This window comes from Puma concolor, chromosome E4, assembly GCF_028749965.1.
Source record: "Puma concolor isolate L17-30 chromosome E4, mPumCon1.1.hap2, whole genome shotgun sequence".
Lineage (NCBI taxonomy): Eukaryota > Metazoa > Chordata > Mammalia > Carnivora > Felidae > Puma > Puma concolor.
The window spans coordinates 4,807,697-4,931,923 of NC_141683.1; the positions used below are offsets into that span (position 1 = coordinate 4,807,697).

General features: G+C 54.9%; 5 protein-coding genes, 1 long non-coding RNA gene and 1 pseudogene across 13 annotated transcripts in view; 5 read left to right on the forward strand and 2 right to left on the reverse strand.

Annotated features, from left to right (window-relative positions):
• ATP1A2 (ATPase Na+/K+ transporting subunit alpha 2) overlaps positions 1–20,126 on the forward strand; it is a 24,198-nt gene extending 4,072 nt beyond the window's left edge. The window contains exons 2-23 of the mRNA XM_086694668.1: positions 294–398; positions 574–633; positions 2,293–2,496; positions 2,960–3,073; positions 3,331–3,465; positions 4,341–4,458; positions 6,039–6,307; positions 7,061–7,259; positions 7,387–7,496; positions 7,634–7,768; positions 8,373–8,562; positions 8,697–8,872; positions 12,220–12,356; positions 12,875–13,025; positions 13,303–13,471; positions 13,705–13,859; positions 14,109–14,232; positions 14,420–14,565; positions 14,761–14,891; positions 16,988–17,089; positions 17,198–17,289; positions 18,223–20,126. Of these exons, the coding sequence (XP_086550794.1) occupies positions 294–398; positions 574–633; positions 2,293–2,496; positions 2,960–3,073; positions 3,331–3,465; positions 4,341–4,458; positions 6,039–6,307; positions 7,061–7,259; positions 7,387–7,496; positions 7,634–7,768; positions 8,373–8,562; positions 8,697–8,872; positions 12,220–12,356; positions 12,875–13,025; positions 13,303–13,471; positions 13,705–13,859; positions 14,109–14,232; positions 14,420–14,565; positions 14,761–14,891; positions 16,988–17,089; positions 17,198–17,289; positions 18,223–18,251 (3,051 nt within the window). The 3' untranslated portion in view covers positions 18,252–20,126. The remainder of the gene's footprint in view (positions 1–293; positions 399–573; positions 634–2,292; positions 2,497–2,959; positions 3,074–3,330; positions 3,466–4,340; positions 4,459–6,038; positions 6,308–7,060; positions 7,260–7,386; positions 7,497–7,633; positions 7,769–8,372; positions 8,563–8,696; positions 8,873–12,219; positions 12,357–12,874; positions 13,026–13,302; positions 13,472–13,704; positions 13,860–14,108; positions 14,233–14,419; positions 14,566–14,760; positions 14,892–16,987; positions 17,090–17,197; positions 17,290–18,222) is intronic.
• Positions 20,127–26,233: 6,107 nt separating this feature from the next.
• Positions 26,234–53,963, forward strand: LOC112851639 (sodium/potassium-transporting ATPase subunit alpha-4). 5 transcript variants are annotated; one of them, XM_086694665.1, is made up of 23 exons: positions 26,234–26,258; positions 26,629–26,813; positions 27,981–28,040; positions 29,684–29,887; positions 30,413–30,526; positions 31,994–32,128; positions 32,412–32,529; positions 36,241–36,509; positions 38,039–38,237; positions 38,474–38,583; positions 38,748–38,882; positions 42,035–42,224; positions 42,362–42,534; positions 45,423–45,562; positions 45,883–46,033; positions 46,311–46,479; positions 46,713–46,867; positions 47,020–47,143; positions 48,374–48,519; positions 50,734–50,864; positions 50,971–51,072; positions 53,322–53,413; positions 53,686–53,963. In XM_086694665.1, the coding sequence occupies exons 2-23, from the start codon at positions 26,661–26,663 to the stop codon at positions 53,712–53,714; spliced, it is 3,099 nt and encodes a 1,032-aa protein (XP_086550791.1). In that variant the 5' UTR covers positions 26,234–26,258; positions 26,629–26,660; the 3' UTR covers positions 53,715–53,963. The 5 variants fall into 5 exon arrangements, with proteins under 5 accessions (XP_086550791.1, XP_086550792.1, XP_086550788.1 ...); XM_086694666.1 differs by having other exon boundaries at positions 51,039–51,072; XM_086694662.1 differs by lacking the exons at positions 53,322–53,413; positions 53,686–53,963 and adding an exon at positions 51,530–51,821.
• Positions 53,964–56,568: 2,605 nt separating this feature from the next.
• LOC147572268 (uncharacterized) lies at positions 56,569–57,080 on the reverse strand. Its single transcript, XR_015246407.1, has 2 exons — positions 56,960–57,080; positions 56,569–56,823 (listed from the first exon to the last, which is right to left on the reverse strand). It is a non-coding gene; the product is annotated as an uncharacterized LOC147572268 (long non-coding RNA).
• Positions 57,081–57,181: 101 nt separating this feature from the next.
• Positions 57,182–65,940, forward strand: CASQ1 (calsequestrin 1). The gene is made up of 11 exons (XM_086694673.1): positions 57,182–57,767; positions 59,293–59,377; positions 60,190–60,290; positions 60,542–60,653; positions 60,959–61,032; positions 61,371–61,501; positions 62,239–62,284; positions 62,696–62,750; positions 62,954–63,054; positions 64,123–64,197; positions 65,324–65,940. The coding sequence occupies exons 1-11, from the start codon at positions 57,207–57,209 to the stop codon at positions 65,462–65,464; spliced, it is 1,482 nt and encodes a 493-aa protein (XP_086550799.1). The 5' UTR covers positions 57,182–57,206; the 3' UTR covers positions 65,465–65,940.
• A 2,850-nt stretch (positions 65,941–68,790) lies between these two features.
• Positions 68,791–78,194, forward strand: PEA15 (proliferation and apoptosis adaptor protein 15). Its single transcript, XM_086694674.1, has 4 exons — positions 68,791–68,944; positions 74,516–74,689; positions 75,849–76,004; positions 76,157–78,194. The coding sequence occupies exons 2-4, from the start codon at positions 74,518–74,520 to the stop codon at positions 76,219–76,221; spliced, it is 393 nt and encodes a 130-aa protein (XP_086550800.1). The 5' UTR covers positions 68,791–68,944; positions 74,516–74,517; the 3' UTR covers positions 76,222–78,194.
• Positions 78,195–79,512: 1,318 nt separating this feature from the next.
• Positions 79,513–121,436, reverse strand: DCAF8 (DDB1 and CUL4 associated factor 8). Of its 4 annotated transcripts, none has more exons than XM_086694670.1 (14): positions 121,290–121,436; positions 120,174–120,246; positions 107,771–107,845; positions 104,019–104,692; positions 102,944–103,084; positions 101,099–101,193; positions 95,755–95,865; positions 88,226–88,298; positions 87,693–87,750; positions 87,078–87,185; positions 85,640–85,770; positions 81,577–81,696; positions 81,094–81,210; positions 79,513–80,471 (listed from the first exon to the last, which is right to left on the reverse strand). In XM_086694670.1, the coding sequence occupies exons 3-14, from the start codon at positions 107,817–107,819 to the stop codon at positions 80,355–80,357; spliced, it is 1,794 nt and encodes a 597-aa protein (XP_086550796.1). In that variant the 5' UTR covers positions 107,820–107,845; positions 120,174–120,246; positions 121,290–121,436; the 3' UTR covers positions 79,513–80,354. The 4 variants fall into 4 exon arrangements, with proteins under 4 accessions (XP_086550796.1, XP_086550795.1, XP_086550797.1 ...); XM_086694669.1 differs by lacking the exon at positions 121,290–121,436 and adding an exon at positions 121,120–121,283; XM_086694671.1 differs by lacking the exon at positions 121,290–121,436 and adding an exon at positions 120,966–121,113.
• On the forward strand, positions 91,170–92,965 carry LOC147572269 (small ribosomal subunit protein eS25 pseudogene; annotated as a pseudogene).
• Positions 121,437–124,227: the final 2,791 nt, after the last annotated feature.

Here is a 124,227-nt window from a genome sequence, read left to right on the forward strand (position 1 = left end):
TATCCGGCTGCGGGGTTCGCTCAACAAACAGAACCTTAGCCAAAGCCCAATAGTAAGCAGCTGAGAGCGAGGTCCTGAGTTCTGAGCCCCTCGGCCTTCCCTGAAATCCCCACATAGAGCCCGTGAGCCCGCCCCTGGTTTGCAAACGGAGCGCCCGGGGTCCCCTCCGCCCTCCACCCTTTCCTCCCCCGGGACCATCACTGCCTTTGGGCCCCCTGCCCCCAGCCCGGCGGGAATAGAGGCTCTAGCCTCTGGCCTCCTTGACTCTCTGGGTTCTCCCCCCGCCCCCCCAGGCCGGCCGTGAGTACTCGCCCGCGGCCACCACGGCGGAGAATGGAGGCGGCAAGAAGAAGCAGAAAGAGAAGGAGCTGGATGAGTTGAAGAAGGAGGTGGCCATGGTGAGGGCCGCGGCCCCCCCCGAGGGCTGTGGAAAAGGGGTCCCAGCGCACCTGCAGAAGGCATTGCCGCCCCTCCCGTGCCCCTCGCTTCAGCCCCGAGCCCCTCGGCGCTCACAGGCGTTCTAGACACGATGCTCAGCCCCCTGCCCCCGAGTAACTCGACTTCCCTCCTCAGGACGACCACAAGCTGTCCTTGGATGAGCTGGGCCGCAAATACCAAGTGGACCTCTCCAAGGTGAGCGGCGGGGCTGCGAGGGAGGGTGCCAGGCCGCCCGTGGGTAGGAGGGGCCTCAGAGCTGGAATCCTGTCCTCTGCACCCACGAGGAAACTGAGGCCCAGAGTCCAGTGACTACTGGGGCCCGAGCCAGAGCTAGAACCCGGATTCCCTGCCCTTCTCCTGGGAACCCGGAAGCCAGGCCCCCGGGGGCACCCTCCAGGCGGGGCTCGTCGTCCGCCCCAGGCAGCTCCGATGACACGTGTCTCAGGGGAAGTGACCTCCGTGAAATGCTAACCCCTCACTGCTCTCACGGTAACCTGGGCGCCCCACGGTGCACGCGACGCCTAACATCCACTTCCCTGATCCTCACAAGACCTAGGGGTTAGGTGCTGTAGACCTGTGTGTGACAGCAAGGGCTCTCGTGGAGGGGGACGAGCTTCCCACCGTCACAGAAATAGCAAGCGGCACAGTCAGATTACCAAGCCCACCATTTTGAAAAACAAAGCGTCAGTCAAAACTGTAGTGGGTGCGTACCTCCTCCCAGAGGCCCTCCCTGACTTCCCTTTTGAAAATTCTTCGCCTTTGCCTTTCTTCTTCTTTTTTGTTTATTTTTGAGAGAAAGAGACAGAGAGAGAGAGAGAGAGAGAGAGACAGAGAGAACACGAGCGGGGGAGGGGCAGGGAGAGAGAGAGAGAGGGAGAGAGAGACAGAGAGAACACGATCGGGGGAGGGGCAGGGAGAGAGAGAGAGAGAGGGAGAGAGAGAATTCCAGGCAGGCTCCACCTGTCAGCACCAAGCCCCACATGGGGCTCGAACCCACGAACCGTGAGATCGTGACCAGAGCCGAAGTCAGACGCTCAATCAACCAAGCCACCCAGACGCCCCTCTTTATTTTTCTTAAGGATCTGGCAGTGACGACTATTTATCGTGTATCGCCTCACCAGGTCATAAGCTCCACGGGGCAGGGACTTCACGGGTCACGTCCAGCTCTGGATCCCCAGAGCTGGCGACAGAGCCCGGCACGTAGCAGGCATTCAACTCACACTTAGGAGACCGATGAGTGCACAGGTAGAAAGACAACCACGCGGCCCCTGTCCCCAAGCCGCTCAAAGTCTGGCGGCAGGAAAGAAGGTGACGCAGAATTCCCACGCCCCGTGTGGAGCGCGGTTCTAGAACCGTGTGTGGGCGACACCGGGTGCAGAGAGAGACGTCTGAACCGGCCTGGCGCTCACGGAGCAGGGCCGGGCGAGCCTCTGGGGGAAGCGACGGATGGTTCAGAGCCCTGTGACGCTGATGGTCAGCACACCGGCCGTTTCTCCTGGCTGAAAAGGGGAAATCTGAAGGAAGACAGGTGGTGGGAGGAGCCAGTTCAGAGGCCTCTCCAGGCAGCCTTACCCAGGCTCCCTCCGGAGGAGGTACCACGGCCCTCACCAGCGAGTGTCTCAACCCGAGGACGCCCAGAGTTGGGGCCGCAGTCTGAACCTTCCTCGGGCTTCGAGGCCTCCAGCGCTCACTGCAAATGCCACCTCCCCGGTGTGACCTCTCCTGATGGTCCCCCACCCCTTCCGACCGGGTGGGATTTTTCTCTCCACCCGGACGGACGTTGTTCCCCTGCCCGGGAGCAGGTGGAGGGAAGCGGTGAGGAGGTGCTCACACGCCTGTCCGTGCCTCCCTCAGGGCCTCACCAACCAGCGGGCCCAGGACATTCTGGCTCGGGACGGGCCCAACGCCCTCACCCCGCCCCCGACCACCCCTGAGTGGGTCAAGTTCTGTCGCCAGCTCTTTGGGGGCTTCTCCATCCTGCTGTGGATCGGGGCCATTCTCTGCTTCCTGGCCTACGGCATCCAGGCCGCCATGGAGGATGAACCATCCAATGACAACGTGAGCCTGCACGCCCGACCCCTGGGCCCACCACCCGTGGCTCTGTCCTTCAGGCCCGAATCCCAGTAGAAGCGGGAGCAGGGAACAAAGCCCTCACATCACAGCCCCGCGGGCCCCTCTGCCCTTTAGGCTGAAAGGGGGTGAGGCTTCTTTTTATATCTGTAAGCACACACACGCACACACATCCGTGAATGAGACAGCCCCTCCCTGTCCTTCCCACCTCCGTGGGCTTGTCTGCGTCCCCGGGGGGCCGGTGGAGAGGCCTGGTCCTGGGAACCCCCTACGACCCTCCCCGCCCCTTCCGTTTCTTAGGAAGGAGACTGGAGGGGGAGGTTGGGGAGAAGGTCTTCTGCCATTCCCACACCCGGTCACGGACAAAGGCGGCCCCGAATGCCCGCCTGAGGGGCAGCTGGCCTTCCCGGGCTGGGAGAAGAGCAAGTCCCTCAAACCTCTCTCCTTCCAGCTCTACCTGGGTGTGGTGCTGGCAGCCGTGGTCATCGTCACCGGCTGCTTCTCCTACTACCAGGAGGCCAAGAGCTCCAAGATCATGGATTCCTTCAAGAACATGGTGCCTCAGGTAGACAGCCGGACGGGGCCCCAAGGCGGGCCACGGGCTTTCTGGAAGCGTCCAGCTCCTCCCCCTCAGCAACTTGCGCTCTGAGACGGCGCCGTGGGCGGAAACACCCTCCCGCTCTCCACGCCAGGACCTAGTTTCACTGCTAAGGGCGCCGTGCCTTCTCCTCGAGGGGTGGAGGAGAGGGGGGAGGCCAGCACGCAGAGGAAGGCGCTGGCGGGCCGGGCGCGTCGTGAGACGCCTGGGTCCCCCCTCCGCAGCAAGCCCTGGTGGTGCGGGAAGGAGAGAAGGTGCAGATCAACGCGGAGGAGGTGGTGGTGGGAGACCTGGTGGAGGTGAAGGGCGGAGACCGCGTGCCCGCGGACCTCCGGATCATCTCTTCTCACGGCTGCAAGGTGAGGAAGCCGCCAGGTGGCGGCCCGAAGGCGCAGGCCCTACAGAGCTGGGGTGGGGGCGCCCAGTCAGAGGCTGCAGGTTTGGGAGACCCAGGCCCAGTGTCCACCTGCCCCCGCGCCACCCGGCCGAACCCTGCCTCCCGCGGAGCGTTTGTGGATCGTCTCCTCGTGGCTGTGTGTCAGGCGTTTCTTTGGCATCCGCTTCATGCGATCATGTCGCGGGCATTATTATGTGTCAGATGCTTTATTTACATCCACTTAGGCTACTGTTTTTTTAAGTTTTATTTATTTATTTTGAGAGAGAGAGCATGAGCAGGGGAGGGGCAGACAGAGAGGGAGAGAGAGAGAGAATCCCAAGCAGCCTCCGCCCAGTCAGCACAGAGCCCGATGCGGGGCTCGAACTCACGAACGGTGAGATCGTGACCTGAGCTGAAATCGGGAGTCGGACGCTCAACCGGCAGAACCCCCCCAGCTGCCCCTCCCCCCACAGCTGCCCCTTTAACTCTGTTCTCGTGGCGTGTGGCCGCAAGGGCGACCGTGCACGACCCTAGGCGGTTCCATTTTCTTAGCCTGTGATGTTCGAGGAGGCGCCCCCTGCAGTTGTGTGACACAGAGACTCTGGTTACACGCCCCGTTTTACAGATGGGTAAATGGAGGAGGTTTTGTTGGTTAGGTCACCAGCCCAAGGCCACGTAAGAAGCGAGAGCCAGGATCCCGAACCGGGGCACGGACGGTGGCTGAGTAAACACGTGATGAGGGCCAGGGTAATGTGCCCGTCGTGTCGCGGAGGTCGAGCGTGGTTGGAGTCCGGGGACAGCTGTGTGTGCACACGTGTGTCAGCCCGTCTCGTGCCCACACGCCTACTTCCTCCGCAGGTGGATAACTCATCTCTAACAGGCGAGTCGGAGCCCCAGACCCGCTCCCCCGAGTTCACCCACGAGAACCCCCTGGAGACTCGTAATATCTGTTTCTTCTCTACCAACTGTGTGGAAGGTGAGAAGCCGGCCCCATGGGAGCGCCCCAGCCCAGCACCCACGGAAGGAAGGGTCCGAATCCCGAACCCCCAGGCAGGGCTGGGGGCTGCGGCCTTACCTAGTTCTCGAAAGTCCTGCCTAAGGCAGAGGGAGGGGACCGAGGGGTCAGGGAGCCCTGAAGAGCAGAAGCAGTCCGTTCCAGACCGGTCCCTTCCACACACACCGTTCCACACAGGACACGCACAGACACCAACGCACACGATTCACAACACGCACCATGCCCCAAACCAGCCTCGACTCCGAGAAGTCTTCGGTTGGACTGATTGGTTCCGTTTCTCCTGATTCGGGGACTAGTTGCTTCCCTGTCTCACCCTTGCTCTGACCAGCACGCAGGCTGGGGAGGCTCGAGCCAGCTGAACACCGGGCACCCCCCTCAGTCTGCCCCGTGCACCCCATCTCTGTTCCGGGTTCCGGACATGAACCAGGGCCAACGGGAGCTTCCCGAGCTGCCACCACGTAAAGGCAGGAGCCCAAGCCTACCGGAAACCCCTGCCCTCTGCGGCCGTGCCCCCTCGGAGAGAGCCCAACGGCAAGCGCTGTTGGGGACAGAGGCCTGGCCAGACCTGGGGCCTGGGACGGGCCGGAGGTGGCCGCGTGCCCCCTCCCCCTCCACTCCCTTCCTTCCCGACTCACTTCTCCCCAGGGTATTATGTCTCTCTGAGCCGCTCCCCATCTTTAGCAAATTGGAACTATAATTCAAATCGCCACACATTAAATATCTTACATTTTTAACGTCCTGAGATCCTGAAACGCGCTCCACATTTGCCGCAATTGGTAAAAATGCCTACTAAAATACTCGCGTTGCTTACTCTGAAATGGGCTGTGGAGAAAGGACGAGGAATGAAGGGAGCTGACATTTGTCAAAGCCCTGCTACTACGTCCCAGGCCCCCGTCAGGTGCAACACAGCACCGTCCCGTTTCGTTATGAAGGCAACCCATCCCTGGGCGGGAAGTCAGACGGGAGTGCAAACCCACACTTGGCCAGCCCCTACCTGCGTGCTCTTTCCTCATAGAGCTCGCTCTCCCTCTCGCTCTCCCTCTCGCTCTCCCTCTCGCTCTCCCCCTCTCTCTCTCTTCCTCTCGAGAGGAAGACCCAAGGGTCTACCCATGTCTACCTAAGGGTCGGTGACCGCCTGGCTCCTTCTGTGCGGTCTCAGGCCCAACGTTGAGAGAGAAAGTCTTAAGGCCACACGGAAAACCCGTAACAGGTGCTTTCCTCCGTGCCCGTCGTATACTTCCGGATCATAACAAGCCTGAGACTGACTTTACCGAAATACCAGCGCTGTTTTTATTTCATTTATTTCATTCCTCCTCCATTTGAATTCTGGGTTTACCCGCAAGGTCTCCCCTCGGGGCCCAAGGACAAGAGGAAAGGAGTTGGGGTTGGCGGGGGCTGGGACGGGTAGTCTGCGCAGGGGCAAGACGGCCACCCACGGGGGGTACAGTCTCCCGGGCGCGGCCCGCGGGACCGGAGTCTGAGGCTCGTTTCCTCTGCCGCGGCCTTCCTTTTCCACTTCCGGGCTCCCCTCTATGTTGCAGGCACGGCCAGGGGCATCGTGATTGCCACAGGCGACCGGACAGTGATGGGCCGCATAGCCACGCTGGCCTCAGGCCTGGAGGTCGGGCGGACGCCCATCGCCATGGAGATCGAACACTTCATCCAGCTGATCACGGGGGTGGCCGTGTTCCTGGGGGTCTCCTTCTTCGTGCTCTCCCTCATCCTGGGCTACAGCTGGCTGGAGGCGGTCATCTTCCTCATCGGCATCATCGTGGCCAATGTGCCCGAGGGGCTGCTGGCCACTGTCACTGTGAGTGGGTCAGGCCGAGCGCCACCCGGGGAGGGTCTCGCCACCCTTTTTCTCAAGGGGCTTACCGTTTCTCGGCGATGTTTTCGCCTCCAGCCCCCAAAGTCACTTATCAGATTCCCGTTTAACGGATGGCTCAGAGTTGGAGCCTGAAAAATCTCGGGAGGGACTGCGCCTCGGCTCGCGGTCTCTCTCCCGGGGGCGCGAGGCAGCCACCTGCTCACCCCCGACGTGCTAGCCGCGGCCAACCGTGCCGTAAAGCCTCCCCCGAAGGTCACCGGTGACTAACTGGCAAGCCCGGTGCCCTTGCCTCAGCTCCCTTCCTTGACTCTGCCGCAGAAGCGGGTACCGCTGTCCACCCCCTGGGAGTCTCCCCTCCACCGAGCACCGCGACGCGTCACTATTCTGGTTCTCCTCTGTCCCCTGCGCAGTCTCCTCCTGCTCCCCCGACCCGGATTCTCAGGCCTCGAGCTCTGCTCTCCACCCCCACCCCAGGCGCCACACCCCATTCTGTGCCAGCGGCTGTCACACCCCTTCGCCCAGCTCTGCGCTGGCCCGCTCTGGACTCCGGCCGCGCGGCCTCGCTTTCCCCGAACACACCCCTTGGTCTCAGCCCGGCACGTCCGAAATCGAATCCATCCGCCACCCGCGTGTAGATCCCACCTGGTGTTGGCAGAGCGGGACCCCTGGTCCGGGGTGATGTCACCACACGCCCGGTTCCAGGCTCAGCCCCTCTTCCTCCCCTCCCTGTCCCAGGTGTGTCTGACCCTGACCGCCAAGCGCATGGCGCGCAAGAACTGCCTGGTGAAGAACCTGGAGGCGGTGGAGACGCTGGGCTCCACCTCCACCATCTGCTCGGACAAGACGGGGACCCTCACCCAGAACCGCATGACCGTCGCCCACATGTGGTTCGACAACCAGATCCATGAGGCCGACACCACCGAAGATCAGTCCGGTGATCGGGCGCTCCGAGGGGGCGAGGGGCTGGAGGACGCCCAGGGCGCCCGCGTGGCAGCGAGGCAGGGAGGGGGGCAGACGAGGGCCCTGAGCCGCACGCCCGCTTCTCCCTCCCTGCCTCCCAGGGGCCACTTTTGACAAGCGATCCCCCACGTGGACGGCCCTGTCTCGGATTGCCGGCCTCTGCAACCGCGCTGTCTTCAAGGCCGGGCAGGAGAACATCTCTGTGTCGAAGGTGGGGCGCCTCCGCACCTGCCCACCTTGCTGACGCCCAGCTCCCCCGCTCACACCCTCCGACAGCCTCCGGGTGTGGGGGGGGGCTTGGGTGCACTCCTCCGTCGGCCCATGTGACCCTGAATTCTCCTCCGGCAGCGGGACACAGCCGGCGATGCCTCCGAGTCAGCTCTGCTCAAGTGCATCGAGCTCTCCTGCGGCTCCGTGAGGAAGATGAGGGATAGAAACCCCAAGGTGGCGGAGATCCCCTTCAATTCCACCAACAAGTACCAGGTCCGGTAGGGCACCAGCACGGGGGCGGGGAGGGGGCCGAAATGAGGGGGGCGCGCAAGACCTAGGAAGGGTGGGAGCCTCGGCCGCGTCCTTCGCCCCGGCCTCGTCCCCCAGGAAAGCCGCGGTGACCCATGTCTGGTCGCAATGACCCCCTCTGACTTCCAAACTTCCATTCCTCACTACAGCCCATCGCCCTCCCAGCTCTGGCCCCAGCCTCCCAACCTGCCCAGTGGCACCCCTGAAATTGCCTTAGGGTACCCCTCAAGCCACAGGCATCTGTTCAATGCCAAGAACTCCCCGCCTAAGCACACTGAGGCCAGCCTGGCGGCAGGTGCCGCCCCCCACGCCAGCACAGTGCCTGTCTCAGCTGGTCTGGGCAAACATTTGTTAGGTGAATGAATGTCCTAGGGGAAGAGGACGCTCAGTTTACAGGGCTGGGACGATGAGGCCCCAACTCTCCTTCACACGCAGAGGCCCTCCCTCTGTTGACAATGGTTGATGGATCAGGGGTTATCTTATTAGGGGAGGTGTCCTTAGCAGCCTCTGCTGTCCCAGGACCAGGGGCGAGTATGGCCCCCTCTGTAACCACCTGTCCTCCCTCCAGCTGTCTATCCACGAGCGGGAAGACAGCCCCCAGAGCCACGTGCTGGTGATGAAGGGAGCCCCGGAGCGCATCCTGGACCGGTGTTCCACCATCTTGGTGCAGGGCAAGGAGATCCCTTTGGACAAGGAAATGCAAGATGCCTTTCAGAACGCCTACATGGAGCTGGGCGGGCTGGGGGAGCGCGTGCTGGGTGAGAGGCCAAAGCCGGGAGCGGGGCCCAGAAGGGTGTCCGGGCCTCACTGGTTTCCCCAGGGCGGGGGCTCTGGGGACAGCCAGGCAGGCACCTGGTTGCACTCACTCTTCCCTCCCCTCCGCCCGCCTCAGGGTTTTGTCAGCTGAATCTGCCCTCTGGGAAGTTCCCTCGCGGATTCAAATTTGACACAGACGAGCTGAACTTTCCCACGGAGAAGCTCTGCTTCGTGGGGCTCATGTCCATGATCGACCCTCCCCGGGCTGCCGTGCCAGACGCCGTGGGCAAGTGTCGCAGTGCGGGCATCAAGGTACGCCCTCCCTTCCTCCCCCCGTCCTCCAACGCCGAAGGTCAAGGGCCTGCAGGGGCTGCTGCCTCGCGGACACCCAGGCCACGGGTGGCCGCCTTCCCACGGACCCAGAGGAGAAGCTGTCCATCTGCCTGGAGCTCTCGCTCTGGTCCCTCTTGGTCAAGGTAACCATGCACATCGCCTCCCTCTCTCATTCTACTCTGATTTTGAGCCCATCTGGCACTCGTGCTTCGGAGACCTGGCTGTCCAACTTCCCGACTAATGTCCACGCTCTCTAGCATCTGGGGTGGGATTAGCGGCTCTTGTGGGCGCCCACTCCCTCCCCACGCCCCCAGCGACTGGCTCTCGTCCTCATCCCCCAAACACACCCCTCCTGGACCCTCGCGTCCGACTGCAAGTGCTCCCCAGGGGCCACTCCTTCCTCTGTGCCTCGTTCGTTCTTCATTCTGCAAATATTTATCGTTTACCCCCTGCGGACCAGGCACTGTTCAAGGTGCCCGAGTTCAACAAACAGACGGAAACCCTTTCCGCTTCCCTCTCTCCGAGACACCCTCCTCGCCAGCCCCTTAACCCGTCTCGTCGCCAGTCATGGTGCCGCGGCTGGCTCTTCTTTTTCCGGCGTCTCAGCTAATGCCCAATCAGTTCAAGCCGCCCGTCCACTGAGGGCCAGGCGCTCCGCCAGGCTCAGGCATCCTAAGACGAAAGAGATGTGGTGCCTGGCCTCCGGCGCTCACGGGCCCCCGGGGGAAATAAATGCCCCTACGGTTAGTCACAGAACACTCTGAGAGCTGGGGTCGTGAGCACCCACCACGGGCCAGGTACTCGCATAACGCAAACCGCCGGTCGTGTGAATCAGGCACTATTCTCAGCGCTTAACCCGTATGATCTCATTTAATCTCCACAAGAACCTGATGCGTAAGCACCGGTTTTTTCCTTTCGAACAGAAGAGGGGAGCTGAGGCACGAAGGAACGTGCTCCTAAGTGCTGGAGCCGGGGTTTGACCCAAGGCAGCCCTCCCTTTCCTAACTACCACACTGAAGCGTGTGTGTGTGTGTGTGTGTGTGTCCGTAAAGGATTTCTCAACCCCGTAACCACTCTGTCTCTGAGGGAGGCGTCATTATCCCCATTTAAAAATAAAACAAGCTGAGACTCAGAGGGGGTAAGTCGCTTTCCCAAAATAAATCTGCCAGTAAGGGCCGGATCAGGTATGTGAAGCATGGTACACGGTCTGGAAAGCCATGCCTCTGCTGGTGAGGCTGCCTCTGGCCACGATCGGTGCCGTCACGGAGGCCTGGGGACGGATCCCCCAGGGAACTCCGAGCAGGGAGCAGTTAATTCTGCTTCAGAGAACTGGACAATGTTTGTACAGAGCGCACGATATTTGATCTGGGCCTCGAAGGCTGGAGTGTCTTGTGAGGCAGGGAGAGGAAGGCTGTCAAGGTCAGAGACGGTGTGTGCCCTGATGGCGTCAGCCTGCACGTGGGGTGCAGGTGTGGGGGGAGGCGAGCGGTACAGGAGACTGGGAGGTTGGGCCGAGGCCATTTGGAAGGACTTTGCCTAAATGCCCGACTTGGGCTTCATCCTGCAGTCCCCAGAGAGCACAGGCGTCCCGGCTGCTCCAGCTTTCAGGAGGCTACCCGTGCGGAGGGTCTGGATCTGGAGGAGGACGCGAGGCAAGGAGGCAGGGAGAGAGGCCGCTGCCATAGTTCAGGCAAGGGGTGAGGCCCTGAACCAGGGCGGTGGCAACGGGCTGGAGGCGAGGAGTCACACGAGAGAAATGCTTTGAGAACATAGTGACCGAGCTGGACGTGGTCAGTGAGGAAGATGCAGGGACAAAGGGACAGAACGCACAGATGGGCCGTATCGAGACGGGGACAGAGGGCAGGCTTGGCGTGCTGGTGGGAGTGCATGATGAGCTCCCTTCTGACCTTCGGTTGGAAGCGTCCATGAGACGCCCGGGAAGAGACATCCCAGGGGAAGCTGGCCTCGGGTTAGAGCCCAGGACAGAGGGTCGGGCCCGGAGAGCAAGGCTCACCAGCACACAGGTGCAGCTGAAGGCCGGCTAGTCCATTGCATCATTCTGGCCGGGAAGAGAACCAGGGTCAGGGAAGAGGACAAGGATGGAACCGGGGCCACCAGTCTTGAGGCAAGGAGAGAGAGAGAGAGGAGCGAGTGAAGGAAGGGAGAGGGGGGGGCGTCCCAGCTCACATGTGCTGACTGCCCACCTGGCGCCATTTACCCCTCACGACAACTTTGGAGGGTGGGGCTCGTCCCGTCCTTGGGCCGAGACGAGGTGAAAAGATGGGTCCGAGGTGTGACACTGGGGAGGGCCGGTGTCCGAGCTCAGGCGGTGTCCATCCGCCTCCACAGCCACCTCTTCCGCTGCACTTGGCGGCCACCCTGAGGAGGCGGGAAAGAGCCGGAAGAAGCGGGGAGGGCAACTGGGAATAATGGGGTCCATGCAGACAAGCAGGTCTCAAGGAGGGGGTGGTGGCCAGTGCCGAATGCTCAGAGGAGTCACGCGGCATAAGGACCGCAAAGATGCTTTTGTCTTCAACTGGGAGGCCCACGTGACCTTCAGGGGGCAGGTGCAGGGGCTCATGGGGGTGCAAGAGAAGGCAGGGGGCCTTGGAGGGGCTTCCTCCTCGGGGTCTGTGACATCTGCCCACAGACCCGCACGTGCAAATGCTTGTTCATCCGGCTCCGATCCGCTCACGCTCGTGACCGAGAGCCTCGTCACCGGCCTCTCGGGTGCCAGCCACCCTCCCGAGCAATGCCGTCCATTCTGCAAGAATCCCCTTCCTCGCCGTGGAGAAGGGGTGTCAGAGCCAGATGTACAGGCAGACGAGGGCCGGGAAGGGGGGCTGTGCCCCCTGCATCCCTCCTCTGCCCTGCTGGATGGCCTGCAGCCACGGAGTGGGCACTAAGAAAACTGTCTCCTACTCCCGGCTCCCAGGGGCCTCGAGTCACGGCCCCTTCTAAGCCTTTGTCCCTCACCGGTAGATGAGGGGTCCTTCCAGCCGGGACGGCCTCGTATCCCATGAAATCCTAACTCCTAAACGGTCTCTGAGGCTCCTCTTCCAAGAGACCCTCATTAATTTGTTACTCTTCGTGGAGGCTTTCCTCCACCCTGGTGAAGTATCTTTGATCCCTTAAGTACAACTTGTCACCCACCCAACACGTGCACACACACACACACACACACACACACACACAGTTGCGCCATTTGGGCTGGGATCTGTGAATCCCACCGTCTGGTGGTCCGGCCTTTTCTGACTTTGGGAAAGGAATGGGTTGGGAGGGGGTCCAAACACTGCTGTTCTTTTCTCTTTTCTCCGTCCTACTAGGTGATCATGGTGACTGGGGACCACCCGATCACAGCCAAGGCCATTGCCAAAGGTGTGGGCATTATCTCAGAGGGCAATGAGACTGTGGAGGACATCGCCGCCCGGCTCAACATTCCTGTCAGCCAGGTCAACCCCAGGTGAGGCGTTCCCAGGAGCCCGTCCCCCATCAACCCAGCCTGTCCCACAGAGCGCTCGAGTGTCCCCGGGGGCATTTGGATAGCTCCTCTGGGACTTTGCAGGCCTTGCCTGGGACACCTCAGTGACGGCTGCTCGGTCCTGAATGTGTCCAGGTTGTGCCACTGACTGACTGTGTAACCCCGGAGGTGTCACTCTGCCGTCCGGAGCCCCCATTCCCTCAACTACAAATTTAGGGTGCTGTCTACACTGCAGGGTGGCCACGGGGGCGAGAGGCATGTAAGAGAGCTAGCACGTTGCCTAGCAACGACTGTGCTCGGTGAGGATGCCACCTCTCTTCCTCAAAGGGAGAGATGGGACAAGGAGGCCACCCATGGAGACAGGGGAGGAGGCCCATGGCCCTGGGAGCCCGACTCTGCAGGGGCCCTGCGGCCCAGTGATGGGGGTGCGGGTGGAGGCAGGCGGCTGGCAGGGGCGCGGGGACGTAGGGGGCTCAGCCACCTCTGTCCCCGCCATCCAGAGAAGCCAAGGCGTGCGTCGTGCACGGCTCGGACCTGAAGGACATGACGTCGGAGCAGCTGGACGAGATCCTCAGGAACCACACGGAGATCGTGTTCGCGCGGACGTCCCCGCAACAGAAACTCATCATCGTGGAGGGCTGTCAGAGGCAGGTGAGGACGACGGGGGGGCGCCTCGGGGGGCCCCGCCCAGCCCAGCCCCAAACCTCCTGGGGCCGGGAGGAGACTCCCGAGAGCACCCTGTCTTGAGCCCTGAGACGGCCGCCAGTTGAGGCCCCCCGAGAGTTCTAACGTCTCAGGAGGAGCCGGACAGGGAAGGGCCGGGCACGAGGACCTTTAGAGACAAGGGATGATGGGAGCTGAGTGAGCTTTGGGACGGGTCCCGATGGGTCACAGCGGTGTGAGTTCAGTCCCTCTGTGCTTCGCCCAGGGGGCCATCGTGGCGGTGACGGGGGACGGCGTGAACGACTCCCCCGCGCTGAAGAAGGCTGACATCGGCATCGCCATGGGCATCTCGGGCTCCGACGTGTCGAAGCAGGCCGCCGACATGATCCTGCTGGACGACAACTTCGCCTCCATCGTCACGGGCGTGGAGGAGGGTGAGGGGCCATGCGGGCTGGGGTGGCGTCGGGGACGCTAAGCCGGCGCTGGCTTCCCAGGCCTCTGGACCCCAACGCAGAGCCGACGCAGGGCCCCAGGCACCCGCATGCCGCCTCGGCTCCCCTCCAACACACATTCCCCCTCTCTGGGGGACACGGGCCACCATGCTTCGAGCGCCTGGGCCGGGGAGGGGGCCCTCCCGTCTCCCTGACGCCCTCACCACCTCCCACAGGCCGCCTCATCTTTGACAACCTGAAGAAATCCATCGCGTACACCCTGACCAGCAACATCCCCGAGATCACCCCCTTCCTGCTCTTCATCATCGCCAACATCCCCCTGCCTCTGGGCACCGTGACCATCCTCTGCATCGACCTGGGCACAGACATGGTGAGGCCGGGGGTCGGAGCAGGGTACAGGCGAGGTGATCACGGGCGCAGGCGGGTGGAGGAGGGCAGCCAGGGCACGTGGCCAGGCTGCAACGGTCGAGGGAACAGAAGTCCGAGACCTGGACCGTAACAGCGTCTTAATAACGTGTGCTGAACTGCATCAGAGGTTCTTCCTCACTGACGGTCCTGCACCTGTCGCCTCCCTTCCACTGCCCTCCTCCCCCCACCCCCCCGCACGCCCCTCACACAGGTCCCGGCCATCTCCCTGGCCTACGAGGCAGCTGAGAGTGACATCATGAAGCGGCAGCCCAGGAACCCTCAGACGGACAAGCTGGTGAATGAGAGGCTCATCAGCATGGCCTATGGACAGATCGGTGCGGAGGGGCCCTGGGGCCCCGGGGGGACCCCGAGACAAGTCTCTGCCCAGCTGTCGGGGGAGGAGCCCCCCGCGAAATCCCAGGCCGGGGGCCAGCCCCCCCACCAGGGGTCGGGGACATCCATCTCTGGCCTCACTCTGCTTCCTGCTCTGACCCAGGGCCTGTCTTTGCCCACTCCCCACAGGGATGATCCAGGCACTGGGTGGCTTCTTCACCTACTTCGTCATCCTGGCAGAGAATGGTTTCCTGCCATCACGGCTGCTGGGAATCCGCCTGGACTGGGACGACCGGTCCATGAACGACCTAGAGGACAGCTACGGACAGGAGTGGGTGAGTGGGCCCGCGAGCGGGGACACCCGGGCCGGGGAGGATGGGCTCAGTGCCGGCAGGAGTGGTCCTTGTGGCCTATGGGGGCTGGGGGCGAAGGGCGCCTGGTGCCCGGGGCTGAGCGAGTGCCACCAGCACACTGCCCTGGGCACCTGCCCTCACCTCTCACGCCACCCCATCTGCCCGCCCCCCTCCCAGACCTACGAGCAGCGGAAGGTGGTGGAGTTCACCTGCCACACGGCCTTCTTTGCCAGCATCGTGGTCGTGCAGTGGGCCGACCTCATCATCTGCAAGACCCGCCGTAACTCGGTCTTCCAGCAGGGCATGAAGTGAGCGCCCCCGGGCCCCCCACACCCCACCCCTCCCCCGGCAGAGTCTGCTGTCTTCCTCCCTCCTTCCCTCCTTCGTCTCACACTCCAGTGATACCCATCCCACCCTCTGCCCAGCCCTAAACGCGGGTGCCCTGTGCTCCCCCCCCCCACGCCCAGGTAGCCCCAGTTTATGGCACCCGCCCTGTGGAGTTGTGTTATCCTCATGGGGGCTGGGAGCTGCTCGGAGTCAGGTTCGCTGCCTTCTTAGAGTGTGAGTTATCATGTGCCCGTCATCGTGCTGTGACTCAAACACATTGTCTAACCTCACAAAAGCTCAATGAGATAGGTGCTATTTCCATTTTATGGAGCAGAGAACCCAAAAAGGTTCCGTGACATGCCTGAGGTCACCCAGGCGGTAAGCGTTCACCCGGGTCTGCTTCGAATGCCCAAGCTCTTGGCTACTGCCCTGGGTGGCTCGCCTGTCCCTCTGGCACCTGCTCGGTACTCAGTAATTACTCTGTGACTGTGGCATGGACGGTGGTTCGTTCTGGAGGCATCACTGCCATTCTCTTCTGCAAAGAGCAGACGCGATTCCCCAAGTGAGTTTTGAGCTAATTTCTTAGCGGGGGGGGGGGTGGAGGGAAGAGCGGGATGCCAAAACCCTGGTGAAGTTAATAGGCTTGAGATCCCGGGGAGAGGAAGGTGGAAAGTCCATTGGCTAAGTCAAGGTCACACGATGGAAGGAGAGTCCACCAGCTGGATGGTGCGGTAAGGGGAGACCGGGAGCAGAAAATCGAAGACATGGGGTCCCGCTGTGGGGATCACATGCTGTGCTGCACACAGGTGACACAGGAAGGTGGGAACACACAGCCCAGCTGCCTCCAGCCCTCTGAGAGACAAATGGAAAAGAGAAGGGGGACTGATGATACCAACAGCCACTGGCCAGCGGCTGCCCCACCTGGGGTCCGGGGTCCTGGGGTCCTCAGTGATGCTGGCTGCAAGATTCCAAAGCCTTATGGAGACCACCCACCTACGAGAGGGCTGTTAGGCTTCCTGAAGTTTCACTTTTAGGCAGAATCATGGGTGTGAAGGGCCATCCGTGATCCCACGCTAACACGAGGCTCTGTTTGGAAAGCGTGTACATTTCCAATGTTAAATGGGGAAATGGTATTCATTACTTACTAACAAATGTAGTCTGAGAGACAACAATCCATTAGAACGTGGTCAAGAAAGAATGGGAAGGATCCTTTAGTGAGTGGAAAGCTTGGGAAGTACCAGCCCTGGCCCAAAAAGACATGTGGTGCGTGAGGTTTTAACAGGCTGACCAGTAATGCAACCGCACCCTGCGAACGTTCCAGAGCTATCCTGTCCCCAGCAAGCCTACGATATACGGGTAGTATCTCCATGTCTCAGGGAAGGAACATGAGGCTCAGAGAGGTTCCAGAACCTCGCTTACAGCCGAAAGCTAGTAAGTGGGAGAGCTGGGACTAGACTCTGCTGTCTGACTCCAGAAACTGTTCTCAGAACCTCGCTCTATCCTGCTTTTCGGTTCCAAGACCGTGGGCACATTTCTAGCATTTCCTTTCCAGTGAGTGGACGCCTTCCTCTCTGCTAAGTGCTTTACAAACGTTCTCCTCTTTATGGGATCTCGACAAGCAGCAACTCCCGGGGCCGGGGCCTGAGAGTGTGAAAGACGTACACAAACCCTGAGGCAAAGGGCTTCCAAAGCCCCTTGCTAGGCAGACGCACTGACGCAGACCGCAGGCCGGGACCCGTGACAAGACCATATGCTGCGGGAGGGCAGAAGGAAGCTTGTGTTGACCACAGCATCTCCAACATAGAGCGCATCAACCCACACACTGGAAACGTTCATTTAATGGATGAATATATGTGTTATGGGCAACAGTCGGGGGTGAAATCCGAAGGCAGAAAACGTAAAGAACATCTACTTTGGTTTTGTGCAGCCTGAGAAGGGGGTGTTTGAAGACGGAGGGTGTAGGGCGACGTCTGTGATGGGTCCCGGGCAGGCCTCTGCCCCTTCCACCACCGAGGGTCTCCCTGGATCTCCCCCCACGTCACCCCGCCTTCCAACACCGCCTCCTTTGTCTTTCCAGGAACAAGATTCTGATTTTTGGGCTCCTGGAGGAGACAGCGCTGGCGGCCTTCCTGTCCTACTGCCCGGGCATGGGTGTGGCCCTCCGCATGTATCCACTCAAGTGAGTGTGTCATCAGAAGGGCCCCGCGAGGTTCTGGTCCCCAAACCCTACTTTCTGCGACCGCCCTGGGATGCCCCTGACACTCTCCCGTTTCTTTTTTTCCTGCAGGGTCACTTGGTGGTTCTGTGCCTTCCCGTACAGCCTCCTCATATTCATCTACGATGAGGTCCGAAAGCTCATCCTGCGGCGGTATCCCGGCGGTAAGCCCCCCGACCCTCACCCCTGCGCCCCGCCGCTGCACCCCACTGCTGGCCACCCCGCCCCGGGCTCCATGCCCAAAGCATTCCTACTGCGGATCCTTGCTCCTTCTCCTCATGTCCCCCAGATCCTGGGGCCCCTGGTCCTAGGAGCCCTGAGCCTGCTGAACCCCATCACTGCCAGGCCTGGGCCCACCTGACACACAGGTGGCCCTTAGGCTATTCCTTCCACCGCGACCAGAGAACAAAGAGTTGGGAGGGCCCCTCCAGGTCACCTCGTCCCGCTTCCACACTTTACCGAAATGGAGAGGTGCCGAGGTGAATTTATTTGTCTGGGGTCATAAAGCAAGGACCTGGCTCTAGAACCCGGCCTCCTGATTCCTGGGCATCGACCAAGTTTTTTGTTTTGTTTTTTTTTTCCCAACAAGCATTTTTGACCACTTACTGGAAATTGAAAATGGATGGCCCACAAGCCAAATATGACCCACGGATATCGTTTGGTCTGGTCTGCCCTTTGCTGGGTGGATGTGTTTTTTAATTGGTCCAATGACTGAAATTTGGAGGCTTTCCCGTAAAATCCAAATTTCCGACTTCTGAAAAACCATGAGCGGCCAGCCCCACGGCCACATCTCTGCACGGCCACAATGGGCGCTTGCCCCTTTCGAAACTCATTTGTTACCCCCATGGCCCCTGAATCTTCACCCCCAACCCACTCTGTGCCCACCCTGAACCGTGCTAAATACAAGCCTCCCTAACCCCAGGGCCCCAGCTCCCTGATTTCTTCCCCTCCCTTTCCACCCTCCTCAAGACTTCCCTGGGCCCCTGCACCAGGCCTGTGCTGCACGTGGCCGTAAGCCCCCGAGCCCGTGGAGACAGATCTCTGCCCCCCACCCCCATGAACTCACACCGCGCCCCCCACCCCCATCTCTCCCACAGGCTGGGTGGAGAAGGAGACGTACTACTGAGCCGTCTGAAGAAGGACCAGGGTCAAGGGCGCCTGGAGGGGGCTGGGGGTGGTGGTGCAAAAAGACTGGGGGGTGTCGGGGGAGGGTCCGGGAGGGAGAATGAGGCCACTCAGCAGGCTAAGTTCGGGGGAATGGGTAACTAAGCTCGGGGTGATTGCCTTGCAGACCTAACTACAAACAACCGGGTTAGACCCCACACGTCAGGGTCCTTCCCAGATCCCAATCTACACGCTCCGCTCTGTGGTCCACTTTTTCCGAGAAATTAACGGCTACCCCAGCCCTCCCTGTTCCGTCCCTGCACACCCACCTGCCATTACAACAGTTCAACACCCAAAGGCAGGGACCTGTCTGAACCAGGAGGAGGGGACCGTCTCAGATCACCAATGTCCCTTCATCTCCCCGGCCTTACCCCACTGTCCCTTCCACCCGTCCTTTGCTTCCTGCCAGACGCTGCCCCCTGCCCCCACTGGGGATGAGACGCAGTTCCTCCTGGTGAGTGCCAGGTGTGGGGCCGGAAAGGGAAGCTGGCTGCAGAAGTCACCCATCCCCCCAGGCAAGGCTGGTTAGGAACCTCTAGGGGAGAGCTGGGCAGGGGGGTGGGAGGCGGACGGACAGATACGGTAAAGGGAGCCGGGAAAAAGAGTGCCAAGGACAGGACAGCTGATGTGTGGCATCTCCAGCCCTGCGTCCTGCCCTTTTAAAGCTTCCTGCCAGCTCACATGTGGCCAGAGTAGCAGCAAAGGCAGGCCAGCTCGATCCGGAAGCTCCCCTGGGATCCCACACCCGTGCACCAGGCAGTCCTCTCCGACCCCCGGCTTGTGTCGTCTGGGCCCTGGGGCCCAGGTGTCCCAGATGCTCCAGCGCTCTCCGTCCCATGCACCTGGTGACGCCCTCCCTCCATGCTGTTCCGAGGGGACGGCCACCAGTTCATTCCCTGCCCCAGCCGCCCCCTTCCCCTTTGTCCCCATCCTGATGAACCGGCTTCATTCCAGGAATTCCCTGGCCATCAGCGGGAACCAGGGTGGAGAACTTCCAGAACCTTCCTGTCTTCCGGGGACATGCAGAATGAGCTTAGGTCGCGAGCACGGGCAGAAGCTCTGGACCACGAGAGAGCAAATGTTAGGAGGGCTGTTCCTCCCGGGCAAACTGCTTTCCCGCTGGTGATCATTTCGCCCACTTTCCAAGATGGGGAGTTAGTTTCAGGTTCCTACGGGAGGTCCTTTTCCTTCCCTTACCACCCCCCCCCCCAACTCCAAGACTAACAGTCTTGCTCTGCATGCGCGTCTGCCGCTTCTCTAAGCCTGGCCTAGAAGGCACTGGGAAGTTCCTGTAGACAGACACCCAGATGAACCGAGCAAGAGACACCTAAGGGGAACGGAAGGCCTCAGGCAGAAAGGAAGGCGGCCCAGAGACAGCCTCCCCGGGGGCGCTCGCCCCGCTACACTGGAATGTCACTTGTTCAGAAGCACCTTAGAACAAGCGAGTCACGGCTTGGGGCTCGGAAACCTGATTGGAAGCCAGATGAACTTGGGCCTGATTCACCTCCGAGATGTGTTGACTGTGCACAAAGCTTCTCTTTGCACAATCAACAAAAAGGGCACTTGTCTAGCAAAGTAAGGGCATCAACCACATCGCTGGGACATCGCTGGGGGTGGCCTGTTTAGTCTACCTAAAACAATACTTTTGAAGCACTTTAGGAATATCTATGTAGAAGTAGCCTGGGCTAATTATCATCAGTTCTCATGTGTTTGTTAAAGAAACATTTGCAAGACCTTTACTTGGTGACCTTTTTGTAAGACATTAGTTCGACATACTCCGTGTGTACTTGAAAATAATAAAGTTGCATTTCTTTACGGAAGAGGAATCCCTTCCACAGCTCAGGTTTCTAGACTGAGTACTTGCCTTCTTCCCCCCCCCCCCCACGCTGTGCGCGGGACGTGTGCGGGACGTGGCCTGTGGAGGAAGCCGGAAGCCGTAAAGAGCGGGAAGGAGATGGGGAGAGGAAGGAAACGGTCTGGGGGCAGGCGATGTCAGCGGAGAGGGCCAGAGGGGAAGAAGCCAGGCTGCGAAATGACCTGGAAGAAAAGCCAGTGGAGGCCTCCATCCTCGTGGCCGAACATACCCCGAGGGCCACAAAGGTTTGTCCAGAACAGGGAAGGACCTACGAGTCTATGGGGGCCCAGATCCTCAAGGCCACTTCTGCTTCCTCTGTTCCAGACCAAAATCAGGCCGCCATCAGTCTGAGGGGTGGGGGAAGGGGATGCTCAAAACCAATGAACAGCCTATACCGTAGGCAGAACCCCGGTCTGGGTGCTGTTTAGGGGACGGAGGGAAAAGTGGCTGCAGCCCTTGAAACTGACCTAAGTAGCCGACTCTGGAAGCCTTCGTGGGCGGGGCGTGACGGGCAGCGGGGAGGGACGTCTGTGTGCTGCAGGTGCAGCGGCCGTTGGGTGCCGGGCATTCCTCCCCGGGGTCCCCGGGAATGGGACAGGAGAAGACACCAGCACTGACGACCCATGCCAGGATCTGGGAACGGGAGTCGGGAGTCCGCGCCTGCCACCTTCAGCTCCGCGGGCGTGGTGACGGTGACGGTGACCTTAGCGGGAGTATTACCCACAGCTCACTCCGTGCCCTGACCGTGTCAGACCTTTGCACAGTCTCGTGTAACTCTACCTCCGGGCCTTCCCTCTTGATAGTCCCGCTGCCGGGAACACGCTTCCCGTCATTCACATGCCTGGCTTCCTCACCTCGTTCAGACGGCTCCCCAAACGTTCCCTCCTCGGAAAGGCCCGCACGGAGCACCCCAATAAAATTACGCTCCCGGGAGCCCTTTCCCCATTCTCTTTGCTTTATTCATACATGCTTGCTACCTCAAGTTTAGGGAGGTGATATATAGAAATGTACGCCCACAATTGAAACATACATAATATTTGGTTTGCTCGACCGACTCCGGCATGCACTCGGGGATATTTTCTCTTCTGTCCACCGCCTTTATCTTTAGCAGCTAAAACCATGCCTGCAACATATTGGGCAATGAAAACAGGTTGGCCGGGTGACTGAAAGAACCCTCAGGATCCAGTGAGATGCACGCTGCTGTGATCTTTAATTTACAGATGAGAAAATTAGAAGGGTTGGAAAGGTCAAGTTACGTCTTCAGAGCCTCCAGGATGGTGCGTATCCGAATCAGGATCTGATTCTCCACCAGCGTGGCCCCCAGGGCCGGCCCTCTTAGCCGCCACACCACACTCTCTCTAGCCCAGAGGGCGCCTGGCCGGCCCGGTGGTTTAGGGAACCGTGAAGGCTTCGGAGGGAGTCAGGGATTCGCGCGACACGAACGTTGGTGCGGTAGGGGCTGGGCAGACACATGTGACTAGAGAGAGCGAGGCAAAGGGAGAGGACTCGGTCTTAAAGATGCCGGAGGGGGTTAAGAAGAAAGATGCCGAGGGGCGCCTGGGTGGCGCAGTCGGTTAAGCGTCCGACTTCAGCCAGGTCACGATCTCGCGGTCTGTGAGTTCGAGCCCCGCGTCAGGCTCTGGGCTGATGGCTCAGAGCCTGGAGCCTGTTTCCGATTCTGTGTCTCCCTCTCTCTCTGCCCCTCCCCCGTTCATGCTCTGTCTCTCTCTGTCCCAAAAATAAATAAACGTTGAAAAAAAAAAATTAAAAAAAAAAAAAAAAAAAAAAAAAGAAGAAAGATGCCGAGACTGAACCATCCACTGGAGGATTTAGTCCAAGGTGAGAGAATCTTAGCACTGGAGGTAGTTAGGGCTGGAGGTTAAGGCCAACCTCCGATCCAGGCAGAAATGCTTTCCACGGCATTTCCTTTTTATCCACAGAATAGGAAATGTGATGACTCACCCAGCAGAGACAGACGACAAGCTAAATATTCATCATGCTAAGAAGGCAGCAAAAAGATAGGAAAAACTGAGTTGATCGATATCAAAGGAAGACATCTGACACAAAATGAGTCTTTCAAAAACATCCTCAGCTCCAGTGTGAATTCAGTGGAGAATTGTTTTCCAAATTCCTTCAAAGAGCGTCTTTAGATTATTTCCACTGTACTAGAATATAGGGGGGGAAATGGGCATTGCCCAGCCTATTTTATGAGACAAATACAGTTTTGATACAATTTAATAAAACATATCTTTGATGACTCCCAGCAAATCACAGAATGCAACTACAGCACATTATATGTTAAACCAAGAGCTAACATGCCCTAGACAAAATGATTAGATAATCAGCTCAAAAAATGTTGAGGGGGCGCCTGGGTGGCTCAGTCGGTTAAGCGTCCAACTTGGGCTCGGGTCATAATCTCGCGGTTCGTGAGTTCGAGCCCCGCGTCGGGCTCTATGCTTAGAGCCTGGACCCTGCTTCCGATTCTCTGTCTCCCTCTCTCTCCTCCCCTAACCCACTCGCATTCTGTCTCTGTCTCTCTCAAAGATAAATAAACATTAAAAAAAAAATGTTGAGAAAGTTATCAGTAAGATTCAGCATCTATTCTGGATTAAAGTGTTGGAAGGAAAAGCGTATAGGATGACTAATCATGCTCCGAGAAGACAGGAAGTGATGTAGTAAAAGTCTGGAAAACTATAATCATAGCAACTATACCAAAAGCAATAGCAACATTTGAAATCCTGAATTAGGAGTTTATATTTAAGTGGTCTAAATATAGAGACCAACCAGAAGAAATAAAAACTTATTTCAACACAAAACGACAGGAGCAAAAAAAAAAAAAGAAATCACAAAAATCCTAGAAGCAATGAGTTCAAACTTACAGGGTACGAGATACCAATTAAAAAAAAAAAAATCCCGGGGCGCCTGGGTGGCGCAGTCGGTTAAGCGTCCGGCTTCAGCCAGGTCACGATCTCGCGGTCCGTGAGTTCGAGCCCCGAGTCAGGCTCTGGGCTGATGGCTCGGAGCCTGGAGCCTGTTTCCGATTCTGTGTCTCCCTCTCTCTCTGCCCCTCCCCCGTTCATGCTCTGTCTCTCTCTGTCCCAAAAATAAATAAAAACATTGAAAAAAAATAAAAAAAAAAATCCTGTGTATCCCTAAAATTAGTGAGATAGAAAATATAGTACAAACAGCTTCCGTACGCAAAAGAATCAAAACCAATTACACTCAAGATCCCACGTGTGTGGGGCGCCTGGGTGGCTCAGTTGGTTGAAAGTCTTCAACTTGGGCTCAGGTCATGATCTCGCGGTCCGTGGGTTCGAGCCCCGCGTCGGGCTCTGTGCTGACAGTTCAGAGCCCGGAGCCTTTTTCGGATTCTGTGTGTGTGTGTGTGTCTCTCTCTCTCTCTGCCCCTCCCCTGATCGCACTCAGTCTCTCCCTGTCTCTCAAAAATAAATAAATGTTAAAAAAAAAAAAAGATTCCACATGTGTGACATATGGCACTTATTAAAGAAACTTTAAAAGCGCGATAAGAGTAACAAAGGCATGAACACAGGGCTTGCTAAGCATGGCTGCTGTCTGGGAGCCAGAATGCAGGAAAGAGAAACAGAAGTTGCTACCAAGACTCAACCCAATATCAAAATCCTGTCTGTATTTTTACAAAACACGGCATGTCGGTCGTGACATTCGGCTGCAAACGTGGTCAGGCAAGAACGTCAGAGTTTTTTTTATAAGTAATTATGAAGCCAAGAAACTGACAGCCGCAGTGACCCTAGCAGACCAAAGTGACCATTATCAAAACCTTGTCACATCGAGCTCAAACCTGAAAGTTCATCATTCGTTCGCCATATTTTGGGAACTATTTGTGGACCAGCCTCTCTGCGCTATTCTGGGAACTGGGTATGCAGCCGGGAAGAAGGCAGGAAAGGTCCCCCCCGGTCACGGTCACGGTCACGGAGAAACAGACAATTAACAAGTCAACGCATAAGTGGGCAGGATGATTTCAGAGGGTGGAAAGGGCGGTGCGGACCACAGGGACGGACTGTGGGCTGCACGTGTGGTGGCCAGCTATTTTGGATCGACAACCAGAAGGCCTCTCCTAAGAGGTAGACTTTTGAGCCAAGATCTGTGGAACAGAATGGGGTTTCCAAAAATAATTTCGATTGATTACATGTCAATCAAGTTGCTTTGGGGGGCACCCTCCCACGTGCAAGGCTGGGCTGAGGGCGGTGCCCACATGGATGGCACACGGGTGAACTTGACAATTTTAACTTCAATTTGATCCTTGCTGTCAAGGGTCTTATGAGCTACATTACACACAAAGACCGGGCAAGACTGTTTGTAACAAGTATTCCAAAGGGCTCCTACAAATCCATAAGAAAAAGGAGACAGTGGGAAAGCGGGGGACGTCAAGAACAATTCACAAAAAGAAACATGAAATCCAGGGGCGCCTGGGTGGCTCAGTGGGTTGGGCGTCCGACTTCGGCCCAGGTCATGATCTCACGGTTCATGAGTTCGAGCCCCACGTCAGGCTCTGTGCTGAGAGCTTGGAGCCTGGAGCCTGGAGCCTGCTTCGGATCCTGTGTCTCCCTCTCTCTCTGCCCCTCCCCAGCTCATGCTCACACTCTGTCTCTGTCAAAAATAAACCTAAAAAAAAAAAAAAAATGAAAAAAAAAGAGTAGGATTATTAAAAAAAAAAAAGAACAAAGAAACATGAAATCCAGAAAGCCAATTACCGCATGAAAAAATGCTCACAATAACACAATGCAAATTAAACTACAAGATACCAAATTTCACCAATTATAATGGTGACAGAAAAGGATCGAAGTCACCCAGTATAATCCCACACCTGCCCGTCATTGCTGGGACATAGAGAGAGGAAGAGCCCCTTTCAAGAGCAATCTGGCAGATTCTGCTAAGATCTTAGATGAGAGGATCCAATCCTATGACTCAGCAACAAACTTCGATGCTACAGAAATTGAAACTTGGGGGCCTAAAGGTAACTATATATAAGGATACCACTTCAGCCATGTTTCCAATGATGAAAAAGAAAAGGAAAAGGAAATTATCCTATAAACGCACGAGTAGTGGGAGTGATCGGATAGACCGCGGTCAATACGGAACATGGAATGTACCACCACCATTGAAGACTGAGTTCAATTGCACAACAGATTGGCAACCACAGGGGACTTGAAGGACTCTATAAAAATTAGGAATACATTTCCTTTGAGATTCTATTTGTATAAACAGAAAAAAAGCCTGGAAGGATTGCACACACTGTCGACAGCAGTAACACCACCAGTGGGGGATCTAAGTTTGGAGGCAGGACTAGGGGCGGACCTGTAGTTTTTATTTGGCACCTTTTTTTTTTTTTTTTTACTTTTTGAATGTTTATTTTTGAGAGAGACAGAGTACAAGTAGGGGGAGAGCAGAGAGAGAGGGAGACGCAGGATCTAAAGCAGGCTCCAGGCTCCGAGCTGTGAGCACAGAGCCCGACGCGGGGCTCGAACCCACAAGCCGGGAGATCGTGACCTGAGCCAAAGTTGGGAGTCTCCACCGACGGAGCCACCCGGGTGCCCCTATTTGTGCATTTTTAATTAAGCCGCAAATAAAACGAACAGTAGTTCACTCAAGCTATTTCTTGAGCACATACTACATGTCAGACAGAGTGCCCTACACAGAGCACCTCACTGGAATCCTTACTTTTGCCGCCTTAGTTAGCTGATATCCCCCTTACGGACGAGGAAAGAGAGGCACAGAGGGGTTAGGTAACTTGCCCAAAGCCACACAGCTGGTAAGCAGAGGAGCCAGAGTTCGACCCCAGGACAGATTCAAAGGCCCAAGATCTGACCTCTTCTGCTACGACTTCCTAAAAGCTCAAGGTCGAGGGTGGTGGAGAAGGGGGGCTCAGTAAGCGCATGCTCACACACAGTGCCTGCTTTGTTTTTCTGTCAGCTGCCGAGGGCCCCTGGGAGCCCCGGAAGCCCGAGGGACCCAGCGGGGGCCCCGGGCCCAGTCTTGCCCTCACACTGAAACTCTCACTGTGGCGGAAACTCGGAACCTGCTCCCGTCACCCTCGAGCCCGGAGACAGGACTTCTGGGATCTGGGACGGAACTGCGGTGAGGCCTTTGTGACCACAGAGCCGGGCGTTGCCGTGGCGCCCACGGGGCCTGGGCGGTGGGGCGGGGGGGCCCTCCTCACCCTGACCCACCTGCTCGGCGCCCTCGGCACCTGCACCTCCTCGCTGAGGCACGGGGCTGCCCCTACCCTTGTCCCCGGCCCTGCTGACCCGCCTGGCCTGTCACCTGCTCAGCCGCTCCCTCCCCGGTGTCCCCGCCTCTGGCCTCTGCTCTCTTCTGGCGGGTTTCCACCTCGTCCTCTCTCCTCACTCCCCTGGCCCTTCCCGTCCTTGACGCCGGACCCCTCTGTGCCCCTCTTCTCTCCGCGCCCCTCAATTTCTTCTCCTCCTTTTGCCTTCCTTCCCACCAGTGGGGCTGGGTCAACCGTATCCAGGGAGGACTATGGGGCGCCAGAGAAAAAGGGGGACCGTGATCCCTCACGAGCAGATCCTAAGGCCAAGACATAAAAGGAGGCATAAATCGGGGAAGAGAAGAAAAATGAAGAGGAAAACAATGAAGGCAGACATGGAGGAACTGAAGAAGGAAGCGGTCATGGTGACAGCCCCCAGCCCTCCCGCAGCCCCCCGCCCTCAGTCCCCAGCCCGAGTCCTCAGCCCTCAGGCCCCCGGTCCCAGACCTCAGCCCCCCGCCCTCAGCCCCCCGCCCTCAGCCCCCAGCCCCCCAGCCCTCAGATCTCAGCCCTCAGCCCCCAGCCCTCAGCCCCCCGCCCTCAGTCCCCAGCCCCAGAGTCCTCAGCCCTCAGCCCCCCGGTCCCAGACCTCAGCCCCCCGCCCTCAGCCCCCAGACCTCAGCCCCCATATCTCAGTCCCCAGCCCCCCATCCCTCAGATCTCAGCCCTCAGCCCCCAGCCCTCAGCCCCCAAGCCCCAGCCCCAGAGTCCTCAGCCCTCAGCCCCCCGGTCCCAGACCTCAGCCCCCCGCCCTCAGCCCCCAGATCTCAGCCATCAACCCCCGCGCCCTCAGCCCCCAGATCTCAGCCCCCAGATATCTGTCCCCAGCCCCCCAGCCCTCAGATCTCAGCCCTCAACCCCCAGCCCTCAGCCCCCAGCCCTCAGTCCCCAGCCCCAGAGTCCTCAGCCCTCAGCCCCCCGGTCCCAGATCTCAGCCCCCATATCTCAGTCCCCAGCCGCCCAGCCCCCCAGCCCTCAGATCTCAGCCCTCAGCCCCCAGCCCTCAGCCCCCAGACCTCAGTCCCCAGCCCCAGAGTCCTCAGCCCTCAGCCCCCCGGTCCCAGATCTCAGCCCCCTGCCCTCAGCCCCCATATCTCAGTCCCCAGCCCCCCAGCCCCCAGCCCTCAGATCTCAGCCCTCAGCCCCCAAGCCCTAGTCCCATAGTCCTCAGCCCTCAGCCCCCAGCCCTCAGATCTCAGCCCTCAGATCTCAGCCCCCAGCTCCCAGCCCTCAGCCCCCAGCCCCAGCCCTCAACCCCCAAACCCCAGCCCTCAGATCTAAGCCCCCAAGCCCCAGCCTTCAGTCCTCAGCCCTTAGTCCTCAGCCCTTAGCCCCCAGGTCCCAGCCCCCACCCCCCAGCCCCCAGGCCCCAGCCTCTAGCCCCCAGCCCTCAGCCCTCAGCCTATCAACTTCCTGTCCTAAGACCACTTCCCAGCAGGCCAGGACCACCCGTCTTCCTCAAGTGCCTCTCCCCCTCCCCTGGAAATGACCCAGGTCACCACCTGTCCCCAGTGACTCCACTGTCCCTTCAGGACGATCACAAATTAACCCTGGAAGAGCTGAGCACCAAGTACTCCGTGGACCTGACGAAGGTGAGCGAAGGAAGCCGCTGAGGGAGCCCCCGCCCCCCCCCCCCCCCCCCCCCGCCGCCCCCGACGGCAGTGGAGCTGGGAATCGGGGCCCTAACTTCCAGGTCATTGTTCTTACCCCTCTGCCTCTGAGTTCCAGGGCGGGGCGAGCAGAGTATGGCGAGGCCCCAAGGAGTTCAGGGTCAGATGAGAGGAGGGAGAATGGGGTAGGGCAGCGCTGCTCCAGCCTGTGTCCCGGGGCCCCTCCGCGCTCCTACAAACTGTCAAGGCCCCAAAGAGCTTTTGCTCGCGTGAGTTATATCTGTTGATGGTTATCATATTCAAAGTTAAAACGGGGAAAATTAAGAGACACTTCCCAATTCGTTTAAAAACAAGGGTAAATCCACTCTATATTAGTACAATCGTTTTACGACAAACTGGTTTCCCAAACAAGCAGCGTTTTACATTTTTGCGAACCTCTTTAATGTCTGGCTTTCTAACCGGAGACGGCGGGATTCCCATGTGCTTTCAGCATTAAATCTGTTGTGACACATGTCATGTAGCCTCTGGGAAATTCTACCGTACGTTCGAGAACAGGAGCGAAAAAGGTGAACCACGATTTAGCATTATCGTGAACAGCGTTCGACCCCCCCGAAAGGGTCTCGGGACCCTCCTGGCCCCCAGACCACCCTTTGAGAACTAATCGTTTAACAGGAAAACCGTATATGTGGTTACCATCACTGCCCCTGCTGCTGTCACCACTCATACAAGGACCACAAATAAAAACCTAAAAGCCCTCAAAATAGAAGCCCTTCTTCGTTCTAGAACGTCTTCGCGGAAAGGGTGGGTCTCATCTGGTAACCCGGGAGGTGTGCAGGAGACTTGTCCTGTTTTCATTCAAGTTGTATGTTTTTCCGGGGAAGTTGGGGAGTGGCCGGTGGGGATGAAGGAGCGTTTGTGTTTTAATCCTCTGGTGGGTTCTACTATTGTTTTCATTTAGAGGAAAAGGCACAGGAACTCACGCCCAGCCTCCAGCGAGAATCTATTCTTTCCTGCGTTTGCTCTCTTTCCCCCCATCTCCAAGTTAAAGAGCCGAAGCATGAATGAATGTCCCAAGGTTATCGACATACGGTGTCGTAGCCGGTCATTGCGTTAGCCTTGCTCGTTATGTCACGAACAGTTGATAGTTACCTCCCGCTGGAGACGGGGTACCGTACGGGAGGGACCCCTCTGACTCCTGCGGGAGTCCTGGCACAGTGCCAGCCCAAGATACAAATTCAAATTTTTTGTGAACCGACCCATCAGCTAAAAATCCTCCCCATGTAAACGTGCTGATGGGAACGCCTGGGCGGCTCAGGCGTTGAAGCATCAGACTCTCGTTTTCGGCTCAGGTCATGATCTCCGGTTTCCTGAGTTCGAGCCCGGCGTCAAAATAAAGTTTAAAACCCTGGGATGCTTTAAACACACTAAAGGTTATCCCTTCTATCATGCAAATTTTAAAATCCCACCTTACCTAGGAAGAAATTCCAGGGTGGCCTTCAGGGAGCTTCCTCGGTCTCTAGACCCTCTCGACGCGTCTTGGGGCTATAAACGGCACATCTGAGCCTTGCCGGAGCCTGCTTCTCTGTTCGCGGCCCTCCATTCTTCCCTCTTTCCTCTCCACACAGGGCCTTAGCGCCAAAAAGGCACAGGAAATCTTGAACCGAGATGGACCCAACGTGCTTACGCCGCCCCCCACCGTTTCGGAATGGGTCAAGTTCTGTAAACAACTCTTCGGTGGCTTCTCCATCTTACTGTGGATGGGTGCCATTCTCTGCTTCATGGCCTATGGCATCCAGATGCATTTCAAGGAGGATCTTTCCAGAGATAATGTGAGTCTGTTCCACTGCCACCGGCCAGCCCGGTCTCTGCTCAGCTCTGATACTCTCCTGCTCTGCACCCTTGCCCTCTCGAAGGCCTCTGGCCCAAACCCCCGGTACTCCCAGGACTTTCTGAGGGAGCCCTTGGTCCTTAGGCTTTTATCTAGAAAGCTACTGATGCAGCTGCCTGAGAGGCATGGTTTCACCCCGAAACTTGCTCTCCTTTGATTATCCTCCTGCCTCATCATCAAAGCACTCTGCGGCCCAGTTCTCTTTGCCAGAATTTTGATCTCTTCACCTCCTTCCTCCTGGTCTCCCTCCCTTACCTGCCCCCCCCCCCAGCCCAAGCATAGCCCAAGCATCCTGGGGTTCTGCTGCATCCTGCGGGCCTTCACGGTAGCTCAGGGCTCCGACTGAGACACCCTGCCCCAGATTCTTCCTCAGCCCCTCCCCGGCCATTACCCTGGCGAGCTGATTTTCTGATTTGAAGAGGAGACAAAAGGGCTACTGATGAGCCCTGTGTATCCCCGCCCCCAGCTGTACCTGGGCATCGTACTGTCCTTCGTGGTCATCGTCACCGGCTGCTTCTCCTACTACCAGGAGGCCAAGAGCTCCAAGATCATGGAGTCTTTCAAGAACATGGTGCCTCAGGTAGGATCGGTGTGGGAGGATCAGGTGAGCGAGGCGTAGAATGTGCCCAAACGGGCAGTTTTTAAGTCCCCTGAACGTTACATCCTGCGACGCGTGAGGGAGGGGCAAAGGAAGTTGGAAAGGCTGGATTCCTCAATGACCTGAAAGACAAAAGCCAGACAAAGGCCAGCCGTGGGAATGTTCCAGGTTCCAGGGGGCTAAAGAGACACGACAACTGAATGCAATATCTGGACGAGACCAAGTCCTGTGGCGAAGGGGCAAATAATGCGGCTGACGTACTGGGTCCTAACAAATAGGGGACTGACGTACTGGGTCTACGAACAGCAGACTAAAGTCTGGTGTCAAAGCGAAAGTTAACGACACCGCTAGCTGTATCGTGGTTCTTTAACATACTCATTCTTGAGCCGTGCGCCCTGAAAGGTGCAGAAGACCACGACGTACGTAACGTACCCTCAGACGGTTCCGGAAAAGAAGTGCTCGCATCCACACGTCGGTAGACACGGTGACTGAAGGACAGAGCGAGTGGGGTAAAACGTTAACAGTGAATCTGGGTAAAAGTTATACTGGTATTCTTAGTACCATTTTTATGCTTGACACTTTCCTGAAAGTTTAGGTAATTTTCAAATTAAAAAAAGATGATTTGTCAGCATCTGGAAATAACATGACAGCAGAGAGAGGTTTTTAGGCACAGAGATGGAGACTCGGAAAGGAACAGGCGCGAATTTCCCGACAGCACCATCATGTTCTGGTGTCCTAGCCCAGGAGATTTTTCCCCTTTGCTGTCAACGTGAATTAATTCCTCCCTGGGGTAAGACTTCGGGGAACAATGTTTTGGTAAAATGAAGCAGGAGTGTGGAGACCATCCGTTCGCTTTTGCTGCCTAACTGGTCACCCCAAACTTAGTGGCTCAAAACAACAAACATAGCGTTTCCCACACTTCTGTGGTTGGGGCTGTTCTGATCTGGGCTGAGCCGAGCAGGGCTGGACGGTCTCAGATGACCTCATCCCCATGTCTGGGGATGACTGAGATGGCTGTGACAGCCGGGGCCTTTCTCCTTTGACCTCTCTTCCTCCAGGAGGCGAGCTCGGGCTTGTTCAATATGGTGGCAGAGGGGTTCCCGGTGACAAAAGGGCAAGCGCCCACGTGCGAGCACTTTTTTAAGCCTCTGCTTTGCATTATGTGTCTAATGTCTCAGGAGCCGAAGCCAGTGGTATAGCCAAGCCTAAGTGTAGGGATGGAGAGACAGACCCCATCTCTTAGAGACAGGGTCATCAAAGTCACGTCGCAAAGGACAAGGATGGTAAGAATTTGGAATCCACCAAAGAGACCTTCAAGCGTGATGTGGTGAGTGACAGTGTAAGAAAGGGAGTCAGAAGGAAGGAGCCCAGGAACAAGAGGTTATAGGCCAGAAGCAGGATGAGGGAAGCAGAAAGTTCTGGAAATGACCCAGCACTACCTTCCCACAGCAAGCTTTGGTGATTCGGGATGGAGAGAAGATACAGATCAACGTAGAGAACGTGGTGGTAGGAGACTTGGTGGAGGTGAAGGGCGGAGACCGAATCCCTGCGGACCTCCGGCTCATCTCTGCACAAGGATGTAAGGTGAGGGGGTGGGGGAAGCCAAGGGAGGGAGCCCAGCATGGTCTTAGGGTGACCTTAGGTACTGGCCTGGATTCGGTTAAAGAAAGCACGATCTTATCATTCAGAACCTCGAGAAGTTACAGGTGCAAATTTGAGGTTGGAGACAATAGGTGCTGGGGTGTGAATTTGTTTCTCTCTGCAAGCCAACAATGATGGCGTCGGTGGCGGATAAAGATGTGTCATCTTTACGAAGGGATCTTTCTTCCCATGCTCACTTTACGACCCATCCTCCCTCCCATCCCAGGTGGACAACTCCTCCTTGACTGGAGAGTCAGAGCCTCAGTCCCGCTCCCCTGACTTCAGCCACGAGAACCCTCTGGAGACTCGCAACATCTGCTTCTTCTCCACCAACTGCGTGGAAGGTGAGCATGACGTCATCAGTGGCCTAGATTCGAAAGCAGAGATTGAAATAAAGATTCCAAGAACCCTCTATCTTCTAAAGGCAGTAGGGTAGGTAAGAGCCAGTAAACGGGTGAGGCTCTCCATCGCTCATGAGCTGCACGACCTTGGGGAAAGGTCAAAGCCATGGTCTCCCCGTTTTGCACCACGATGATACGAAGAGTCGCTATCCCGTGGATGTTTATGTGGATTCAATGCACAGAAAATGTTTAGCACGAAGCCTAATACGTTGGAAGTGCCCTGCAGTCGTCAGCTAGTTCCATTGTGGCTGCTGAATAGACTGTGCTCTCTCAGCTGAAAATAGCACAGAAGGACAGAAAACTGTTGAGCCCCGCCAGGTCAGTCTTCTCGTGAGTTGAGCGCTAACTTCTCACTATTCCAGAAAGGTATCAGCATCGGAGATCCGAGTTACCAACGGTGCCACTCAACACGTTGGCTCTGCTCCTAGAATCTAAGACACCCTTGTGCAGGCAGTTCTGGCCAAGGGTGGTAACGACGGACTCAATATCATTATGTCAACCTTCCCCCTCAGGGAGGCCTGCAACACCCCCTGAACACACATGAAAGCCATTATTCGTGCTTAACAACAAATGTTTGGGTATCCAAGAAATAGCTATTTTTTAATTGAACGCCTTGGACGCGCCAAGTGCTACAGATGTCTCTGACGCTCACAACACTGCACGACGGATACTATCGCTTTTTTACACATGAGAAGCTCAGAGAAGTTAAATGCAGTCTCCAAGAGCACAAGTCAATAGGAAAGAGGAAAATCAAGGATTCTCCTGCAGGTCTGTCTCCCAAAGCCCATGTTCTTTCCGTAGACCCTTCTCTGGGACAAAGCCGCCTACTGATCTCTCTGTTAATGAAATTATTTAATGCAAAAATACTTTGGGAGCATCTGGCTGGCTCAGTCAGTGGAACATGCAGCTCTTAATCTTTGGGTTGTGAGTTCAAGTCCCACAAGGGGCATGGAGCCAACTAAGATAAGATAAAGCAAAATGAAATAAATAAAATAATAAAATAAAATGAGGGGCGCCTGGGTGGCTCAGCAAGTTAAGCATCCGACTCTTGATTTCGATTCGGCTCAGGTCATGATCTCACAGTTTCGTGAGTTCGAAGCCCGCATCGGACTCTGCGCTGACAGTGTGGAGCCTGCTTGGGATTCTCTGTCTCCCTCTCTCTCTCTGCCCCTACCCTACTCACGCCGTCTCTGTCTCTCTTAAATAAACTTAAAACGAATTTTTTTAATTTAATTTAATTTAAATTTAAAAAGAGAAAATACTATAACAGATGAGAGTAATTATAAAACAAAATAAATAAGAATCCCACCAGAAAATAAAATCGACATTGAACCATTTTTAAATTTTGATCGGACAGAAAGAGCCAGGCGACCAAGCTTCCTCCAAAAACACTGGATTTCAATTATTAAAATTCAGGAAAAGCTTTTGCTCAGATTTGTCTTCCCAAAGTGGGGTTTTCATCAGCAAAGCGTATGCCTCAGATGAGGGAGCAAGTGGGTGGTGGCATCCCACCCAGGAAACAAAGTTCCGGCCAGAACTGAGGAGACCACGGGGACCCAAGATGTGGCCGAGAGGGCGGAGCTAGGCCCCAGGAGCTCTTGACTGTGCAGCTGAGGGATGTCCACGGGGTTTGCAAACTAGTAGCCTACCTTCAACCTTGATCCCAGATCCTCACCTCCCGACGTTCATGGCCACGGCCCTGACAGGGCTGCAGGTACGGACGTCTGACTCTGGGTTCTCACGCATCTCCACGGGGCCCGAGCTGTCTCCCTGGCGACGTGCAGGGTCCGGAGGGGTCAGTCTGGCCTGGGATACAGGAGGCTTGCCCGTGGGCTCAACCTTCCCCAGCTTCGCATCAACCCATCCTGTCTCCAGACACGTGAGATTCGGTACTAAATCCCGCCTCTGCGAGTGGACGAACCCACGAGGGAAGGCGTGCAAAAGGCGAATCAGACCAAACCCTGGCACAAAATAGATGTAGGTAGCACCAAGCTACCCTGCCCCCAAACACAAAGCCCTCTCGGTCCCCCTCAGTCATCTGAGTGTCTGCTTTGACAAGGCTCGGTGAACGCCACCTACTCCCGCCCGTGTGGAGCCCGTGTGCAGAGAGCCCTGGACGCAGCCAGTCTTCCCCGGCACCCCGGCCCCGCCCGCCGCCCTCGGGGTGGGACCCTGCTCTCAGGCCCACTCAGCTGAAGGGAACCTTGGAAATGGACCAGCCGCTCTGAGCCACGGTGTTTGCGGGAGCCGTCAGAGTCGAGCCACCCCTCCTGAGTCACGCGTATGAGTTTCTGTCGATCCTTCTTAAGGCCAAATTCATCCAGATGAAGAAAAGACAGAAGCAAGTATCTGGGTGTGTCCTATGTGCCCGATTCTGTTCCAAGCTGTTTTGTCACCTCTCATCCTCGCCGCTTTGTAGATAGATGCTCTCGGCCCACTTTCAGGCTGAGCACACCTGGGTCTCAGAGAGGGTAAGGAGCTAACTCTCGGACCGGGCAGCGACCACGCTGCAAAACTGAACTTCCGGCCGGAGCCCTGCTGGTTAGAAAACAGGTGCTGTTTCTAGAATACGCAGCTCTTTCTGGGTGATTCGGTGACTGTAGTGGCAGGGATTCCAGCCATTCTGGTAAAGCAGGAAAAAACCGTTTTGAGCCAAGAACGGGCCCCTCATTTCGAGCCACGCGGGTGAGGGGCCCGCATCCCACAGGTGTGGAGCCAAGCGTGACGTCCAGGTCCCCCTTCTGAGGCCGGGGCAGGGTCCGCGGAGCGAAAGCCCAGAAGCCCGGCTGTTATGACGGCTCCTCCCCAGCAGGGGTCAGGCTGGCTCCAGCCAGCAGAGCAGGGAGGGGCTCAGCGGAGCCGTTTCTCGAACTCCACACTGGGGCCACTGGGGCAGGATAATTCTTCGTTGTAGGGGGACAGAGGGGCTCTCCCGTCAATTGCAGGATGTGGCAGCATCCACGCCCTCGCGCAGCGACCTCTCCCACCCCAGATGTGACAGCCAAGGTGCCTCCAGACCTTGCCCACCGGCTCCTGGGGGCAAAATGCCACCGACGGAGGACACACTAGTTCAGGGGAGAGGCCGATGTTGGAAGGTAGGGCTCTAACAGGAGGGTGGCCACCATTCCTGGGGATCTAGAGACTTTGCAGCTGCTGAGGGAAAAATAAGAAACAGACAGGCAATAAGAGATACTCAGAATCAGTGTAACAAAGACCTTTTATTTTTAATGTTTATTTTTGAGAGAGACAGAGACAGAATGTGAGTGGGTTAGGGGCAGAGAGAGAGGGGGACACAGAATCCGAAGCAGGCTCCAGGCTCTGAGCTGCCAACACACAGTCCGACGCGGGGCTCAAACCCACGAGCCGTGAGATCATGACCTGAGCCGAAGTCGGACGCTCAACCGACTGAGCCACCCAGGTGCCCCAACAAAGACCCTCTTGACAGGGAAGGCAATAAGGCAATGAAATGGGAGGACTGTGAAATCAGAGATTTTTCGGGCGAGGAGACCCTTTGCTTGTGTCAACTAAATGTGAGAATACAACACGACGGCCTCCAGGAGGCTCTTGAGTGTCCACCTTGCTCCTGACAGCTGTGTCCTTGCAGGAACCAAGGGCGGCCACTTTCCCACCTCAGACTTCCCTGTTCCTCTGCAGGAACAGCCCGGGGCATTGTGATAGCAACGGGAGACTCCACAGTGATGGGCCGCATCGCCTCCCTGACGTCAGGCCTGGAGACGGGCAAGACCCCCATCGCTGTGGAGATCGAACACTTCATCCATCTGATCACGGTGGTGGCCGTCTTCCTTGGCGTCTCTTTCTTCGGGCTCTCGCTCAGCTTGGGCTACGGCTGGCTGGAGGCTGTCATTTTTCTCATCGGCATCATTGTGGCCAATGTGCCCGAGGGGCTGCTGGCCACCGTCACTGTGAGTGGCCAAGGTGGAGGGTGGCCGTCTACACAGACAAACCACCCCAGGGGTGGAAACCACTAGAAAACACAAGAAATCTCTCTTGCTGTTGAACCTCTCGAGGCCAGGCTACCCCTGATGTGTGTACCGTTACCACCCGCTTTGCTCCCCAAAGGCACTGACTTCCCCCACCCGCATTTTCTGGCGCCTTCTCTGTTTTCTCCGTGAGTTGCGGTGCAGAGAGCATTAGATTCTCAGTCGTCGGCAGTGAGTTCCAGTCCTGGGTGTACCGGCCGGTGAACTTGGCCAAATCACTGAACCTCGCCAGGCCTAATGGAATCATCGGGTTTTCTAGAGGAAGATTGACTTGGAATATAGAATCTTACCAGAAAGGGCTTCAGAGCCCATAGAAACCCAGCCTTTCAGCCGATGCCGAATATCCGGTGTACAATCCGTGGCAGATGCTGAGGATGGTTTCTGGTCCTGGGAAGCCCGCCCCATCCGCTCTCTGTTCATTTCATCACTAGGTTGCTGTAGCTGGGTTTCACTGTGTTGAGCAGAAGCAGGTTTTCCTGTTTGGTCCCAGCTTTCCCATCTGAAGACACGCAAAACAAGTCAATTCTCTCTCCCTTCTACAAACTGTGCTTTCGACTGATGGTACCCATCGTGTCCTCCTCAAAATCTCCGGCTGGAGATAAAAAATAATCCCTTTTCCCTTAGCCGTCCTTCACGTCACACGGCCTTCAGGCCCCCGGCTTGCTGGTCGCCCGTTTGGGGTATGCCCTAGTTTACCGATATCCTTCTTAAAGTAGAAATGAGAATTAATAACCCAGGGTGTGGTTGGTTAGCACAAAACCCCAGGACCAGTGACGAGATGTGAATAGATCATAACCCCACGATTAGAATTCTGTACTATTGTAGCCATGGCCTAAGAACGTATTCGTTTTTCAAACAACCTTGCCGCATACCTGACTTTCATTGAATTTGCGGTCCGTATAATTGATGTCCACAAAAATCGGATTTGAATGACTTCTCGAGTCTGCAATATTCCTTCTCAGTTACATGATTCGCTCCGTGTTCTTTTTTTATAACTGTTGGTCCAACCCCCACCCCCCGCCGCCGCCCCGCACACACAGCATCTTATACCCCAGTGAACCGTTAGCTACCGACGTGGTCCCCGGGGAGACCGGACTTGAGAGACACAGGGGGGGCCTGAACTCGATTTGGAGCAGGGCCTGCTGAATAGAAAAGACGAAAGGATCCTGGGGGAGCAGAATATTCCAGGGATCAGGCCATGCTCTACGTTACCCTGGTAGAGGACGACTCTCTTTTTCCAAAGCGCTGCCGTAACGCGCGAACAAAATCCCTTCCCTGATTTCCTTTACCACGGCCCCAGATGGGATTCCTAAGGACTAGGTGGGAACGGAAGGGAAATAAGTACAAAGAGTGACAATAGCAATAGCAGCTACCAGATTTCCCAAGCACACCGTGGTGTGAGTGGCCGACGTCTTGTCTCCGTTGATCGTCTGCCCTCTTCGCGGCCTTAGGTGTGTCTGACCCTGACCGCCAAGCGCATGGCGCGCAAGAACTGCCTGGTGAAGAACCTGGAGGCGGTGGAGACGCTGGGCTCCACCTCCACCATCTGCTCGGACAAGACGGGGACCCTCACCCAGAACCGCATGACCGTCGCCCACATGTGGTTCGATGAGACCATCTACGAGGCGGACACCAGCGAAGAGCAGACTGGTGACTGGTGGCACCGGTGGGCCGAGGGTGCGGGGCTGGGGGTGGCGAGTGGGCTGCGGAATCTGACGCGGGGAAGACGGCTGGGCCCCGAGTGCAGAGAAGGGAGGCGCGGAGGAAAGGTGCGGAGGTGCCAGGCACTGGGGCACAGAGCAGGATGGGGCTATGTCCCTGCTTTGCACTGCCCTGCCCCCTGCCCCCTACTCATGAGCCTCTCCTTCCCCCCCCTTCCTCCCCAGGGAAAACGTTTGCCAAGGGCTCAGCTACCTGGTTCGTCCTGGCCCGAATCGCCGGCCTCTGCAACCGAGCTGACTTTAAGGCTAACCAGGAGACCCTTCCCATCGTCAAGGTACGGGGCCTGCGCGGGGAGGGGATGCCTCGGTGTCTGGGGCGTGCCCCGCGCCCTCCCCAGACACCTCTCTTCAGTGCTCCCCCCCAGGTCCTCCCCATCACGCCCCCCCCCGTCCCTGTGTCGTACCCCCTGGGCTTAGCAAACACACCCCGTCTCGGCAGCGAGCCACAACAGGCGATGCTTCTGAGTCGGCCCTCCTCAAGTTCATCGAGCATTCGTACAGCTCTGTGAAGGAGATGAGAGAGAAAAACCCCAAGGTGGCCGAGATTCCCTTTAATTCCACCAACAAGTACCAGGTACAGAACCCGCGAAGGCAGAATGGCGGTGGGGGTGGGCTCGTCGTTTGGAGAATGCCTTCGCCTTCAACCTAATCTCTGAACAGTAGAATGAAGACGTGGATAGATTACCAGCATCCTCATTAAGAGGAAGGCTGGGGGCACCTGCGTGGCTCAGTCGGTTGAGCGTCCGACTCTTGGTTTCGGCCCAGGCCGTGATCTCGGGGTTCGTGAGTTTGAGCCCCCCGTCGGGCTCTGCGTTGACTGCACAGAGCCTGCTTGGGATTCTTTCTCTCCCCCTCTCTCTGCCCCTCCCCGCCTTGCTCTCTTTCTCTCTCTCTCAAAAAATACAAACATAAAAATAAATAAAAATTTTAAAAAAGGAGACGTTCACCGCAAGAGAAAGTGACAGACAGGTAGAGGAAAGACGCTGAGCAGGAGTCTCCCAGTCGCTTGCGAAAAGAGCAAGTCGGAAGTGTCCCATAGGTAGCGAAAGCCGCCGGGTGACAATCGGGGTCCAGCCTCGTGCAGCTGTCGGAGGCATCTCTGTGGCTCCCGCCAGGCTTACCACCGCGGGATAAGGCTGGGTTTGCAAGGCGCTCCCCGGTGGTGCCCTATTTCATCTCAGGCCTGTGCGCGAGGACGCCAGGCAGACTCAGCAAGGGCGGTATTTGGAAGTTACTGGGAGTGCAGATCCTAAAAGTTTTCCTCACAAAGCGGAAAAAAAAATTGTAACTAAAAAAAAAATGATAATAATAACAAAAGCTATATGGGGTTTGGAGTTTTTAAAAAGCCAATTCCCCGTCTTCTCACGTTGAACATCAAGCACGTAAGCGGTCAAGAAAGAGATCCAGAGTTTTGTGTCTCCGCTGGCTTTCAGTGTAACAAGATAGGTCTCCTGAGCCCAAACTGCGAACTTATTTCTACTTTTATCTGACGTTTAGTGGCCTCACAACCCAGACGAGGGTTGTGTGCCTGGCAGGGCCGGATGAAAGCCTGTGACGGCCAAGAGGTGGATGCCCCTTCCACCGCATGAGTCAAAATAAAAGCCAAATATACCCACGACATTCGTTGGGACGTCCCACGAAATAGCGACTTCCCCCAAAACGACCAGGTTAGCGCCTTTCCTGAGCTATCACGTGCCAACGGCACAACCTTCCTCGGTGGTTCCCATGCCAGGTGCGCCCAGCCGGCCGAGCAAACGCCCTAACTGGTGGTGGCCTAACTCCAGCTCTGAGCGCGGCCGTCCTCGGCCCGCTCGTCGCTTGCGGGGCGCGATCTCTTCCTCGCTCTCGGACTAAAAGGAAAAGAGCGTCTCGGTTCTGATATTTCCAGACTGCTTCCACCTTCTGATCTGCCATTTTCTATCAAGATGCGATTTTCCCATGACCAACGGGCTAACTCATAAGTAGGTCACGCCATCACCTCCGATAATCCCCATAAATAGCGAACAAATGCGTATTAAGCCTTCAGAAAACCAAGCTTTTTAAACCGCTTACAGCTTTCTGTTTAGACAAGCTAAGGTTTTTTCCTCTTAACTGCTTAGGCATACTTTGACTACAACTGAAAGTGGTAAGGAATATTTGAAAGTTTCTAATGGGATGGGCCTTTGAATAAGTTGGTTGTATTTTTATTTATTTATTTTTTAATGTTTATTTTTGAGAGAGAGAAAGAGCACAAGCAGAGGAGGGCCGGGGGGCGGGGCGCTGACAGCAAACTCGACGAGGGGCTTGAACCCACGAACCAGGAGATCATGACCCGAGCCAAAGGCGGTCGCTCAACCCACTGAGCCACCCAGGCGCCCCTCTAATGGGATGGTTTGAACGGCATTTGACACACAGGCTTCCCACCGCTTCTCCTCTGGACGGTGCAATCCGGCCTCCTCTGCACCTGCTCATTTCCAGGTGCTGCTTTTGTGACCAGACAGGCTACGAATAGGGACTTCCTGGCTCCTAAGAGGAACCTCACCATAATTCCCGCTCCCAGATCAGAGATCAAGAGAAGACGCAAAACCGAAATGCATCTAATTTCTCTCTCCTCCCTGAGTGTGGTCTCCTCAGTCACTCTTGACTATGCCCTTCCCTGTCCCCAGCACACCGCACTGACCCCGACCCCAAATTTCCAGTAGCCCCTGGGACTTCTCACGCTACTGGGAGAGGGGCAAGGGCATGACAATGACCGACCTACCTCTGGATGATGCTTCGTGCTTTTCAAAGTACTTTGTACAAATGATCTGACCCTCGGGAGCGCCTGGGTGGCGCAGCCGGTTAAGCATCTGACTCCTGACGTCAGTTCGGGCAGGTCACGACCCCACAGTTTGTGAGCTGGAGGCCCGCATCGGGCTCAGCCTCGATGGTGCAGATCCTGCTCGGGATTCTGTCTCTCCTTCTCCCTGCCCCTCCCCGGCTTGTGCTTTCTCTCTGTCCCAAAATAAATAAATAAACTTAAAAAGAGGAAAACAATCTGACCCTCAAACAGCAGGGGTGAACTGCGGGGGTCCACTTCAACACGGCCGGTTTTCGACAAACACAGCATGGTACTGTCTGTGCGTTTTCTCTTGTGATCGTCGTAACAGCGCTGGCTTTTCTCACGCTCACTTTTCCGTGGGAATACGGTATATCGTACACGTAACACGTAGCATATACGCCAATCGACCGTTTATGCTATTGGTAAGGTTCTGGGTCAACAGCAGGCCGTATTAGCAGCTAAGTTTTAGGGGAGTCAAAAGTTCCACGCTCATTCGTGACTGTGGGGTCTCTCCTAAAAACCCGATGAAGTCAGCAACACAGAATCTTTTGCTTTTCATCAGAGGCACTAAGGTTTAGGAAGGTTAAATGGACCGACCCGAGGTCCTAAAGCATTCCTGCCGGCCCTGCGACCCAGGCCCGCGGACCCTGCGTTTTCTCTCCTGTCCACTCTGCTCCCTCTGCCCAGCTCAACCTTCTGCTTTCCAGGCAGAGAGGAAGCAGAGACAGTGAGAGTCCTGGTCCAGCTCTCAGCCTCCAGTGGCGGAGAAGATAACAGATTTGTTATAGGCTGGATTCCGGGCAAGGACGATGGGTGGGCTCGGCCCTGAGTCGGAGCTGCCCGGAGGGAGCGGCTGCGCTGGGGTTTGGGGACCGAGGAAGTGGGAAGGGGGAGGGTGTGAAACGGGACTCTTTTCTCCTCCCCAGATGTCCATCCACCTGCAGGAGGAGAGCTCCCAGCCCCACGTGCTGATGATGAAGGGGGCCCCCGAGAAGATCCTGGAGTTTTGCTCCACGTGCCTTCTGAACGGAGAGGAGTACCCCCTAGATGAGAAGATGAAGAGCAAGTTCCAGGACGCCTATCTGGAGCTGGGAGGCCTGGGGGAGCGCGTGCTCGGTGAGGGGCTGGGGAAGAACCCTGGAAGGACTGGCACCACCTGGTCGTGGCTCGGGGGGCGCAGAGCTGAAGGCGCTGGGGTGAGCGGGACGGAGACATTGGCGGCTGAAGGACTTCCGTTCCCTCTGTCTCTCCAGGCTTCTGTTTCTTGAATCTGCCCACCACTTTCTCCAAGGGATTCAAGTTTGACACGGATGAGATCAATTTCCCCATGGAGGACCTTTGCTTTGTGGGGCTCATCTCCATGATTGACCCTCCCCGGGCCGCCGTGCCCGACGCCGTGGGCAAGTGTCGCAGTGCGGGGATTAAGGTAAACCTCTGACGGTCCCAGGAGCCGCCGACCCGTCACAACACGGCACAAGGGTAGAAAGCTTTGCATGGAACGGGTTCTCCGCCATCTTGGTACCTGGATTGATTTCGGTTTCCTTGAGCTCATGATGTTTAGTCGTAAGAGACGACCTAGTGGTAAACGGGAAGTTTCTTCTGTCGTTAGAACCCTGTCTTGCGTTGACCGTGAGAATCATCAGGGGAGCTTTAAAAATCTGATGGCTGGGGGCGCCTGGCGGGCTCAGTCGGTGGAACATGTGACCGTTGATCTTGGGGTTGTGAGTTCAAGCCCCACATTGGGTATAGAGGTTACTTAAATAAATATAAATATATAAATAAATAAATAAACTTCAAAAAAAAAAAATCTGATGCCTAGGCCATACCCCAGACCCATTACATTGGAAACTCTCAGGGTGGGGCCCAGGCATCTGCTTTTTTTAAAACATTCATAGAGATTTCCGTAGGCAGGTCAGTTTGAGGACCGGCGTCCTAGGACACGGTTGTGCATGCGACTCATCTGGGGCTTTTTCTGGAACGCAGGTGTTGATTCAGCAGGTCTAAGTCACCCTGAGATTCTGCACTGGTGACAAGCTCCCAGATGATGCCGGTCCGCAGGCCACAGTAGAGGTAGCCAAGTGCTAGAAGGGGTCAGGTCAATGTGCTGCCGGGATGGGCTGGGGGCTGGAGCAGGCGACGGCGAGAATGAGGTCATGAGAGCTGGGCCCTCGACCTGACGCAGGGAACAGCCGCGCTAACAGGCACACGTCCGGGGGTACAAAAGCTGACACCAAAGTGAATCGGTCGGAAAGTGAGGCATAGTTGCCGGGCACCCCCGGAGGTGGGGATTGTTCCCTGGCCAGGGGGTGCTCGGGCTTCAGGGGGGAGCTGCAGAGTTTCTCTAGTCCTGAGACATTCTGTACCCCACTTCCACGCCAAATTCTAAGACTCACCTCCAACCTGGGAGATTAGAGATTGGCACCTTTCCCGCTCCTACCTGATATTCTGGATCCCAGACGTGGGGGGAGAGCAGTTAGATGGAGGAGTGGGGCGGAGGGTAGCACTGCAGGTCTTTAGGGAGAACGAGATGCTCTCTGCAGAGCTGGCTTTATCTTAGACCTTTGACTGTGGGCAGTTTGTCAGAGGGCAGCTGGGCCATGCCAAGTTCAAGGATTGGTTTCTGAGAACCAAGGGCTGGATGTAGGAACTATTTTGAGTGAATTCCCTAATGAGTACACACTGCTTGCATGGGACAGTTCTCTGTAGCGACAGCCTCATTGCAGCACATCTGCGGAGGATGCCCACACCGACCCGAGCTCCCTCCCTCTGGCTCTCTGAGCTCCCACACCATGCGATGGGAGGCACGTGGAGAAGGGCCCATTGGAGTTTCCTGAGCTTTGAGGCGGCCGTCGGAGTGGGGAATCACGCTGCAGGTGTGAAATGCATCTGGGGATCTGTGGGTCCCTTTAGCGAGAAGAAGAGGGTCACAAATGCACCTGCAGGCAGGGAGGACCGAATGGGGGGGGGGGGGGACAAGGGGCTGACCGAGCCTGGGTGTCGTCAGAGCCCGAGGCAGGCGAGCCCGCAGCAGTCGGAGGCTGAGGCCTTGCTGCCTTCCGGGCCAGCCCGTGTTCCGGGCACAGATGTGCAGTTCTCGTCATCACTTCTTCTGGACCCTAAGCTGCCAGGACTTTGGCCGACTTGGTGAGAAATTTTGAGTCATCCCTTTTCCCTGTAGGGAAGTGAAAGACATACATGTGACACCATCCTCCGAGGAGGACAAAATGTGAGACGTACAGGGGGTTGCCCCAAAGGGTGGACCCTTTCAGGGCCGATTCCAAAACGGCGCTGATGCAGAGCGGATCGATGTTAACGCGGCGGCTGACAGGGATCGGATGGCGGTCCCAGGGCAGCGAAGTTCCTACAAGGATATGACGGCAGCGCCCATACTTCCCCAGGTAGAGCCCTGTGCTCAGGCCTTTGGAACTAATGTGATTTAAAAACCTGCAAGGACCCCGTTACATTTGCCACTCGTCGAGGCTGCATGGTTCCGTCACAGCCACGGAGTTGCCTTCTCCTTCCATCGGCGCCTGGAAAATCATGCGCCTGGAGGGCACCCGGGAGCCAGGAGCCGTGGTTCCCCGGACGCGGTCATTCTTTCTCCCTTCTCTGATGGCTGTTTGTGGAACGAGGGCTGTGTGCCAGGCTTCGCGCCAGGGCCAAACTTCACAAGGGGTCACGGACACGGCCCTGCCTTGCAGAGCTCACGGTGGCGCGCGGGGAGGTGGGCGCTCCCCATGGAGAGGAGGCTAAGTGCTGACATACAGAAGGAACAGAATGCCAGGCAGCTCGGAGCACAGGCGCCAGAGCTCTGGGGAGCAAGGGGACAGGGCTGGGGCTCGTACCAGGCACCCGCCAAGGGCTGGACCCCAGGAGAGGCGAAGGAAGAGGGAGCGAGAGGAAAAGCGAGGATCAGCACACACCTGGGCCTAGATGGTATTTTGCTAGGGCAGACGGATGATTCCAGACGTTCCTTTGTTACCATTTGTTCTCTGTGTAGGTGTTTGTCTTCTGAGCTTGAAGAAGCCGACCAGCTTCTGGAGCAAATTCAATGAAATTCTGAATATAGTAATGTGCCCAAATTCCCAGTTTATTCCTGGGAAACCTAGAGCCCAAACGGTTCTATGTTTTATGGTCTGGTGGTCCTGACCCAGTCCCAGGGGGGGAAGCCACGGCAGCGCAAGGTCTCGGGGATGAGCTGCTAACTCCCCTGTGGAATAAAGGCGGTGATCCATTGTGTTGTGGGGAGAAAGGCAAAGGATCCAGGACTCCCTGAAGATGATTCTTCTCCTCTTTCCTCCCTTCCCAACCCAGGTGATTATGGTAACGGGGGATCATCCCATTACAGCCAAGGCCATAGCCAAAGGGGTGGGCATCATCTCTGAAGGCGCTAGAACAATAGACAACGTGGCCGCCCAGCTCAAGGTCCCCATCTGCAGCAGCATCGACCCCAGGTGGGACCCCTAAAGAACTCAGATCTGCCGTTTGTTCCCTCCGTCCTCGGTCTGCCCCACCCGGATCCCCACTCACTAAGGTTCTTGAAGCCTCGTGCGGTAGGTAGATAGGACGTATGGGGTTTACTGACGGCAAAGTAAAACATGATAGGGAAATGGCCACACGACCACATCAGTGAGTTTGCAGAAGGACGCAGAGCAAAGGGAGGGGCAGGCGGGAAGCAGGCAAGGGTGCGGTGTGTCCACCTGGGGACAGCGGGTGGCCGGGGACATGCGAGCTCTGAGCCCTCTGAACCGGCTTTTGGAACCCGTTCCCTCAGGGAAGCCAAGGCCATCGTGGTGCACGGCTCGGACCTGAAGGACATGACGTCGGAGCAGCTGGACGAGATCCTCAGGAACCACACGGAGATCGTGTTCGCGCGGACGTCCCCGCAACAGAAACTCATCATCGTGGAGGGCTGTCAGAGGCAGGTGAGGACGACGGGGGGGCGCCTCGGGGGGCCCCGCCCAGCCCAGCCCCAAACCTCCTGGGGCCGGGAGGAGACTCCCGAGAGCACCCTGTCTTGAGCCCTGAGACGGCCGCCAGTTGAGGCCCCCCGAGAGTTCTAACGTCTCAGGAGGAGCCGGACAGGGAAGGGCCGGGCACGAGGACCTTTAGAGACAAGGGATGATGGGAGCAGAGTGAGCTTTGGGACGGGTCCCGATGGGTCACAGCGGTGTGAGTTCAGTCCCTCTGTGCTTCGCCCAGGGGGCCATCGTGGCGGTGACGGGGGACGGCGTGAACGACTCCCCCGCGCTGAAGAAGGCTGACATCGGCATCGCCATGGGCATCTCGGGCTCCGACGTGTCGAAGCAGGCCGCCGACATGATCCTGCTGGACGACAACTTCGCCTCCATCGTCACGGGCGTGGAGGAGGGTGAGGGGCCACGCGGGCTGGGGTGGCGTCGGGGACGCTAAGCCGGCGCTGGCTTCCCAGGCCTCTGGACCCCAACGCAGAGCCGACGCAGGGCCCCAGGCACCCGCATGCCGCCTCGGCTCCCCTCCAACACACATTCCCCCTCTCTGGGGGACACGGGCCACCATGCTTCGAGCGCCTGGGCCGGGGAGGGGGCCCTCCCGTCTCCCTGACGCCCTCACCACCTCCCACAGGCCGCCTCATCTTTGACAACCTGAAGAAATCCATCGCGTACACCCTGACCAGCAACATCCCCGAGATCACCCCCTTCCTGCTCTTCATCATCCTCAGCATCCCCCTGCCTCTGGGCACCATCACCATCCTCTGCATCGACCTGGGCACAGACATGGTGAGGCCCAGCCTGGAACCCGGCTCGAGGAGCTCCCGGGAGAGGGTCTGGGGGCAGGAAAAGTCCGTGTTCAGGGTGAGGGACAGAGCTCGCTCAAGTGACTTGTGAGTTTCCTCCTGAACTTTGCGTCCTTTGTGTCTCCCACCCTCCAGGTCCCGGCCATCTCCTTGGCTTACGAGTCAGCTGAAAGTGACATCATGAAGAGGGCCCCGCGGAATCCAAAGACTGATAACCTGGTGAACCACCGTCTCATTGGCATGGCCTACGGACAGATTGGTGCGGCCAGAGGAATGGGGGGCTGGGGGTGTGGGGAGCGGTTGCACCTGCCGGGCCGTTGGAGTCGGCTCCGTGTGGAAGTCAGGGAGATACTTTCATGACAACAGACCGTGCTGGGCCCTGGGAACACACAGAGCCACTGAGCTCTGATCTGCCCTTGACTTCAGAGTCTAGCCGAGAAGGAACACACGCACATCAAACGAGAGCACCTTTCCAAGCGCCAAACAACGAACGTGAATGGGACACGCGACAGGAGAACAGAGCAGGGGGCTCACGAGTCAGGAGGACAGTCAGGGGGGACCCTGTGGAGGAAACAAGACCCGCACCAGCTGTTAGAAGACGGCAGGCGTACAGTCAGCTGAGGGGGTCAGGGGAGGGAAACGCACATGTCTGCCAGTTGAAGAGTGAGTCGGCAGCTTTGGGGGAGCGCGTACTCCCGAGAAAGGAGGGGTAGAGAATCAGGCTGTAGGCACAGGTCGCGTGAATCCTGGAGCCAGCCTCGAAGGACACTTGAGAGCCGTCAGAAGTCTTTGCTCTGGACTTGCCAGTGGAGCAGGGGAGGGATGGACAGGGAAGAGACTGGGGACAGGGGACATCTAGAAGAGGAAACACGTAGAAGCCGCTAGACCCAGGACCCGCTAGGTGTGAGTCCCGATCTCGCCACTTAGTGCCCGTGGGACCCTGGATGAGGTTAGAATCTGTTTTCCCCCTGACGAATAGTTTATCATTGTTGTGAGAATCAGCGTCCACGGGGACTCCGTGCGCAGCCCCGCAGCCGGTATGCTAACCCTGACATCCTCTATCGCCGTGGCCAGGCTTGGGGGACGGAGGTGTTGACTCAAGGACAGGCAAGGGGCAGGCAGGGGAGGCTCAAAGAGAGCACAGGACCTGATGAGGGCCCGCACGAGAGAGGAAGTGGAGAAAGAGGAGTCCAGCGCGCTCTCGGTGGAAAGGGGGAATAAATCCCCTGCAAGGTCCTTTCAGTTTTAAGATTATATGACTCAAAGAAGGCTCTGGGTTAGAGCCCAAAGACAAACGTCAGGGCTTGGACACAAGTCCGAGAGAGATGATGGGACCGGGTCACTGACGGCCGGCATCTCCGGCCTTAGAAGCTCAGACACACACCAACCCAGCCAGGAGCCACTCCCGGCCACCACCCCTTCCATGGTCTGCCTTGTGAGGTGCTTCTCTGAAGCAGGTTCCCCTGTCCTGTGACTCTGCCATTCACAGGGATGATCCAGGCTCTGGCTGGCTTCTTCACCTACTTCGTGATCCTGGCCGAGAACGGTTTCAGACCTCTTGATCTGCTGGGCATCCGTCTCAACTGGGAAAACAGATTCCTCAATGACCTGGAGGACAGTTACGGACAGCAATGGGTGCGTCAGGGGGTCGGCCCTAGAGAGTGACCAGTGAGAATGGGCCAGTGAGAGTGGAGAAGGGAGGCACCAGACAGACGGAGGTGACGCCTCATCTCCAGTCCTACACGACCCCAATCTCCGATCACGTCGGCAAAGGTCCTTCAAGTGACGACTTGGCGTAATGGCTTCATTTCCATTTGTTCCTGCTGTCTGTCACCTGTCCTTACCTTCCTGCATCTTTTGGCTTCCTTAGTCCTGGTGTTCTTCCTCCTCAGATCAACTTTTGGAGGCTGATTTCTGTTCTTCCAGGTTCCAGCCATCATTGGCCCAGAAATGAGGGCTGGCTCTTCTCTCTCTGTTCTCTCCCTCCCTCTGCGGGAGTTCAAATAATATGATTTCAAGTCTGAAAACCTATTTGCTTTGTCTCCCCCTTTCTCACCTTTCTAAGCTTTTAAACCCAGAGGATGCCTCTCTGTAGTAGGCTTCCCTAAAACCCAGGACGAACCCCAACACGAGGTGTTTGAGAATTTTAGTGAGTGTGCTTTTTTCCTACCTGTGAACAACTCCTGTCCCAATTTCTAAGACAGTAGGAGATGTGACCCCAATTATTGCTAGCATCGTAGGACCACAGAAGACACAAAGTTGATGGAGGACACATAGTCTATTATCCCTGTGTAAGTGAGGAAGCAGAGTCTGGAAGGATTCCCCGACTTGCACCAAGTCCCACAACACATCCCTAGAAGAGCTGGGCGGGAGCTCCAAGCTGACTCTCGTCTAACACCTTCCTCCTTCACCATGATGCCTCTAAGCCAGCGCTAATTGTAGGTTTCCCGATAGTGTGCTAGAATCCCGGTCGTTGGAAAGATGCCCACTGAACGCACTTGGCTTCCCCTAGCTCAGCCCCACGAGGCCATCAGATGTCAGTGTTCCCAGCAACCAACATCGCTCCGGGGGCCAATGAGGCCCCAAATCAAGGTCAGCATCCCCTCAATCCTCAACTCCAGCCTTTGTTAGTTTCATATCTTGATACTTTCTCCCTGCGGCCAAGATGCAGCCTCACGTAGTGGTGGTCAGAGCAGAAGAGATGCTTGAAATTGAAATCGCAGAGAAACAAGCTGTTGGGAAAGACAGGATCTGGAGTCTCCCTGAGGGAGCAAAGGGCCCAGGTGGGGAGCGGAGGCAAACACCGCTGGAGAAGGAGATGATGGGGGGGGGGCAGACATCGAGACCGTGGCAGTGGAAGGATCATCCACACGGATATTTGGATCCCCAGAAACCAGGACAGGAGCGGTGTTAGGCAGTGAGTCAGAGCCAAGATCTGCCAGCGGCCCCAGAGCCCCGGGGTGTTGGTCGATGACCACCTGCAAGACGTGGCCATGCAACCTGGCGTCACAAACGTGCCCGCTGGATGGGTTACCTGCGCAGCGCTTGGCTCATCAACTTCCGGTCGTTTCCATCCGATGTCTTCTGGTCATTTAGGGCTCGATCTCTTCCCCCGGGTACCACTTGGGCCACACCCCCTGAGGTTCGGCACGTGGCATCCCACTGTCGTTCAGTCCTACGTATTTTCAAATTCTTGATTCCTTCTACAAGTTCGCTGTAAACATGCAGTTTTCGTCTTCCAACATGGGCTTCTCCTCCAGCCTAATTTGGATGCGCCTCTTCCGTGTTCTCACGGTCCCGAGTGACCTCTCTTATAAACCACTATGAGCCTGACACGGCCAGCCTGTTTATCTTCCCCACTAGATTTACGTTCCTTACGCGGGAAGTGTGAGTGCGAGAGAGAACCACTGGAGATGTGTGGTCGCCTCCTCCCCGGTGCCACCCGTTCGGGCATTCCCGTCTCTGTGGTCAGATGCCCTCCGGCCCCACCTTCCTTTCTGAGCCGTCTCCTCTGACGCCGCTCTCGGGGTCCGCCTCCCCTCACACGACCCTTCTCGTTCTAATGCGGGGATTCCCGAGCCGCACCACGTGCCGCTCACGGAACTAAGCTCGGGAGGGTGCTCGAAAGTCAATGGGACAGGTGCTTGCCCTTGAGTTGTTCTCAGTGGGTCAGGACAGCCTGTGAACTAGCTCACAACCCAGCGCGAACAAGAGGGCTGGGACGAGAGGGCGTAAAGCCGAAGGGGCTGAAGGTCTGACCCAGCCTTGGGGTCCAGGACGGCAGGAGGGGCCCTGAGGTGCACCCGGACCCCTTCTGACAGTGCCCCTCTGCACCCTGCCCGCCCCCAGACCTACGAGCAGCGGAAGGTGGTGGAGTTCACGTGCCACACGGCCTTCTTTGTCAGCATCGTGGTCGTGCAGTGGGCTGACCTCATCATCTGCAAGACCCGCCGTAACTCCATCTTCCAGCAGGGCATGAAGTGAGCGCCCCCCGGGCCCCCACCGCCTCACACCTGCACGCAGGGCACTGGCTTCCCCTACCTCTCCCTCCCTTTCTTCGGCACACCCTTCCACCTTTCTTCCCAGAAACAACATCCTAATATTTGGGCTCATGGAGGAGACATTCCTGGCTGTTTTTCTCTCCTACACTCCAGGCATGGACATGGCCCTGCGGATGTACCCACTCAAGTGAGTAAGGGAAGGGACGCAAGCCAGGGGGGTGGGGATCCCCGGCACAGGGAGAGCCTGGGACAGGAAGTGGTGTGTTGGAAAGGGAAGCCCCGAGCTGGGGGCTGCCTGGCTGGCTGGGGGCCGTCCTGGGTGACGTGAGGAGAATCGTCTGTGCTCCAAGAAGCACGTCTTATTTAGGGAGGGATTGGGACCGTGTCAAGTGACCCTCGTCCAGACATGCAAATTGAGCAGACTTACTGGCACTAAACAGAGGGGCACCTTTTTTTATGGTGATGTGTGCTATAGCTGTTCCAGGATCCAAATTGCTCAGAGGGGAAGTAGGCATAAAAATCGCCCAATCTAGGCGTGGCTAATCCTGTCCTACTCAGGCAAACACATTCAAAGCGCATACGTGCAGAGGTGAGCGGGCGTACTGAAGTTCTTACTGGCTGGTACCTCGTTTTGTTCCAAACAGGCCCGTGCGTCTGTGTCTTGGTGTATTTTGTTTTTTTTACATCGGCGTGCGCTTGTTACGAAGACGTTCTATCGCGACTTTTACAGGGAAAAAAAAACAAACGTGCCATACCACCCCAGTCTCATCGCCCTGCCCGCCTCTGCGATGGTCTCGGGCGTGTTCGGCCAGCTCATCTGCCACGACTTCACACGCTTTGCTCACCTTTCCGTCCCTTGCAGTGCTTCACACAACGCTTTGCGGGCTGTAGGTGCTCAATGAATGCTTAATAAGACACGTTGGCATTGCCCTTGGATACTGACGAGCCCCGTTTCGAATTCCGACTCCACTGTGTGTTGTGCCGGACGGCATATAACCAGTCTGAGGCTCAGCTTTCCCTGCAGAGTCTTGGTCATGCACACCTTGCAGAGTATTGCGAGAATGACACAAGGAAAGAATATTATGCACCAAGCGCGGCTCCTTGGGTCGTGGCGGGAGCTTTGTTGGCAGTGGTTCTATTATTGTTGCCATTAACGTCAACACGCAAGTCCTGGTAGATGCGGTTGAGCATTAACCGTGATCCCAAACATCCTGTACCCTCCCCGGCCATACAACACATCCCCTAACACTGTATTCGTGTTGGGTGTCTTTCTACCTTCTTTCCCCTTGGTCACCTGAGCTCCTGGAGATCAAAGGCCATCCTGGCATCGCTTTTATTCCCCCGGGACCCGCGCGGACACAGAGCGGACACACGGCAGTTGCTGTTGAGTGACTGGGTGGCTGTGTGTGGGGGACCGCGTGTGCGCGTGTGCAGTGAGCCCGCGGCCAAGGCCAATATGGCTGGCCAATATGGCAGCCACCCTGCTTCCGTCCCTCGTTCTCAGGCTCCTGAGACATGGCTAGTGAGAGACCGATAAACGGAATCCGCCATTGTAGCTAGCTGAGGTAGAGTTAAAAGCTAAAGTGCCGTCAGAGATTATTCTACTCAATACACCTTTCCTGTTTGGGTTGGGCTACGTTTTCCGCGGCCCTTTGAAAATCGAGGGTCCGACATGCGATGCGCTGTCATTGTGAAGTGCCCCCTCGACCTCGAAGGCTTAGGACAAAAGGAAGAGTGTAAACCATCCCCTTAATAACGTTCACGTTGGTTCCACGTGGAAATGCTGATACTTCTGACACACTGGGTGAAATAAAACGCACTGTTAGAATTACTTGCCCCCGTTTCTTTTTACTTACTTTCGTGTGGCTACTGGAAAACGCGAGCTCTCACGGGTGGCTCGCGGTGTATTTCTATCAGGCGGCACTGGTCGAGGCCACCTGCCTGTCTGTCACCCAAGGGAACAGACGTGGTTCTGATTTGACTCCTCCCCAGAGTCTCTGTCCCCGGCCTCTAGTTACAGAAGAGGATCAACCGGCAGAAGAACTTTCCGCGTGTTTGCCATATGGACACGTATATCCATCCCTTGGTGAAATGCCCCCACACGTCTAGACTCAGGTAGACGCGTCCTACTCAGACAACCTCCCCTGTGTGGGCGCAAGGCCCCGACTACCTGCAGGGCAACAGGGGCCGCCCTGAGCGACTCCACAGAAGCCAGGAACACCGCGTGTGCCGCTAAATCGGCATTTGTCGCGTTCTGTTATCTGTGGCTGCTTGTGTTTCTGTCTCCTCCCTCCCCCACCAGGCTCGGGCCTCCTGAAAGGTAGGGCTCAACCCTGCACCCCACAACGGGTCACACGGTTCTGTGCGCTGTCCTCTGCACCTGCTTCCTCTGGCCCCTCCCTCGCTGCCCCACTGACCAACTCTTACTCCCTACAGGACAGCCTGGTGGCTCTGTGCCACTCCCTACAGTGCTCTTATTTTTACCTACGATGAAATCCGAAGGCTCATCATCCGTCGTCATCCTGGCGGTGAGGCTCCCTGCGCCCTGCTCTCAGTGGTCACCGGCCTCCCCACTGGCTCTCCCCTCCTGCCCTGTTGCCGCGGGCCCCTTGCCCCCGCCACCCCACTGCCCCCGGGTTTTTGCTGCCAGACAGGCCCCGTGGTCCTGGCCTTCCCGCTCTGCTCCTTCCTGTCCGCGGTGCCTCCCACCTTGTCCTCGGCCCCCTCGTGCCTCGCGCCCCGCCCCCCCAGACCTCCCCTCCCCCGTCCGCAGTTCACTCCGGTGTCCTCTCTTCCACAGGCTGGCTGGAGAGAGAGACCTATTACTGAACTCGGCACAGGAAGAGCTTCACCTGACGGATGTCCCAGGGCCGGGTGGGGGTTCGGGGTGACGAGCTCGGCACATGGGAGAGGGGGGCGAGTGGAGCAGAGACGCTAGGGACAGGCGAGCCTGGGGCTGCGCTGAGGGCACTGGGGCTAGGAGACCGGGCGGGTGGACGGGAAGCCCAGCGGAAGGCACTGTCCTGTTGAATCAGTTGCCAGTCTAGAGAGTAAATGTTTGCAATGGCCCTCACCTGGCTGGATGCGTCTGTCTGGTTTCTGAAGACGGGGTTATCGTGCCACCGTCCCCCTAGATCTCCACGGGAGCCCCGCAGGGCAGTCTTTTGGGGACCAAGTGGAGGCGGGGAGGGGGTCGGACTCAAGCATCCCTGCCCCTCGAGGGGTAGCCCCCAACTTCGAGTCTGAAGATGTGGAGGAAAACAAGGCCAGGACAAGTCAAGCAGGATCAGAGACACGGGTGCAGGCGAGGGAGAAAGAGCGGAGCCACCGCCTAGAGAGGGGGCCGCAGGCGCCACGTCCCGGCTGGCGGTTGGACTCCTCATGGAGCTTCAGCGCTAGAAAAGACCTTATGAAGTCAATGAAGAGCCTGAGGTCCAGACAGGACCTGAGAAGTGTCACAGGGCGAGTGGTGAATGCCTTCCTCTGGGGACGGGGCCGCCGGTCCGCCCTCCGCGCCCCGCTGTCGGGCCATCTTGACCCCACCCCATTCTGGATCCCTGGAGCCTTGACTGTGGGTGAAGCGCCCTTGCCCCTCGCACCCCAGCCTCTGCACAGGGTGACAGACATTCCCCAAATCCTGGTCTCTGCCAGGCTCCGGGCTGGTCGCAGGTGGAGGAGGAAGACGAGCCTGGGAGTGTCTCCCTCGGGGGCGGCCCCTCCCCCTTCACCCACTTGCTGGCTCTTGCTCCCTGGGCTTCACGCTGCGGGTCAGCTCATTGGCACACATCTTCAGGGGCCATGTCCCCAAAGCCCGCAGGGCTGGGGAAAATGCTAAGGAAAGCTGGGGGAAGTCGTAGACTGTCACCAAAAACAAAGCGTATGTGTTAAGTGAGAGCACACGTGCCTGGCAGTGGGACGAGGGCCTCGCACGCTCCATCCGCGAGTTCACACAACAAACAGATTCTTATCAGCCACCCTGTTTCTTAGATGAGGAAACCAAGGTCTGTCGGATTCCAAAACCTGTGCCCTTAACCACCCACAGACTCGTCCCCCAGCGTGGGCCGGGCAGAAAATATACACCGACAAAACAAAAAACAAAAGACGAAACAGAACAAAAGGACGGCGAGGGAGGAAGGTCCGCGGACGGTTCTAGGGAACGAGAGGCCGTGGGGTGGCAAAGAGGAAGCCATCGTAGGGGGTCACCAGCCACTCCTCCCCTCCTGAGGTCTCTCCCACCTGTCAGCCTCCCCCCTCCAGCACCAGGTCCCCTAGGGACAGGGCTATATCCGCCTGGGGTCCTTCTCTGCTGCTGACAGGGCTGAACCAGACCTGGAGGACAGAGGGGCCAGGGTGTGGGGAGTGAGGGAGCACGGAGAGCACGGGGAGCACGGAGGGGCCAGCTCCTCGGGTTTCAGTAGCAGGAGCCTCGGGTGTCTGGTGGGTTAAAAATACAGAGGCCCCAACTCAGGGTCATTTGATATCAGCGGCTGAGGCTTACAAGTCCAAGGGCCTGAAGGCAGGGGGGCTCAGAGAGAAGGGACGGAGCAGAAAGTAGGGAACACAGCAGCAGGGAGAGCAGGCAGGGGGCAGGAGGGGAGGGTACAGCTGTTGGGAAGGACTGGCTAGGCCTGGAGGGCCAAGGGCAGGGAGTGGGAACGAAGTGGGAGAAGGTGGGGAGGCTGCGGGGCCAAGGTCACCTTTTCGCCCCGTCTCACATCCTTGGGGGAGCAGGAGGTCAGCGTCCTGGGGGACAGGGCCGGTGTTCCAGGGTCTCACCCCCCACCAACATGCGGCGGAGGGAAGAAATCCCGGCCCTCCCTCCTGCCCTCTGGCTGCGGGGCTGTGGGCACGACAGCGGCTCTCCTGTGAGACCAGGAGAAACGTTCTGAGGCCTCTCCAGCTCCCACCAGCCCTGCTCAGGTTAGCTCCGGCCTGCCCTCCAGTGACAGCTGTCTCTCTTGGACCCACTCCTGCCACATTCTTGAGATTTTCTGTGGCCTTCCTTGCTTAGCTGTGCAAGGTCCACCCCACAGGAGGGGGCAAAGTTATTCCTCCTAAGATAATGTCACGCCCCTGCCTGGGTGCAAACTAAACCCTGTCTCTCCAAAGTCGGAGATCCCTCAGGGTGGGAAGGGAAGACTTCTGACTTTGATCCAGCCTCTTCCCTGGCTTCCCTCGTGCCTCAGTTTACCTGTGCACGGTAAGAGCCCTGGAGGGCCGAGAAGAGGGTCCTTCCTTCCCAGGAGCCTAGAGCGGAGCTCCTCTCTGGTGCTCGCCCCCCAGGCTGGGGCGCAGGAAGTTAGAGTCCCTCCTCCCGCCAACTCTCAGGTGCACAGAATGAATCAACCTCCCCGGCTGGGGCTCGGGTCGAGGTCCCACCTCTTCGGGTTTTAACCTTTCCCCTGGCGTTTACACCTGATCCCCTTTGCGAGAATGCATCGTGGTCCAGCGTGGGGAAGCCTCCCTCCCTGCGTGCCCTGGAGAACCGGGTCCCCTCTGATGGGAGTGCAGAGCGCGAGCAGGAGGCAGGAGGCAGGAGGCGGCTGGACGGTTCCCCTCCTCTCCTGGGCCTCCTCGCGGAGAGAAACCCCCGCCTCGCATGTCTGCAGGGTGGACGGCAGCCAGGGCCCCTTGCCCCCCGCCCGCCCCGTCCTTCCCTGCGTCCCGACTGAGGAGTGTTGAGTGAAGCACAGGAAACTGGCTGGGGCCGGGCCAGGTGGCCAGTCCTGGACGAGGCTCCATCTTTTATTCAGAGGATGACCTCATCCCTGGTCCTGGCTCTCTGAAGGGAAGTGCAAGGGGGTCTCTTTCTGCAGCCCGCTTGCTTTTCACGGCCCCCTCCGCCCGCGGGATCGAGCAAACAGACCTCGTCCGGAGAAGCTTCCCGGGTTTTCCGACGACGACGGGGAGGCAATCCAGCGTCTGTGCCCCTCGTGCCCTGTGTTCGTGAATTCAATCTCTGACCCAGAATCCCTCCTCTCCACCCCCATTCCCCTCAGCCCGAGTACCCTGGCCCTCCCCGGGCTCTCCCTAATTACCCCACACCTCCCCTCCCCCAGCCCAGCATCATTTACCTCCGACTCATCTGGTCTTATTTTTAGCTCAGGCCTTTTCCTTTCTTAATATGGCGATGAGCTTCTAGGCCGGCGTGGGGACCGTGCTGAGGAGTCCTGGACGGCGGGGAAGGGGCGGGGGAGGGGCTCTGGGAGGCCGGGGGCGGGGTGAGGTGTAGGAGGTGGGAGGGTCTCTCTCGGCCCTCGCGGAGCTGCCCTGGCCTCAGAAGGTTATCCTCTCTCCTGCCAGGCCGAGAGACATATTTAGATGGGACCAGGTGGGGGCCGACGGGTGCCAGCTTCGGGGCCGGCTCCGGTTCCCTCCCCGCCCCCTGCTCCTATCCCTCCTCCTGACCCTTTCACTCTTGGCTCTGTCGGCAGCCTGTCCGGGACCCAGCAGTGTCCTCTGTCCACTGCTCTGGGCCCTTCCCCACCCCGCCCCCACCGTGAGCCCCTAACTCGGGATTCAGGACCCAGGGCCCCTCCCTGCCCCGGCCACCTTCTTCTGGACCAGGAGAGCCGACCCGACCCAGACCCCGCGACGCCCATGGGCACTGCAGACAGGATGGGGGCCGCGGCCGTGCCCGGCCCGCGGCTGGCATTGCTGCTGCTGCTGCTGCTGCTGGGGACACCCAGGCCGGGGGTGCGGGGGGAAGACGGGCTGGACTTCCCCGAGTACGACGGTGTGGACCGCGTGGTCAACGTCAACGCAAAGAACTACAAGAACATTTTCAAGAAGTACGAGGTGCTGGCGCTGCTCTACCACGAGCCCCCTGAGGACGACAAGGCCTCCCAGAGACAGTTCGAAATGGAAGAGCTGATCCTGGAGGTGAGTGGGGGGGGCTCCGCAGGCCCACGGGCACGCCCGCCCCCCCTCCCCCGCGAGCCCCAGCCGGCGAGTGCGCGCAGCCTCTGAGGGGCCTGGGGGGGGGGGGCGCGAGGGACAGCAGTGGACACAAGGGCGTGTGGCCTTCGCCACAAGAGAAGGGAGACTTGGAACCCAAAGTCCCACCCCAGTCAGGCCGTCGCGGGCCAGAGAGGCTGCGGGGAGACCTCGCCTCCACGCCGGGAAGCGCTGGGTTTGGCCAGGACCCGGGTGTCCTTGGAAGGGGGGCTCCAAAAAGGAAAGGGACGCTCTTCAGAGGACAGGGGAAGAGCCGCACTGTGGGGCGCTGTGGCCCCGGTCTAGTTGCTGCACCCCAAGGAGACCCGTCAGGTATGAATTTTAAATGCCCTCGACATTCGTTTGCATCCGCTTCCCGGCTGGTGGTTCCACGGAGACCACCGTGGCCTCGCTCCCTCTCCCTGCCCAGACTGGGCCAGGCTGCACGCCCTGGTTGGAAAATTCTTGCAGAATGCCTTTCCCCCGCTTCTCTTTGCGGGAAGCTTCCTCCCACCCCCAAGTGGACTTCAGAACGAGAGCAAAAGTTTGTGTCTGGGGATGACTGGGACGTGTGGTCACACACACTCTCCATCCTGGGATAAGGATGTCTTCTCACCCAAGCTTCTGCGGCCCTTGGCAGTATGGATGGGCCTCGGCCCGCCCGGAGGAAGGACCGCAGGCTCCCGTGTGTGTGTGTGTGTGTGTGTGTGTGTGTGTGTGTCCCTGTGGCTGCTAGAACCTGCCATCTGATTAATGCGCTGAGTATTTTTATCCTGAGCGTTCAACATCTCTGGCCATCCACCTGCCAGCAGCCTCCCTTCCCCATCCTCCTGAGGATCCGGCACCAGGGTCTGTTAGGTGGGGCGCCCTCGGCAGAGTGCATCGGGCTCCAGGGTCCAGCCGGGAGGCCGAGGGGGCAGGGTCCAGTGGGAGTGAGGGGCTGGGGTAAAGAGGGGGAGGAGTGCCCTGCCTGGGTCCCCTCTAGGGCCTGCTGGAGTCTCTGCCTCTGAAGGTGACAAGCGGTGGCCACCGTGACCCTCTGGCTTTCCCCACTCCTCAGGGACATGACCAGACTCCCCCCATACCCTCTTGCCCTCCAAAGCTCTCCCCAGTGGGGGTTACTCAGGGTCTTCTAATGTCACCCCACACCGAGCGTGGCCTTCAATCAGGATGGGGGGCAGGGCCTCAGTCACTCTGCAGGCAGGGCCTCCTTCAGGAACCCCCTCAGGAACCGGGAAGGATCACACCTTCAAGGGCAGGATCAGAAGCACACCGACAAGGGCCACGTAGGGGTCAGGGGCCAACACTGGACCGCAGACCAAAGGGGTGGGCTTGCAGGGCACGGGGAGAGGCCCCGGATCCTCGCGCGGCACCCAGGGCAAGTCTTCTATTCCCCAAACGACCCCACCGGGAAGCCCCCCGAGATGGGAACAGAATCCTGGAGCCGACTTTAACCCTCCGTTCCCTCCAGTTAGCGGCCCAAGTCCTGGAAGACAAGGGCGTTGGCTTCGGGCTGGTGGACTCTGAGAAGGACGCGGCAGTAGCCAAGAAACTAGGTAAGGGACTGGCAGGGGGGAGGCCTGGAGTGTGGGACGGGGCCCAGGCCGGCGACTCGGAGGGCAGCCCTTGTCTAGGCCAAGGGCCCCACGGTGCCCACTGGGAATGGAGTCGGAGGTGGGGGTGGGGAGACTGAAATTGGGACGATTATGGCTGGGGTTCTGGCATCTCCTTTACTCCTTAGAGAGACCCAGGCTCAAATCCCAGAAAGAGGGGGTGGGTGGCCTTTATACTCACCTAAGAATCAGGGCTAGGTGCTGGGGGAAAGGGGACGCCAGGGAACACCACCGGCGGCGAGGCTGGAGAGGCCCAGTCACACCCCTCCGTCCAGAGCTGGGGCCCCGGAGGTTATACACCGGCCACCAGGGAGCAGCACAGGCCCGAACTGGGCTCCGGGCGTGGCTGGGGAGGACCGTCAGTGATGAAGTCATCTAGTCAGTAATAGCAGTGGGTTAGAGGGCTGGACTGGCAGCGAGCGGCCCGAGTCCTCCCAGGAGGTGAAGGAAGCCAGGGAAGGGGGGACACCTTGTTAGACCCCACATCTCCCTATGTCCCCTTAACACCCCCCACCCCCCGCTGATCCCACTTTCTCCCGGAGAGCCCCAGCCCCCCCCCCCCCACACACCCCCTGGAGAGCCACCTGGACTAGAGCCAACGGCACAGATCCCAGGGCTGTGGGGTCTGAAGGGAGGGGAGAGGGGCGGGGGAAGGGAGAGTGGAGAGGAGGACGTGGGGTCCAGGGACGCTGGCGCGGGCCCTGGACCAGTGGGCAGCCCGGCGGCCGGGCTCACCTCTGGCTCTGGCTCGCCAGGACTCACGGAAGAAGACAGCATCTACGTGTTCAAGGGAGATGAAGTCATCGAGTACGATGGCGAGTTCTCTGCTGACACCCTGGTGGAGTTTCTACTCGATGTGAGGGTCCCCTGCCCCTAACGGCGTGGCTTTAAGTCTTGACACCCTTCGTCGACCGAGTCCAGCCATGCACATGTGCACGCGCGCACACACGCGCGCGCGCGCACACACACACACACACACACACACACACACGCTTGCAGGTGATGGACAGCCCCTGCCTCCCTCTCAGCCCTGCCTCCCTCCTCCCTCTCCTCCTCCTTCCAGCGAGGAGAGAACTCACACTCTCGCCGCTGGCCCCGCTCCTCCAGGTCCTAGAGGACCCCGTGGAACTGATCGAGGGTGAACGAGAGCTGCAGGCATTTGAGAACATTGAGGACGAGATCAAGCTCATTGGCTACTTCAAGAACAAAGATTCAGAGCGTGGGTAACTCCCAGGTGTCCCTCCTTGGACCCCCGTTTTATCTGTCCCCCTAACTCCCACTCGGCCCACTGTCTCCCCATCTCTATGCCCTCCTCCCTCCGACCCACCTGCACTGGGGGCTCCCAGATGGGCACCCCCAGCGCTCCACCTTCCCCGCTAAAGTGCAGCTGCTCTCAGAGGACTGAGGGGTGGGGTCTCAGAACGAACCCCTCTGGCCGAAGGAGCCTTGGGGAGAAACAGAGGGGACGTGGCTCCCCGGCCGACCCTGGCCTCCCCAGAGACTGACTCCGAGCTACTCCCTCAGATTACAAGGCCTATGAGGACGCCGCGGAGGAGTTTCACCCCTACATCCCCTTCTTCGCCACCTTCGACAGCAAGGTTCTCCTCCCCGCGGCCGTATGGGGTCCCCCTCGCTCCCCACAGCTGCCCTCCAGACCTCTCTCCCAGAACCTACGGTCCCTCCCTACACAGGACACTCCTCACCCCACCCCCACCTCGGGCCTCTCGCGCGCGCCCCAAAGATTTTAGATTCCCTAACCCACCCCTCTAGCGTTCAGCCAAAGCCCAGAGCAGTCAAGACACTTGTCCATTGTCACAGTGGCAGTGACAAGGGCCCAGGCTGTCTGACCTCCTTTCTAAGGGCTGCTCCCCGTGACACTGCCTCGCCCCGTGACCCACATCCCCCTGCTCCACTCCCCCCACCCCCTCCCCCAAAGGTGGCAAAGAAGCTGACCCTGAAGCTGAATGAGATTGATTTCTACGAGGCCTTCATGGAAGAGCCCGTGACCATCCCCGACAAGCCCAACAGCGAGGAGGAGATTGTCAGCTTCGTGGAGGAACACAGGAGGTGGGGAGCAGGGTCAACAGACCCCACGGGTACTGGTATGGGTGTCAGAATGGGATCCTAACCCAGATCTGGCTCTGTCCTTCCTCATCGTCGCCCTGCATCAGTGGTTCTTGACGGGGGTGAGGTGGGGGAGGACTTCGCCCTCCAGGGCACAACTGGCCGCATGGGACACATTTCCGGTTGAGGAGAGCGCTGCTGGGTAGAAGCGGGTAGCTGCCTGACCTCCTCCAGTGCCCCCAGGACAGCCCCCCGCGACAGAATTGTCCGGTCCCACATGTCAGTGGTGCTGACGCCGAGAGGCCCTGCCTGCACTCCACAACTGGAAATACCCACTCATCGGTGTAAACGCCACCAACTCTCACTCCCCCCCCCCCCCACTAGACCGGGGCAGGGCCGGTCAGCTTCGTCCAGCTCCATCGACACGGCACCTGGCCCGGGGCCTAGAACTTCAGAGACTCTCAGCTGTAATGAGTGAACCAGTGGATGCCCAGACGCCCAGGTCTTACCTTTCTTCCAAAGATTTCTCTCCCAGTCCGCTGGCCCACTCTGGGTTCTCCCACCTGCTTTAACCAGGCAACGATCTGGGCCTGGTGCCCGGAGCTTAGACTTTGCCAGATGGCTCTGTTCTGGGCTACAAGCCGGCTGTGCCCGAGGCTTGACCCAGAGGCAGCCTCCGCTGCGAGGGCCCCCTGGGAGGGCATCCTTCTCGCCCACTGAGTAGTGACGGTCTCTTCCAGATCCACCCTGAGGAAGCTGAAGCCCGAGAGCATGTACGAAACCTGGGTGAGTGTCCCCTGGATGGGGCCGGGCCCCTAGGGGAGCAGGGGTGACTGAGGACTCAAGCCCCGGGAATATTCCCACCTGCCGTGCCCTCGCTTGTAGGAAATCGATGCACCGGCAGAGTGCGGAGGGTTTCGTTCCGAAGGACGTGCCACGAACGAGACACACAAAAGCTGTTAAAGAAAACAGAGGGAGGAGCCCCGAGATCTGGGGCTAGCGGGTTTGCAACAGAGGTGTGGGGGCCCTGGCGCTGAAGTGAGCCATGTCCCTTGGGACAGGGCCACCACCCCAAGGACGTACCTGTCCTTGAATCCAGAAGCTGGATTCCCATCCAACTCAGGTTCAAGGAAGAGGTAGGGTGTGTCTGGCTCTCTAACTTCGGGGAGCACAGCTAAGCCCCCCTCCCCCTAACAGGAAGACGACATGGACGGAATTCACATTGTGGCCTTCGCAGAGGAAGCTGATCCTGGTGAGGGAGGAATGCAGGATTGGATGGGGGGGCACCGGTGAGAGGGGGACGCGGGTGTTTGTGAGTGAACAGGCTTCAACGGGAGGCATTCCTGGGGATCCGCGGGCAGTGGCGGGCAGTGGGGGGCCGTCAGGACACCCGCCGCCTCCGTGTCCCCTTCTCCCCTGCCCCACCTGACACTTCTTCCCTGCGTTCCCTACAAGATGGCTACGAGTTCTTGGAGACGCTCAAGTCCGTGGCTCAAGATAACACTGATAACCCCGACCTCAGCATCATCTGGATCGACCCCGACGACTTCCCACTGGTGAGGGGCAAGGCTCTCCTAACCCCCACCCCCCGCCTCACGGTGGCCATTTCTGAGACGAGCTTCCTTCAGGGTCCCGGCCCCAACTCCTGGCTCGAGGACCTCGGGAGGTTTTGTCCAGTACAGGTTCAAGGGCGCCGCGGGCAGGAAAGGCACCCTGAGGATGGGAAGTGAATCTCACAGAACGTGGCACCCGATTCCCAGAGCAGAGGCTAGGCGGGTAGCTCGTGTGCCCAGGGCTGACTTCTCCTACAAACGCCCAGAGTTTTGGGGGGGGGCCAGATGGACACCCTATTCTGCAGGTGGGTCTACACAATCACAGAGTCCAAGCGCAGGGATCCCATTGTCAGGGGACAGCTTTGTGCCCAGCGGGATCCCCAACACCTAGCGCTCGTTAATGTTTACTTGTTTTTTAAATTTTTTTTGACATTTTTTATTTATTCTTGAGAGACAGAGAGAGAGAGAGAGAGACAGAGCGTGAGCAGGGGAGGGCAGAGAGAGAGGGAGACGCAGAGTCCGAAGCGGGCTCCAGGCTCCGAGCTGTCGGCACGGAGCCCGACGCGGGGCTCAAACCCACAAACTGAGATCATGACCTGAGCCGAAGCCTGATGCTTAACCAACAGAGCCACCCAGGCACCCCCCCAATAGTCATTGTTGAAAGCGTGAACGAATGGAAACGTGAGGGACGTTGGCAATGACCAGGGATAATGACCTAGGTTTAGACGCGTAGAAGCTGAGGGTCATCGAGGAGTGACTTGCCCAAGGTCACAAGGTCACGCAGTAACAGATCAAGGCTCAGGAAACAGGGGTTTGCCACGCAGTTTTCCTCGGAAAGGAAAGGCCAATGTCTCCAGCCGACCCTCCTGATACTTTCTTTCCCTCTGGGATTTTTCCCTGTCGCTGCTTACCTCCGCTCCTTCCCTTTGGGCCTTACGGCTGGGCCTGTCCCCCATCCACATGGGTTCAGGGGGACCTTCCTCTCCCCCTGGACTGAGCCTCGCGCTCGCCCTCCCGGACTCGTGTGTTCCCTGGACTCATGTTAACTAACCACACATGCTCTCTTCACAGCTGGTGCCATACTGGGAGAAGACGTTTGACATCGACCTGTCGGCCCCACAGATAGGAGTCGTCAACGTTACTGATGTGAGTCTCCTTCCCTCGTGCCCCGCTGGCCCCTGACTCTGCTTCCCGGCCCAGCCCACATCCCCTGCTCTGCTGACTGGGCATTGAACCCTGCCCAGAGGAATGAGACGCGGCCGGGCTCATGGCTGCGGGGAGGGGGAGAGACTCGGGCCCTGAACACGCCCCTGCTGGAACTGGCTTCTCATCCTCAAGGCCCGGGTCACAGCCCGTCTCCTCCACAAAGTATGCCCAGACCCCCTGTTTGGAGTCCCACCCCTCCTCGCCACTCCCAGCGCCCACTTGGCATTGAGAACGTGCCTTCTCTGTGGCTCTTTGTGTGTTACGCCTGCCCCTCCCAGCCGACTCCACGCCCTTTGAGGGCAGAAAGCTTCTCGCTCCCTCGTGGCAGGTGCCTCAGACGTGCTCGCGGAGGTGAACTGAGTGGAGCCACAGTCTTTTCGTTAATTCAATTGTCAGTCCGACTGGGGAGGCAGGTGCTCTGTTAACTACGTGCCCGGATCTCGTAAACTCTATCATAAAGGGCCCCATAAAATGCCAGGGAGGCACAGAAATCAAAGCTGCTTCTGCTGCAGAGAATCCGAGAGAAGGGTTTCAAAGGAGTGGCACTTAAAGTGGAGCCTGGACAACCTATAGGAGTCCCCCACGTGGAAGTTGTGAGAAGCCATCCCCAGACCGATGGAAAAGTTAGTGCCCAAAGTCAAAAGTAGGGAAATGAATACCAGGTTCTGGAAAAGGCAGGTCATTTGTTGTTGTCGTTGTTTTGTGTCTTGTGGCGTGAGAGTCGAGAGGTTTCTACGGACGGTGCTGGGAAAGCAGGTTAGGAAAGCCTTGATCTGAAGGGCTGCTGGCTCTGTTCTCTGGCCACGAGGAGCCACCAGTGGTCCCTCATCAAGGGCACGACGGGTGTGTTGGAGAGGCTGAGGGAGAAGGTCTCCTCGCCAAGCCACTTTCTCCATCACTACCCCAGCCCAGACCTCCACCTGAACAGCACCCCCCCGCCCCGCCCCCGGCCATGACAGGTGCGGGGAAGGGACGGAGGATGTAGGCAAGGACTCAGGGAGCCCTGTGACGGGTCTGAAGACCTGAGTGGGGCTTAGCTCGGGTCCCCTGTGTGTGCCTCACCCAGGCGGACAGCGTGTGGCTGGAGATGGACGACGAGGAGGACCTGCCTTCCGCTGAGGAGCTGGAGGACTGGCTGGAGGACGTGCTGGAGGGCGAGATCAACACAGAGGACGACGATGAGGAGGAGGACGACGACGATGACTAGTTATTGTGGCCGCCGTGTCCCAGCCCGCCCGCTCTCCTCCTCGTGATCTCTTCTGCCTCCCCTGTCCCTCCCTGGGCCCCTCCAGGGACACCGGGTCACTCTGTGCCCTGGGGCGCGCCGGGGTCCGCCGGCTGAGTGCTGAGCCCCTGACCCTCACCGGACGAGGACAGATCCCACTCTTAACCCATGTGCCAGCCCGGGCGCCTCAGCTGACTCGTGTCCTATCCCACGGTGGCCCTGGGCCCGCTATTCGTTTCGTCCATCACTCTGTACAATCTTTCCTGGGACTCTTTCCTCCTCAGTTCCCTCCACCCGCGCACACTCTTCCCCACACTCTCAAATCCTGCATCCTTCTGACCGGTCTGTCCCTGGCCAGGAGGAAGGGCGGGCCCTGTGTTTGGGGCTGTCTCTCAGCCATCTCTTGTTAATGTATTTGGGTCAAATGAGAGGCCTCAATAAAGGATCTGGGGCAGCAAGACCAGTATCTGCTGAGGAGGCCTCACCCCGTGGCAGGAGGGGGGCAGCCGGAGGACGGGGTGGTGGGAGGGGGGAGTGTTAGGTGTGGGTGCCTTGTGAGGGCGCTGATAGAAGGAGGGGGGGCTCCCTCCAGGCAGTCGTCCCAGAGGAGAGTGGATTATTTATCTGCTACTAGTCAACAAGCTTCCACCCCCACCCCGCCGCCCCCCAACACATGGTGTTTGTCCAGCATTGCTCACAGGCTCAGGGAGAAGACGGAGGGCCTGGCCTGTCCCTGCTCCCGAGCTGATTAGCCTCCCTGGGAAGTCGAGCCCGAGCAACTAAACAATTGAAGACAAACACAAAGCAATAAGTAATTAAGCGATTACGGGCTGCTTGATAGCACCCCCCCCTGCAGCTCTTATTTGAATGTCAGGACTGAGCCCAAATAGCACCTCCTCGGTGAGGCCTTCCCAGAGGCGGCCCCTCCTGCGGTTCCCTCCTCTGGGGTCACGCGGCGCCCTCTCTACGCTCCTACTCCAGTCCTCAGCGTGTTCTACCCTAGATCGTCATTTACACGCCTGTCTTCCCCCGCTGGACCGGGGGCCCCTTGCCCCTGTGCCCACAGGGCCTGGCGCACAAAACGTGGCGCTTAACAAACGTCTGTTGGAAGAAGGAACAATGGAACAGGATGGCTCAGAAGAGAGAGGTCGCAGGGGTCTCTGATCGCTTCATAAAGTGAGCATTTTTCTAGGCCTTCGATCAAGAGTGGGTCCGACGGGGCCAAGGAGTTCGGGAAGGAACCTTGCAGTCAGTGGGAAACCTGAAAAGCACGGGCAGGTGCTTTTCATGTGTATCATGCAGGGGGGCACAGGAGAGACCAGAGACACAAGCAGAGATGGATGTTCCAGGGGTGGCCGCGAGGATGGGTGGGCATGGCAGGTGGCAGAGGTTGAGTTCAGTCCTGTGGCGGTGCCCAGGGGGATGCGCAGGGGGAGGGGAGGGGACTCTCATACTCAGAGGCCACCAGGAGAGACAAGGTGGAATTGGGGAAGCGTGGCCCCAAGTCGTGGTCCCAAATAGAGAGGAGACATTGCGTTTCGTACACTCAGGATCCTCCCCCGGCCCTGGATCTGGGCTGCCGGGGTTCCTGCCTGGAGGGGTCCGCACTCCGTCCGGCACAGCCCAAGCTGGCGTATGGGCAAGGGAGCCAGGCGTCGAGTCGCGGAACCAAGCTACTGATCACGCCCAGAACTCACAGATGGGACAGTTGTCATGGGTCAGGTGGAAAGGCGCTGCTGAGAGACTAGGGGGCCACTCGGTATGGAAGAAGGAGACACGAGGTTACCGAAGCGTCACCTCTAAGACAAACCCGGGACATGCTCCTACGGAAGGCACAGGAGTGTAGAGCAGAGACCGTGTTTTTACCCAACTGGTAACCATTTAATGCTCAGTCTAATCCATGCTGTGGGCCCTGGGCGGATGCGATTCTAACAGGGAGCTTACGATCTAGTACAGGTCACTGGGAGGTCCCACACTAACTCGAAGCTTCTAGGTTTCAAGCCCCCCTCTGTGCCAGTCCTCAGAAGAGCCCTGGCAGACGGGCATCAGCGTCCCCATCTCACCGGTGAGGACACTGAGTCTCAGAGGCATAAACCACCCAAGAAAGGACGGGAGCCAGCACGGAGCCCCAGTCCCCCGTGCCTGCTGCCTCGGGAAGATCTGAGCCTGTCACTGACTACAGACACACCATTGAGTCTCTCTGAGTCTTAACGACAGGTCAGTGAAATGATGTTCGGTCCTATAACGCAGAACAAACGAGATATCCTCAAAGGCAGATTACGAGGCGGTCTCACTCTGGAAGTGTGGTGCCAGGAGAGGGCCACTGAAGAGCAGAGAGAAGGCCTATGGAAAACCCAAGACGCCAGGAGCCTGAGCCTCTTTCCGGGGCAGTGTAGACCAAGAAAGCAGGGGTCCCGGAGGCCTGACCCGGCGGCTCTGCCAGGCCACAACCGAGGGAGGCCGGGGCCATCGTTGCCAGAGGTCGCCGGGGGAACTGGTGGGGCCCGGACCTCTTCCCAGGGCCAGACCCTGCCAGAGTTGAGGCAAGAGCCCTCAGGCTGGAGATGGGGGTGCAGACAGATGCTTCCCCACTTCTTCCTTCCCTCTTTCAGTCTGGCTGAGAATCTGGGGGAGGAAAGTCCCTAGGGGTGGAGAGGAAGTTGAGAGCCGCCGCCGGGTGCTGGGCCTGGGCAGAGAGGCAGAGCTAGGAGACAGAGCTAAGTGCGGCGTTGCAAGATGTCTATATTTGCATGCTGAGCTCACTGCTGCTCTTTTCCTCCCCAGAAAATAAAATTACATCATGGTGGGGGGAAGGCAGGAGGGCGATATATTCGGGAAAGGTGAGAGGAACACAACCGGGCATCACCCCCGAGGAGAGAAGATCCGGGGCTCCAGGTCAAGGGGACGAGGCCCCGTGTTGCTTCCCGCCTGCATCCCTACCCACGCCCCCGCCCCCAATGTGGAGAAGCCCGAGCCAGCCTCCGATCCCTCGCTAGCGGGTCCCCTGACCCAGAAGGGGAGGAGAGAGGTTTTTCCAAACACAGGTCAGCCAGCTAAGAGGATCAGAGGCCCGAGGCCCGCCGAACGCCTAAACCCTAACGCACTCTGTGCTCCCCAGGGTCCCAGCCGCCGCGGCCACCGAAAGGGAACCAGGGGACGAGGGTGTCCCGCTGGGAAAGAACGAAACCCGAGGGCCTGGTCCCGCAGTCCCCGGGGGCGCGGGCAGCGGCCCTCGGCAGCCCACCCGCCGGCCCTCCCTCAAGCCCCGCCCCCGCCCCGCCCCCGCCGTGACGTCACCGGCCGGCCGGGCGGGGCGCGCGGGGCTCGGACTCGGGCTCGGCGGGCGGAAGCGGCGGCGGCGGCGGCGGCGGCAGGAGCGGCGGGAGCCGAGGAGGAGGCTCCGGACGCTGCCCAGGAACCGGGACGCCGGAGAGCCGCGCCCTGAGCGCTCAGCCCGCGGCGGTGAGAGGCGGGCCGGGGCCGGGGCCGGGGTCGGGCTCGGGCTCGGGGCCGGGCGGGCGCGCAGGGGCGGCGACCCGGGGCCGCGGGGGGCGGCCGGGGTGCGGGGTGCGGGGCCCGGCCCGGGGACACTCGGCCGGGAGCCCGCTTCCCGCGCGGGCCGGCTCGGCCAGGACCCCCGCCGCGGCCCGCGGGGGGCCACCGGGGGACCGGCGGGCGCGTGTCCGGGGCAGGGGGGCGGGAGCCGGGGGCGAGGAGGAGCAGCTAAGGCGAAAGCCCTAATTTCCTCCAGTCCGTGTCGGAAGCGACAGGGACACGCACACCTACGAGAGACACGCCAGCACACACGGTGACACACACCCATGTGACTCTTCCACACATCGCTTCGCACACAGCAAATCACAAACGTCCCTGCACTACACATCCACCCCCTCCCCCCACGGCCTCCATGTGCACGTCCCCTGGGAGAACATCTGTCTGCGGGACAGCTGAGTGGGGGCCCCTGTCCCCAGGCCACCCTGATTGTCTGGGCACAGTCTCCGAGCCCTGGGCCTCACGTTGCCCCTCTTTAAGACACAGGGACAGGGAGACGGATCCGGAGTGAGTGAGCCCGCCTGGCGCCCCGACGCTGGGGGAGCCGGGAAGGTAAGGGGCTGCTGCGGCCTCTGCCCCCCAGGTCCACTTAGGTGCCGGGAGCGGCTGGTTTCTGCGCCCCCGGGTGGCCCAGGGATGGAGGAGGCGGTGGGAGAAGAGGAGAGGGAGAAAAAGAATGAGTATGAGTCAGCCAAGGATGGAGCCCAAGTCGGAGAGAGAGAGAATGAGGAGAATGTGTGCGAGGGACAGGGACACAGTCGGGGACGGGAGGGGAGGAAGCGAGGCCGAGGTGGCCAGAGCAGTGGGAAGAGGGCTGGGGGCTGGGCGGCACGGGCTGCGAGAGCCAGGACCCGGCGAGAGCAGGATGGGGCGAGGCCCCGGGGAGTTCGAGAAACGTGCTGAATGTGTGGGTTTTGTTTCTCGACGAGTCTGGCCCCCAGGCTGTCAGAGCGATTAGCTTTAATTGCTCTTCCCTTTGTGGCTAAACGCTCCATTGGGGAGATTGCCAGAGATGCCCTAGGCTGCCCACTGCCCCGGTTGCCTACTTCCTCACCGCCCCCGACACCTGTGCCCGTCCCGTGTGCATGTTGTCATGCGTGAAGAGGGCCACGGAGTCACGCCCTGCCGGGCCGTCCCCTTCCCTACGGACCCTCGCACGCCACCTGGATGCGGCCAACCAGTTCAAGCCCCTCCCCCCCTTCCCCAAGCTGCCGCTCTCTGGGCAGCAGGGGACCTCACTCTTTCCTAAGAGTAATAGCCCTGGGTGTTCGGAGGGGGACGCTGAGTCACAGACCCCAGCGGTCCTCGGTACTCGAGGCCACCACCCGGTGAGACCGGCTGAAAGCCCACTGATAGGATAGGAGGAAGGGAGCGAGAGACTGCAGGAAGGATTAAATGGGTGAGGGGGAGAGGTGGCAAGGAAACCGAAACAGGAGTACGAGAGACACCACCGGCGGAGTGGCCAGCACTCGGGCCGCCTCACCAGCAGGCAGCCCTCTCTGCCCTGCCCGACCCGACGCCAGAGGTCTCCCCGATGCCCCCATCGCGGGCCGTCTGCCTTCTCTTAGACCGAGGGCCTCTGTGCCCAGGGCTAACCCACCTGCCTTCTCAGCCTGAGGCCCGGGTATCCCGTCTCCCCTCACTCCCCGGCTGGCCGGCCGAGTCTTGGAGCCCCCTTCTTCCTTTGTTACAGGAAGAAAGACACTCCCCCCCCCCCCCAACAAAGCTGAATGGAAGCTAAGGGAAGAAGTCAACTGAGTGGGTTATTAAGGGAATCATTAGGACTAGGACTGCTTGAACTTGGGGCCCAGGTAGAACGGGCGCCCTGCCCTCCCTACTCACCCCTCTGCTTCCCCTCGCCTGGCACCCCATGCCCGGATCCAGAATCGAGGCAGTAAGACCCCCTCCTGCTGGTGTGGGAGACCTCCTCCACCCCCCAACTCCGGCAGCTGCCACAGATGGGGTGGGGGGGGAAGGCTTTGTTTTGAAGTTTACTGGGAGTTTGGGACCAAACGGGAGAGGGGATGGGCATGAAGTAGTGTCCCAACGCACAGGGGTTACCCCGATTTGCTAGGCTTCTCAGGGCGCCCCGGCCCGCTGCTTCCGCAGGTGGTGCCCCAGGGCCCCCACCTGTCTTGCTCCGGGCTCCTATCCCCGGAGGCCAGCATGTAAGATCCTCCCCACCTGCCCCTCTCCCCCCAGCTTCCTCCATCACTTCCACTTTTGTCAGGGCTCCACCTGGGGCCAGCTTGGAAGGAGAGGGAGGGAGGGAGGGAGGGAGGGAGGGAGGGAGGGAGGAAGGAAGGAAGGAAGGAAGGAAGGAAGGAAGGAAGGAAGGAAGGTAGGTGTGAGGAAGTAGTGAGCAGAGCACAGAATGATCTGGGAGGGAAGGGGACTGACTTCCTGGCAGCCTCAGCTCCGGTCCCGGTTCCTGCCTTGGTATCCTGTCCCAAGAATGGCCTCCGCCCAGGCTGCCTGGTGTTCCCCAGACAACCTCTGTGCTGCTCCGGGGACCTGGAAGACTTTGCAGGGCTGGGAGGGGAGGAGACGCCTCCGTAGGCCCTGAGGAATCCTGAGTCTCGGTGACAAAAGTGACCGGGGGCGAAGGAGCCCAGCTTCTGCCAAGCCCCACCGGGGCCACACCGCCCCGAGGACGGTGCTTGTCCGTGAGACTTGAGAGCCACCTAAGGAGATTCCACTTCCTTGCACCCCAAGAATTCCCCAAGGGGCTGGCCTTGCCCCTGCTGCCCCGCCCAGGCCTGGCTGGACGGATCTCTCCAGGGAGGGAGCCCCCAGGCCGCCTTTCCCACTCCCGCAGGGGGCCTTACTGCACAGCTTCTGTCCCTCCTTGCCGCTCCCACACCCCTCCCATCCAGTGGTGTCATTGTCCCCACCGCTGGGGGAGGGGGGGGCAGAACCGAGGTCACTCTGGTAACCGCGGAGTCCCCGCACCCTCCCCTAGGATCCCTCCTTTGCAGCCTCCTTCCCTCTCCCAGCCCCGGCTCTTCCTCCATTCTGTGGGCCCTCCTCACCCTTCCCTTCTCTCTGCTTTCGGGCCTGTGATTACAGAGCTGACACACGCGTGCGGCGTTCACACACGCGCACGCGCGCACACACACACACACACACACACCTCGTACGCTCACCGCCACCCATCCAGCCCTAGCACGTACACATCCATTCCCAGAACACGCACGCACCCCCACACCCCGCCACCGCCACCTCCCGGAGCCCGCGCCCCTCAACGTTCCCCCCACCCCCGCGCCTCTTGGGGGCCTCGCGTCTGCCTCGCGCTCTAAGAAAGCTCCTACCCACCGCCCCCCTCCTTCGTGGGTGGCTCACTCACACATTAATCCCTCCCCGCCCACCTCCCCTGGAAGTCTGTGTTTTAGATTCAGAGCCCTAAACCCAACTTCCTTCCAGGAGAGACACACACACACATTCTCCTTCCACAGGATCTAGTTACAGCCTCTTCTGCGTGAAAATGGACAGGAGACCCCTAACCGCTGTGCCACTTCCCAGCCGAGGGCTTGGTCCCAGGGTCTCCTCCATGGGGGTGGGGGCAGGGTCTTCTTGGGGGCACCCTGCCTCCTTCCCGTGCTGCCCCTTCCTTTTGAGCTCTCTCCACCCCCCCTCACCCCCATTGATGTCCTCATGCCTGGACCCCCCTGCCCGTCACCCCCCTCTCCTGGCCCGGGATTATGGAGGGGGTTGGGGGGGGGGGCGCTGGGCTCCAGAGCCTGCTGCTGTGACCTAGATTTCAAGGCAGAGACGGCTCCTGGTGCTGACAGTCAGAGAGCATTGTTCCTGGCCCGGCCTGGTGGGGCGGCCGCCGGGCCCTGCTGTCTGCTTGCACCTGGCTGTGCAAGTGAGCGTGCCCGTGAGTGCCTGTTTCTTGTGGGGGTCCTGCTGGCTCATTGTGTGTGTGTGTCACAGTGCCTGCCACCGAGGGAGGCTTGTTGGTTCCGGTCCGAGTAGGGGGTTGGGAATGCGGACTTCTGGGTCCACGCCTTTTACTGTGCCATGCCTCTCTGCCTCAGTTTCCCTGCACCTAGACCAGAAATAAGGAAAATGGGGTGAGGCCAGCCCCTCGCCGTCTGCTACGTTCCCAGGCCAGCGTTGGGGTGATTTGTGGGCAGTCCCCGTCAAGTACAAGGTCGTCTAGCTCCTTGTCCCAATCCTTGGTTCAGCCAGAGTTTAGGATAGAACTTACTTTTTAAAATGCTTTACATTTCTGATTATAAAAGAAATATATACTCATCGGGGGGGGGGGGGGAGCCCCTTTTAAACTCAGCACCGGAGTTTCACGTCTTATCGCTTCCAGAAGTTCATTCTAAGGTCTGACCTTCCTTCTTCCTGTCTTAGTCACGCTTCCTACCTAGTGGGAAGGAGGGCCTTGAACGTTCTCTACCTTCCCACTTCAAGATCTTCCCGAAAGAGGGGTGGGGTGAAGGCCTAGGGGAGCCGCAGCCTCGCCCAAGCCCCCTCCAGGAGCCCATCCCGAAGGTGGTGCCAGCCGGACGTGGGTGCAGGCAGCGGTGGCAGCCCCTTTGCTGCCAGACTCTCCCAGAGCTGCCTCGAGACCCCTTCCCCTGCCACCCAGCCAGCCTGGGAACCGGGCAGGGGGCCAGAGCCAGCCGCTTGGTATTCTGGGGCGCGGGGGCTGCGGGCGTAGCACAAAGGCTAGGAGAGAGGGCTGTGCGGAGGCCCGGCGGCCATCAAGGGAGAAACGGGCTCCACAAAGGTGGGGGTGGCCCGTTGCTTCCCCCTCCCCGCCCGCCCGAGCCCTAAGGACTGAATACAGGGGGGCACGGAGGGGCCAGGGGACCGTTAGACCAAGCACCTAGGCATCCATCCAAAATGAGTCATTAGAGGGGCGGTGGGGAGTTGAAGTGAGGGACCCCTTTGCTTCTGGGGAAGAATGGGAGCTAGAACACACGAGCTCTAACCAAGCAGCCCCCCCTCCTGCCCCTCCTGCCCCTCCCAGAGCTTCTCGCTGCCACGGCCGGCCAGCCTGCCTCTCCCTGAAGGTCGTTTTGGAGTGTTGTGGGGTTTTTGTTTTGTTGGTTTTTTTTTTTTTTTTTTTGACAGGGGGAGGGGTTGCAGGTGGGTGGGGCGATTCTGGGGGGGGCCTGGGAGGCAGTGGGTGAGAAAGTCTGGAGCAGGTTGCTATGGTAACCGCCTCCTCAGTCAGGGGAGCTGTTGCCAGGGTTACTGCTGGGGGGGGGCAGAAATGAAAAAAGATGGGGGAGAAGGAGGTGTGACTTGTCACTCTAGGCTGAAGCTTGGCCCCTAGCTTCTCGTCTCTTCCCGACTGCTCCCGCCGCCCTTGGGTCTTCATTTTCTCCCTCCAGCCGGGGGAGCCCCCCCCCCGCCAGCCTCCGCCAGGGTGGAGGGAGCTGGTGGAGGCGGGTGCCGGTGAGGAAACCGGACTGGCACCTCCAGCTCAGCCGCCTCTCCCTTTGTTCCTCCCGCCCCCAGTCATGGCCGAGTACGGGACCCTCCTCCAGGACCTGACCAACAACATCACCCTTGAAGACCTGGAACAGCTCAAATCGGCCTGCAAGGAGGACATCCCCAGCGAGAAGAGCGAGGAGATCACTACTGGCAGTGCCTGGTTCAGCTTCCTGGAGAGCCACAACAAGCTGGACAAAGGTGGGCGGGGGCCGCGGCCTCGGGCTCAGTCCTGGTGGCAGCGAGAAGCAAGGTCAGGGCCGCACGCGCCAAGCACTCTCCTCTCCAGCAGGACGGGAGAGAGGCTGCGGGTAGAGACCCGGGGTTGGTGGTCCCTGCATGCCTTAACGGTGCTGTCAGTCACTAACGGGGGCGCTCACACGCCCCTGTGCTATTGTCAGATGTGTGACAACACATTAAAACACAAGTCAAAGGCGATGAGATTAGAAGTAAAACCACAGGTTCCGACGTTTTTCGTATCCACTTTTAGAGACCACTGCTCTGGGAGTGGCTTGGGCGGGGAGTCGGTGCGTTAAGCTAGCCGTGCAAGGCAAGTGTATTTCGAAGGCAGGGTCCAAAGCGGGGGCATGCCTGGCAAAGGACCACAGTCCCAGAGGCAGGAGTGTCTGGTGTGCCTGGAAGAGCAAAGGGGGCATGTTTGGCTTGGCTGGTGGGGCCTAGGGTACATTTAGCGGTGGCTGGAAAGGTAAGTTAAGGCTGCACCGTGGGGGGCCTTGAGGGACGGGGTATTCGGCGGGCGGTAAGTGACCCCTGGGCCCCGTGGGCCGCGAGAGGTACTCGTCTGCCTGTAGCATGGTGAGCGGTCAGGAGGCGGCTGCAGAGGGTCACAGGGGAGGAGCCAGGGAGGAAGGACGGAGGGCGTCTGCAGTCTAGAACCGGCCCAGCCATGGAGAGCATCCTTCTGGCCACAGCCGTGCCCGGGCTCACGAGGCCCAGCATCTCTCCTGGCTGGTCTGGGGCCTGCACCCCCACGGGTGCTGTCGGGAAATTCTTTCTGATGCTGACGAGGAGGAGTGCTAGGGAGTCAGCGTGGGTATGGGGGGTCAGGAAGGCCATTTAACTCTTCTGTTCTCCCCTCCCCGCAACGTGGAACCTGGTATTCAGCCCAAATCCCTCGTTCTAAATCCCTAATGTTTTAAACTTCACTGACCGACCACCTGCTCTTCCCGGGAAGTCCTCCGTATTTACTGTTGGTGCCTTAGCTTTCTTGTCCTGCTCGGCAGCCCCGCCCCTTCCAGGGGCATGCCCTCTGATAGCCAGTGTGGGTCCCAGAAGCCTGGCCTGGTGGGGCAGGGGAGGCCTCTCCAGCCTGGCTGACCCCGTCTCCGTCTTCCTTCAGACAACCTCTCCTACATCGAGCACATCTTCGAGATCTCTCGCCGCCCTGACCTGCTCACCATGGTGGTGGACTACAGAACCCGTGTTCTGAAGATCTCCGAGGAGGATGAGCTGGACACCAAGCTGACCCGCATCCCCAGTGCCAAGAAGTACAAAGGTAGGAGGCCACGCCTTCACCGTGCACCTCTCCCCCCGCCCAGGGGTGATCCTTGGAGCACTTGACTCTGGGGAGAACGGAGGCGGATGCGGCGGGCCAGCCTGCTGTCGTCCACGCCTCCCGTCCCTGGACACCTCCCTTTTTGCCCCCAGACATCATCCGGCAGCCCTCGGAGGAAGAGATCATCAAACTGGCTCCGCCACCGAAGAAAGCCTGAGCGAGGGGGAGGAGAGGAGGAAGGTTGGACCTTCACTGGACCACTCCCTTCCCCCAGCCTCCAGGGGAGGGGCGAGGGCAACCCCCCCAGTCTACCCACTTACTAACCTGGTCCTAACCCCCTTACTGTGCGCGTGTGTGTGCGTGTGCGCACGCTCTGGCTGTCCGTCTGTATGTCTAGCTCATCAAGTTCCTCCTCCTTGTGAGAGGATGGGGGTCGGGCTGGGGGGGGGGGGCTTCGTTTCCCCACTTTAGGGGGAGGTGGGGGCTGTTTCTATGCAAATAGAAATGGGCACATTCCTCCTACTGCCCTTTCCTCCACTCTTCCCCCACACGGCCGAAGTGTGGGAGCAGAAAGGACCTGTATTTTCCTACACTGAGGAGCCGAGCTGGGGGTGAGGGCCTGGGGAGAGGTGGGTGGACCTAAAGACGAGCAGCGGGAGGGAAGGTGGTTACCCAAGCCCCACCCGGACCGGGCAAAGAACAGCCAGAGTTCCGAGTTTGTACTCCCATGCTGGATCGGCCAACGAGTCTTTTCTAGTGGTTCCTCAGGCTGGAGGGCCTGGGCCCCAGCAGGTCCCATTTTCCTCCCCTCCCACGGGCCTAGGTGGGGATGAGCCAGGGATCTAAGGAGAGAGGACCAATGGATCCCTTCCTGGCCCCGAAGTTCAAACCCCGTGGAGCACCCAGCATTAGACCCTCCCGCCTCCCCCAGAGCCCATGCTGGGAGCAGGCCCCCCCAAACCAGATGTGGGGAGGGGGGCCCTCTTTTCCACTCCTTTGTTCCTACTCAGACTGTTGCACACACTGACTCCAAACCTAGGGAGACTGAGGAATGAGCTCCTTAGGTCTTAACCCCAACCCCGTCCCACCCACAGGGTCCCAGCGTGGTGACTACAGGCGACCCTCCCTATGTCGGGTCTAGAACGCCCCCAGCTGGAACGAAGGGAAGAAGCTAATTACAGTGTCTTCCTTTGCACTGACCACCCGCCCCCCTGCCCCCCCGCCACCAGTTCAGTCCAGGAGGGGACTTGTTCGCCCGTAGCCCATCTTCCCCACTATCCTGGTGTGTTGGGCTCGTGAATGCCTCCTAGCCAAATCACTAGAGTGCAGTGACCCCAGCCTCCTTCCTGTGCCAAGATGCCCTCCCTGCCCTGACCGTGCTAACTGTGTGTACATATATATCTACATATATGTATATTAAACCCGCACTGCCATGTCTGCCCTTTCTTGTGTCTGGCATTAACTTAGTCTAGGCCAGCGCGGGGGTGGGGGGGGGGGGCGCAGTGAAGGGAGCGCCAGTCCAGTGGCTATGTAGTGAAAACGAAGAAACTTTCTTCAAGTTTAAATTCACATGCAATCTCAAGAGACTATTCAGAGAAAGTTTTAAGTTCAGAGCTTTGAAGACGTGGGAGCAAAACTTAAGTGGGAGCGGAGGGCTGGCTGTCAGAGGAGGGAAGAAGCCAGACTGGCCGGAGAGAGCTGCCTCTGTGCCCAGCCCAGCCGTCCCCTCTGGCCACCGCTGCGGACACCTGCCTTAACACCTACACCTTGAGTACTCCACACAGTTTTGCCTTAAAGGACCTTCCCAAGTTTCCCCAGCCCTGTCTGGCTTCTCCCTCAAGGACAGAGAGATACTTGCAGAATTGGGAGGGGGGAACGGAGCATGAATTGTCCTTCCGGTCAGGATATGTGATGTGAGAGTGTGTGTGTGTAAGAGAGAGAGAGAGAGAGAGAGACGGAGGAAGGAATTAGGAGCTTTCTCTGAAGAGGAGAGAGGGTGAGATGGGAGAAGGGAGACAGGGTCATTTTCAACAGAGTCTAGTAGTATCTCTGTAAGGCAAAAATAATCTAAAAAGACTAACCTGCCCTCCCATCCCTGTACTGCTGTGAGATCGTCCCCTATCCTGTGCTCCCCTGTCTGCAGTGTGCACGGCCTCATTCTAACCCTGGAATAAAGGTGATTGTACTGTATCCGGTTCTAGAATTTCTGTGAATTACCAGGACTTTGGAGTCTTTGAATGACTGGGGAAGGGAGGGGGAGCGATACCCCAAATCCCTCACTGCAGCCTGGAAAACACCCCTAATGGTATCCTTCCCCCCCGCTTCCCCCCACCCGTCTCCCGAGTAGCCCTGAGCTATGGGGCCTGCTCCACTGGAGCCCAGGCCTGGAAACAGGACTGTCCCAGACCAGACCTCCTCAAACCGTAAGGGAGACAGGGCCAGGAGCCGATAGTGGAAGAGACCAACCCGGTCCATCACGAATGAATGGGCCACATGTCGCACACACACAGCGGCAGTCAGAAAAGAGAAGAAGAAAAAAAAAAAAAGCTTTACTGAGAGAAAATACACAATCAATTCCAGAGTGCATGGTTTTCAGGCCACTCCACGACCCCTCCGGCAACAGGAGTGCGCGCGTCCCCGCCTTGGGGAGGACACGCAGCAGCTGACATCTGGTCCGAAAGTTGCTAAGAAAAGGGGCAGGAGGAAGGAGTGCCTTCCATCCCTTCACTCTGCCCTTCCTTCCTGGCCTGTTCTAGGAGAATCGGGCCGCCTCAGGATGCAGAATTCCTGGTTGGGGGCTGGGGGGGCGGGGTGGGGTGGGGTGGATAGCAGCACAAGCAATAAGGGCAAAGATTCAACTTAGGACTTTCACTCAGCGACCAGTGACGAGACAGGTGTCCAAGCCCCAGCTATCTTCATCCTTAGATTAACGATTTGTCCCTCAGTCGCAAGATGTCAAGAGGTGGACCAGCTGGAGAGGCCACCCCAGGAGGCCTTTCTCTGCTATACTCTCCTCCCACGAGGAAGGGAGCTGCTGGGGCAGGGTGGGTGGCTTAGAGAATCAAGCAGCTACAGGTAAGAGTGAGCGTGTCCTCTGTCACGTACAGTATGAGGAGAGACAGTCTGCAGTGGCAGAACCTTCCTGAAGTCACAGTTCAGTCAAGTTTTAAAGACGGGCCAGCCTCTGGTTGGGAGAGCATCCTGGGAGCACCCACAAGACCCAAGGAGAGGTAGGAGATCTGGGGCAAAGAACTGAAAGGAACTCCGTTTTCCCAACCCCGCAACCGCGGCAGGAAGCAGAGAAGGGCAGAGTCGAGGATCTTTCCGTTCTGGAGCCTCCAAAAACCCCAGGGGTCGGCCCCCATCTCTGGTGGCCGCAAACAGAGGGCGGGCTGGGCCCTGTGTGACTGCGAGGGCAGGACCCCCACCCTCCACCTTCAGTCCCTTCCCTGCAGTCACGGAGGACATACAGGTATTCAAACTGACAAGAATTTTAACGTGCTACATCCAAGTTTGACTTGCTTTTTAATATATTTATAGATATAAAATTAGGCCTCTAACAGTGACAGGGCAAGGAGACTGCTGCCACCAAACAACTTTTTTTTAAGTAACAGAAGAGGTAACATCCTTCCTATCCTTCCTCCACTTCTGCCCCTCCTCCCGCCACCCCAGCCCCCCTCACCAGACCTAGTTAGGGGTGACGGGATGAAGAGAAGGGCATGTGTGAAACACCGTGGGAAGGACAGAGGATGAACGGGTGGGAAGGAAAGTGAAGAGTGTGGGGCGGTTAGGGGCTCCAAGGACTCCCCAGAATAACGGGATCCTGGGATGGGGTCGTCTGGGGGCGGCGGGGGGGTGGGGGGGGCAGGGGAATGCAACTGTCACAGACTTTTAAAACATAAAGAAAAAGGTCAACAACCTAAACCAAAGAGAGAACGGCACATCCACCGCCCCCACCCCGGCCCATTGGTACTGAACAGCCAGTGATCCCCGCCCCCCACCCAAGAAACAAGGGAGATTAAAGAAAAGGAAACCCCATTCCCTACCCCAAACCAGTTAACGAAATAGGCTCCCCCCTCCCAAAAAAAACAAGGCTTTGGGGAGAGGCCGTTTCTGCTGAGCCCTCTGCACCTCTCCGCGGAGCCCATGCCAGGGCCTGGCTCCTACTCCTAGCTACTCCGCAGGTTCGCGCCCCCTCTGGTCTGTCTTTCTCCCAGGAGGTCTTTCTTTTATCTAAAGCAAAAAGTCCAAAGTGCGTTTCTGCTGAAGGTAAGGGCCTGAGACAGGAAAGGGCTGTCCAGGCAGGATCGGGGTTGGCAGCTCCGGCCCGCCCCTCCTGGGTCCAAGGCCTCAGGAAGGCATGCACTGCACCCGGTCGGGGCCCTCCTCCTCGTCCGATGTGTCTGAGGAGCTGGGGGACTCATCCGAGTCTGCATCTGTGGCCCCAACCCCAGGCTCTCGCCAGCGCTGTAGAATGGGAAAGGCTTGTTAGTAGTTTCCCCACAAAGAGGACAAGCCTGTTAGGTCTTAACTGTAACTCAGGTGCTCTAGGCCAGGGGTCGGCGGACTTTTCCTTAAAAGGGCCAGATAATAACTATTACCGATCACGTCTATTGCATATGTCTATTGCAACTCTTCGGCTCCGCTGTGGTAGCACGAAAGCAGCCACAGACAACACGAATGGACGGATATGGCTGTATTCCAGTAAAACTTTATTTGCCAAAACAGGCAACATGCCAACTGCCAGAGTTTGCTAACCCCTGCCCTAGGCCTCTTCGGGCAGAAGGAAAAACAGAAAGTCACTCTGACACTTACCATTTTTCCCAACTCCTTCCCCACCCTCACGCCTCTGCAAACACCGCGCTCTCACGCGCGGCGATGGAGAGCAGAGAGCAGACCCCACCCGTCTGCCTGGTGGCTCTTCCAAGGCTACACCAGGGCTCTGGTGGGGGTGCAGGACAATGGATAAAAAACCCAACCACAACCACCCGATTGCTTTTTAAAATGGCGAGGAAGTGTGCACTAGGACATGTGACCCTTGCGGGGGTCACCGCCCCCGGGCACCCACCCCCCCCCCACGCCAGCTTACCCGGTGGTGGCGTCTCTGTCTCAGGTGATGCATGAGGAACCAGAGCATGTGGCTATCAAACAGGTCAGTATGGTGCAAGCTGTCTTCATCCCGCTCCCGCTTGTTCTTCTTAATCACCTGAACCAGAGAGGGTGCTGGGGGTGAGTGTGGCGAGTAACGACTAGGGACCCCGGCCCTGATCAGAAGGGACTGGCGCCCCATCCCCCTGAAAACGTCCTTCAGGAGCTGTTAAGCCGAAGGGGAGCCAGACCAGATTAGGAAAGGGTGCCCCAGGTTTATCCACTGAGAAGGTCAGGAAGCTCTAAAATAGAACGATTCTTCCTAAAGACCCCCCCCCTTCCCCACTCCGCCGTGAACTCAGGGCACTCCACAGCTGCCCCTGGACCCCTGCGCAGGGGATGCTCCCCGAGGGCCAATCACAGCCGTGTGGGGGAGGGTGTTGGACTCAAAGTGCAACATGGACCTCCGCAGTCAGCCACTTACATCCTTCAGCCCCGTCAGCTCAGTGGAAGTTTCAGCAGTGGGTGCCCAGATCTTGACATCATGGTCTAGGCCGCTGGTTGCCAGCACAGGCAGGTGGGGGTGGGGCTCAAGACAGTTTACCTGGTCAAGAGGAAAGGAAACCACAGGCTCAGAGGTATATGGGAATAGGACTTAAAAACCACTACTCACCTTGAGCCAAACCTATTCCTCAATCAGAGCTGAGAGAGTGCTGGGAAGGCAGGCCCAACCATCACGAACGCAGGCCAAGGGCCCTGGGGGTGGAAGAAGCGCTGGACACAGACTGGATAGATAGAACAGGCCCATCTCTCATCTCCCAGGTATAGGCAGGGGTGGCCTCGCCCTAGACACAGCCGCAGGGGCAGGCGGGTGACTGGCCAAGCTCACTGCTGGCTTCACAAAAAGGCAATGAGGTCCAGATGACCTCATCTACTCCGGATTCCACAGTTCCAACTTGCCCAAGGCTGGAAAAAAAACATCTCAGTGCCTTTCACCAAATGGCAAATAAATTTTTAAAAATGAAGAAAGCAGCAGCTGCCGCTGAGCCCCCAGAAAAGAGAGAACAATCACATTCACTTGGCACGGTTTACTTGGACTGGAGGGAGGCACAGGCTGGGAGGGGTGAGGCAGTGGAGGCACGCGGATGCTGGAGAACCCTGCACGCCCCAGGGGGACGGCATCCTGCTGTGCACCCAGAAAGCCCAACAGGCTCAGCCACAGGGTGGCACAGTGTAGGAACACAGCTTCCTGGGGCATCCATGGCATCAATCTAAACCACCTCTGGGTACAGTGACTGCGCAGGAGAAAGGGACTGTGGCAGACAGGCAGGCCTTCTGGCTTCAGCAGCTTCCTTCTGTCTGGAGGCACCCATGCCCCCTGCTGTCTAACTTGGAAACATCAGCCTTCCAAACAGGGCAGGGCAGGGCAGGGCAGGGCAGGGCAGGCAGCTCCCAGGGCCACTGGAAGAGCTGGTCCCAGATCTAGCTGCTAAAGCATTTTGGGGCTTAGTCAGCCGAAGAATAGATAGGAAAGGCACCCGGAAGGAAGAGGGTGTGGCCCTAGCCGGTCCTCACCCGTGCCCCCCCCACCATCCCATCCCGCCTTGCAGCTGCCCCCGTAGGCCAAAAAAACAACCCCTGGCAAAAAGCCTCTTTTATCTTTTCCTTCTCTCTGGACCAACCTCCTCTGCCTGGCCTGCACACGCAGAGAGCGCAGCTGAGGGGAAACTGGGGCCAGCATGGAAAATAATACTGACCCGGGCTTCCAATCGTCTTTGTTCTTCCATTTTACAAGTAAATAAATGCTCAGAGAAGACTGAAGTGAAGCCCAAGCCTGAGAGTAAAGCAGAAACCACGTTTCCCCTCTTCTCCTTCTCTCAAGCCCCGTATCAGCTCACTGCGAAGTTTCTACTGGAGCTCTTTTCGGGTAGTGCGGACAGTTCTCAGCATCTGCGGCATGAGGAGACCCCAGACAGGAGCTCCACTGCCGGAGATTATTATCCAAAGATACGTGACAACTTACACGTACAAACCAGAGATCATTCCGCCGCCTCCTGATGAGCCCTCCACCCTGACTACCTCTCCTGGAGCAAGTCAGCAAAATCAAAAAAATTTCTTGGAACTTGGGACTAAGGACAAAGCCAAGGGCAAGAGAGACAGCAGTCAATACCGTATAGTACCTGGGTTGGAGCCTGCAGGGGGAGCCGACAGAGAGCTTCCGGGCCAGGCCCGTCTGAACGCCAGCACTACCCGGTCAGTAACAACCTGAGCGGAGCAACGAGCTCCAGCCTCATGAGGCCTGGGCTGGGAGATACGCAGATGGGACAGAGCAGTGAAGTGCTCTGGGGGACCAAGGACTGTCCTTAACATCAACCCCACCCCCTTGTCCTTAAATGGGAACAAAGAAAGGACTAGAGACTGACGCAAAACCAGAGTCGAGAGACCTGGGCAAGGCGGATGATAACTTCTAAGATCCCTTCTGGCTGTAATATTCTACTTTACAATGAGCTGCAATGCGTCTTCTTTGGAGGCTGGTGCCTGGCGACCTGCTGCGGGGAAGTTAGGGCCAAAAACACGGAGGTGGCCAGGTGGGAACACACAGATCATCAAGCTCACATGGGGACAAGAACAAGCTGGGAAACGCTCTTCAGGGTGCAGCCTCTTGATCTCTTGTTCTGGTCTCTCACTCTCGTGACCACCAGATCCAGGCGTGGGGCCTGCCTATCCCAAGCGGCTGCCCTCTCCACCTGAGAACCTGGATTACCCATCAGACCCTGCTATTGGCAGAGCTGAAAGCAAACCGGCCTGCAGAGTGGTTTGGGAGAGGGCAATCGGCCCTGCGTCTCTCCGGAACGGAACGCAAGACAGTTTATGATCTAGAAAGGATTCACTGGGCCCTTCTGACTTCCTTCTGACTACATGCCTACTGCAGAATTCTCACGAAGACTCCAGTGTTTTAGTTTGTTCACTGCAGGTGATAGAGGAGGACCTACGGAAGGGCAGAACAGGAAGCGGGCAACAGTGAGATACGCCTTCAAGCTCCACACCCTCTCCACATGCGTCCAGGCCAGAGAAGCCTGGGATCTCTACTGGCCCCAGGTCCCAAAAACTTAGACAAAACCAGAAAAAAATCTGAAAGAGCTTCACGTGAAGGCAAGAAACACACAAGGAAAGGGAGCCTGACTGCAAAGCACCATTTTAAATTCTACCACCATTGTCTGGACACCTCATGAAGAGATGGGCTCTTTGCAACTGCCCGGAGCTGAGACAGGATGAAAAGGGAGAGAGACCAAGCTGTCTCAGCCGTTCCTGACAGGCTCCTAACCAGACTCGGGTAATCAGTACAAGGCAGTCTCCCAAACTGCCTCTTTAGATCTTCTGCAGTCCAAAAACCTTACAATAGGAAGCCACTAAATTCCTTTTCAGAGTCTGGGTCTCAAAAAAGAAAAAAAATATATGATGAGCTAGATGGGTCTTAAGAGCTGACCGTACTTCACTCCCCAATTCAGGACCCCTCATGCTTCCTTTCTACCCTACCCCTACGAAGGGTGTCTGGAATTCAAAGGACAGGCAGACTGATCTGCTCATGGGCTGTACAGCAGGCTGCTCAGTCATTATTTATTTATTTATTTTATTTATTTATTTTTTTTAATTTTTTTTCAACGTTTTTTTAATTTATTTTTGGGACAGAGAGAGACAGAGCATGAACGGGGGAGGGGCAGAGAGAGAGGGAGACACAGAATCGGAAACAGGCTCCAGGCTCCGAGCCATCAGCCCAGAGCCTGACGCGGGGCTCGAACTCCCGGACCGCGAGATCGTGACCTGGCTGAAGCCGGACGCTTAACCGACTGCGCCACCCAGGCGCCCCGCTCAGTCATTATTTAAACCACCACCACAACAAATCACCGTATTTGCTCTGTCCCTATCTAAATGTAGATGTTATGGGTTTATATTCATTTAAATATAAACATGACACTTCACCTCTACGTACTTAATATGTATCTCCTAAGTACAAGGATATTCTCCTATATAAATAAAACGCTATTGTCACATGACAGAAACCCAACACTGAATGCCCCACGGAAGGATGTGTGGACCATATTCTGAGTCTCCCAACTGCCTGAAAAGTGCTCCTCCTACCTCGTATCCACTGACCCAGGATCCAGCCAAGATGCCTACTCAGCTACTCTTAAGGGATGAGGCACGTGGCACGGAGACCCCTTTGGCACCGGGCACGATGGGAGTGCCCTGAACTCCAGTGCTCTCCTTTCAGAAAAGGTGCATGGCTAGAGACCCCTCATTCAGGCCACAGGCTCTTCCCTACAGTCCCTTTCTCTCCCGAACAAACCATGCCTCAGAGGGGCAGAAGGCAGAACACGGGAGAAAACATCCCATGCAAACCTCAGCACCCCCTGGTGCCTTCGATGTGGCTGGCCAGACTCCAAGACAGGGCATCGCGCCGCCACAGTGAACTCAGGGGCCCTGCGAACACCTACCTCAACGGCGAGAAGCGCAGGGAGCCGGCCAGGCCGGCACAGCGTACTCACCACGCCTCCCTTGTCCCCCTCCATGAACTGCACGATCTGGCAGGAGGACTTCTCCCAGAGGAAGATGTGCCCGCAGTCACTGCCGCTCACCACAAACTCGCTCTTGGGGCCATAGAAATTGACGCCTTTTACTGAAACGATGAACGAGGGAAGAAACCACACGGAAGTTGGCATCAGGCCTGTATGTATTTACCTCATAGGGAATTTAGTTATTCACAAAGTCCGAGTCAGCAAAGAGCCACAGAATCCCTTTCATTTTCACAAACCAAATCAAGGGCTTGTGCGTATACAACAGACAGAGCAAGAGTCATGCCATTCCCCGAGCCTGCTTCTAGTCCCTCCAAGAGCTCCGTGGGGCAGAGGGGCTCCGGTCCCTCGGTGGCAGCCTCAATCACCGTGGTCTATACCCTGCGGGGCACCCCCGGCCTCACGAATGCCTTACCTGTCCCGGCCTGAATCACCCCACTAGGCAGCCCTGTTCCACACTCCCGGCCCATCCTTGGTTTGTGTGCTTCCTTAGGACCCCGTCAGTGCTTCCTGGGCCGGCAGTGGGGCTAAGGACGACGGAGGAATATGCCACAGCTGCCCATAAGAAGCGCCCGTACCCAAGACTGAACAACAGGGCTCCACTCTGGGACGTGGCTAGGGGAGCTGGGGGCCCAAGCTCCGCGCCGAGCACGGGGCTGCACCCTCGCCCTGGCTGCCCGTGGACTAAGTTCCAAGCCCAAGTTCTCCCGCTCTCACTCGCTCGGAAGGAAAGGACACGTCCCTCCAAGTCAAAATTATGACAGATACTTGTTGGGAGTGGTGGCAGCAACAGAGCCGTGGCCACCCCAACTTTTCTGTACACGAGAGTCCAGTAGGGAGCTTCTCAAGAACTCCAACCACGCTGTACCCCACGCCAGCTGAATCAGATGTCTGAAGACAGAAGCCACGCTTCGGCATTTCCGAAAGGTCGGCAGTGAGTCCGTGGCACGGCGAAGCTAGGCAGCCACACGCAGAACCCAGACGGCCGTTCCCGCCGCAGACTGGGGAGGAGCCCCCAGCACCACCCTCCTCCTCCTCTGGCTCCTCCCAGAGGCCCACCGCCCCCTCCACCCTAGAGTGAGCAGCTCCCCATTTCAGGCAGTTCGGTACCACGGGCAGCGGACGGCTTTCCCAGACTCCCCGACAAGCCCGGTAAGCCTGGTAAGCCTGTAGTCGCCTGGAAAAATAGTCACCCACGTCTCCTTACGCCCAGAGGAAGTAACCTCACTGCAGGGATCGAGGGGCCTCGGGCCCTCCGTGCTTGAGCACAGCAGACCCGTGAAAACCCCTGGCCAATTAATCAGGGACACCCTCCCCCTGCCAAGTCCCTCAGGTAGTTCTTATCTGTACAACCTGATCGAAACACTGCAGTTCTCTAAGCCACCGGACAGAAACTAAAAGACAGCCTCACCTGTGGCATTATTTCTGTGGCCCTTGTATCTCTTCACATACTGGGCCCCGTCGCTGTGAGAGGAGTTGAAGAGGTAAATGTCTTCGTCGTTGTAACTGGCCAGGAGCTCTGCCAAGAACAAGCAGACAGTAGTGAAGGCAAAGGCTGAAAAACAGCCGGGACCAGGAGTCGGGGGCTGGGGTGCAGCTTCTGGCCGGTAGTGCCCCCTCCTAATACCCGGGGATGGCACCCATCTCACTCGGTTGGAACGGCAGGCAGGTCAGGTGTCCAGGGTAGACTGAGAACACGCTGCCAACCCAGGGGTAGCAGGATGCTCAGGAAGGTCACACCCACTGACTCGAGGAGGAGCCGAAGGCATGAGCACCTGCTCAGGCAAGGAGCCTGGGCTTCGGGACGGGCGCTGCGAAATCTGATCTGCGGGTGGCGCCCGGCGCCTCCGGGGGTCGTCTGCTGTGTCCTCCCGCTCGTGTGCTCACCAGCAGCGACTACTCCCCAGCTGCTCCACTCGGAGCCAGGGCACGGCGGTGAGCGCCGGAGGGCACGCGCCTCACTGGCCCGGCAGCTCCCTGGACAGAGGGGGCGCGCCAGCCTCGGAGCCGGGCCCTGCGCACGTACCTGTGCCGTCGTGGCTGAACACAAGACAGGTGATGTTTGCTTTGGACTCACTGTTCACCTGCAATAAGGAGCAGATACTGACTGATGCCCCACCCCCCCACTTGTCACACCACCTTCAGGAAACAGGTTTTCCTTCAAACTCCCCTACATCTTCTCCCAGAGAGTGAGAGAGCGGGAGAGAGAGACGGACAGGAGTACAGCCAGTGACACGTGGCCGCCTCGGGGGAGAGGGCTTTCGGCTGGCCGTCTTCTGTAGGATGCCAGCCATCCTACATCCGCCCTATCTCACTCAGCCCCACCGTCACGGGGCAAGGCAGTTATCTTTACCTCCGCACTTTGTCGCTAAGAAAACCTAGCTAACGGAGGTGAAGCGACTGCCGGAGACCGCAAAGCCAGTAAGTGGTGGAGCCAGGATTCAAATCCAGGGGTCTGACTCCAAAGTCCAAGCTCCACCCGCCAGGCCGACAAGTTTGGGGACAGCCTTGGGGTTGAGTCGGGGAAGCCTGGAACCACCGGCCCCTCGTGAACCTTACCAGGTGGTGAGGACAGAATTTCTTGAGCACTCCGTTGTTCTCATTCTCATCAATTTTCCTCTGGTCGTAAATCCTGCCGTGGGCGGAAACGACGGAGATGTTACAACTTACAAACCGATCCCTTGAAGAGCTGCAATGCGTAGTGGCGGGAACCACAGCCAGTGGGAGGTCAGGACAGATAAAGGACAGTCCCCAACCAAGCTTCTGGCTCCCGCTCTTCCCTGAAGGCCCGCCTCTCCTACCCCCTTCCAAACCCTAGCTCTTCTCCAGGTGGTAATCCTAAACCACATCAGCCTGCAGCGGCTTCTCTCCTCACCCAGCTTGTAATCGCTTACTGTTGATTTCCACCGAAAGCTCCCCAACAGGGTCCGCTGCTACCAGGCCGGGCTCGTGCAAGTCCTCAGGTCTTCAGTCCCGTCTTGGCCCCTTACTTGGCTGGTTCTCCCTCTCGTTCCCCACGGTGGCAATTACGAACACCCACCACATCAGGATCTCCTCCAGACATCCTCTCTCCCGCCTTCATTCCCATCCAACCACGGTCCCCTTCCCTCATCTCTGCAACCCAACCTCTGACCATCCATTCCAACATCTGGGGCAGATGTCGTGTGCGAGCATCCCGCCAGGCACTGGACATCCGGGAGAAACCACACACGGCGGCGTGTTTCCTCCAGTCTCCACGCCTCCTCTCCGCAGCTGCTCTTAACTTCATCCCTGCAGGACCGGATTCTGTCTGTCTACTCTTCAACCTCCTCCTCGTGCCTGTCCGCCCACTTCTCAAAAACCCTCCCTCCACTGACCGGCCCCACCGCTGCCTTTTCTGCCCTTCCCTGTTGTAGTCAAATTACTAAGCAGAGCAACCTGCATCAACGTTTTCACCTCCTCGCTCCCTATTCACTTCTCAATCCACTGCAGTCCAGCCTCGGCCCTCAGCCCTCTACTGAGACTTGTCTGGCTCAAGTCACCAGGACCTGACGGCCTCCACCCACAGCAGGGTCTCGGGGCGTCCCTCTCGCATCCCGACAGCGTTCACCACTCCTGCCCTCAAACGGTGTCTTTCCTTGATGGCCAACGGCCCCTTACTGGTGTTCATGAGCTCGTCTGTCTGTCTCTCTAAAATGCCCATGTTCCCCAGAGGCCGGGTCTTCAGCTCTCCAGCCTCTGTACAGGGAAACCGCAACCTAGAGAGAGGTTTCGCTGAGATTATTTGTATCCTTCTGACCTCCTTGCTCATGTCATCACCAGAATCTTTCCAAAATGCAATATTTTGTGTAAATTCCCGGCTTAAAATCTACTCAGTGACTCTGTATTTTCTACTAGATAAAGTCCAAACTCCTTAGTACATACAACTCTCCATCTCTTCTCAAAAGATCCTACACGTTACACAAAAACAAAACAAGAAAGCGATGCTTCCCTGAAGAAACCATGTCACAACCTTACTCTCTCACCTCCACACACACTGCTCCCTCTACCTGATACGCTAATTTTGTCTTTAATATTTCCTCTGTGAGAAAGAACAGCATGGTGAAAGGGTTTCTACCACATCTGAGGCGTACGATCTGAGTTCAAATACTAACTCTGCTACTTAGTAGATGAGTAATTCTGGGAAGTTACTTAATATTTTTAATCCTTACATACCTGTTTCTCCAGAATGCTCCCTGTATGTCTAGTCAAGTGTGTGTCTAGCACATAGCAGGTGCTTAGTAAACACTGGATGAAGAAATGAATGAATCAATACATACTTCTATTCTCCACAATTTCTTGCTTAATATCCTCCTGCATTGAGAATTACCCAGAAATCTTTGCTAAATGAACACCGAATAAAGAAAAGACAAATAGGACAGGTGCCTGGGTGACTCAGTTGGTTAAGCGTCTGGTTCTTGGTTTCGGCTCAGGTCACCATCTCACGTTTCGTGGGTTTGAGCCCCATGTACAGCTCTGTGCTGACATCGCGGAGCCTGCTTAGTTGCGTCTCCCTCTCTCTCTGCCCCTCCCCTAGCTATCAAAAAAAAAAAAAAAAACAACCCACAAATAGGAGACTGCTGTATTGCTAATTAGTACTCTTCAACAAACAGAGCATCTGATAATCAATTTTTTCCCTCTAAACTAAACCAACAATTCTTAAATGTCACTAAGCAATCGTAAACTTTCTAAGTCTGCAAATTAGTAAAACATATTTACTTATTTTTTAATGTTTATTTATTTTTGAGAGAGAGAGACAGAGACAGAGACAGAGCATGAGCAGGGGAGGGGCAGAGAAAGAGGGAGACACAGAATCCGAAGCAGGCTCCAGGCTCAGAGCTGTCAGCACAGAGCCTGATGCAGGGCTCAAACCCACGACCTGTGATTATGACCTGAGCCAAAGTCGGACGCTTAACCGACTAAGCCACCCAGGTGCCCTGTAAAACACATTTAAATATGCAATATTTTGGTATACGGACCATTCAGTATTCCTCAGTATCTAATGCGCTCTGCCCCTCCTCTTTATGAGGAAATCTTTACATTCCTTCCCCTTTCTTCAGTATTTATCAAGAACCTACTATATTCTACGGGGCGCCTGGGGGCGCTCAACCGGTTAAGCATTGGACTCTTTATTTTTGGCTCAGGTCAGATCTCCCAGTTCATGGGATCAAGCCCATGTCAGGTTCTGTGCTGACAGCATGGAGTCTGCTTGGGATTCTCTCTCTCTCTGCCCCCCCACCCCCCCCCCCCCACCCCTGTGCATGTGCTCTCGCTCTCAAAATAAATAAACTTAAAAAAAAAAAAAACTACTATATTCTAGCTGTGAAGCTAGACTAGGGGTTGGTAAACTTTTTCTTAAATGGCAAGATAGTGAATATTTTAAGCTGACAAGCCACCTGGTCCTTGATACAACTACTGAACTCTGCCACTGTAGCATAAAAGCAGCCTTGGATAACACGTAGATGAACAGCCAGGGCTGTGCTCCAATAAAACTTTACTTAGGAAAAAAACAGGCAGTGTAGCTTGTCAATTACTGAGCCAGACAGCGCCGATACAAAGATGAATACGAATTTTTCCCTTATTTTCTGAGCATAGGACAGGAAGAAATTTCAAATGGCAGAGACTTTATTTTTTAGAGCAGTCCCAGGCTTACAGTCAAGTTGAGAGAGCTGACAGAGATTTCTCATACACTCTCTGTCCACACGTGAGCATGATCCCCACCATTATCAACAACACCCACCAGAGTGGTTTGTGTTTGCTCTTACCAAGGATGAAGCTACACCCACACATCATGATCGCCCAAAGTCCACAGTTTACCTGAGGGCTCGCTCTTGACGTGGTCCTTTCTACAGGTTTGGACAGATGGATGATGACACCTACCCATCATTATGGTATCATACAGAGCACTGTCACTGTCCCCAAAATCCTCTGTGCCCTGCCTGTTCTTCTCGCCTCTCCCGTAACAACCACTAGTATTTTTACTGTCCTCATAGTTTACTGCCTTTTCCTGAATATCATGTTGCTGGGATCGCATAGTATGTAGCCTTTTCAGATTGGTTTTTTTTTTTTTTACTTAGTAATGTGCATTTCATGTCCCTCCATGTCTTTTTGTGCCTCGTTAGCTCATTTTGTTTTTAGCACTGAATCCCATCCCATTATCTGGATGTCCCAGTTTATGCATTCACCCACTGAGGGACACCTTGGTTGTTCCCAAGTTTTGGTAATGATGAATAAAGCTGTGATGCACGTCGTGTACAGGTTTCGTTGTGGACAGAAGTTTTCAGCTCCTCTGGATAAATACCAAGAAGCATGGCTGCTGGATCAAACGAAACAGCATGTTTAGTTCTATGAGAAACAATCACACTGTCTTCCAACGTGGCTGTACCATTTTGCATTCCCAGCAATTGTTAGGGTTCCCGTGGCTCCACATACCTGCCAGCATTTGCTGTGGTCCGTGTTCTGTAGCAGTCTCTTGTTGCTTAATATGTATTTTCCCGATGACACAGAAGTGGAACACCTTTTTATGTATTTACTTGCCACCTATATACCTTCTTCAGTGAGGCGTCTGTTAAGGTCTCTGACCCATTTTTTTTTTGAGCTGTTTTCTTATCGTTGAGTTTTAAAAGTTCTTTATGTATTTTAAACAACGGTCTTTTCTCAGATAGGTCTTTTGCAAATATTTAATCCCAATCTGTGGCTTGTTTTCTAATTCTCTTCGACAGTGTCTTTTACAGAGCAGAAGTTTTTCATTTTAATAAAGTCCACCTTATCAACTATTTCTTTCACAAACTGTGTCTCTGGTGTTGTATCTGAAAAGGCGTCACCACTTCTGGTCCAACATCTCAGCAAGGCCCGCAGGGGTGCCCGCTGCTCTCTGAGCTTTGCAATGCCACCCAAGGACGACGAGAAGAAGAAAGATGCCAAAAAGTTGGCCAAAAAAGACAAAGACCCAGTGAACAAATCTGGGGGCAAGGCCAAAAAGAAGTGTCCAAAGGCAAAGTTTGGGACAAGCTCCATAACCTGGTCTTGTTTGACAAAGCAACTCATGACAAACTCTGGAAGGCCGTTCCTAACCATAAGCTCAGACTCTAGCTGTTGTCTGTCCCGAGACACCGGGGATTTGAGGTTTTCTGGCCAAGGCAGCCCCTCAGGAGCTCCTTAGCGAAGGATTTATCAAACTGGTTTCAAAGTACAGAGCTCAAGCTATTTACACCAGGAACACCAAGGACGGAGATGCCCCAGCCGCTGGTGAAGACGCATGAATAGATCCCACCAAATGTACGTTTTAGACAATAAAAACTTATTAAATCAAAATTGAAGTAAAAAGGCATCACCGTACCCCAGCAAGGTCATCTGGGTTTTGTCCTACGTGATCACCTAAGAGTTTTATAGTTTGGGGTTTTACTGGTAGGTCTATGATCCACCCGAGTCAGTTTTTGTGAAGGGTGTAAAGTGTGTGCCTAGATTCCCTTTTTTTCCACACGTGGATGCCCAGCTGTCTCAGTACCATCTGTGGAAGAGGTTACTTCTGCTCCACTGGACTGCCTACACTCCTTTGTCAGAGGTAAGAGGACTACACTCACACAGGTCTACTTTTGGGCTCTCTGGTCTAGCCCACTGATCCGTCTGTCTGTTGTTTTGCCAGTACTACACCATCTTCATCACTGTAAGTCTTGAAATCGGGTAGCGTCAGTCCTCCAGCTTCGTTCTTGCCCTTCGACACCGTGTTGACTATTATGGGTCTCCTGCCTCTCTGTATAAACTTTAGAAAGGGTTTGTCACTATCCATAGAATAACTTGCTGGGATGTTGATTAGAACTGCACCAAATCAGCAGATCCAGTTGGGAAGAAGTGACATCTCCGCGGCAGTGAGTCTTTCTATGCCCTTCACATTTTAAATCAGATAAAGAGTGGCTTCGGCATGACCTCAGCACCCAGCACCCTTATGTTACCTCCCTCCACGCTCCTCCAGGTACCCACCAACTTGTCACGTTATAGTCTCTCTCTTCCCGCCTCACCTCCTCTTCCCCGCCACCTGCCGGTAATCTAGTGTTCTCTGTTTTGTGAAGATCAGCCCAAGGACAGGGAAGCAAAGGGACCATCTACCCACTCCAAGTCCTTTACCAATATATTTACCTGTCCACCAACCACCACAGGATTCATTCATCTGATACATTCTCCTCTTCTTCACGCCTTTCGATTCGTTAACCAACCCAAACAAGATTTAGTAGGAGGCACTCACACCTCCACCATCTCCATTTGCCTACTTTTTCCCTTCTTTCCCCTCCTTCCCCCACCTTTTTGGGCTCACAGCCCAAAAAGCATGTCTCTCTAGGCTTCCTTTCAACGCTCCCTCACAACACTAAAACAAAATTTTGTACTCATGATGCAAAGGCCTTGAGGATGAGTAAGCTATTTCTCTGTGTTCCCTTGAAGGAATTCCTTCAGGCTAGGAATGAAAGCAAATGGCGTATGATGTAAACTATCCAGTAACGATACTTTCAAATTTGTACCGAAAAGGTGAGCTCTGATGGGGAAATCCCAAAACATTCAACTGGCTGAACCGAAGAGGTGCCAGAGAAACTGGGGATGACCCTAACGTCAGAGAAGAGCTGGGATGCTATAAGGGCCATCTGCTTGCACAGGGTCAGGGGGCCTCAAAACCCACACAGGCTTCTGCCAAGTAAATAGCCCGTATCTCCTCAGAATCTGGGATGTACAAAGGGACAGGGGATACTGAAGCTGACAAGAAACAGAAAATCGAAGTATTTCCCCTTGTGCTGAAATGCTAAAACTAATTTCCAGCTTTACTCTAACCATGGCCAAGTATTAGCTTTGGATTAAGGCATTATCAACTGCAGTTCTCAATAAAGCCAACTGCTTCAGTCTCCTCCAAACATCAAGGACCAGTGGGTGAATTATCTACAGACACGGACTTTTCAAGCAATCCAAGGCTCTGGGCAGAAAATCCAAATCAGGAATTTCAGTAAATGCCCCATTTGCAGGAGGCACCACCTGGTCGTTCTGACAACTCCAACCCCTGTTGATCAACTGCTTATTTAAAAAACAAAACAAAACAAAAACTACCACTATGTATCTGTTATTGGTGAATAAAGGACAGGAATTTGAAAAGCGAGGGAAACAGGAAGTAGAGAGTAACAAAGTTGCCCAATTCTCTTGTGGCAGGATTCTTGAACAAGGGAAGGTCATCTCTCATGCATTTCTAAAAACTGAATCTACCCCCAAGACACTTATCAATGAAATTAATTTCAGAATACAGTTACAAAAATGAGTTTTCGTTGAAAAAGTAAGATAATGCTTTCCACCCACCACCAGGAAAGCAAAAAGTCATTTATTTTCCTAGTGATCCTCTGTCTCCTCCCTTTTAAACTGATGATCACTCAGCAAAGGGGGATGGTATAGCCACAGAAATATAGTTCACGCAGGCCAACTGGGTAGGGGTTTTGTGACGTGACTAAGTTTGTGACGAAGGGCTAGAAGGAAGCTAAGTGGTGCACGTGAGCACTGAATCTCTGAAGTCTGGTTTTCCTTAGGATGGGCCCCAACAGCAAGCGTTATAGCAAATGTTCACAGTGACGAAGGGATCACTATGAAAAAAGAAAACTGGTTCATGACAGTGGGAGTCAAAAACCCTGAGTTCACAGTGAGAACTCCCACTCAGATCTGTATGCGAAACCATTCAAAATTTTTAGTACATGTTAACTTATACATGAAAAATGGTGGAAAATATTTACCAATAGAGGATTTGCTAGTAAACCTGGGTTTATGTCTCAGCTGCTCTGTAGGGACCTTGGCCAATTTATCAAACTTCTTTAAAACTTGATCATCTCTATAATATGGTAAGCTACCCCCCACCCCCCACATCAGGACTGTTACATTAGGGAACAGAATGCCTCAGAAGGAGCTTAAACTCCTTGGAAGACGATAAAAAACTCAAGACGGCGGGCAATGGATTCCTAGGCCATTCACACATTCCCACAAGAGACACCTGGCGGCAGCCAATGCGTCAAGTCTCAAACTCCTCAGAGACACAAAGGAGCCAGACTCACCTTACAAACTGATCTCGTCCACCCACTGCAAACTGGTGGGTATTGGCAGGATTCACATAGATCGTATAGAGCCCCACTTTCTTCTCCTTCTCTTTTGTCACCACCAGTTTCCTTTAAGAGTAGAAAAGTAGAAAAGTTATATTCTCGAAAATACCCAGATGGTCATGGCAAGAGAGAGCAGAGAGTAATGCGGACAAAGCTACGAAGAAACCAGATTCTGATTGAGAAAGAAAGAAAAAAGTGGTCTTGGGGCACCAGGAGGCTCAGTCGGTTAAGCATTTGACTCTTGATTTCTGCTCAGGTTATGATCTCACGATTCATGAGTTCAAGTCCGGTGATAGGCGCTGAGCTGACAGCGACGAGCCTGCTTGGGATTCTTTCTTTCTCTCTCTTTCTCTCTCTCTCTCTCTCTCTCTCCCCCCCCACCCCCCCTCCCCCGCCCCCACTCACATGTTTGTGCATGTTCTCTCCAAATAAATAAATAAATAAATAAATAAAAACTTAGAAACGGAAAAAGTGGTTTTGTTAGTTTTGAACACTGGAACAAGAACAAGACAAAATCACTTCCACGTATATTTAATAAATGCTACTTTGAGGAATGGAAAAACAAATGCGTAGTGAAGTCATTTTCCGGTGTTCCCCAAGACATGTAAGGTACACGTACGCAAAAGTACTGCTCCCCAGGTGGTGTCAGTTTAGCTGGAGCCCAACATGACGACCCTGCCCACACCTTCCCGTCCTAGATAAAAACACCCTCCCAATCATCTGGGAGCAGTCAGCAAGAGGACCAATCATGAAAACAGTGGCCAGAAGGGACCTTAGGGTTAAATCTGTCTCCCGGATTCCACAGAAGTGTCACAACCCAGCTCTAAACATGCACACTGAAGACTGACAAGCCACAGTTTCCTGGCACAGGGACAGCCCGGAGGAAACCAGCATTCTTCCTTTACCCGAAGTGAGCTAGGAGAGGAGATTCCTAAGAAGACAGCTGTCTACAAGGCTGGCTAATCCTCTCTAAATTACTCCTCTGATTGTACCACAAAAGGCAGTCCTTAGGAGGGTACTGGGGTCCTGAGGAAACTCTCTAAAATTCTGAAGTTGTAGCCAGAAGGCTCGGACTAAATAATTCTATTCTGTCCCAGCTTAAAGGTGGCACTACGGCTTCCCAGGTCTAAGTGTCCAGCCAGTCAAATGTGACATCACAGAGATTAGTAAATTTACAGGAAATGAAAGACTGGGAAGGAAAGGGCTGGGTTCTAGCTTTCGTTTTTAATTCTAGAGTTTTGCTCATCTTGTTGCTATGGAAACTGAAAGAAATATAACCATGACAACGAGTTTCTTGGTAAAGAAATGATTTTAGCATCCTCTCTGCCTGGTCAAAGTCACTCCAGCCTAGAAATGCGCTACGCAAAGTGGAGAGATTTTACTTGATTTTAAAATCTCTGTAACCTTTCATTAAAACAGTAGATGGAAATCGTGAAAAATGAATGTCATTAGGAAATACACACACATACACAACCTCAAAAACACAAGGTAGAAAACACTCCAAAAAGAGTTTAAGGAATAAAACCAGCAGTGGAGAAGAGACAGCTCTAATCATTTGTTTTTGTTTTTTTGAAAGAGAGCACGCAAGTGGACGGGGGCGGGGAGGAGAAGGAATCCCAAGCAGGCTATGCACTGTCAGCTCAGAGCCCATCACAGGGTTCAAACTCATGAAGCAAGAGATCATGACCTGAGCCAAGATCAAGAGCTGGACGCTTAACCGACCGAGCCACCCGGGTGCCCCGTCTAATCGGGCTGTAGACAGAACGAGCAGATGCTGCTTTTCACAGAACCATTCCATTTCCTCAGCAGTTTGGACCTTCAGAAGGAGAGGGTCAGACAAATATAAAGGTGACCACGTGGAAGCAAAAGGAAGAAACCTGGGGACACGTGGGTGGCTCAGTTGGTTAAGCTTTCGACTTTTGACTTCACTTCATGTCCTGATCTCACAGCTTGGGAGTTTGAACCCCACATGGGGCTCTCTGGGTGCGAGCTGGAGTCTCTCTCTGCCTCTCTCTCTGTCTCTCCCCACCTCAAAATAAATAAACTTAAAAAAAAAAAAAAGAGGGACAGATTATGAAATAGGGCTTCACTGTCCTGTAATCCTGACAGAACTCAATCTTTCTAATGCTTCACTTTATTCACCTGAAACAAAGAATTCTCTCTCCCGGTGGATAAATGCAGAGTACCTTGGGCCCTCTGGGGAACTGGCAGATGTGCTATAAAAATGATTAATCTTGTACCCAGCTGGCTCAGTCGAAAGAGCATGCAACTCTTGATTTTGGGGTCGTGAGTTCGAGTCTCATGTTGGGTGTAGAGATTACTTAAATAAAAACTTAAAAAAAAATTGTTTCAATGATTAATCGCGATGGCAGCAGGGGGAAAAATGTTTTTCACATTAGGAGGAGGCAGCACACAAAAACACAGGAAACAAATTTACTAAGTTTCGCTATAAAATTTGCAGTTTTTTAATAAGCAGGTATGTTCCAGCAAAAAAATAAAAAAAAAAAAAAAAAGGAAAATAATTACAAGTCAAACCAAAGAATTCCTGTGAAGAAGATTTCAAACTGGCTGCCACTGGCTAAACGAATATCCCATCCACAGCTCCAAAGCCAACTCTTTTCCTAAGAGGTCAGCCAATACCACCAGCTTCCAGAGACGCAGCTAGCATAAATACGGAAAAGTTCCCCTTACGCCGGCTTCACACAAAAACGTCTCTGATGTAAGTGGATGTTCGCACACCAGCTTAAACTTAAGAATAGCTTCGATTTTCCAGCCATTCAGCTCCCCACCTCAGTCAAGCTTTCCGCTACTATTTCAATCCTTAAAGCAAAAACTTTTTGAAAACTCACAGTCCCTGATTCCCCAAATCCAGAATCTGGGCCTGCTCCTACATGAAGTTTCTCCTACATTCCCCATCTATCACTGCTCACACCAGAGCCACCGTGTACATCATTTCATTCCAAATCCAGTAAGCTAACACACTCATCTGTTCTGCCCAGTACTGGGCTCCCAACTCCTTGTGGCCTCACAGTGGTTTTCCTAGGACCTGACGCACAGGATAAGCTCTCTCCCACCTGCCTCACAGCTCTCTACCAGAACAGACCGAACAAACTCAGCCCATTTGCTTCACCTCTGCGTTTCTCCCCCTGCCCCTACTCTGGAACTTTAAAATGAAAACCACAAACATGCAGATCAAGAAATTAATTTATTTCCTCACAACTAAACAGCTGCAAGCTAGTCTAGAAGGTAGATCTGTTGTCACCCAGGCCTGTTCACCTTCCAGTAAAACCCATAATCTCCCAATCTTCATTCTCTTGAAGGTTTATAGAAGTACAGTACATCCTTTCTACAAGCCTAAAACATTTTTTAAATTCTTCCACTTTCTAGACAACCTTTTCTATAGTGACCTTTCTAAAAATAAAAGTCTGGAGTGCCTGGCTGGCTCAGTCGGGAGAGCATATGACTTGATCTTGGGGTCGGGAGTTCAAGCTCCATGGTGGGCATAGAGCTTACTTAAAAAGATAAATAAAAAGAAAGAAAAAATAAAATAAAAAGAAGTCTAATAATAATCAGCCTTAAGATTATATTCCCTAGGGGGGGGGCGCCTGGGTGGCGCAGTCGGTTAAGCGTCCGGCTTCAGCCAGGTCACGATCTCGCGGACCGTGAGTTCGAGCCCCGCGTCAGGCTCTGGGCTGATGGCTCAGAGCCTGGAGCCTGTTTCCGATTCTGTGTCTCCCTCTCTCTCTGCCCCTCCCCTGTTCATGCTCTGTCTCTCTCTGTCCCAAAAATAAATAAAAACGTTGGAAGATTATATTCCCTAGGGGCACCTGGGTGGTTTAGTCTGTTAGATGTCTGACTCTTGGTTTCGGCTCAGGTCATGATCTCACATTCGTGAATTCGGCTCATGTGCTGACAGAGTTGGGCTCTGTGCTGACAGCGTGGAGACTGCTTGGGATTCTCTCTCTCCCTCTCTGCCCTTCCCCAGCTCTTGTGTGTGTGTGTGTGTGTGTGTGTGTGTGTGTGTGCGTGCGTGTGTGTCTGTGTGTGTGTGTGCGCGCGCGCACACTCTCTCAAAATAAACATTAAAAAAAAAAGTCCCATGTTCTACTGAGTGAGCCAGCCAAGCACCCCAAAATTTGTTATGATTTTTAAGACTAACAAGACAATAAAAAAATCTAGATAATCCATCAACAAGGTAGCAATTAAATAAACTGTATTACACCAAAGCTGTAAAGTAGACCTTTATGGTCTGATGTAGCAAGAACTCCAAAAACACATTATAACATGAAAAAAGCAAATTGCAGAATCCTACGTGTATGTACGTATATATATACATGGATGAAACATATATGTATGTATTAAGATACATAAAAGTATAAAAAAGGATTGGAAAGGTATTCCAAAATTTTTAACAACGGTTACCAATAGCTAGAAAAGTGGGGGTGGGGGAGATGTGCATGAAGAATCATATACATTTTGCCCACATACTTTATTATTTGAAATTTTTAAACAAGATGTACTTGTTTATTATAAGAACTAAAATTTTAACACAGTAAAATAATTAGCAGCCATAATATAATCAGTTCCAAACACAGTGCCAGACACTATGCTGGGGCTTCAAGCACCTTTATCAATAACCCTCAGAGACAAGAGAGTAAGATATACTGATTATGCCCAAAGTCAGACAGAAGAAACAGAGGTTCAGAAAAGTCAGATAGGTCGTAACTAGTAGTGCCTGAGTCGCAATCTGACCCAGGTCTGTCCAGATCCAAGCAAGATGCTATGTTCCTTCTATGAGATCACATAGCTGATAAGGGTTTAATCATTAATCACGAGTCTCAAATTCATGTATAAATGAGCTGTGGTAAGACAGAACTCTATTATAGCTACCAATATTTTTGTTCAAGATTTATCATTTGTTTACATGTTTCTATAAATAACTGAAAACTACATAGGACCGTATCTCTCAGCTGCCCTGCAGGGTGATGTGCTTCCTGTGGGTGAGCTGAGTGGCACCCAAGTGAACGGAGAGGAGATCAACAAGGTATTCAAGCTCACACGTAAGATGACTGAATCTCGTTCTGGAAATAAAAGTACACATGAACAGTGCTACACTGCTGAGAAACAGACAAACAACAACAAAGAAGTGAGGAATTGCCCTAAACCTCAATCTGCTTCTTAGCATAGGCACAGAGGGACTCTGGGGACTGACCGGAGAGGTGGGTATTACCTAGGACACGTAGGGTACTTTCAAGGCCAAGAGGTCCAGTGATGTAAAAATATCTACTGCTACACTTACGAAGCTGGCCGATCTTGTCTGAGGTCAATGGTGAAAACAACGGCGTCTTCACCTGCAGACAGGAACGTACAGGGAGAGTCCGGTTCCAGGGCCAACTGAAGGAGAAAAAAAGAAAGCATGAGATTTCTACAGATTAGAATCAGGGCCATCTAGTTTATTCCTTTATCTTTAGGAAGGACTGCATTTTATTTACTATTTACTTTTTAATATTTACTCTCGATAGAGACAGTGTGTGTGCGTGTGCACAAGTGGGGGGGGCAGAGAGAGAGAGGGAGACGGGGGATTGAAGTGGGCTCCATGCTGACAGCAGAGAGCCTGAAGGGGGGCTCTAACTCATGAACTGTGAGATCATGACCCTTGAGCCGAAGTCGGATGCTTAACTGACTGAGCCACCCAGGCACCCCGGGAAGGACTGCATTTTAAGTATCTCAAGAGGGCGCCTGGGTGGCTCAGTCGTTAAGCATCTGACTTGGGCTCAGGTCATGATCTCACAGTTCATGAGTTCTAGTTCCACATCTGGTGAGCTCAAGCCCTGCTTCGGGTGAGCATGAGCCCTGTTTTGGGTAAAACACAAGCCCCAGGTGAGCCCCAACTTCTCTCTTTCTCTTTCTCTGCCCCTCACTCATTTGTGCCCTCTGTCCCATAACTAACTAACTAACTAACACCTAAGCGAGAAACCTGCCTAGCTGTTTTGTTATAAAACCCCAGGAAAAGAACTAATAAACCCATTCTCTCTTGTTGTGTGTGAATTAGTTAGAGCTTGTTGATCCCATACAAGTCAAGAGGACAGGAGTTTTGCTTTTTCAACTAAGTCCTCAAGGGATCGGAGTAACAATACCAAAGAAAAACGTCAGCCATTAACGTTCATTCTCAGAATCAATTCCACTCTCGGGTGGGCAGAAAAATGGTGCCCAAGTGTCACTCTCTTACATCGTAGTTCTAAAAATTAGCTAACTAGCAGGTTTGGGGTAGGCTTAAGAATCAAAGAAATAGGGGGGCGCCTGGGTGGCGCAGTCGGTTAAGCGTCCGGCTTCAGCCAGGTCACGATCTCGCGGTCCGTGAGTTCGAGCCCCGCGTCAGGCTCTGGGCTGATGGCTCGGAGCCTGGAGCCTGTTTCCGATTCTATGTCTCCCTCTCTCTGCCCCTCCCCCATTCATGCTCTGTCTCTCTCTGTCCCAAAAATAAATAAACGTTGAAAAAAAAAATTAAAAAAAAAAAAAAAAAGAATCAAAGAAATAGGTAATTTTCCTATTTTCCGAGCCATTTGGGCTAGAAAAGGATACGCATTAGCTTAGGGTTTGTAAAAGCGGGCCACTCTCCTCCCACAGTATGACCACTCTGAGACTAGGCAGCTCGCAGCTCCTCACTGGCTGCCCCCATGACTGTCTGTCCTATATTCCCAGTTCTAAATAGGGCTTCCAGAAATAGTGCTGTCTGTGCCCTGAGACCTGGGCAAAAAGTTGGTGCTCTCACATGCGAGGAGCCTACCACTAGGGCTTTGGCGCCGTTAAGATGTTCTAGATACAATCGAAGTAGATTTAAGAAGTTTGGAAGCCGCAGGAGACCTCAAGGATTTCCAAAGCAACCGTGAGTCGGCTTCGGCTTCATCAACTGAATGCCACACGTGCAAAATCCAGAAAGCTCTCAAACACTTGCCTTCCAAGAAGTTTAGGGTGGCTGTGGCTGCTTTTTCTCCCTTTCCAGCTACAAATTTTAGGACTGAGAGAAGTGAGGCAGGTGTCCACAACAGAAGGGACACAATGGGCAGAGATCTACGAAGGCCTTGGCTGAGATCCGGGGCTGAGGAGCTGGACCACACAACCGTGGGGGCGAGAGCTTACTTACCTTGTGAGACGCTCCCTTGTGCTGGGCCACACGCTTCGTGTTCTTGCAACACTGTGTGGCAGACAGCTCTGCTACCCGCACCTGCCCATCACGGGCACACATGGCCAGGGTGGAGTCACCGCTGTTAGGAAGGAACTTGGCCTGGAACGTTAATGACAAAAAGGGATACACAAAAGAAATTGAGGAGGTGAATCTGAGAGGGAAAAACGGGATAACGGCCCCACCCCATCCCTTCTGTTGGGCAACGGCTGGAAACTTGGCTCTCCTAGCCTTATACCCTTGGCTCAAATCCCGTTTCTTCCAAGAGTTAAAGAAGAGGGAGGAAAACCTTCTGATAGAAGACGGCATTGCAGGTGACTCTGGAAGGCTGAACTGGCACAGGATTAGTGCTCAGGTGAACTAGGGCTACGCCTACGAGGGGAGAACCGTAAGGAAAAGAGGAGGAAAGTCTATCTTGATTCAGGAAGCAAAGGGAAACTTGTTACAAAGGCAACCAGTGCCTTCTCTCCGCAGAAGAGCTCCCACCCAGGAATCAATGCTAGTTGCAGTATGATGGAGGGGCTGATGAGTAAACGAGAAGGACAATACTAACAGATATTCATCAAACGTTTATTAAGTACAAGACAGGATTCTAGACTGCTCAGCTTCCGTATTAATCCTCACGATCCTGTTACTAGCTCCACGTTACAGATACACAAACTGAAGCCAGAGATTACAGAATTTGCCCAAGATCACAAAGCTAGCGAGGGGGCAGGGCCAGGATGGGAACCCCGTCTGGCTCAAGAGCCTCTGCTCTTAGATGGATGCCTTCTATCAGGGTCCCCTGAGTACCTTCCTGATGACTTCCAAGCACCCGACCTATAACGAGGCTTCTGACCGCCACCAGGCTTGGGAAGAACGAAAGGCGGTCATGGCTCTTTCAGCGTATTTAACTCCTCTAAGTGATCAAGGGAGCCACGACACGACTGGGCCCTGAGGCCAGTCCAGACTCACTGTCTGCTCCCGCTCCAAGCACCTCAGGCTTGTCTAACTCCTGCCTGACTTTCCCAGTGGCCGTCCTGCCCCCTTGCCTCACCTGGAAGACATTGCTTTTGTGGCCGCTCTCAAAGTCCAGCACTGGCTGCCGCCGCACCCAGTCCCAAACCACCACTTTCAGGTCATCGCTGCCACTGGCCAGCCAGGTGCCGCGCTGGTTAAAGTGCAGGGTGTTGACACAACCAGTATGGCCCTCGAGCCCATGCTGCAGGCGGAAACGCTGCACAAAGACTCTTGCTCCGCAAGCCTCATAGACAAAGCGGGCGCTAGAACCCAGCTCCCGCTCCCGAAGGGCAGGAAGGGCTTGCCACCGAGGTCGAGGCAGGGCGGATGTCTCCGAAGACACCCAGTCCTCCAGGGCCCGCTCATCATCTGATGAGTCCTGGTCACGGTTGGCCCGCTTCCGCTGGACACGGCGCCGAGGGTGCGCTTCCTCCTCCTCCTCCTCTTCTTCCTCTTCTTCCTCTGAGCGGTCATGGACTTGGTTTTCGTCGTTGATGGAGTAATGGCCAGTGTCTTCCATGCTGTCAGAGTCCTTATCTTCACCTGAGCTCTCCGTATCTGTACCCCGGCTTCCTGTGCTGGCACGGTTGGGGCCACCATCATCCCCAGTCAAGCTCAAGCTCAGGTCTGAGGCTTCCACTTCAATGCCTGAGGATGTCTCCCTCCCCTCCTCAGCGCCAGACATCTCCTCTGGACTGCTAGACAGGCTTCCTGCATGGTAGTGAGGAATGGGCGGGCGAGGGGGAAAACAAGGAAACGGGAGAGTGATCAGAAGGATGTTTCCTCCTCGGTCCAAGAAATCATCACGCCTAAAGATCCAGAAACCAACTCTGGTCAACGTGCTTTTGTTCAAGTGCTTACCATAAAGACTACCTTCTGAGGGGGGAGTCTCGTACAGGACAAGAAACTGGAAAGATTAAGATCAAAGCCACATGCAAACAAAGGTGCTTCAACCCAAGTGAAGAACCACAGGGCAGCCCAAGAGTCTGATAACTCCCCCCCCCCCCCCCCGCCACCGCCTCCCTGTAGCAAAGCACAGCCAGGTTGAGTCCAAGTACATCCGATACAACTACCTTAAGCTCTGTTCTGCTGGACACACGTCTATTAAGCACAGCAAACAATTAAGTCAAATAGGAAAAAAAAAAAGAACAGCCATTCCCAGCAACAGCTGGCACCTCCATCTTCTTAAAGGAAGGCAGAAAATAACATTAAAATCATTCTGACAGTGGGGGTAGAGAAGAACGATTTCCTACTTCAAGGAAGTACCACCACCTCCCACCTCCTAAATCCCAGTTTCTTCCCTTGAGGTCTTAAAGTCCACTAAGAATCCAGAAGGAGGTAGAAGGGACATGCGGTAACTGTGGTCCTGGGTTCCTGGTTCGCTGTTCGCTAATAAATGTGTTCTAATAACTTCCATTAATTTAATAACGTTAACACTACATCTAGTTATTGGAACTCTACCCTGAGGTAGAGTTTTACCAGGAAGCACACGCAAAACTGATGACAAGCAATGCTACCAGAGTGGCACCCGGGAAGGGAAGTTCACCACGTTTTTCAGTCTGCCATGTTGGTGGCCGTAAAAGAACTGGGCCACTTGGAGCAATCTAACCCCTGACAACGAGACACTGCATTCTCCCAACGACAGCCAGATCTTATTTCAGCGAGCACTCTGGCAATGTGCTAGAGCCAATACGGCCACAGCTTCCACACTGAAGCCGAGGTGTGAAGAAAGGAAGGAGGGAATGAGGATTTTGAACACTGTTCACGGCCTCCTTTCCTGATGACGCCAAATTTTACCTTACCAGAAGTAAAGGCTGTTAGGAAAAGCAGACCAGCGATGGGCGACTCTGGTATGAGCTATCCAACCCCACAATGACGTTTAAAGGGTTCAAAGCAGTGCCTGACCGCTTAGTCACCTGGAGCAGAGCGGCAATTTCTAAAAATCTTTGCGGCAATGGAACCCCTTCACAACGAACTCTGAGGCAAAACCCAACACAGAAAACAGATGAACAATACAAGCACTTTGGTTCAAGCAGTGACAGAAGGCTGGGAGACACATAAACAGCTCTTTTCAAAAAAGCACCCCAACTAAGATCCCAGCATGAAAACAAGTGGTGCAGGAACTGGAAGAAAAAGGGGAAAAGTGCAGCAATTTTCTCCTAGGAACTACATTTGCTGAGACTGCTGTGGATGCTGAGAAAGATTAGTAGTTGTGGTTTCTGACACACAATTGGCTTTGAAACTGGGAGTGGTGAGAAAGGACGAAATACCACACTTTCGCTTCTACGCAGAAGGAAAATGTAAACACCGAAAATCCTAGCATTTACTGTTAAAATTATGATTAACAAATCAAGATGACTTGGGGGCTCTACCAGATTAAGTTAAGGGCCAGAGCAAATCGCGAGCTCAGCAAGATGACCCTAACAGTCGATGACCAAGATCTAGCCCAGAGGCTGGCAAATTTTTTCTACAAAGGGCCCTGTCGCAAGTACGCGATGCCGCTGTTACGGCACAAAAGGACCCGTAAGCACCATGTGAATGAATGGGACGTGACCGTGTTCCAACACACTTTACAAAAACAGTGGCAGGCTGGATCTGGTCTGCTGGCCATAGCCCGCTAATCCCCGATCTGGCTAACAGCCAAATTCCAAACCACTCTAGAACCCTGAACTTTTCAATTAAGCCCAGCAAAAAATCTGAACCACTGTCTTTTACAGAAAGAAGATGAATGAAGAGCAATGATAAGAAGGGAACAAAGGAGCAATACACAGCATTTTTTATTTTATTTTATTTTTTTTAATTTTTTTTTTTAACGTTTATTTTTGAGACAGAGAGAGACAGAGCATGAACGGGGGAGGGGCAGAGAGAGAGGGAGACACAGAATCTGAAACAGGCTCCAGGCTCTGAGCTGTCAGCACAGAGCCCGACGTGGGGCTCGAACTCATGGACCGTGAGATCATGACCTGAGCTGAAGTCAGACGCTCAACCGACTGAGCCACCCAGGCGCCCCTCACAGCATTTTTTAAAAATCTCACTTTTCCTTACTCCGCTTCACTGTTCCACCAATCACATCAACTAGAATTTAGCCTGTAGTCCTGGCCCGCAAGGTGTTGAGGAACGCTAGACTCTTGTGCTGCCCAATTCTATGCATTTGAAGGACATTTCTCAGTTAAGAAGCTGGCTCAGGGGGCGCCTGGGTGGCGCAGTCGGTTAAGCGTCCGACTTCAGCCAGGTCACGATCTCGCGGTCCGTGAGTTCGAGCCCCGCGTCGGGCTCTGGGCTGACGGCTCGAAGCCTGGAGCCTGTTTCCGATTCTGTGTCTCCCTCTCTCTCTGCCCCTCCCCCATTCATGCTCTGTCTCTCTCTGTCCCAAAAATAAATAAACGTTGAAAAAAAAAATTAAAAAAAAAAAAAAAAAGAAGCTGGCTCAGGGTTCAAGCACTGATTGAATAACCCATGTCAAAATCCCGACATTCTACCTTCAAACCTGCCCTCGACCCAGTGATTTAACACTTGCCAACACCCTACAAAGCAAGCAAGCAAGCACTGACTCCAGTCGGTCCAGGCTGTAACTCCGTCTGTCGTCCACTAGCTCTATCGAACTATAAGCTACCACAGAAAGAGACCTCCCATCACAAGTGGGGAAACGCACCTTCCCACAACTCCTTGTTTCCTACACACAAAACAGCGCAGGAAAGGTCCACTCTTAGGAAAGATGTCCTTCCCTCCACTAAACTCCAGGCCTCCACTTTCCCTGGGGGAGGAGGAGACCCTCAGGTGGCCCCTTACCGTTGGCCAAGTCTGTTTTGCCTTCTGCGCCGTTCCCTTTGCTGGACATCTTGAACGATGTTTACCGTAGCCAGCCTGCATTTAGGAGAGGAAGAAAAGGAAACAATTAGGAAATAGTCTGGGAGAGAAGAGAAAAGGGACAGGAGATTTAACAACGCACAGCCTTTATCGTTTTCATAAAAATGACTTTTTGAGGGGTGCCTGGCTGGCTCAGTCCCTGGAGCATGTGACTCTCACTTGATATAGGGGTTGTTAAGTTTAAACCCCATGTTGGGGGTTTAAAGTAGAAATTACTTTAAAAAATATTTTGGGGGGCACCTGGGTGGCTCAGTCGGTTAAGCGTCCGACTCTTTGATTTCAGCTCAGATCATGATCTCTTGTTTTGTGAGATTGAGTCCCGCACTGGGCTCTGTGCTGGCAGCACGGAGCCTGCTTGGGATTCTCTCTCTACTTCTCTCTCTCTGCCCCTCCCCCACTCCTGCTTTCTCTCTCAAAATAAGTGAACTTTTTTTTTAAAGCTTTAAAAAAAAAAAACTTTTTGAGTCTGTGCTCAACAGGGCTTCTCAGCTGCTGAAAATCCTATCAGGCCCCCCTCCCCCATGTCTAAATTCCATAAAGAGACAATATCTTTGGGAGGTCAACTGCTATCTCTTTACCTGAGTAACTAACTGGCAATAATTTTTCAGATGGAAAGGAAGGAACTGAAATAAAACCTGAACCAGCAGGCATATATCCAGTGACAGGTATTGCAAGCAGAGAGCCTTAACACAAAAAGCTAGCTTCAGCATTGCCCTCCAGGCAGGAATCTTCTGCTGTAAATTCAGTCAGGTGTGTCCATAAATTTTATGAAACACCGTCTTCATAACATGAAGCAGAGGGCCAGACTCTGAATATCATCTTACACACAAGTCAACAGAGACAGAAGAGACCAAGCTCTTGGGGCGAGAGCTTGGGCTTTGTTTGCTCAGATGCCTAGCTTCAAACTTACAGGCACAGACATTAACTAAGGACGACAAGAAGCAAAGCCGAATTAGAATTCAGGAGCAAGGAGCGCCTTGCCCCCAAGAAAGAACCTAAGGTTTCTTTCTTCCTCTTACAAGTAAGCCACCGAGTACAAAGCTGGGGAAGAAGAGGGTGACATTTCCATCTCAGTCCGTTTCATAAAACAGCAAACATTATTGCACCTAACTCCACCAACTTTCACCAGATTTATCTTTTCGGCAAAGCTCTGTCTGGGAACCGGGGTACCTAGCTTTTTTTCCTCTTATGCCACTATAACACATTCATTATTTTTACAGAGCCTCACTCCCACCTCGAGCAAATTCCAAAGAGCGAAGAATAATATTATTCAGACTAGAATTTTGTGAAGCCCTTTCAGTGCCTGGACAAAAGGCACTGGTAAAAGACAAAGTATGATTATGACTCCGGTCCTCGTACCCAGGCACACTGGCTTCTAATCTTTCAACAGCCCTTTCATTCCCATAACAATTATCCCAGAAGCAGCCCCGCCCGCATCCTTACCCCCTACTCTCCTCTACAGAAATCCAAGTTGCTTCAGCAAGTGTCCCCTGCCAAGAGACAGCTGCCCAAGGCTCGCTCCGCAGCCCAGGGCGGGGGGTGGAAATAATGCACAGGCAGGACCAAGGCCGAGTCTGGGGAAGGACCTGGAAGGGTGCTGGGAGACAATGCCAACAAAGCACAGATCTGTGAAGCCGCGCGGAAAACGACGGGCGAAGAGCGGTCCGCGGGGCCGGCCGGTTTCCTCCCGCTGCTGCTCGGAGGCGGCGTGTTGTAAGCGTTCTGCACACAGCACCGGCCTCTCCTGGCCGCAGTCCCTGTTTCTACTCTTTAGCATCTCGCAGCATCTTCTTCCCCACCCAGGGCTGAAATCCATTCTATTTAAACTGCAAAAGTCCCCCAGGGTAAGGAAAACAAGCTGTGCTACTTTAAGATTAAAAACCTCAGGTCATAAGCACACGTGATGATGGTCAACTGAGGAGAGACCTGAGGTTTCTGACCTCCAGGAGCAAACCTCTCAACCGGCCCCTACTTTCCACCTCACCATCATCCTCCTCCAAAGAAGAAAGTGGCTCCGGAGACCCCTTCTCGAGCCTGAACTGCACCAACTCCTCCAGAGGCCCAGACGGCCTGAGCTGCAGACTCAGGTCGGTGCCTGAAAACACAGCCGCGCTCCCGGCCTCCGGGACCAGGAGAAGCCAGAGCTCCTAGCTTGGCGAGGGGGAGAGCAGGGCCTCACGGTTCAACCCCAGGCTGCTGAGCTGGTCTTTTGGGGAAAATGGCTTACGGTTCTTGCAAAATGAGATCTTCGTGAGGAAGAAAGCTGACGGAACGTATTGCTAAATTCAGAAACAGGGAAAACCCCGTGAATGCTTATGCCAACTCTGTTTAATCACGGAGTTGGAAGGCAGATAGCTTCTGAAGGTCACATCTTAGGGGCCATGGAGTTTAGCAAAATTAGTTGTAGATTGAAAATTAGTCCAGGGTTGCAGCATGAGTAAGCCATTAGCATCCTTTCTGACTTTGGATGAGCTACTTAACCTTCCTGAGGCTTCATTTTTCTCTTTTTGTAAAACAGTAGTGGTTAATTCCAGAGACGGTCGAGATAAGCAGAATTCTACGTTAAACGTTCTGCAGAAGGACGCTCTGGAGCAGTGGTCTCAAAACGGATTATAAACCCCTATCGGTGAAAATTTTTACCATGAATCCCGAATATGTGTGCATGCATGTACATACACGTTATCTAACCGATTCACATTAAATATTACATTTAACGTCTGTAGCGGAAAAAAAAATTCCAACATTCTTTCTCTATACACCACCGGACCACATTCCATACCCCTCTGGGTGCACACCTTCCCCCTCAGGAGGACCACTTTTTTAAAAAGCCAAGAAATGATGACAATAAAATACAATCACTTTGGAAAGGAGTTGTTGTTCTTATCATATAAATTTCTGTCAGAATGAAGAAGTTTAACGCCATCTCAACTCTGGGGCAGGAACTCAAGTGTCCAACTGAAAACAGGCTAAGATGCTATGACAGGGCCCTAGGTCTCAAGTATAAGAACCGCTCTAGAGTCTCCACCGCCATCAAAGATGATGGTTATTTTATAATCAGAGGTTAGGGACCCTACTTGACCCAAACATAAATTGCTTTCTTCATTTTTTAATGCACTACATTCCCAGCAAATCCACTGCTTTTACCTTGATCAATTTCCATGTAAAATTCAGTCCAGAGCAAACGAATCTGAGCTCGGAGGAGCTGATTGATGAGCTCACTGTCCCAGGTAGCTGGGGGAGTTTAATTAGATTAGCCCTGCTGCCTACACTCTAAAAATAACCATAACCCCTGCCAAACAGAAGGTTAAAGAGTAAACTACTGGGGGATGGGGGAAAAAGATCCAGGTGTCATTTTAATTTCTACCCAAGAAAGGCCAGTGACCTAGATCTCTCCTGTCTTAAGGAAAAGGCCTTAAAGTTTTAACCAAATATATGACAAAATACTAACTAAAAACCAAGCAAAGAGGCAGTTAATACAGTGTACGAGAGTACTTTGTGGGGGCGCCTGGGTGGCTCAGCCGATTAAGCGTCCCACTTCAGCTCAGGCCATGACCTCGCAGTTTGTGAACTGGAGCCCTGTGTTGGGCTGACGGTGCAGAGCCTGCTTGGGATTCTCTCTCTGCTCCTCCTCCACTCACGCTTGCTTTCTCTCTCTCTCTCTCTCTCTCTCTCTCTCTCTCTCTCTCTCACACACACACACACACACACACACACACACACACACACACAATAAACTACTACACAGCAATAAAAAGGAGTGGATTACTGACACACACAGCAACGAGGACGGGTCGCAAATACGTCACGCTAAGTCAAAAAAGCAAGACTCAAGCAGCTACGTAACAGGATTCCTCTCATGGGACATTCTAGAAAAGATAAACTACGGGGACAGACAGCAGATCAGTGGTTGCTGGATGGGGGTGGAGAATGGACAGCGACCAGGCACAAGAAGACTTCTAGAAACGACGGAGTTGTTGTCCGCCTCGACCGTGGGTGGTGGTGTTATGTGAGTATGCGTTTGTCAGAGTCCACAGAACAGGTCACTGAAAAAAGGCATAGATTTTACTGTATGTGAATGATCCCTCAATAAATTTGGCCAAACAAAAGAGAATGAGAGAAAGGAGGCAGGGGGAAGAAGTTGGGCAAAATGTAAAGGACAAAGCCCGATCATTAAAAATTAAAAATACTAAATTCTCATGGGGCGCCTGGGTGGCTCAGTCGGTCAAGCATCCGACTTCAGCTCAGGTCATGATCTCACAGCTTGAGTTCGAGCCCCGTGTCGGGCTCTGTGCCGACAGCTTGGAGCCTGGAGCCTGCTTCGGATTCTGTGTCTCCCTTTCTCTAACTCTCCCCCGTTCATGCTCTGTCTCTCGCTGTCTCAAAAATAAATAAACACTAAAAAAACAATTTTTTTTTTAAAATACTAAATTCTCAAGCCTGTGACAGTAACAAGTCAGCTAAAGTGGTCAACACACCACAGTAAATGAAGGCAAAACATCAGGTCTTCTTGTTTGAAAAAGAAAGTGTGGGAGGAATTTTACTGTGACCAAAGCTGCCCGTGACTTACCAGCAGCACCATTAAAGGCAAGCGAGGGGTGCCCGGGTGGCTCAGTCAGGTAAGCGTCCGACCCCGGTCATGATCTCACAGTTTGTGAGTTTGAGCCCCATGTCCCCTGCTTGGAATGCTCTCCCCCCCACCCCCCTTCCCCTGCCTCTCTCTCAAAACAAATAAACACTAAAAAAAAAAAAAAAAAAAAAAAAGGCAAGATAGGCAAGATGAAGCCTAAACTTCTAAAAGACCCCAACACCTAGTTGGTGACAGCTAAACGTATCAAGAACCGAAAGCAGTTCAAAATAGTTCCAGTGGTTGTACTGTTATTTTGTATACTTACTGCTTTTATTTTTCAAATTTCTCTTAAATTAAATTTCATTTTAACTCCTTTGCTAGGAAAATAGGTCTGACAGTTCTACCTCACCTCAGGCCCAACGGGCACATCTACTCCTCCAAACGGTACCGCCACTGCTCCCTTTACTGAGACCCGAGCTCACTGACACACGAGCCCGGAGCGCTCCGGGCGGCCCGGTGCCTGGCGTGGTGCGCCTCCCTCTGCGAGTCAAGGGCCCCACTCTCCTACACCAATACCCGTAGTTGGAGCAAAGTTTTAGAATTTCCTCTGAAACTGAGAAACAGTGGTAGGAAATACTTCAATTATTGGTAAAACACCTACCAGAGAGCCACACGGTCTCGGGTTGCTCTTGGGAGGACAGACGTCCCAACACCCCCAATCACGGGACAGCTGTTCAGGGCCAATCTCCATCCACGGGCCTAATTTACCTCTTTGCCCTGGGCTCTGCGGTCCATCTGGAATCGACCAGTCCTACTTTCCCCATCGCCAATTGTGGAGTTCAAGCTGAAATGGCTCGTTTTAAATCCTTTCTCCTCACCTTACTATTTCTTTACTTCACAATAAACACTTTTGGCCAACCTTCCGGCCACCAGCCACGCTCCATCGGTATGGAGTTTATTCGTCAGACAACCTCACACACTGAAATTCAAAGGATAACCCCAAGGAAACTGAAACTCATACTACAAACCACGTTTCCAGGGGGGTAGGTTCTGGGCCACTCTCTATTAAGTGCCTGGAGGGGCTGACCACACTGCCCGGTCTCCCCTGGTAAGCTGGACGGAGGAGCAGAAAGAGACCATACATGCTTCTGGATCAGGGAAGTTAATGTCCATCAGTATTGTGCAGACTTCACAGCACAAGGCAACCTAACTGCACGGCACTCGAGCTGCCCCTGCTTATCCCGATTATAGGGCTCTGGCACCACCCAGTGGCCCATCTACACACAGACAAGCTACTAACACAACAACGTACAAGGCAATACAGGAGCTACAAATACAGACAAGGCAGTCATGATCCCCTCCGCAGCCGATCATCGATTAGGAAAAATGAGTACACAACTACGATACAAGTGATCCAAGCACCAATCACGGTTACAAAAAAGATAAACTGGGCTTTAAAGGAAGGACAGGATTTCAGTGCGTAAAGGTGAGAAAGACCAGGACAAGGATGAGAAAATACATGGAGGATGAAAAACATGTTCAAGTCTGGTTTGGCTGGCTGGTGGGGTACAGCTGATTAGTTAAGGAGTGTAGTAGGTGTGTGTGTGTGTGTGTGTGTGTGTGTGTGTGTGTGTGTGTGTGTGTGTGTGTGTGTGTGTATTAGGCATCAGGAAGATTATTTTGTCAAGGATAATAAGACTGACAGAAACGGACAAAAACGGAAGGACAAACCAGTTTAAAGGCTGCCATGGTTGTTGAGGTAAAAAGCAAAGAGCACCTGTCTTAGGCTGGTGGCAGAAGACATTAAAAGAAGAGAATTGATGTGAGAACCCTGTAGAGGTAAAACTGATGGCTCAATGGTAGTTATGAAGCTCACAAAGTCAAAAAGACAAGCTTGAGGCTGGGTGCCCAAGGGAAGTCAATCCCACAAATGAGAAGCTGGCATGGGGGAGAAGAGATGAATTTGATTTTATGTTTAAAATCCAAGTCGACATGTCAGGAAGGTAGCAGAAAACAAGTGTAGGTCTGAAATTTTGAGAAATCGGGGTCACAGATACAGACTTGGGAACGACTTACACGGAGAAGCTTCAAAATCAACTACCTTATAAACTTTACCTCACTCAACAACAAAAACGTATGTACCCGAGAAAGGTGAGAGAGTCCGAGGAAACAATCCCGGGTTAACGTCTACCCTTAGAGAAAGAAGGAAGAGGGAGGCAGGGAGATGCTCAGGAGAGCGGAAGGAATAAGGAGTGCTAGGTGTCTTGGAAGTCAAGAGATAAAAAGGTTTCAAGAAGGTGGGGACGGTCCATGTAGACAGAGAGGGAGAAAGAGAGAATTCCCATTTCAAATGCTACAGAGAAGCCCAGAAAGATGCGTACTGAGAAAAGGCTCGAAGAGTCAGAGAAGCTGTCCATGGAATTACCTCAGATATGAAGGGAGAATGTCATTTCCTCCCTCTTCAAGGATCATAAAAGGACTCAGTAATCTCTTCAGTTGAGTCCATTAAAGTTATTTCCTGAAAAAATTCATCAGTCTACCAATCAATCATCACCTGAGACCCATGTTTAAACAATTCAGTATTTGTTTTTTAATTTTTTTAATGTTTACTTTTGAGAGAGAGAGAGCGTGAGCAGGGGAGGGGCAGAGAAAGAGGGAGACACCGGATCGGAAGCGGGCTCCAGGCTCCGAGCTGTCGGCACAAAGCCCGACGCGGGGCTCAAACCCACAAACCGCAAGATCGTGACCTGAACCGAAGTCGGACGCTTAACCGATTGAACCACCCAGGCGCCCCAGAAATGTTTTTATTTATGCAGTCATGTGGACAGACCTTTTATTCTTTAGATACGCTCTTATAAGAAACACCGAATTCTTCCTTTGAGCTCATTTGCTTCATCACTCGGCACTGAAGAGCCCGGTTTTTAAAGACAGAATCTGGTAGATCGGACCTGGGTCTGACTCTGCCTCTACCACTCACTTTCACGTTTGTTTCTCCTCCTATAAAATGGGATGATACCATTACCCTGCAGAAGCTGGTTTAGAGAATTAAAGACATTTTTGCAAAGAGCTTGTCTGTACCTGGGAGGTACGTGTATTTTCTTTCTGGCTTCTCATTTCTGGTTCCAGACCACATTTCCTAGAGAAGCCTGGGCTCTTCACCACCCAGCAATGATCTTCCAAACACTGTACACAAATGAGGACACGGTTCTAAGTCTAGGAAATCTGTTTACCTGTTCTCATTGGCCTTTTAAAGACTCAGAGATCTGCCAATATCTCTCGAGCGCATCCATGCTCTACGAACTACAGGTAAAGCAATATACCCAGGTGCCTCTCTCTGAGTTCTTCTCCCTCTTGAAGGCTCATCGGATGGCCAAGATGAGGACCTCAAAGCAATCCTCACAGGTGACGAGGAAGAAAATAAAGAATTCCTGCATCAACTATACTATGAACAAGAAACTTCTTTCCTCCTTTGGATGAATGCCTCCTCTCCCTGTTGGTAATTCCAAATGTCCTGTGTTTACAGTTTATTGGCTTTAATTCTAGTAACAGTATTTCAGAGTATGTTAGGAATGCGCTCTAAACCTTAAGTGCTGTCTGCGGCAACAGACTTAAGGGACCTTTTATGACAACATTTAAGCCCATTTACCTCAGTTTAAATGATTCTAAGGAAAATTCATTTCCAAGGAAACTCCACTGTGTTTCCACGATGAAATGATTTACCTTTACATGAGAATCCAGCCCCCGTTACCAGTTTTTGCACTCACACTGCAAACTGTTCTTTAATCACTGGAAAAGAGATGGAAGTGTGATGCTCCAAAGATAGAACTTATAATAAAACAGTAAAACGCAAAGTCTAAAAACCTCAAGAAGTACCCTCCTACCTGCACTAGGTGAGAGGAAAGAGTCTTAATGCTGGGTCCTAAAATAAGGTCAAAAACACATCTGATAATGTGGCAGTGCTTAAACTACACCAGGGGAATACAGCCTCCTGGCTACCACTAGAGGTAAATCCTACGACAGGTTTCCAGATGGCTGAGAAAAACCAGAACAACAAAATGACATGAGAGGCAAGCATGGATGCTCCACGTTAGAACTTGGACAGACCTCCTTACACAGGATCCGTACCAACGACAAGAGCAAAAATCTAACCTCTCACACGCGATACCAAAAATGTCGCCAATAACCCAATCCATTACACATACTCTATTTCATTAAAAAGATGCCATCTGTGTCATATTAGTCACTCCCCAGGCCCTATCTGCAAACTCAGGGCAGACTCAGTTCATTAATTTATCTTTAGCATGCACACTCCAGAGGTGAAGGTAGCACTTGAGAAAGTGGGCTTCTGGCCCAGAAACCAGGTCCTACAGAGACACAGATAAAAGCCTGCTCTAAAGAAGCGTGACCGAGTCACAAAATTCATCACACACTAACTTTCAAAGACCTTTCAAGGATTTTCTTCTCCAAGAAAATAACTGAATCAGTAAACAAGAATTTCTGACCAATCCTAACCGTGGCACAGTTCCTCTATTATATGCACAAAAACATTAAGATGAAGTTTTCATTATTACTGTGAAGCTAACCTAAAATCATTGGCAGGTAGCTTTGACATGAAGATATACACGTGTCACTACCTCCGTGTCCACTGCTGGTTCAATTCTTCCAGTTAGTTGCCCGGGGTTCCAAATTGGTTGAGTGTAAGCCGATTATCTTGGCTTACTGATAATTTGTTTTTTTAAAAAAGAAAAAGCTAATTCAGTCTTAACGACTAACTTTAACGCCAATGTTATGCAAAAAAAAAAAAACCTCTTAATTCTGTCTTTTATAATCCGGAAAATTCCTAGACATGTTTAGAATAACTTTTCTCCAGTAGAAACAATCCAGAAACAAATCTATCTCCTGAAAACAAAGGTTAATTAGTCACTGCAACTCACCTGATAGAACACAGGACCGAGAGCCTGAAACTCGAAGGTCTCAGTCTCCCACAACAGGGCACACTTCTGCAGAATGTCTTCTAGAGTCCTTTTGCTTTTGAAATGTCAGTATTGTTTTAAACAGGCCACAAAAAGGCTGCTTTCTTTTACTCTCTCTGCAGACAAGCTTGTCTTAGGTTGATCCTAGTGAACACTAAGGATCACAGCACTGGTACTGGTTCCTATACATTCCACAGACTGCTGTATACAGTGCCCTGTGAGGCTGGCGGTGGGAACTAAGGTCACAGTCACAAGCATACCTACCCTCCCACTCAGCCATGCTAGGAAATACTTCCTACTAAGATGCGACAATTCTTATGCGACGCCCTGAAATATAAAATAACTTCAGAAAAGTAAGAATTTTATCGTTGTGGCCCACAAACTAAGAATACTGGTTCACTATATACACAGATGTCACCTGAAGCACAGAAGGTGAAACCCCTGGGGGAGGAGACATTCTCACCCAGCACACAGAGTAATAAGGAACCAAGTTATACCTTTTTCAACACATCTCCTTTTCTCCTCCCACCCCACCCCTCTCCCAACACAGATCTCCAGATCTCACAAAAACGTAAGTAATAAATCAGGGCGCCTGGGTGGCTCAGTTGGTTTAGCATCTGACTTCGGCTCAGATCATGATCTCAGGGCTCGTGTGTTCGAGCCCCGTGTCGGGCTCTGTGCTGACAGCTCAGAGCCTGGAGCCTGTTCTAGATTCTGTATCTCTGTCTCTCTCTGCTCCTCCCCAACTCGTGCTCACTCACTCTCTCTCGCTCTATGAATGAATAAAAACATTAAAAAATAATAATAAAAATGCAGTCTCAGTCCACCTCAACACCCTCTACCCAAGTCTACTTTTGGTGGTGGTGGTAACGAAAGCTGACCAAGTCTAATTTGGTCACTGGCCTGAATGAATACAGTTGATTTCATTGTGACGTTATCAACACTTTAATTTTCATGTGCCCTTACCTCCCCCAAAAATGTAGAAGAAAAGCCAACAAGAGAAGGTTAAAAACCTGCATCTATGCCATCATGCTGTTAAGACGGGCCAGCTGGGGAGATGAAATAAAACGCTCCACACTCCTAGCTCCCTAGCCCAGACTCACTTCCGAGAACAAGGAGACCTTTTCATGGTCTAGGCCTCTGATGATCTATTGATGGGGGTCACTGCAGAGCCCAATAGCTTGAAAAATGTATTCTCGTCAAGGCAAAAAAGGAAAAGGCATAAGGGGTAGCTGGAGCAGAGGCAGTGAACGCTGAAGCAGCAAGGGAAGGAATTCCAATCCTCGCGTCAACGCTGACCAGGTGTGTGTGAACACAGACCAAGAGAAGGAGGCGATGAACTAAGGAGATACACTGATGTTTAGTCTAAGAATGCATTTATTTAGAGAGACACATACACACGGACATCTAATTATTTCCGCTGTTCTCTGGTCTTGAACCCCCACCACGCTGACTCCAATCATGTTCAGAAGATAACTGTAGATGGGTGCCTACAAAGCAGACATCTAAGCTGACCAGTTAAAAACGATTCACAAAAAATAAAAAAATAAAAAGGAAACTACGTTGGAAAGCAGAAGGCAAAGAAGTAGAAACTGGCGCGTGCCTTATTCAAAGCCATAGCAACAATGTGTAAAGAAAACAGAAGACATTTTTTTAGTGTCTATCATGTGCTAGGCACAATATAAGAGCTTCACACAGGTTCCCTCCCACGAGACCAACAATGACTGTAGGAGGTAAGTGGCGTTATCCCACTTTTAGAGATGTGGCAATTAAGAGTCAGACAAGTTTAAGTAGCTTGCCCAAGGTCACATGGCCAATAAATCTTAGTACAGTAGTTAAGTTCTGATCTGTCCAGCTCTAACGGCTGTACTTATCTGTCTCGATGACACACAAACATGCCCGGCTGATGTTCCAATCAGGACACCACACGGAACAAAACTCAGCAGTGTCCCACTCAACCTGTACCTACTACCTATCCTGAACGTATGAAGACTCAGCCAGGCCTCCCTCCCAGAGCCACTCAGCTCTTCTGTCACATCCCGTGGACTTCAAGCACAGCACTATCCTCCGCTACCAGAAACCCAGGAGTCTTACAAAAACGTTTACGAGTATGTTCTGACTCCCTCTCTGACCCTGGCCTGTGCTCACTGTTGAATGCACAAGATGATTCCTCGGCTGACCCCAAATTCTTCAGACTGGCTATTAAAGAGCAGCTGATTGGGTTTTTTTTTTAACCCCAACTTTACTACGATGTCCTGCAAAACTGGAATTCTGAAGTGGACTGAACTCGGACGCCGACCTCCCAGCACCACTTCCCAGCTTTCAGGGACAAGCAGCTGAAGATTCTCCTCCAAACACAAATAACAATGCAAAGCCCTGAGAAGGGAAGAGACTCGATTTGACAAAAGGCTGAAGAGAACTCAGGCAGACTAATTCCCAGCTTTTAACAACGTAAGAAACACGATCCACAGAAAAGCAACACACAAGGCAAATGAATAAAGGAAGAGCGGGACACATTCCCTTCTAGGCTTAACGAGGTGGGGGGGGGGGTGCGTTGCGTTATTTGAAGATACACAGCAACAGTTTAGGACAGAAAGTCAAGACGCCCACAGCCCGTAAAACTTGTCAAAGTAATTTAGCCGGAGCTGGAACACAGCCAAGAACAACACCCCAACTCTTTGGGATACTGGGGTAGGAATTTTATGACTGTAGTGGTCAGCACTCGGGCATCAGGGTAGGGTCTGTCTTGGGCTCAGGAATTTAAATGCCTTCAACTCCTACTCACCTTTCCTTCTTTATCACTGAAGTTGGGCCAGGCTGAGCTCCTGAGAAAATAGGTCGGTTGATTCACTGAAGGGCTGAGAAAAGTTAAAGTTTAAATGGCAAAAGTATCTCTACTGACCATAACACAACATATCTGTGAATACATTTTAGTTTCTTTTCAGACCTCCTCGGCACTGTTTGAAACCAGAATAAGTCCGACTACTGAAATAAATAACCCAGGCAGTTACAGAAACACCACGAACCAGGCAAGTCATCTCCCAGCTCCGCTAAAACGTTAAAAGTCATTTAAAAGGAAAACCTGAATCTTGTCGCTGCTAACCCATAACCAAACCTCTCAACAAGAAGCCACAGGGCAGGGGGGAAATCCCGGAGAGACTGTGATAGCGTTAGTGCCGGTTTGTTTACAGAGACTCCAGCGACAATCATATGAGTCAGAAATTCAAGCCACCAGATGCTTTCCAACTAACAGGGAGCAAATGGTACGGTTCTGCGGGGCCCTGGAAGATCTGGGGGTGAGGGGAAGCAAGCTGCGAGAATTGTATTACAAAGGGAGCGAGACCAGACGGCGACAACTGACTTGGACCTCGGCCTTCCGTACAAGGTGCTGGGCCCGAGAACTCGGGATGGGGGAGGGGGGCACACTGCGCGGTGGCCCCGAGGTGACGGGGAGACGCAGGGCGACCGCTTCCCCCAGCCTAAGGGGTAAACACGCGCACCCAAACGGGTCACCTGAGCAGCAAAGCCGTCCCTGTGGACCGTGGGGCAGGCTCTTGGGGGCAACCCCAGGGCTGACCTGAGGCAAGGGCAGCCAGTCCTCCCGGCGGAGACTCGGGTCAGGGCCAGGAGAAGACCTGAGCCCCGGGAGCTTGGGAAAGGAATCCAATCTATCCTGAAGGGGAGCGGGCCAGGGGCGAGGGGGTCAGGCCAAGCCGGAACGAGACACGGACCGGGTAGGTCAAGGGGGGGGTGTCCGGCTGGGGCAGTTACAAGCACGGGAGCCGGCGAGGCTCAGCAGCCCGCTTCCCGTCTTGGGTCATCCTTCTGCCAGCGGCTGCTCCGACTGTTCCAGGCCCAGCCGCCCCGTCCACTGCCGCCACCAACGCCGCCGCCATCTTACACTGGCCAGCGGCCGCCACCACCACCGCCTCCGCTCTCGGCGCTTGCGCCTGCGCCGCCACGCTTTCCGGCCCCGTTTGCGACGAGGTGCTGGAGAAGACTGAAGGAAGAGTGGTCGCGCGAGCTCTCGGCTCCCAGCCCTCCGCGGAGGACGCAGGAGGGGCGGGGCTTAGGGCCAACGGCAAACAGAGCGAGGGGCGCGTGCGCGCTCCCGTGAGGCGAAGCTGTTTTCGCGGCGTGCTTGGAGGGGCTCGCACCTCTCGCACGGCTGCGGGCAGACGCGGGGGTAGGGGGCCTCCCGGACTTGTGGCTGCGGTGGAACCGAATTTCCCTTCCAGCGGACTGGAGGGCAACCTCCTGGGCGGCCTCCATTTCCGCCCTGTTTTTGAATACTGGGAACAGGCAGTGCTTGCCAGGCTCCCTGTGGAAACCCCATTTCCTTTGAGGACCTTGTTTCCTTAAGTGGTTTCAATCCCTTTGAGACCCGCTTCCCCGCGAGAGCTTCCATTTACCCATTTTTAAATGAAGGGATTCGGAAGCTTCAGATGCAGCTGAGCGATTCAAGAGGCTGTTTCTCCGAGGGGGGGGGGGGTGTCGCAAGTTCCGCAGAATGGGCTTGGTGGCGGACGCTGCTTGGCTCTGACACCTGAAGGAAGCTTGCAGGAGATCCCTGGAAAGGTTGCTGCGAGGCGCAGGGCATTTTGACCGGGGCACGGTGCAAGAACCTGACCCCATTCACCTCTACCATTACCATCCTATTAGAATGCATTGTATGTTACTTATGAACATATGAACGCCTAGCTGGTTTGTCTACTTCCATGATTGACTTGCTAGTTAGAAGGCAGCCAGACTGGCGGCCTAAAATGTAAGTCAGGCCACATTATTGCCCCCAAAGCTTCCCTATCTCTCACACACACACACGCACGCACACAATGGCTTCCAAAGAAGGCCTTACATGACCGGGCACCTATTTGATTTCATCTCCCATATTGCCTACCTCTGCTCTATCTCCACTCTTAGCTGCAGCCAAAGCACGATCCATCCCTAAGGGCTTCTGCATTTGTTCCCTCTTGGGATTTTCCTCTATCAGATCTTTACTAGACTTGCTCTCTCCACTCAGATCTCTACTGAAATCCTCCTCCTTCAGAGAGGCAGCTCTTGACTGTTCCAACTAGAATGATGCCCCACACCACCATCCTCCTCTGCCTTCTCACTCTGCGTTGTTTTTTCATAACGATTTTTACCTGTGACATTTAAGCTATAATTATGTATTTGTAACTGGAAAATACCATAGAATATAAGCTCTATAATGGCAGGAACTGTGTCTTTGTCACCTTTGTCACCCCAACATCTAGAAGAGGACCAGAGCACAAAGCAGCTGTCTGATGCCTCCCCATTCCAACCATTCTTTCTTTCACTCCATCAGCATATACCGAATTCCTATAGCGTCCGTAAGCTCCTGTCCTAGGTACTGGGGCTGAAGCAGTGAAGAAAACACACCGACGTTCCTGCATTCACAGAACTTATTTATCAGCGCAGAGGGTTGGGACTGTAAAGGGAGGGGAAGGTCACAAAGATAATAATATTAAGAAGACTAGTGGAAAATGAAGCAGGGTAAAAGCGGGTTACCTGAGTAGGTGTGCTCTTTTACAGAGGCGGTTCAGGGGAAGGCCCTCTGCCGAGGTGACATTTGAATAAAGACTTGAAGTGAGAGAGTGAATCATATACACTGGGGGAAGAACTTTCTAGGCAGAGGAAACAACAAGGTAAAAAGACCTGGAGCTTGAGTGGGCTTGGTGTATTCAAAGAACGGCAGGGCAGCCAGTGTGGCAAAAGAGGAGATTAGAGAAACGTGATCAGAGATTACTCCCAGATTCATAGACCAAGAAGACGATTTAGGATTGTATCTCCTACAGGTGCTAGGAAGCCATGGAGGGTTCTGAGTAAAAAGGTGACACGATCTGATTTATAAATGAAGAGATTTGGTCTGGTTGGTTCTTTGAACGCTGTCTGCAGGGAGGCGAAATGGAAGCTGAAAGACCAGTTAGGAAGCTGTTGCAAAAGATCTGCAAGACTAGTGTTGCAGTGGAAGTGGCAGGAAGTGACCGGATTCAGGAAATAACGTGGAAGGCGGCAGAGGTGCCCTGCTAACAGGTTGAGTCTGGAGTGCAAGATAAAGAGTCGGGCTGTCTCGGGCTTTTGGACTGGAGCAACAGGATAAACAGTCGGGCCATTTACTGAGATAGAACTCCAGGCAGGAGGGGGGAGCAGGAGGAGGGTTTTTGTTGGAAAAATGTCCAGTTCTATTTTAGACATGTTGAACTGGAGGTGCCTATTAGATTTCCAAGTGGAGCTACTGAGTAAACAATTGAAATATGAATCTGAGGCTCATAAGAGAAGACAATTGCTGGTATAAACTGGGGAGCTGTTAAGGTATAAATGGCATCTATAACCATGGAGTGGGGAGTGCTTACTTAGTTAACATGGAAGAGAAGACAAGCAGAGTCTATATATAAGTTGAGCCCTCTAATCCCAAGGCACTCCAACTAGTAAAGGTCAGGGAGAAAAAATATCCAGCAAAATTTATTTAAAAGGAACAACCAAGAGGGGTGTCTGGGTGGCTCAGTCAGCTGAGCGTCTGACTTCGGCTCAGGTCATGATCTCACAGCTCATGAGTTCGAGCCCCGCGCTGGGCTCTGTGCTGACGGCTCATAGCCTGGAGCCTGCTTCCGATTCTGTGTCTCCCTCCCTCTCTCTCTGCCCCTAACCCACTGGCATTCTGTCTCTGTCTCTCTCAAAAATAAATAAACATTAAAAAAAATTTTTTTTTTAATTTTTTTTTTCAACGTTTATTTATTTTTTTGGGACAGAGAGAGACAGAGCATGAACAGGGGAGGGTCAGAGAGAGAGGGAGACACAGAATCGGAAACAGGCTCCAG

Excerpts from the sequence above, each read along its gene's own strand:
- DCAF8 (XM_086694670.1), bottom strand. The coding sequence starts at position 107,819 with ATGTCCAGCAAAGGGAACGGCGCAGAAGGCAAAACAGACTTGGCCAAC. Across the intron at positions 87,751-88,225 it reads AATTCTGTCCTCACCACCTG|GTGAACAGTGAGTCCAAAGC; the intron begins GTAAGGTTCACG and ends TCCTTATTGCAG. Across the intron at positions 81,211-81,576 it reads AGCTGACGGGGCTGAAGGAT|GTGATTAAGAAGAACAAGCG; the intron begins GTAAGTGGCTGA and ends TCTCTGGTTCAG.
- PEA15 (XM_086694674.1), top strand. The coding sequence starts at position 74,518 with ATGGCCGAGTACGGGACCCTCCTCCAGGACCTGACCAACAACATCACC. Across the intron at positions 74,690-75,848 it reads CCACAACAAGCTGGACAAAG|ACAACCTCTCCTACATCGAG; the intron begins GTGGGCGGGGGC and ends GTCTTCCTTCAG. Across the intron at positions 76,005-76,156 it reads CAGTGCCAAGAAGTACAAAG|ACATCATCCGGCAGCCCTCG; the intron begins GTAGGAGGCCAC and ends TTTTGCCCCCAG.
- LOC112851639 (XM_086694662.1), top strand. The coding sequence starts at position 26,661 with ATGGGGCGCCAGAGAAAAAGGGGGACCGTGATCCCTCACGAGCAGATC. Across the intron at positions 26,814-27,980 it reads TGAAGAAGGAAGCGGTCATG|GACGATCACAAATTAACCCT; the intron begins GTGACAGCCCCC and ends CTGTCCCTTCAG. Across the intron at positions 29,888-30,412 it reads AGGATCTTTCCAGAGATAAT|CTGTACCTGGGCATCGTACT; the intron begins GTGAGTCTGTTC and ends CCCCGCCCCCAG.
- CASQ1 (XM_086694673.1), top strand. The coding sequence starts at position 57,207 with ATGGGACCAGGTGGGGGCCGACGGGTGCCAGCTTCGGGGCCGGCTCCG. Across the intron at positions 59,378-60,189 it reads GGCAGTAGCCAAGAAACTAG|GACTCACGGAAGAAGACAGC; the intron begins GTAAGGGACTGG and ends CTGGCTCGCCAG. Across the intron at positions 60,291-60,541 it reads TGGTGGAGTTTCTACTCGAT|GTCCTAGAGGACCCCGTGGA; the intron begins GTGAGGGTCCCC and ends CCGCTCCTCCAG.